The sequence below is a fragment of the Muscardinus avellanarius genome (genome assembly GCF_963383645.1).
Source record: "Muscardinus avellanarius genome assembly, chromosome: 15".
In the NCBI taxonomy this organism is placed as follows: Eukaryota; Metazoa; Chordata; class Mammalia; order Rodentia; family Gliridae; genus Muscardinus; species Muscardinus avellanarius.
Window position 1 is genome coordinate 55,693,118 of NC_137801.1, and position 144,179 is coordinate 55,837,296.

Genomic DNA, 144,179 nt, shown 5'->3' on the forward strand with positions numbered 1-144,179 from the left:
CCTTTTGGAGAGGTATGTCCTCCAGTGCCACCCTTCAGCAAGGACCAGAGAAAAACCTGCAAACTTAGCACGCAGCCAAAGTGATCCAATACATCCTCAGTGCTGCACTTGCAGCCATTTAAAAAATGTCAGCCTGCCGGGCGTGGTGGCGCACGCTTGTGATCCCTGAGCTTGGGTTTGAAGCCAGCCGTGCTGGCTTAAGAGACCCTGTTTCCAAATAAAAATATAAAATGGGTCTGGGAGTGTAGCCCGGAGGTAGAAGGGCTTCCAGGTACCCCAGTACCACCAAAAAATTAAAAAATAAAAAAAAATTCGTGCCTCCGAATGCTGGGATTACAAGTGTGTGCCACCACACCCAACTTAAAGAATACGATTTTATTAGCCAAGATCTTCACCCCTTGTCAGCACTGAAGAAGCTATAGAAGATGAGCTTTCATCCTTCATCAGTCCTTAAGAGAGACAAGTCTGAGGGGGGTGGGGTAAATGAGGTAGGATAAGGAAAAATAAAAATAGATAAGAGGGAGACAAACTGGAAAGGAAAGGAAAGGAAAGGAAAGGAAAGGAAAGGAAAGGAAAGGAAAGGAAAGGAATGGAATGGAATGGAATGGAAAGGAAAGGAAAGGAAAACTATGGTTTCAAAATCTAGAAACTTAACAAACCTTATCTTCACCCTAAAGGGTATGTTCTTTCTTAGACAAAATCCTCAGTAGGCCCACACCCTTAATTATAATGACCCCTCTTGCAGCCGAGATTCCTGAGATGCTTAGTAAACAAAGGGCCGGTCAGGAATGTCAGGGTTAGTTGCCACCCGGCCACCTCCCACTGGTCAATGTCAGGAACCTGGGGATTCTGAGGAAGTCTAGACCTCCACCCCTGGTGTATGTCCCTACCCCCCTCACAAAGATCTCCTATATAAAAAGAACTGTGGGACCTCAAAGGCACTCTCTCCCTCTTGAGATGTTCCTCATTCTTCTTTGAATGTCTTTGTCTCTGAGGGGGGGAAAAAAAAGACCGATGACAGTGCTCCAACCACACACACAGCATCTGGAACATTGAATGGGCCACACTTTCATGACTATCACGAGATGCAGAGAAATTGTAGGCATCAGGGAGGAACAGGCCTGGGAAAGTGAATACAGGAAGAGGTGACACAAGGCGTGTCAGAGACTAGCACCTCTCACCAATCTGGACCAAAAATGCAGAAAGCCATCCTGGCATATCAGGCTATGTTTGAGGGGAAAAGAAAATGTACTCTTAGAGAAGCTGAAAAATAAAAAGAATGCCACATAAGGCACAGTGGCTCCAGGCAAATCCACACAAAAGAGATCTCTTTAAAGGAAAAACTCATGTTCTTGAGTTCTGAGCCCTGTGTGAGTTTCTGAAGAGGACTATATGCATTTTGCCCCCCCCACCCCCGTGTGGCTGAAGTGTGAGCAACGGGCAAAACCAGTCCCTCTGAAATCAGGGTGTGAGCCATTCTGAAAAACATAAGAGTTGAAAGAAGGAAGAGGGTCCATATGCCTCTGGTTGGCTCTCTGTATCTGAAGGAAAGAGAGTTCTAAGGAACAGGAGGGACCCTCTAGGAACTGAGGGAAGAATCACTAGGGGGAAATCTGGCACATAACTTCCTCCCTGCCGTCCTGCAGGAGCACTTGATTTGCTGTTGTTCCCATTGCTTGGCTCCCATTCCCAGGTCACCTTTGTTCGTGTGAGCTTTAAACATCTTTCTCCGTACACAACATCTGCAGCCCTATTGTACCCCAAGACATTCAAAGTCCACCCATGTCCTCTCAAAGAAGAAAATGTGGCTCAAAGAGTGACTGGCGAGATGAGAACTGACAGCACAAAAGCTAACACAGCAGATGGAAGAAAAGGTGAGGCAGGATGGGTACCTCTCTTAACAGAGGTGGGAGCCCTGATCCAGAGAGAAGATGAAGGTTTCACCTTGCATAGAGAACGAATGTGCGGCAGAAATAGCACATTAGGTTCCACAATCCTGATGACCTGGAGTTGTAGGCCATTCCCATCCACCCTCCCGTCAGTTCATTACTATGTTGCTATCTTTGAATTCAAATTTATATACCCCAGTAACAAGATTCAGGTCACTGTACTGGCTTTTTGGATTCCCTAACAGGATGTGATGTGGCCTCGAAATTCAAATTAAGTGGGTGTTTCCCTTAAATCCTGTCTAGAGAATGGAACAGATTGTGAGATCTATTTAAGTCATTTGAGATGAATCTGGTTTGATGAGTCGCTCTTTTTTATGCCCTTTTAACTTTAAAAGCCATCTCTCAGCAATTCTTGGTCCATACGTTTATTTCTATTAGTGGAGGGATGAATTAAAGAAGAATCCTTCTAGGTAGTGACCTAAGTGTTCTTTGTCATAGGATACCACTTAAAAACCCTAGAAATACAGAACAGGCTCACAGCTTCCTTATTAGGATTGACACCACCAAACAAGTTTTTGGTTTTATTTTTCATTTTTTTTTGTGTGTGTGGTACTGAGGATAGAACCCAGGGGCATTCTGCCTCCAAGCTATACTCCTAGCCCTATTTTTTTTTTTTTTTTTTTTTTTTTTTTTTTTGGTGGTACTGGGGTTCCTGGAAGCCCTCCTTCCTCCGGGCTACACTCCCAGACCTATTTTATATTTTTGAAACAGGGTCTCTTACGCCAACACGGCTGGCTTCGAACCTGCGCGATCCTCCTGTCTCCGCCCCCCAAGCGCGGGGATTACAAGTGTGCGCCACCACGCCCAGCTTTTATTCTTTATTTTGAAACAGGGTCTCACCAAGTTGCAAAGGGCCTCGCTAAGTAGTTGAGGTTGTCTGCGAACCATGATCCTCCTGTCTCAGCCTCCCAAATGGTGGGATTATAAGCGTGTGCCACCACACCCAGTTGGTTTTATTCTTAAATCATTCTGAAATGCATGCTTTTTTTGCCATTCTGGTTTCTGAATTTACAAGGTCACCCAGGAGGAATTTGCCACTTGAAGTCCTTAGCACAGAAGCTGGGAGACATGAGTTCCAGTCCTGGCTAAGTCTATAAGGAAACGTGTCATTGCCAGCTTGGCCATGATTTAGTTCCATGCTGTGATCATTGGGTCCTTCCTTTATCTTTGAGCCTCTGTTGCTCCATCAATAAAATGAGTGATTGCTATGGTTCCTTTCAGCTATAGTCTATTTCTTTTCTACCTGATTTATAGAATCACAAGAAAAATTGATTCTATCATGTATATGACAATATCCTATAATCCTTAAGCATTACCTGGGAACATGTCTCAAAAATATAAAGCAAGCCAGGTGTGGTGACACATGCCTATAATCCCAGTACTTGTGAGGCTGAGACAGGAGGATTATAGGTTCACAGCCAGCCTCAGCAACCTTGTGAGGCCCTCTGCAACTTAGTGAGACCCTGTTTCAAAATAAAAATAAAATAGGGCTAGGAGTGTAGCTTGGAGGCAGAATGCCCCTGAATTCAATAGTTCAATCCCCAGTATCACACACACACACACACACACACACACGTGCATGCATGCAAGGGGAATGGTAATATAATTAGTAACAGGTATCTTAATTTACACTAAAATAATAAGGAAAATAACCACTGCTTCCAGATTTTGTGGGAAGTGAGGGGTTCTTTGGCTCAATGTAACCCAGAAGAGTGTTGGCTCCTAGTCAGAGGAAAGAAGTCCAGTGTGAGTGTTTCCCTCAGGCAGGGTAAATTCTTGAATAAGGAAGGTGTGCCTGTAACCTGTGTTGCTTTTGAACCTCACCAGACTCAAAACGTCTCAAATCATTTCCTTAACACTATACCCAATAAAGAAGTGAAGCTATGTTGTGTACTGTAGGAAGAGTACCAACAGCTTACAAAACACTCCAGTTCTAATCCACTCTATCACTACTTCCAGGACACTCATTTGGAAAATGAGAATTTTTTATAGGAATAGTAATAGAGGTTTACAAACCTATGTTAATAACCGTCAACATTAATGTCACTATCTCGCCCAGAAAATAAAAATAAAAAGTCAAAGCACACAAAATATGAAAGATATTCCTGACCACTTGAGGGACTTGACTCTAATCCAAATGATCTTGATAACTCCAAGCAAAAATGTCCAGGAAATATCTGCCAAGGGTTTGGCCTCTCAAGTAGGCCTCGGTAAAACCCAAGCGTGCTCTCTCTGCCTAAGATTTTTCTTAAAACGATTGCCCGGTTTTGATGCCATTATTTCTCAAACACTGCTGATATTCAACAGGCTGGGTGTGAAGTGCTGTAGGGGCTCTAGGTCACCTCTGCCATCCCAGACCCAAAAGTCTTCCAGGCCTTTTGTACGTGTGACAGTCTAGACAGATCACAAAATTGATGGGGAGAGACCAAGATTGGGAGGGTGAGAGCAATATCCGTATTTGGTCCCCACCATCTGAGTAGCTGGCACGGCATCCGCCGCTCTGCACTCAGTGCATGCAGAGCAGCCAATTAATCTCTCTACAATTTGAAGTTCCACTCTCCAGAGAGGGCACAGTGGGGACCTCGGTTATATTTGTCAGTCCCTTCCACCATTCTCAGATAATATGCCCTTGACATACAGCATACAGCGATGACTTTCCAAATCATCAATTCTGTCCAGGGTTTTGAACTAGCCCTGGTGTAACACCATTTCATAATGAATCTCATAAGCGAGTTCTTATTTTCTTTCAACTAGAAAAAGGTATGAGGGAAGACATGGAATGCTCTGCTTGATTTTAGTAAAGGATCTTCTCCAAAGGAGAAAGGAAGAAAAGATATCTTTTATCCACTTCGGTTCCCTCTCCTCCAAAAAACACCACTTTTAGGGATATCCATTTCTTTAGAAACTGACTCTGAGATGGAATAAGAGGTGGGGGTAGAAATGTAGACCAGATGTCAAAGTGTAGAAAACCCAAATGCCGTTCCCAAGGCTGAAGTTGTCTCAAGCCCATGAGTGTTCCGCTTTGGTTCAGGTTCACCCTTGGAAGTGGCGCCACTCTTTCTAAAGACCAGCAAGGAGCTGAGCATATTTCAGAGGAATACCATCCGTCATGGACCCTCTCATAATCTTAGTTCTCAACCACACAGAGGCGGAGCATGGAGCAGAGAGACGGGTTTTCGGTGAAACAATTTCTTGTCTGAAGGTTCCATCCTTCCTTAGAAACTCTCAAAATCACATCGAATGGACCTATGCAGTCAGGGTAACTTATTTGTCCTGGAAAAGCCACAGAGAGGAGGAGGTAGCAAAGTGGGGCCCTTGCTCCACGCCCCCTTCTGCCGAGCACATAGTGTTTGTAGGAAGAGACAACTCGGTGTGTGTTACCAGTGGACACCCCTAGTCTCTGTTTGTAAACCACATGTGTGTACCTGTGAACATGTATGGCTTGTGTGCTAACAGAGTCCAGTGTCTTTAGCTCTGAACTAGAAACCAAGAAAACCTGGCTTCTCTACTTCCCTTTCTGATGTGGCATCCAGAAGGCCTTAACCTTGGTAAGCTCCAGTCTCCTCATCCATAAGGTAGAAGCCATGAGACCTGTCCCAATGCAGATCAAATGAAATAACACACATGGAGGCAGGATGCAAGGCATAGATAGAACACTATTGCTTATGAGTAAGCAGGAAGGAATCCAGATGCCAGTTATTTTGCTATCTTTTCACTAGGCTGGGTAGTCTAGCCAGAGGGTGAGTGGCTAAAATTTTTCCCACTTAGGTTCATAGCCATTATGTAAAACTATAATACACAGGTATCTTCAGTTCTATTATTTATATGCCTATATTAAAATGTTATATTGTTTATAATACTCTTCTGGATCTCTAGTAGAAAAGGCCAAATTGAGAAAAGTCCTTGGTAAACTAATTGGGCCAGGAGGAACTTTTATCTCCTATTTGGAGATCTCACTCACTTGTGTCACTAATTTCTAGGGAATAAGATATAAGTATGATTACAATGGTCTATTCTGATGAGAATCTCTTTCCTTCTATAATTTTTTCGCCTTATAAAATCTGTCCCAAATTTCCTGATGTAAGTACTAAGGAAGTTTTATGTTTGTTTGTCTGCATTAAGAAACATTCGCTGAAGGTTTGGGATCCTAAAATTCGAATATTTAATAAGCAACTACTGACATTTATCACCTTCCTTAAGATTTATCACTCACCCAGTGACGTTATCTTTCTTGAACTAAATTAAAAGACAAATTTAAACCCTGTCCGGTAGCCAGCAAAATCATATATTTGAAAAACAGGATTCAGCGTGCCATATTATGCATTATTTAATGGTATGCAAATTATAAGTCAGACAGTTAGGAAAACCACACTTCAGCATTAATAAACAGCAATACTACTACTACATTAATTATGATATTGCTATGATTTATCCCCAAGTTTTGCATTTTGATTCTCCTTGAAAATCTATGTCATCTATTAAGCAGGAACCTATTTCCCCTCCTACATCTCCTGCCCATTCCTCAAGTCTGCTCCTCCTACCCACCCAATGGACAGCTCCAGGAAAAGGGTACAGAAATACAAAGTCACAAACAGCTGCATAGCATTGTCTTAAAAGTATTAAAAATTAAAGAATGAGCAAACACCACCTAAAGCTCCAACATTTATTGTGTCAATGTTAAGCACACTTTTTAAAAGACAACATAGAATGTATAGAAACAAGGGGTCGGGGGCTCATGCTCATTTCCACAATACGGGTAATTAGGTTGGCTGGTTTCAAAAGGGCTGCCCGTCGCTCAGGACGGCGATGGCCCGATGGCCTGAGGGCCCTCTGGATGGGGACTGATTCACTGTTCCAATGTGGGTCTGTTTTTTGTTTTTACTTTTTATTAAAAAATATAAATAAAATGGCACTGCAGGCCCAGGCTGGACGGACTCCGCAGGACTCTTCACACAACGGCTTCTTGGAGGCTACTGTCAGAAAACATCACAAACTAGCAGGATGACGGACCACGCTGACGTCGGCTGGGCGGCACAGGTCCACCCCGGCCCTGGGGGCTTCAAATTTTCTCAGAATTTAAGGGCTCTCGAGCTTCCATCCGAAAACTGCCACACATCTTGAGCTCTCTGGGCACTACGCCGAATGGGGGTGTGTGAAGAACCTAGAAAGAGGTTGGAGACAGAGGAGGGGGAGAAAAAGTACAGGTGTGACTTGGCCCATTGACTTTCTGTTCTCTAGCTAGCTTTTTAAAAATTATGACTTAAATCAACCACAGGTCGAGCCACCAGCATCTTTAGCAGGATTGCCCACACAGTCTGCCCTCCCCAGATACTGCTTCTGAGTGGCTTCTCAAGCCTCCCTCCCTTTCGGCCCCCAGAGGATCCAGACCCCCTACCCGGTCACATGAAAGTCCTACTAAACTCGGGACACACCTGGAAGGAAACACTTTCCCTTATGACTGAGTCAACTTAGTAGGAAACAGTCCTTTGGTGGAGGAGAACGGGGCAGGGAGGAGGGAAGGGGGAGATTTTGCTTAAAATAATAATAAAATTATAAAGAAACAAAAAAATTAAAATTGATGTAAAAGCAGCACAACGAAAACATGAAATGTCATCAAGTTCAACGTCAAAGCAGCCAACGATTTACAAGAGGCGAACAAATCTCTGAAGAGAAAACCAGAACCCAAAATAGTTGCTCTCAAATTGCACCAAAAACTGCCTGTAGTTTCTTTCAAACATGCAGTTTTCTTTTGGGGTTTTTTTTTTTTTTTTCATTCTTTTTTATTTTTATTTTTACTTTTTGTCCTCGTCGGTCAGGGGGGAAGGCAATGGTGAAGAAGGAGTGCTTATTTCCCTCCGGGCTCCTCCCTTGCTGTGGACATTGACTTGAAGCAGAAGAACTGGGTCCGGATGTGGTGAGGAGGAGGAGGAGGGCTACCATGGTGCCATTCCAGGCCTCGTTGCCATGGCGACCTGAAGCAGGGCCTGGGGCCTCCTCTCCCCTGACTCAGCCGCAGGAGGCCTGGGGTCTGGGGCTCAGCTGCTCTCATGCTTCCTCCCCCTGAGCAGTGGAGACCGGGGCTCAGGGCCCTGCTGTCCAGGTGGGCTCTGGGGAATCCCATTCCCAGTCCAGCACTAGTCACTGTCGTTCTGGCCCCCCTGAACTGACACCCCAATCGAACCCCTTTGTCTGACCTGCTACCGATATTTAAAGCCCTAACAAAGTATGGCTCGGACAGGGAGCACGGTTGTGGTTATTTAAAAGCACAGTCCCCTAAGGGAATGGGAGCTCCAGCTTTGGAAGAAACTTTGGGGAAATCGCTTCTTTTGCCTTCTCTGCTGTCTCTAGAAAAGACCTAACAGATCCACGTGTTTCCTTTGCATAGTTTTTACCATGTTACAGAAAGAAAAACCGCATTTGGACAGACCATTGAGTTGTGTTCAGCCAAGTTTAGGTAAGTAAGTACAGTGACCAGGTGAACTGTATTGGTCTCTTTTCCCATTTGGAAGGGAGGAATTAATTGCATCCTAGGATCGTAGATGACACTGGGGGAGAGAGAGAGGGGGTGGGGTGGGGAGGCTGGTCCCCTTGAAGGCTGATCCCTGGCCATGTGCTGTAATAAATGAAACAGCAGGCTAATGGGATAACAAGATGCCAGCAAGCAAAAGTGTGTGTCCAACCACCCGTCTACAATTTTAGCTATAGCAGCCCTGGAGTAAATGTACACTATCCAACTCCACCTATGTGCTCTAGTGTCTATTTCCCTAAAAATGGGTTCATTTATTCTCTACCGGGAAGCCTTCAGGGCCTCAACAGACACTAAGGACAATTTACTAAGTGGCTGATGCCTTTTTAAAGTTAGCAGTCTTTTCAAAAACAATTTTCCAAGCAGGTTGAAAGGTCACTGCCAATTCCATCCTCATATCAGAAAATCCCCACAATTTTTTTTTGAGAGAGTTGTCTTTTAAAAACAGAACAGGATGGATGCATCCTGAACATACCAGGCCCAGGGACAATAAAGTGACAGATTCATAGTAAAGAACACAGAATTACAACAGTCATCGGCAATCGTGTGTGTGTGTGTGTGTGTGTGTGTGTGTGTGTGTGTGTGTGTGTAGGGGATAAGAGGTTTAAAACCAGAAAACACTGTATTTCCTCCCTTGTTCTCTAAGTAAAGTTCTAGAAACAGAACAGGACCTACCCTGAGTCTTCTACTTTTCAGGATGGCCCCAAATAATCCCAGAACCTTTCAGCAAACTCTCAGTGTCTGTGAATAAACCACCTTATTGCCTTATTTTTCCAGATGAAATCATAGCTAACCCACCCATCCCTCTGCTGCTTCCTTTCAAATTCTCACTTCAAGCATTATGAATATATACAATATGGACTTGTTGAACATACAGAAATGATATTTAAACAAACAGTTCTATCCTCAGAATGCCCTGGGAAAAACTCGTCTACTTCACACTTCCTGCCACGGCTGGTACGCAGAAGAGCCACACTCTCGCCACTTCTGAGCAGCCTTTAAAATGCACTTTCAGACCTTTTGGAAGGTCCTGCACCACGAGAGAACAGCAAACGGGAAGGAGTGTATGCACTGGAAGAGCTTTGGGGTTTAAGTCTGTGAGATACAATATCTGCTGTCTTCCTGTTTATTAAGTTGCCCTCAGAAGGAAGATTAAAAAGGAAAGTCAGAAACATCAGGAGTTCAGGCACATAGAAAATGTCCACCAGCACATCAAGTTACAAAAAAATGAGAATTTGGGAAGATATTAATGTTCTTAGCACTTCCTCATTTAAAAAAAACACATCAGGAATTCATCTTACTAAAGGAATAATTTTATGTTATTTTATACTAAGACTTTAAATTTTAGGGTTTTTGATACAAAATGTCACTTCTAAATTCTACTTCTGTTGGCTAAGTTTTCATGTTCCTATTGTTTGGCCAGCTTAAGAAATCATTTTTTATCAGAAGGCTTCAATAAGTTAGGAGGACGAAGTACCCTGAAGAACCTGTCTCCCAATAAATTTATTTAACTTTGGGACCACGTAAATCAAACATAACGTGTGATTTGTTACCAGATGTTTGCAACCCCCCACCCCATTCCCCATTTGATTTAAGAAATCTGAACATACAAGTAAACCGTATCCACCATTAATTCTTTCTGTCAGGATGCAAAACCTAATTACACTAAGAGCATCATATACTGAGAAACTAAGATGAATATTATATATAAAGCCTACACAGCTGCACTGAGAGCTCTTAATAAAAGAGCAATGGGGGCACACAGAAGTTTCATGGACCTTTAATATGGTGGAACAGAAGTCAGGAGGTCTAAAACCAGCGTGGCACTGGGGAATATTTCTGTTTCAAACAAATTTGGATTCAGTTTTGAAGTAACTTAATCTAAAACGCACATATCTTTTCTCAAGTCACTGACAAACATCAAGTTCTCCAAGGTTCCCCATCCCACCCTCTCAGCCCCGCGCAGTGCTCTCCAAAGCCCTCTCTTAGCGGAGCCCTCTATTCCCACCCAAACTGGCTTGTTTAAAAAAGAAAAAAAGAGAAAAAAACCTACTTTCTCCATACTTTAAAAAGATAAGACTCTTCTTGCCTCAGATTGAAAGGCATTAGATGAAAAGGCCACCTCACTGGCAAAAGGGCAAAAGAACTGAGCAACGAAAATGCTACCACAAAAAGACAACAGAACAACTTTTGTTTGGGTTTTTACAAAAATAAGAACAATATCAAATCCATTCATCTACACTGGGAACAGGGACACAGTGTCACAGAGGCATGTGTTATAATAAAGTAAACTGATGCTGTAACAGGCAGTATTTGTAAAACCGACAACACAGATTGCTAAGGAGGGATTTTTTTTTTTTTTAAATAGACCTAACTTGCTTTTCAAAGACATTTTATGATTCTGTTGGTTGGTCAAAAGGTAAGTAAAGGATATGCCCACCTTCATTTGCTGTCAGCCAGGTAGACCCTACAAAAACACCTGGAACAATCTGGAGCACCTGTGGCCTACGGGATCTCAGAGCCACAAGACAAGCCACCTGCGTCCAGGGAAATCAGTAGCTGATTCTAGAGATCTGGCTATATGTGGCTACCCCTGGTTGCTGCTTTCTGTTCTTTTCTCTCTTTTTTCTTCCCTTGTTTCTGTTTCTTTTACTTTACTTTTCTTTTTTTCCTGATGTCTTTGTTTTTGGATTTTTAGGTTTGAAGGCTAGGGTCATTTTTGTTATGAGGAAAGACTGTTATGTAGAAATTAAAGAGCTTATTTAAAAAATTTTTTTTACATTTTAAGATAGGGCAATGATGGAAGAATAGAAAAGAACTTTCAGACAAGAACAGCCAAAAATCCAAAGCAAATAAAAGTTGAAGATGCCATTACCAGCAAGTTTTTTTTTACTTACAGCTGAATGGATTTTGAGATGGAGTAAAAGTTTTTAACATCAGACTGAAAATACCTTCCACTTTTTGAAAACTATTCTAAAACTGGAAAGCCTCACAACTATGTCCATGGTTTAAAATATGTCTATTTAATGTAGTTAAGTACTTTATGTTCCTTTGGGTGTAATACACACATCAAAATGCCCAGAAATAATCCTGAAAAAGACTGACTGGCCTTCTCTTAAAACCTGTTATTTTTCTTGAAAGTAATTTACAGAGTGTGTCAAATGAGGACACAAGAAGCTTACATTGTGTACTTTAATTTTTTTTATTTTTTTCAATAAAGGGACAAAATGGGTGTATGAACAGGTTAATGCAGACAACTGCCAAAAAAACACAGACAGTGGTTTTTCCAATAGAACTTAACAAAGACCAGAAACAAATACAATAAAAAGCCAGGTTGTAATGACCTTTGGTCATCCAAATAAAAAAAAAATAAAAACAAAGAAAAATAAAAGATCAAATTAAGTGCCTCTGTTTTGAACAGGGCATGTAAGCAATAATAAATAGTGACTCCCATAGTAAAAGATAAAATTTCAAGTTACGACAAACAGCTTTCATTACAGGAATAGAAAAGGCCAATAACAAAATATTCTGCATTGCCATTTACAAAAAAGTATTGACTAAAGCGGGCTTTCTCTTTAATATGCTTTGCATATGAAATTCTTTCCAATCTAAATATAAAGCACCATTTAGTTTTTGGCAATGAAAAAAACTGCAAAACATTGGTTTTTTTTTCTTTTTTTTCTCTTTTTCTTTCTTTTACTGCATATGAAGGTAAGATGCTGGAATGTAGGGTGATAGAAGGAAAGGGACAAAAAGCACACTACATAACAAACCAACGTTATTAGCTTGCAGTACTGCATACAGCATGGCAGCAGGAAAAAGGAACAAAAGAGGATATGTACAACCCCTGTGACAGCCGTCCGTGTGACATTCTAGCAGGCTCCCCCAAACTGCCATTATATGGCTTCTGTACAATGTCACACTTTTTTGTTTCTCTTTTCTTTTTTTTTTTTTTGAAGCATACAAATAATTTGCACTATATTATCCTGCCAAATTAAAAAAATATACTGTGGCAGCCTGTCTTTTTTTTTTCCACTACCAAAAAAGGTACATTGATACCTTTTAAGAGAACAAGCAACAGTTAAAAATACAAGCTTCAATATAAATACTATAGTGCCTAACACTAGATGAACATTTAATTCAAATACCATTCTAGAAATACAGAAAAAAGACCATAAATGTGTTTTAGCATAGGAATCAACATGAGTGTGCATTTCCTATATTTAAGTACTATATAATCTTAAACCTTTCCCCAATGTATTTTTTTTTTACAACCTGAAGAGCGGTGTGTAATCCAAGGCATAGAATTTCCACTACCATTTTAAAATGGATAACAAGTCTTGTAACACCACCAAGACAATGGAACCCTAAAATGCAGTTCCCCCCTAAACATAATGAAGTGTTTTTTAAAAAAATTTTTTTTCTTAACATTTATATTTAAAAAAGTTTTGTACAAAAAAATCCTTGCACTGTAGAAGCGAAAGCAATCATTCATTTCTATGTTAAGTGTATTCTGTTTCCATTCACAACGCTTGCAAAGTTGCGTCCAAGTACGTACGTAAGCTCATTAGTCAAGTAAATGGCTGGCAAAGTTTTTTTAGTTTTTTTTTTTTTTAAATGCTCATCAATGAGATTGTGTTCAATTTTTTTTTTTCAGCATTCTTGCAACTTTTCCCTTAAGTATAGACCTGTAAACTGGGAAAATTGTACAGTGCACTTAATTGTCCTATCTGAGCAGGTTTATTTTATACTCAACCTCTGTATCTCTGATTAGAGAAAAGATACAGGTATCACAGGCAGAGTCAAGTGCTATTTGAACACCAACTGGGGCAGATGCTAGCTTAATAAAAAGGAAAAAATTAAAAAAATAAAATAAAAATAATGGATCCTCTTCCATGTTAACACAAATAGCACACAGTGTATGGAAAAGAAATGAAGTACAACTTTTAGGGAGCACAGACATATATACTGCTACTCTTAAAGTTCTTTCTCTTTTTTTAAGAATGTCACATTTAAATGCAAGTCTTAAGGATTCATAGTTAATCATCATTGTATCAATATTAGCTTATACACCTGTTCTAGTTTAAAATGGCAAATAGTACCACATTGTGCTAATAAATCACTTCTTTTTTTCCCTCTCTTCCCTTCTGTCAAACCTTATTGTCAGCCTCTTCTTTTTAATAAGGTATACAAGGTCTTCCGTTTATCATTTGATTGTCCATTTGACAACCAAATGGATCTGGATCTATTTCTTTTGGTGCCAGAATTACTTTAAAGATATAATTTTAAGCAAGTTATATTCACAAAATGAACTTCTTGCTAATACATTTAATCATGTCCCAGGGCTTTTGCACGTTACACATTCAATTTAATCATTGTTAAAAAAAAATAAAATAAAACTTTGGGCAAAGCAGCCCATTTCTTTTAAGCTCTCACCAGGAGCAAAGTAGCTTTTATACTGGTATAATCAGTTTTTGTCCACAAAGTTAAACTAAAGGGAAAATGATGATTAACTAGGACATAATGGGTCATCTTTTTAGGTAGCCATTGTTGTGAGAAATACAATATAGAATTATATGCTAGGTCCTAAGGTTTATTACCTCACCCAATGTTGAATTAAGCTACAAGTTTATAACAAGTAGAAAGAACCATCCATGTGGTTTTATAGATCCAAGGCACTCATATTTTAAAACCAAATGATAGGATAAGCTTGTTCTGTTTTTCTGATAATTTGTCAATTCAAGGCCTTTGTCTTTCCTCAATTGATATATTTAACCCTTTAGAGACAGACATTTAGCTCTTTTTTTTTCAGTGCTATCTATTCCGTCTATAGAGGGTTAATCCAAAGACTGTATTTCCTCCTCACATTATAAAATAAAACTGTACATGATATGTATTACAGAATGTATGCAGCATGGTCTTTCTCTCTCTCGCTCGTTCTCTCTCTCTCTCTCTCTTTCTCTCACTCTCTCTCTCTCTTTCTCAGAACGGAACTGGCAACATGTTTGCTCAGCAACGAATTAGGGACAATTTAAAATAGCCATAACATACCATACATGCTGTCTAAGTTTAAAAAAAAAACATACACAACATGTAAATTATTGCACAAGAGAAAGGCTCAAAGTTTGCGTAAAATGCAATAGTATTGCCCCATACAGATCATGCATTCAAACGGTGAGAACATAAAGAAAAAAAAAAGAAAAAGAAAAAAAGAAAAAGAAAAAAGAAAAACAAATCAAGTGTGCTGGTGACAAGCACTCTCATATTCTTAGCTTCCGTTACTTCTGTTTGTTTGCTTGCTTGCTTGCTTGTTTAAATCACATGGGACTAGAAAAAAATCCTACGGGGAGCGGGGGCTGGAGGGCGATGGGGAGGGGGGGGGATGGTGAAAAAAGGAGGTGTCGGGCGGGGGCGGGGCGGGGTATTAATATACCTCTATTCAGTTTTTATATCATTATTCAACACTCGATCACTGTGCCATTTTTTCATGTGTTTCTCCAGGGTGCTGTACACGCTAAAAGGCATCTTACAAATTTCACATTTGTAAACGTCCTTCCCCACCTGGCCATGCGTTTTCATGTGCCTGGTGAGCTTGCTACTCTGGGCACAGGCATAGTTGCACAGCTCGCACTTATAAGGCCTTTCGCCCGTGTGGCTTCTCCTGTGGACAGTGAGATTGCTACAGTTCTTGAAGACTTTCCCACAGTACTCACAAGTGTCGCTGCGTCTGCCCTCTTTTGAGCTGGGCCTGCCCGGGCCCGGACCACTAATATGGGGCGTGCTCCCTCCACTGCCAGTGCCGCTGCGCCCCGAGATCCCTCCGTCCAGCTCCCCGGGCGGCGTGGAGAAGCGCAAGCTCCCGTTCTCCGAGGAGTGCTCCGAAGAGGAGGCAAAGGGCGATTGTCTGGAGTCCCCGAAGCTGAGGAAGGGATCCTTGAGCTGCCTGGAGGCCGCGTAGCCGGCCAGCCACTGCGAGTACACGTTCTCCGTGTTGGGCATGGCGGCGGCCGGCAGGTCGAACTCCTTCTCCAGCTTGATGCGCTTGGAGAAGGGGCTGAGCGAGCTGGGGCTGCCCAGCAGCAGCTTCTTGGACAGGCCCCCCGAGGCCGACTCGCCCGGGGAGCAGCCGCGCCCGTTGACGGCGCCATCGTCTATGCGGTCCGACTCGCCGGCCACCGAGTCTTCGTCGCACGTGTCCCGGTGCGCCTCGGCCTCGGCCAGGTGGCCGCGCTTGTGCTTGTCGCCCAGGACCTGGTGGAAGGCCTCGCTGAAGTGCTGCATGGAGCCGAGCACCAGGCCCTGCATGACGTCGGGCAGCGCGCGCGCCTCGTCGCCCGCCGCGCCGCGCGCGTTCTCGTGGTGGCGCGCCGCCTCCAGGCTCAGCCCGAAGCCGAAGTCCGCGCGCTCGCTCTCCGCCAGCTCCTCCTCCTCCTCTTCCTCCTCTTCTTCCTCTTCCTCGTCGTCCTCCTCTTCCTCCTCGTCCCCGTTCTCCGGGATCAGGCCGGGGTCGTTCTCGCTCTTGAACTTGGCCACCACGGACTTGAGCGCGCTGCTGGCGCTGCCCACCAGGTCGCTGGTGCCCGGCTCGGGGGAGCTGGCGGTGGAGAGGCCGTCGTCCGACTTGACCGTCATGGGGGACGACTTGTGCATGTGCGTCTTCATGTGGCGCTTCAGCTTGCTGGCCTGCGTGCACGCGTGGTCGCACAGGTTGCACTTGTAGGGCTTCTCGCCCGTGTGGCTGCGCCGGTGCACCACCAGGTTGCTCTGGAATTTGAACGTCTTGCCGCAGAACTCACAGGACTTGGACTTGACCGGGGGCTGGGAGGGAGGAGGGGCGGACTGCAGAGGAGGGAGGGGGGGCGTCGCCAGGAAGGGCGGCTTGCTACCTGGCTGGAATGGTTGCAGTAACCTTTGCATAGGGCTGGGCCGGCCTGGGGACAGCGGTGGGCTAGACGTGTTCCCTGCCAGCTCTCTAAGTCTCCTAGAGAAATCCATGGCGGGAGGCTCCATAGCCATCGGATTCAACCGCAGCACCCTGTCAAAGGCACTCGGGTGATGGGTGGCCAGGGCCATCTCTTCCGCCCCCAGGCGCTCTATGCGGTGGGGGTCCAAGTGATGTCTCGGTGGTGGACTAAACAGGGGGGGAGTGGGTGGAAAGCGCCCTTCGGCCAGGCCGGAAGCCTCTCTCGATACCGATCCTGGTATTCTTAGCAGGTTAAAGGGGTTATTGTCTGCAATATGAATCCCATGGAGAGGTGGCTGGGAAGGACATTCTGCACCTAGTCCTGAAGGGATACCAACCCGCGGGGTCAGGGGACTTCCGTGTTCGCTTTCTAAGTAGATTCTTAATCCATGAGTGTTCTGTGCGTGTTGCAAGAGAAACCATGCACTGGTGAATGGCTGTTTGCAAGTTGTACATGTGTAGCTGCTGGGCTCATCTTTACCTGCAAAATAATACAACACCGACATCAATGTTTAATCACCAAGGCGGGCATCAGCAATCGCTTATTCACGTTCCACCTCCGGCCTGCCCTGCCCCCACCCCAAGGCCCAAGTCCTCCCAGATCCACCCCTGTGCCTAGCTAGTGCCTGGCTCATCTGCTGGTTGGTGCCCAGTTAAAGACCCGTCGAGTCGGTCTTCCTGCCATACGCTCACAGTTCTAAGAACGCTAGAGCCAAGCCCCGCGGCAGAAGATTTCTGGCCGCTTCGGGGTTGCAGATGAGGATCCCTAAGTTCTAGGGACCTCAGCAAATGTCTTCTGAACTGTCCCATCTCATCGCTGAAGCTGGGGGGCGAGCCCTCTCGTCTCTGTGTGCCTCTGTTTCCTCGTCTGTTAAATGACTTGGGCCAGAGGACACATGGGGAACCGTTTTACTTTCTAGGTCCTATCCTCCTAGCGTATTCCCCACTGCGTGGCGAGTGAACTTTAGCTAGATATGCAAACATGCCACAGGCATACCAAAAAACAGGAGAAAGGCAACTCGCTACAACTCTCTATGGCCCCACAGAGGCTTAGCATGAAACGCACTAGCTGTTGATATTGTTTAAATGAAAAGGGACTTGAAAAATTATTGGGTGGAAGAGAGACTAGCAACTTCCTCATCACCTCCCAGCCTACGTGCAGGTCGGTGAGTTCTAATGTTTTGCTTCTCTAACACCCTGGGCCTGGGGGACACCCATTTCTAACCTCTGGGGAGGTTAGTGAAATCTGGGAAGGAACATTTCATTGGGATTTAAGCAAAAGGCTGTGTGGGATCCTTGGGAGTCGCGCCCCAGTGCAACAAATCAAGTCTGGAGAAGTTAGGAGGAGCGGCTGGTGCCAGCTTCGGCAGACACAGCATCCTGGTGGAAGGCTGGGTGAAGGAGCCAGCGCGGTGACAGGCGGCAGGCTGAGCAATGCTACCCTAGCCTCCTCCTCATTATTTTGAGAGGCTAACAACGTGAACCAAATTATACAACATCCTGCGCCCTCGGCTCAGACTCGGCTCCAGTTGAGAAAGAAACAGAAAGATACAGTTCAGCGAGTCAACTCTTTGGCCAGTAGCCAAGCCGTCTGGAGAGGGGCCCTGCTTAAGTCACAGTATTTCTCTCTTGCTGAAAAGAACCCGAGAGTGGTAAATGCCACTTTGGCAAAGAGGGGCCAGCTTGACTTCACAGAATCATTCATTCTTGGATATAGCTAAATTTAAAAATGTATATGTCTTACAGAGCCACATATACATGCATATATGGAGTAACTGACTATGGTTTACCAGTCAAGTGCGGCCTTTAAATGGGCACAAGTGATGGTGGCCTACGGATAAGGCTGAGAAGAATAATGTCTCCAGGATCCTGAAAAAAGGGCTTAAAATATAACTGACACGGAGACTTTCTCCCTCTTTTAAAAGAGGGGCCAGCGGAGCTCCTTAAGCCCGCGGCTAGCATTTGTTTGTAACTTTTTTAAAAGGACAAAAATTCACCAGGGAGCTAAAGAGTAGGAATGAGGAATTCATCAATTATATGATTCCTCCATTTAGCAAGTCAGAAAGAAATGCTGGCAGGGTCTTCTAGGGAGCCCCAAACACTCATATTCCAAAACAAGCCAGCCTCGTTCAAGCACTTGTCTAAATAATGGACTCCTGCCCTGACCTTGTAATTTACTTTACAATGCATTTATAATCTCACTCAATATATCCCACTCCTGGGTAAATCTCTTTAACAAGATTAGATGGTAAGATACCAAAATTAGGTTTCAAACATTTGCCTAATGTGGAAGGAGGAGGGGGGTGAATAAGGCAGAAAGATTTGAAAGAAAACGCTGACATTAGTATCACATTATCTGCCTATTTTTGTTTGCCTTCTCTCTTCAAAGGGAAATAAAAAGCTTCATTGAGAGTATTTTCATAAATTTTTTGTTGTTGTTGAACAATGACTTGGATCCCAAATAGGCAGGAAAAAAACTCTCTGGTTCCAACTCCCGTGACCCTCTGTGGCTTTCTCCTTTGCCTCCCTAGGACTCTGGGTTATTATCATACATTTAGCCTGACAATCGGAATTGGGTAACTAAAAAGGAGATTTGTCAGCTGAAGCAAGTCCTTAACACTTTCATCACTCCAAATGCCTTTAAAATCACATTTTACCCTTATAATCTTCTCTTGAAACCCCGGACTGCACTCATAATTAGGGATGCTGGTCTCACACTCGCCACGATATGGCCACTGATAAATGCCGAAATCCGTGGCACAGAGCACTACATCAAGCATCTCATTTGTATCCTTTCCAAGAGGCTTAAGCAAGGAAAGTCTATTTTATTTTGCTGCCCTGAGCTTCTTAAAATTTTTTTCAGAGCCAGTTATGTGATTATGCTCCGCTGTGTTAACACTATGATGCTATCCTTCCCCCTCTCATACATCAGGTCAGAGAAAATGGCATTTTATCTTAATAATGAGGATACAACATACAGTTTTCACTATCGCATTTTAGTATTCCCATCAACTAGATATTCTAGATCATGAGGGCAGCTAGTGTAATCATAATGTCAATGAGAAGGGCTGTTACGATTGAGACTAAAGATTACTTGGAAAGAGCTGCTTTGAAACTGGTAATTATTACCAGTCCACTAATAGCAAATGATGCATTACAATTTCACCATATAATCTGTATTTCACTCAGCTCATGCCGGTGCACCATATTATATTACAGTGCTCACAGATTCTAAATTCCTAAACTGCAGTCATCAATAAATGTGTTACTTGCCATAATTTGTGAAATTACTTTGTTCATAACATCTTTGATGGTTTAGAAAGACCAGAATTGATTTCCTGCGTGGCAAAATTAGGGCTACATTGATTTATTGACGTGTAAAATATAATAATATTCTTCATTTACTCTGATGAAAATCAACTTCTCAATTTGAGTGCCTCATTGGGCATTCACCGGGATTATTTTGATTTAAAGCAATAAACTGAGCCCGGCCCCAAGCAGAAGACCCGGAGGCATCTGAAAGGGTTAAAGGCAGCTCTTAGCCCCCTACTGGCTTTTATTTTATTTTGTCTCATTTTATTTTATGGAAAGGAATGACCCCCGTTTCTAGTGTGTCACCAATGCAAAAAGCCGTGTGATTTAAGCCTGAGGGTCTGGAAGAACAAGGAGGTCTAAGGTGGGACCGCTAGCTCTGTTATCTACTAGCTTGTGACTCTGGGCCCTCATTTAATATCTCCGCGCCTTAGGATTCCTGTCTGTAAAATGAGCACACAAACAGTATCTTTAAAGAACTGTTGTGAGGGTCAAATGACAGAAGCATATAAAAGCCCTCTGTAAACTCTCAGGTCCAACACGCATGTGAGTTTTCATTACTACCGGGCGTGATTAATTACCGAGGGTAATGACTAACCACATTACACGCCCAGTCCGCTTCCAGGGAAGGTCCCCGTGCGGGCCTCACCCCAGGCTCCAGTAAAAGAGGCAGAAGAGGGTGATTTGAAGTTGCTCTTCCAGTTTCACAACAGGGAAGGCCACAGGCTGTGGCTCTGAAAGCCACGGGCAGCTGCCCCATGTGAGCAGCTGGGTGAGGTAGACATCAAGCTTTGTCCTAGACCTTTCTGGAACCCCACAACCCTTTCCACATACCTTGTTCTGGTCACTCCTAAACTGGTCCTGCCAGCCTGGGCACCAGCAAACTATGCACCCTCCCTTTGCAGGTAGTAGGAGAGGATAGGGGGTTCCATATCAGGAACACCAGGTTGAGGACAGACCGCCTAAACTGCTGCCCTAGCCAGCAGCCCTGAGCTTCTCAATTCCACCCTCCTCAACACTGCCCCACTCATCTCCCTTCCCTCCCTCTGAGGGTGGCTCTGTTCCCACAGCCAAGTGCAGGCCCCAGGCACCCCCAGAAAAGGAGGAGCACACTTCCCACCCAGCCAACATGCAGGGACTTGAAACTGGGAGTCCAACCCCTTACGCTCTGCAGCCGGTGACCTAACCCAGGCTTAGACCCAGCTTGGGGGTAGGGGGCAGATGAGGAGATGAGGTGCTGTTAACCCCTGCACCGCCCAGCCCTTGGGACCCAAGAGCTTGTGAAATTCCTACAATAACTCTTTGTTACCTGGAATTACCTAGGAGTTAAAAAAATAAACAACTGGCTTTCAACTTGGTCTCCTTTGCAAGCCCTGCCCTGCAGACACCCTTCACAAGATGGCTAAGTCTAGTTTCTCTCCCATAAAAAAAAAAAGTTCCCTTTATAGCCTTCTCCTGGCATCTTACTTTTTTTTTTAAACTCTTTCCATGAAAATTTTTCTTTCTTTTTTTCTTTCCATGACAGTTTTTGTTTAATTTACCTTCAAAATAAAAATTAGCTGTCATACTTCTTGTGTTTCTTGAATCTGCTTTTGTATGTGTGTGTTTAAGGTAGAATAAACCTTTCCCCCAACACTTTAGCCATGCATGATTTATACCATGTTTCTAGGTAGACAAGCAAACTATTACTTTCTAAAACAACAAATTTCAGAAAACAGATTTATAAATGAGAAAAAAATCTAAATTTCATCAGAAGGTCCCAACTCTAAAAGTTGGTGATAATAGAATCTTTACATTTCACATTTTCCTCTAAAACTAGAAGATAAATAAGCAGAAATTATGTGTATGCATGTGTATATTTCTATGCAAATATAACGTACTGCGTATATATAAATATTCTATGTTCAAATACACATGCAAATACATAAATAACATGCATTAGACTAACACAAGAGTAACTCTAAACTGAGGCGTGCGATTCTAGCCTCTGCTAAAAAAAGTATGCCATGGCATACATTCAAGAGGCCAGCAATAAAATGGGCTCTGAACACGCAAGCGTATCCGGCCACCAGCCTCAGAGCCAAGCAAGACCCTGGGGAGAAGACCCCCAGGGATGGGCGTCTGGCAGCGCCACGCCTTCAGTGAGGAAACAGAGGGAGGAGGGAAAAGTCACTCTCCTCCGGCAGAGTGGAGTGGAGAGCCAGTGCCAAGTGAGTAATGGAATAATACAGATGTGGGTGCCAATCTATTTTGGAAGTAACTCCCTTCGGTACTTAAAAAGTAAGGGTAATTTCTAGAAACTCTCATCTCTGTACACATGGACATTTGTAGAAGAAATAATGCTCAACTTACAAATACCCTGCGGGGCATATTCTGCACTCATCCCAGGCGTGGGGATTAGAGCTCCGTGTGTAGAACGAGGGGAGGACAGGCCCCTCCAGTGCAGAAGTTTATCTGTGAAAGAAACCCAAAATCAAGCACTACAGCATAAACAATGTGCATCGTAAACCACAGGATATCACATTTCAATTCCATTAAAATAGATTAACATCATTACGACAGCCTTGCAGATAGTTAATAGGCCCAAGGCCTGGAACAAAGGACAGTGGTGACTTGTTTCCCACAGTTTTTGTTTTTAATTTTGGACTTTTGGATACAAGGGAAGGGGTTTGTTTTAGGTGTGGGGGTAGGAGGCGGTTCTTAGTTTCATTGACTTGATTATTTGTTATTTGATTATTATCATTACAAGAAATTTATTTTATTATTGCCATTACATAAATAGCAAGGAGAAATTTGTAATATTAAACAAGCTGGAAAAATGGGATTTCTCTGCAAGGCTGGTTTACATGCATATATTGACTTTACTTTATAGATATACCCAAGCAAAAAAACAATATGCTGATAGAAAATGAGTGAGTCTGTGAACCACTTTTTTCATGAAACAGTCTCATTTTTTTTTTCCCTTTTGTCTTGTTTTGTGGTACTATGGATGGAACCCAGGGAATTCTACCTCCCAGCAAAACCCCAGCCCTATTTTTTATTCTTTTTTTTTTTTTTTTTTTTTTTTTTTTTTTTTTTTTTGGCGGGTCTGGGATGGAACCCAGGGGCATTCAACCTCCGAGCTACACCTCCTGCCCTATTTTTTATTCTTCATTTTGAAACAGGGTCTCACTAAGTTGCAGAGGGCCTCACTAAGTAGCTGAGGCTGTCTGCGAACTGCGATCCTCCGGTCTCAGCCTCCCAAATTCTGGAATTACAAGTGTGTGCCACCACAAGGCTAAGGGACAGTCCCAGTCTGCCTTCGCATCCCACTCCCCCCTCCTCATGCTTTATTCATAATAGGAACTTCAATGATGGGGAAACCTCGGGCACTTCAGGACTTGGTTGGTCCACACTCTAAAATTCAACCAGTGAACACCCTGTTAGGCATGCCTTCTCCTGATGCAAAGCAAGGAGAATGGAGATTAGACTTCAGGATTAAATTAACTTTGGTCAGCCCACCCCCACCCCTGCCACGAGTCTGAGGAATTATGTCACTAATGACATGGAAGGAATCAGCACCCAATAATAGCAGCACCTAGAAACCGGGGCCCACCTTTCCCATTCAGCTGTACTCTTGGCAAAGAAAAATGACTTCTCACACTAATAAACATGACTCTAGCAGTCCATCAAGCATTTGCAGCACTGAGAGTTTTGTGAAGAAGGAAATTTGGCTTGTGCAACATGGGGATTTTACGGTTTCTGTGGTAAGTGTCTGGCTTTTTCAAATCTACCTTCAGCTAGCCAATGATGGAGAGGCAGAGTGGAGGATCGATGGGGTAGGAGATGCTCTGTGTTCCAGAGATCTGAAGTTTGTGGTGACTGGGGGGAGGCAGGAGAGAAGGAAAACTAACTTTGATCATGAGCAAACAGCCTGCATTTTCTATTAGTATTACGAGCACTTAAAAGTGTTGTTGGTATACTCCAGGATAGCTGGTCCCCAGTGAAAAATACATCCCATTCTCTGTATAAATCACACTACCAAGTGCAGCCAAGGCTGTTGGAACAGGTTCTCTTTCATGAGGAGACTATGGGTTATAATGGTGGTTGGCTTAAGAAAGCTCTCACACAGATGGCTTAAATCTGTTGTTACCAGGCCTCCAAAGGGAAACCTGCAAGAGGTACCAGCTAGCCTGAGACCATCTAGTGAGAAATTTCCTCCTCTCCCACCCAAAACAAGGTAAAAAACACAAAATGAACCAAAAAAGGTCAGAGGACAAGACTCAGGAAAGTAGTAGATCTACATGTGGTTGTTTGTGTTAAATTAATTGAAGATTCAGGGTAAAATTAACACAGCTTTCATCCTAGATGTTTTCAAGGAGAGATCTGAGAATCTACTTTTGCATCTATGCTTGCTGAGCAAGTATGTTGCAGAGTCTGAGGTCCTTTTCTTAAGAAACCCACACAGCCAGGTAACTCTGTGACGCCAGGACAAAAGCAACAAGGACCTCGGACCCTTGCATGGAGGCAGTCTAATCTCAAGTTCTCTGCCACTTACTTTGGAAAGAGACCTTGAGGTGCTTCGATAGGTCTCCAGCAAGAAATGAAACAGCCGTTGGACCAACTCTGCTTTAGCTGCTTGCACTTGCATTGAACAAGCTGAGCTCAGAGCAACAGCCCGGACCACGTGGCAAAGTAACATCTAATTGAGCAGAATATGTGGGTGTCTGACAGGATGATTTATTTGGATCTAAACCTTAGCAATCATCAAGACTTTGTCTTCATATTGCAGATGGTAAAATGGAGGCCTTGAGGAATGAAGTGACTTGCCCTGACATGGTCTTCACTGTCTAAAAAGTACCAATAAAGAAAGGCTCCACTGATCCAGTGAGCAGCACTTAACCTCGTGAGGGAAGGAGCAGCCCAGTGGTGTGGAGGGGGGCTTCCCAAAGGTCCCAGGGAGCTGACTTGGTTTCACAATGGGAAAACAATGGCTGGTCTGCCACCTGGGCCTCCTGGCCTTAGCCTGCTGTTTCACCCTCTACCTCTGCTTCTCCTGAAGAATCAGCCAGCTGGAGAGGAACAAAGCATTGCTATTAGGCTAACAAGCTATTTACTTTAGAAAACAGCACACTGTCTTTGTGCCAGGGACTCAGACTTGCATTTCCCTTCCTACAGGAAAGAGGGTCATTGCAGAGCCGATTGGGAACCCGGCTGGTTTTGCTCCTTCTTTCACTAAACAAGTCCATAATATTCTTCTTGGTAAGGAGAATCGACATTCCCCACATGAACTGGAAATGCTAAATTGTTAATAGCCTCCCTAGGGTTTAACTTCTTGCTATGATGCCTTCAATTATTTCATCACAGCTTAGGCAAAGTATCACAATTAATGCTTCTGAGCATCAGACTCAAGGAGCAGTTCTGCCTTCCCCGGCAGAAAGGGGAAAAGCTTCACTGGTAAAAGGCTGCTTTTCTTCCCACCCTTCTTTCCATTCTACTGGGGGAGAGATGGACTCAGTTGCCAGCTCAGAAGTGGTGGTCTAGTGATGCCCTCTCTATTTCTTTGTTGATGCCCTGAGGGAAGTGGTTCTCAAAGAACAGACCCAGCATCGGCATGGGAACATATTGGAAATGCAAATTTTTGAGCCCCCGCTCAGACTTACTCAGAGACTACAACAATCAATGCTGAATAAGTCCTCCATGATTCTGATGGTCTTGAGGTAAAGATCTGGAAGCTTTGACCCGTGGACCTCAAGACCGAGATCCCTGCTGTCAGGACCCACCTCCTTTAGACAGAAGCCTGCCCATGAAGAACAGGCCCCTCCATGTAGAATTCACTTCTCCATCCATCCATCTATCTTTGACCAGAACAGAGAACAGCCCCAGTCTCTATCAAGGAGAGAGCCCTCTCAGCATCGAACAATACCCAGTGTCAGGCAGATGGCGTCCTTGCTACTTCCTAGAAGATGAAACACTTGGGCCGAGGACATGGCTCAGCAGTAAAGCACTTGCCTAGCATGCCTGCAACCCTGGGTTTGATCCCCAGTACCACTAGAAAAATAAAAGCTGAGCATGTGACCCTGGCCTGCTGCCTGATGGAACAAGAACTGGACTCCTGTCTTCCTTTCTGGGCTCTCAATTATGACTTATTGCCTCCTCAGAATCAGTCTCTTTCCAAATGCCTCGTGCTTCTCTGGTGGAATGTGTTTCTGCCTGTTCTGTTTCAGAAAGGTCTCCCTAGACCCATTCCACTTGGGGGTCTCAAAAAAAAAAAAAAAAAGCCTTATGCACTATTAGGTTGACAAGTTTCCTCATGGCTGAATAAAATATAATGAATCTTATTTTTCATGTCTCATTAAAAATCTGCTCTAAATTGGGGATGGTTTTGATTTCATGTTATATGTTGGTCACCTTACATTTCTATGAATATTGGACACCAACCTTTGACACTGAGATCTATGAGCCGGGTAGGATATCCTTGGAATTTAAGATCATTAAATCTAGTTTTGGGTTTCCTCAAGAATATCTTAAATATTCCTTGACTATTAACATGCTATTTGTTTCTGCAACTAATCATTAGGAGTGTGATACAACCACTTTACTGTCTACTAATCGACAAGTAATAGCACTAATCTCCAAATGTGCCCAAACAGCCAAACACAAAGCACCATTTCCAACACACTTAATGACTGCTTTGGGAGTCCAACTTTTATCAGGTATTAAAAGGCAGGCAGGCCTAAGCCAGGTGCGATGGCACACACTTGTAATCCCAGGACTTGGGAGGCTGAGACAGGAGGATCACAGTTTCATGGCCAGCCTCAGCTACTTAGTGAGGCCCTCTACAACTTAATGAGACCCTGTTTCAAAATAAAGAAGAAAACAATAGGGCTAAGGGTATAGCAGCTCGGAGGTAAAATGACCCTGGGTTCAAGCTCCAGTACTGGGGCGTGGGGGAGCAAGCCTAGTGGCTGAGGAGGAAGCTCAGTGTTAGAGTGCTTGCCCCGCATGTGCAAAGCCCTGGGTCCAGCACTCAGCACCAAAAAACAAACAACAAAATCCTAGGCCTCTCCACAGTAGTACACAGATGTATGCTGTTCACTGCAATGTATATATGCATATATATTTATTTTCTTAAGCATGTATTTTTAGGTAATTGTGTCCCTGAGTAGAACAGACTATCTTGTGAAGCTATGACCTCCTTTCACCTTCTCGAAGATGAAATGGTTAACAACCCACCATGCCAGCAAAGAATCTTTCTACTGGTAACAGGCCAAAATAAAGGACTTGGACAGTCCCTTCCAGGTCCAGGAGCCTCCAGCGCTTCCTCCTCCAAGCAGCTCCACTTAAAATGCATCCAAAATGTTGTCAAATTCCCTGCAGAAACCAATCCCAGTTCTGAATCCAGTTGCTGGATTCAAGCCACACAGACAACAGGAGTGTAGCTAGTCTGAGCTAGAAGCTCCTTTATCTAACTGGAGGGCAAGTCCTCTGAAATGTCCTTTCTGGTCAGCTGCTCCTCCCTCTTGACCCTGCGCTCACCTTGACTGCAGCTCTCCTCTGAGCTCCTCTGACTTGAGCATTCCATAGCAAGCACTAGCCATGCCTATGTCTTGAGCTGTGTCAATCTAGCCTGCAAATGTGCCAGCTTTATCACTGCTAACAGAATTCCGAATTAACCTTCTGATATTGTCAAAAATCGCATTCCCTTTTGTTCTAGAAATGAGCATTAACAGGACCACTTTTTCTTCCATTGCTTTTCTTACTGGCTAACTTTTCCCAAATCAAGATGCTCTTTCAAAAGTATATTCTGCAAAAAACAAAAGCAAGCAAAGATTCCGGAAACCACACTACTATAGAATCCTTCACTGACACTTGCCTATGTTCTTTAATTTACAAGATACTTGACCAGTACTTTCAATTACATCAACCACTCATTTAAATATTTGGGGTGGGGGGAGGTTCTATCCTCTCAGAGTCCTGATAATGCAAACAATAGGTTATTAATTTCACTTTTTTTAAAGAGTTCTCATCCTAGGCCCTCTCTCCATTATGGAGAAGGGATAGAGACATCTTTCATGCCCCTTTATCTATGAAAATGAAAAAAAAAATGCAAGTGATAAATCTGTCAGGCCTAAACAAAATTTTCTGCAATCTGTGTCTTTAACATAAGCAAAGCATATAATTCAAAAAAAAAAAAGAAGAGCTTGCTTTTCTGAAAAATAACAAACCAGAGACATTGTGTTCTATCTTTGTGTTGAAATGCAGATTTCCCACTAAAAGGCAAATCCTTCATTTCAAAAGGTTGAATAGGATGGTACTTTAAAAAAAGAATTCCAGCTGGTTAAATTTAGGGTGTTGAAAAAAAGTTCACTCCAATAATATTCTTTGGCTCTGGGCCCAAAGTATTTTCACTTGATCATGAATTAGATAAATTTTTATTACACTTTAAGCTTTTCCCTTAGAATGGAGGGACTTATCTAAAAGACTGGAAGGGCAGCTGAATAAAAAGACAAATTGTCTTAGGACAATCTTTTTGTTTGTTTGTTTAACCATGTACCTCACAATGCAAAATGTGTGATCCCAGGACAAATTCCACTCATTCATTCTCTTGTGTATTCATTCAACGAATATATTTACCACGGGCCCTACAATGCCCAAAAGCAAAGGGCTAGCCTCTGAGGGTAGCACAAAGAAAACTCAGACACAGACTTCCCTACGGGAGCCTTCATGGAGCAGAAAAGATAACGCCTGGACAGAAATTGCCCTACTGCAGTGTAGAAAGTGTGTCATGAGAAAGACACAGAAAAACTGCTACGGAAATTCAAAAGACAATGGGTCTTCAGTATCCTTGGGGGATGGGTTCCAGGACATACTTTGGGTACCCCAATCTGCAAATCTTCAAGTCCCTCATATAAAATGACATATTTATGTAGCCTATGCAATCCTCCCATACACTTAAACCGTATCCACATGATTTATAATACCTAAAACAATGAAAATGCTAAGTAAACAGGTGTAGTGTCTAGAAAAAAATGTCAAGAAAAAGTCTGCACATGTTCAGTATAGATGCAACTTTTTCCAAATATTTGCAATGCAGAACCCATCAGATACCAAGGGCCAGCTGTTTGTGCTTCCTCTTGGAAGGAAGAGCAGAGGCTTTAGGGAAGAAGTAACTTTACAGAGCTAGACCTGGAGAGCCAAGAGAAGGACTTTCCAGACAAACAGAAAAAGTAAAAGCACAGCCCAAAGTGTACACAGAGTAAAAGAGGGCTAAACAGGCAGTTACAGTCAAATAAAAATATTGTAGACCCATTCATCCGCTGACAGCAGAGTCTATGGTGATCTAAATAAATCCTGAGAACTTTTGTGAAGTCTTCCACTTTCACAAGTTCATATTTTCAAATACCACATTTTCTTAAAATAAGGGACACAGTCATGTGGGTTATTGTGAAAGTCTATGAAAGCTCATCTGTCCTGTGTTGGTTGTCACCCACCCCCCATCCACCCTAAATTCTTCTTCCCCTGATGAACGGTGGGTGGTCTAAGGCAGAATCCACTCTGTTTTATTCCTCTCAGTCTGACAAACAAGTGTTGAGAGTCATGTTCTTCTTTGCAATACTGCCTCCCTGGCTTAAATAATCGATTTCAGATGTGTCATTGCCAGTTTAAGATGGGCTTGTACTTGCTGAAACATTTTCAACAAATGACTGTGCAAAAAATGTTAAGATTTTCCTACATAGCTTTGTCTCTTCCATCATCAACTTGACCTCCCCTCCAAATTTCCTTTCTTCTCTTCAGAGCCATGGAAGAGGAAGGGGAACTTCATTCAAGCTCTGAGCCTGGATTTGAGGATTGTACGCATGTGCATGCATGTCACTCCTCTATCAGAGGTCATTTTTCAGGTTGCTTGGAAGAAACTGGGGACTACTTTTAAAGATGCCTTTGACCAATGCACTGAGTCTCATCACGGCCCTCCCCAGATTCTCTTTTGCTGGAGTAAAGCCAGCAACGTCGGTGTTCTGTCCTAACTGCCACACACCAAGCCTTTCTCATTTTGAGTAAATCCCTCCTCCTTTATGGCTGTAATGTTCTCAACATTAAAAAGAAAAGGCTGAATCAGGTGGGTGCCTTTCTCCTTCCTGCCTGCCATGCTGGTCTGAGCCTCCATGGGTCATGCCAGGAGCTGGCCAGGAAGGGCCTGTTCCCTTTTGATCTTGGAGGGATTTAGAGGGATCTACAGAAGACTGGGTTTGGGATAGTGAGCCTGTTGGTGGATTTCAACCTCCTGGGACACAGACTTGCACAGTTCACTTGTCTGAGCTTCAAGGAGGAAGACCAGGTGAGTCCCGAGCCAATGAGAATGAAGGTCAAAGAACCAGGAAGACACTTCCCCCACACCAGGCTAAATGTCAAGGGAAAAGGTCTCTGTAGATGGTGCCAGAAGGCCAGTGGCAAAGCTCGGCCTCCCGCCAGAGCCTGGCACCCACTGCTCACAAAAGCACACACAGGACTCTTAAGAAATATGAGTCCTGTCCCTAGCCACCTCCACCCGGGGTGGCACATCCCAGCACCCTGGATCAGCGTGGAGGGTTCCTGGAAAGCCGTGTGTAAAAGGAATTTCTGTAAACTGAATCACATTTGCTAACCAACAGAACTTCAGAGAGGTTTCGTCACCCTCCCAAGCTCATCGAGAATTGGCAGGGCTTCTAACATTTTACCTTTTAAGTGTGTTCCCTCAACCCCCCCAAACATCCTCTCTGTCAAGTAGTTAATGATCTGTAAACAAACACTTTAAATTCAGTGGGGGAGCTCACTATTAAAGGAACCCTGTGGTGAAACCTTTTGAAAAGTTAACAATCTTTCTGTAATGTGAAAAATCACCCTCTAATTTATCAGTTTCCATTGATGAGTTTTGGGGGCACATTGGGTCTTCTAAAAGTGGGTGCAATTGCAGTCGGGGCCTCTGCGGTTGGAAGGAGTGAGCAGTAAAAGCAGCTGCCCCAGCACCTTTCTTTCACCCAAATATCCAGCTCCACACAAATGTATTCAGACACCCCACCTGAGAAATGCAGTAAAGGATGGAGAATCCTAATATCAGACACCTGGGAAACCTTGAAAACCACAAGGGGCGTGTCCCCCAGGTAAGCAGTAGATGCCTGAGGAGGGTGGAACTCCATATTCAACGGAGGGGAGCGAGGGGCTTGCAGGCTGTGGGGAGGGACGGAGGAGAACCACCATTTGCTTAGCCAACATATAATTCTGATAACACCTGCCCGGACAGAGGAGGGCTTGTCTATCAAAGCCAGCAAAACGCACAACTCCCAAATTACTTTGAAGAGGCCACCCCTAGGCTTTTTATCTGTGTCAACTCACAACAAATGTCATTTATGCCTCCCATATTGCCATTTTCATCAGTCTTCAGAAAATACCAGAATAAGCTAAAACTAAACACGGCACTTATAAGAAGACCACTGACGTTCTGCTCTGGGCACTGCAGGGCAGAGGCGACGAGGAAGGGAGGCACAGGCAGCAGAAGCGGCAGGCCCAGGCATAAAACAGCCCACCTGGCCGGGGAGTTTCCTGTCTTGTCTTCCATGACTGATCTGTGCACCCCAGCTCCAGGAGCGGCTCTAGGAAGGCTCTGCGGGCCTCCAGCACTGTAGACAGGGCCAAGGGTCCTGCCTCCGCGCCTCAGCCTTCTTAGGGAAGGGCAGCCTGGCGCTCCTGTAAGACTGTCTCTCCTCCCCTCCCCAGGGAGGGAATGGGAGGTGTCACAAGTGTTCTGCTTCTAGAAGAAAGGGAAGGTGAAGCTGGGCCTCAGGACCCTGCCCACCTGCTTAGAGACCAGCTGCTCACCATTCATGGCAGGGCGTGGTCACAGCCAGGCCAAGCAATTGCTTGCCTTTCTGGGACTACAAAGTGGTGTGCACACTTCAAGGAAAGTGGGGAAGGCTCACTCGGCGACGAGTCTATTACTCCGTGACATTCTTGGCCCAAAGAAACAGAACTGACCATTCTCCAGAATGAAAACCTATTGTGTCCTATGGTTGACACAGAACTGTTCAGAAATTATGAGAACTAATTTAAGGCTTCAAAGCTCAAAAAAAAAAAAATGGTCTAGCAGGTCAGGCTCTGACATTTCTCCAGGAACAAAACTAGGCTGCCCTCTCGCCTGAGGAGAGGCTGAACGAAGGAGGGCTCAGGAGCTGCCAGGGCAGGCCTCGCCTCATTCCCTGAAAGCGAGTACTTCTTTCAGAAACAGGCCCTGGGCTGCTGGGCTGCTGGATCCTTCAACCCTCAGCACCTTCCTGCCCCCCAGGCACGGAGCAGTCCTAATGTCCCTGACAGAGTCCCAAGGAACAAAAGACAGCCTAGTTTTCTTGATACACGGTTATTTTCCTGTTTTTTTAATCCAATTTTAAAGACCTCATTTATACCACACTGATCTAGAAATAGACCCCCCTGAACAAAAAGGAGATGCCTGCAAGTAGAATGTGCAATCATTCAAGAGGCACCAATACATTGGGTGGGGCGCCACTGCTGCTCTGGGGGCTCTGCTGGTGTGACAGGACACCTGTGAACTCCTCAAGCCAAGAATGTGCCATGGTCAACTCCTTTCTAGGACCACTTGGGAACTCTACTTGCGGACACTTGGCCTCTTTGGGCACAGGGGCTGTTCTCCACAGGCATCAAGGGGGCTGAAGGGACCCCACAGGATCATTTTTTACTCCCAATCTCTGAGGCTGTTTGGGAATGAGGTCTGGGAGACCCAGCATTCCCAAGCAATGCTCTGGTCCCACGGGGCCCCAACTGTGAGCTGACATGAGGCCGCCATGTCAAGCTCTCCCAGGTCTACCAGGAATGTGGAAGGCTCCACTATCTCTAACAAGTCCCTCAGGCTGAAGCCCTTTTGTTTGCAGAGCCTATATTTTCAACTGCCAGGTAGAAAGCCCACTCTGTCATGGAGCCATAGATCTCCACAGCCATGGCGCCTGAACCCTGTCAGACAGTGGAGTGTGGACAGCAGGGCTGACATGGTTTCAAAGAGGCCGACCAGGCAAGAACCGTCCTGTACTCCTGCCCCTCTAATGCAATAAAATGTCTTTTATCAATGTAATTCAAGGCAAAGAGTCAAGGGTCTGTCACCATTTAAAAAAGGCTTATTACATGGCCACAAAAATTTGCCTCAGGCTCAAACCTGGCATGTAAGGTATCAGCGTGGGACAGGCTCTTTGGTTTTGATTTTATTTTCTTACAAAATCTGAAAATGAAACGCTTCTGTCCCTCCCTTCCACCAACCGTTTTTTGATTTATGGAGAGGAGGAAAGAAATCTGAAGTTGACAGGTTGAGACAACTCCACTCAGTTTTCACACTCAAAAGCTGCTTTGGTTAAATCATACTTTGCACTGATGGCCTGCGGCTCTGGGCTGACTCTGGCAGCTCTTCCAGCGTGGAGCGGGCTGTGGACTTCCCCGGGGAAGAGGCCCCAGTGAGATCACTGCTCCCACTGCACCAAGGCAGGGAGAGGACGCAAAGGTCGGTGGGGGGGGCAGCTAAACAATGTAAGAGGCTGCACAGAATTTGCCTTCCTTTTGCCCCTGGCCCTCCACTGCATTTCTCTTGGATCCAGGACTCTGTGTCACCAGTATGCACTTCCCACTGGATCCCCAACTAAAGTTTCAGCCTTCTGAGAACCAACACTACATCATCTACCTCTACTGGCCAGGAACCATATTGCCCAGACAAAGAAGAATCCCTTAATGAACTCAGAAACCCAGCACTCTGCAGTGTAGTTTTCTTCCTGTTGGAGAGCTGGCTATTCTAAATGGCCTGCTGGAAGGACCTAGCCCCTGAGCCCACAGTGACCAAGAGGAAATCTTTCTTTCCTTCTCAAAGGCACTGATGTACCTTAGTAAATGATTCACTAACCAAGGAGCCTCTGGGTCAGCCTTGAACTGGAAGATGATTACAGCCCCTTGGAAGTGGCTGTTGGTCCACTGGTTCACTGTACTATTTTGGCAATCTGTAATTGTATATTTACTCAATGGTTGTTATGGACAATCAGGTTAATAATTCACTTTCCAAATGCAGTGTAATTACACAGTTAGAAGAGCCACAGTAGATGTCAAATTTCCTTAAGTCTTCTAATGAATTCATTTCAGTTATTAGTCTGAGTTCCCTTCCTCCTCCCATCTCATTTTCTTAAGCAATCTTCCATATTTTCTCTATTCTCATACCCAACCTCTACCCCCCCCAATCCTGCCCCTGCCCCGCAAAAAAGAAGAGCATGAAGTCCATCCAACCCATCGTTCTAAATAGTTTTGCTCCACTAAAGGGGCTTAAACAAGGCTAGGAAGCCAGCCATGGAAGGTGCATTAACAGCTGGCTGGCTGCCCTAGCCTGCTTCCAGCCTCACATGCAGGCAGAACAGCTGCAGCAGCCACACCTGGTCACCCAGAGTTGCACCAGATCCTGGCACAGCCCAGAGGCAGCCACAGCCAAGGAAGAAAGAATACAAAGCCCCGGTGTGCTCCCAGAGGCCGGGGCTTCCCAGTCAACAACGGCAAGGCCTCTGGAACGGAAGCCATGACCGCAGGCTTGGGAGACCCACCTGGCAGGGCCTCTCTTCTCTCCCAGAGCCCCACACCCAGCCACCCACCTTTGCTTGGGACATGCTGGAAGGTATGAATAGAGAAACAAGTACATCCATTTTTGTCAAAACCAAAATGAGGCAGGAATTCCAGAAAAAGTAAAGACGTTCAGAACTCAGGGACTCACCTTTGTCTCCCAAGAGCTAAGCCAGGCCCTTGACACCTGTGCCCTGTGCTGGCCACACACAGCACCTCACCACAAGCACTAACCCTGCTCTCAGGGCCAACGTGGCTTCTGCCCCAAAGGAGTAGTGGGGTCAGGCTGACCTTGGTCTCCCTGGGCTGGAGCTAAGGCCACCCAGGCCACAAGCTGGGGGGTCCCCTAAGCACGGCCAGTGAAGGAAGAGAGAGGGCAGGATGACAGAGCTGTCCATAGCGCCCCCCCCAACAGTGACTACAACTACAGCAGAGGCGGTGTTTCCATTTCAATGGTTCTTTCTTTCTTTCTTTCTTTCTTTCTTTCTTTCTTTCTCTTTCTTTTATTTATTTTTTGGTACTGGAGATTGAACCCACGGGCATTCTTCCTCTAAACTCTATCTGCACCCCTATTTTATTTTTTATTTTATTTTTTATCTTTTAAGGTCTAAGTTGCTGAGGGCCCTGCTAAGTTGCTGAAGCTAGCCTCAAAACCTGCAATTCTCCTGTCCCAGACTCCCAAGTACTGGGATTATGGGTATGTGCCGCCATGCCCAGCTGGCTCAGGATTTTTTAAAATAATCTTTTGGCATTCCATGCCTGCATCTTTCCCCTCCCACACTCTCCGGCAGTGACAACCCAGGGCTCCAGTGTTCTCAACGGCCTTCCTTTTTTTTCACAGATGAGAGGAACTCTCTAACAGACCTCCCGTCCCTGTGTTGTATGATATGGGGGGAGAGGCTATGAACCACCACGGTGTCCCAGAACAGCAAGAGTCACCACGATCTCTGCTGGGAGGCAAACTATGAAGAGCTTCAGCAGACAGAGGAGCCACGGAAAATCCTCAAACGCAGGAAACCAACTGAGATACACAGGGAACCATGGTCAGATCTAACCTCAGGGTCAGAAGATGGGGATGGACAAATGTTGGCCAGCTGAGGGCACGGCCGTCCCTTTCAGAGCTGACGTGCAGCTCGCTGGTGACCAGCGGAGAGACAGACCTGTTGAAGGGGGATTTCTCAGTACATTTAGAGCCACTTTATCTGAGCGTGTCTCGTAGTTGGAGTTTGGGGGTTGTTTGTTCAGGTTGTGGTTTCTATTCCTCCATTTAAAAAAAAAAAAAATTGGAGCTGCTCTTCAGTTTCCTGTTCATGGAGCAGACAGAAGGAGGGTGTGTGCCGTGGAGGAGGTGTGTGGGGAGGAGGCTGAGAGATGGAGCAGGGCCGAGAATATCCGGAACTGGAGAAAAGTGAGAAATGGAGCTTTTTCTTGGCTTCCAAACAGTTGTAATTTCCACGCCACTGCTTAGTTCCTGGGCACCAGGCACTGAGAGTGGGAAAGGGGCATGTGACAAGTTTGCCACAAATCAGGATTTGGCATTTAAATCCACAGGAAGCAAGAAGAATAGAGGGACTGCTTATTTATAGATTTGCGGATGAATCAAACAAGATAACCAAAATGCACTTTTTGTGTCTCTGAAGGAGCAATCCCATTTTCAGACTTGGAAAGTTCCCCATAATTGCGTATCGCCTGACCCCAGCAGCACACTGCATCCCAAGGTTAAGATCAGCTGCCTGGAAGCAGGGCAGAAGGCTGCTGCTTGGGCGGTAGCTCAAGGATTCTACTTTGAAGGACAGGTTGGTCCCACACTACATTTAACTGGCTTCAGTTCATCTGATTATACAGTGCCTTGCTTTCTGGAATATGTAATCATCTCTTTCTGATGACATTTTAAATATCCAACTAGACAAATAATTGCAGCAATAATTGATAGCAGAGTCAAGCTGGAAGATCATTGATTGGCAGAGTCCCCACTGAAACAAATCTTCTTTCTTTCAAACCTTACAGGAATGATGCCTAAATCTAACTTTTGCTGATAAATGCTCAAAATCTGATTTACTGATAAAGGCACTGCAAGAAAACCTGCTCTTCAGCCTGTGATTACTTTGTGAGATGTTTGGGAAGAATCAGGCAATGTGATTTATATTATCTTATCTCCCATGAATAATTGCAAGGATCATGTGGGGAGTTTGCAGGGAATCAAGGCAGGCAGGAGGAGCACTACACCTGAAAGCTACGCTTCCTGAATACGGCTAGCCTGTGTTCAGGGTTCACAGTCCTTTACCTTCTCATAGATACTCCATGAAAGAGAAATGGGCTAGACAGGGAACACCCAGAAAAGGAGACACATAAATGACCAGCTCCCCTCAGCCTTTGGAAGTCAGCTTCAGTCAGTACCTTAAACCAGCGCTCAATTCCCCTGCACTGTGCAGAGAGCCAGAACCGAAAGGTCTGAGTCCAGGCAAGCCCAAATGATCTCAGGTGAGTCCCTGGGTACAGATGCAGTTCCCTTCAACCTCGGTCTATTTCTCTATCCGAGGTAGAACCCAAATCAACTGCTGTCTATGGCATATGATTGTAATATTTAAGTTGGCGCACTGCACTCAACAATTCAGACCCTGTAGAATGCTGTGATGGTCAGAAATAACTCACAGAGGATGCTCGTCTCCAGGAAACATCAAATGAATGGGCTGGCATATTAACCAACACAGATTACAGTAAGAAAAATCTAAAACAGAAGATGTACAGAACACTTCAGCTGGCAACAAAGGAAGAATTCGGGAAGGCTCTGGGGCGTTCGCCCCAAGCACCGGAGTGAGCTTTTCTTTTCACCCTTCTATCTTCATTTCTTCTTGTTCTTTCTTTCTTCCCTTCCTTCGTTTCTTTCTTTCTTCCTTCCTTGGTTGCTTTTGTCCCCTCGCAACTGAAGCACACTGTAAGCGAGCTGGTCCAGCTTCTGTCGCGAATCAGAAGCTGTTAGACGTAATGATCACCTGCTTGGCGACACTTTGAGGGGCTGTCGAGCGGCTTTGCTCTCATTTAGAGCTCCTCCGTTAATTAGGAAGCCCTCAGATTTTCTGCAAATGCAGGTCACTATCGACAGCTCCTGCTTTTGATGCTTCGCTTGTGACAGTTGTTGGGCTGCCCTTCCAGGAGCTGGCAGGCTTGTCCAGACTCTGACAGTGTCAGAGAATTCAGTCCCCACAGCCGATTCACAGGAAGTTTCAAGAAGGTCTGTACAGTCTGTTTCCTCACAGCCAAGGGGCCTGAGGAAAACAGCTCCAATGTCAAGACCTTCCCTCATCCCCCTTCTCTTCTCCCTTCAACCTCTCTCTCCCCCATCCTCTCTGCTCGCCCTACACCTTTACTCCCTCAGGGACCAGGGTCCTCTGCTATGGACTATGTACAGGGGGCACAATTGCCAGAAAGGGAAGTTGGGTCTACAGATAAACCAGGCTTCTCTTTATTGAAACAGCAGTGATTGTGGAACAGAAACTGCCCTCCTCTGTACCACATCTTCTTTATAAAAAAATATATTTTCCATTTTTTTGCACCGGTCAGCAGCTGCACCTGGCGAGGCTGAGGTCAAGGCTATCCATCCAGCATGGCTCATGTGTTTTTCTTAAGGGAAGGGGACGTTAGAGGGGCAGAAAAAAAAGGGGAAGGAAGGGAGGAAAGGTTAACTACTCAAGCAAAAAAACGCATGTGGGGCTGAGGTTTCCTGCCCTTGTCACCAGCTTAACGTAAAAGCTCAAGATTATAGGAATTCTCACTTAGGAATAGACCATCACGGGGTGTTTATGTGGAGGGGAGGATGCTCACATGTATATAAACTTATACACTCTAAATTTATTTATTTACTTTTGCAGTACTGGGGATGGGACTCAGAGGCATTCTACCTTCAAGCTACACCCCCAGCCTTATTTTTTTATTTTTTTGTTTTGAAACAAGGTCTCATTGAGTTACAAAGGGCCTCACTAAGTAGCTGAGGCTGTCCACAAACTGTGATCCTTCTATTTCAGCCTCCCAAATGCTGGGATTACAAGCACATGCCATCATGCCCAGCTACACTCTAAATTTCATCCAGGTCAAGCCAGAAAGAAATCCTCTCTGATATTTACTTAAGATGTGGTCCAAAAAGAAACCAGTATGTCAATCGACTTGGAAAACTTAAAAACTATCTACACTCCCTTCCATAACAAGGCATGGCTCTAGAAGCACAAGACAAACCTTGTAGCCAGATACCTCACCAGGCCAGAGCCCAGATTCCTGACAGGACCCCCCTTCTTCTGCAAACAAATGGGAGTCTGGCCTTGTAGTGGTTGGCTCTTAACATGCAATGGGCCAGGGCAGGGTGCGGTACCATGGTCCTACTATGTGTTCACACAAAACCAAAAGCCACTGCGACACAGGGACTAGGCAGGATAGAACGTGGCAAGCCAAGCAAGAATGCCAAGGATGCTGGCGGCCGCCGTGGGCCACCAACCCCAGCCGAGCCATGCCTCCAGGGACATCCGCTGCTGTCCTTCCAGACTCCAGTCCCAGGAAAGCCCTCTCTCTGTGCCTTGAAGCTAATTGGGAAAAGAGCACTGTGTGAGCCAGGGCAGACTCCTCTTCTTATAGAGCCCGCCTGTGAAGGAAAAATAAAGCTAAACCCTAAAACAACATGAAAGGTACCAAAAAACGATCGATTCATCTAAAAAGAAAAAGCCTCCATCCAACGTCACAAAGCTGCTGAATATGAGGTTCCTAGGAAGCTGTCCCAGCAACCTAGATATGAGAAGCAAGGCTTACTATTCTGGGGTGAAGTTGCCTTTCACTGCGGACTGTCACACATAGGCTATAAATACCAGCAATGCCCCTGCGAACAATGGGCGGAGCGCAACCCAGAGAAGGCAAGCGCTTCCCTCAAGTCAAACAGCTATTACAGGTCCTCCAGGCCCCTCACCAGAGAGAAAAGCTTTGCCTCCACTTGGGAATGTGTATTACTACATCTGATCCCATGTTCCACGTGAAAAGGAGGAATGAGATTGCTCACTGAGTGTTTCCCTCCCCAGCTGGTTCTCCAACCTCCTGCTCCCCTTCCGCTCTCGCTCACCCTCCCAAAAGGGAGAGGAGGGGGAGGGACCATTTAGTATACTTGGGGATCTATTTCTACCTCTGCCCCCAAAATTTCTAAGACCCTTGTTCCACAGCAAGGCAGTAAAGGACAGAGAAAAGCTCTCCTCCATCTGCAAACGGATTTGACCATAGGCTGCTACAGACAAGACATCCTGTGAAGACAGGCACTGGGGACCATGCTCATTTCCAGAGATCAACTTGTGATTTGTTCCCTCCTGCATGCGTCAAGTCAAAACACCAATCACAGCTCTACTAGCCCACCTTGCCCCACCTCCAGCTTGGCTTTGGTGCCTTTTTCTCTAGACTTACTTTAGGCACATATATGTAGTTAAGTACTGAAGTGAAATTGAAGAAACTATATTTAGACACACAGACAGACACACACACAGTTTAAGAGAAGACCTACCAATCTAAGCTATTGAAAGAAAATGGGTACATCCCATAAAACCCTTTACACCGTCCCTTTCCACAAACCACAAACTGAGTGTTGGAGGTGAGGTCCTTAGGCTTTGAAATAATGCACAGAAATGGGCAGCGGGAGGGACTCGCTGGTAGATTATTGTGAGACACAAGAAAACGCCAGCTCACGTCAGAATTGGGCCTGGAGCTTCATTTAGGAAAACCTCGATAATGTTAAGACAGTTGGCCAAGGGAGGCTGGGGCATGAGAAAGAAGAGCCCACAGTCTCAGAGTGAATACATCTCCTCCCCACGCCCTATGAACGCTACTCTCAGGTAGCCCAAGGAGCTACCACATCTTTCCAATGTGTGGCATCTTTCCAATGCCCTGCCCACTGCCCATGCCCCTCTTCCCCACTAAGAGAAATGGAATCAGAACAAATTAGAATTTAGTATTTTTTTCTTGGTGCTGGGGGTTGAACTCAGGGGTGTTCTACCTCTGAGCTATACCCCAAGCCCTATTTTATTCTTATTTTGAAAGAGTTTCACTAGGTTTATGAAAGTCTCACTACTTACTGAAACTGTCCTCGAACCTACAATCCTCTCATCTCAGCCTCCCAAGTACTGGGATGACAAGCATGTGCCACCACTCCTGGCTTAGTATTTAATTTTAAGGTAATTATTCTACCAGAATCAAAAGGGCTCAGGAAATTCCAGGCTGAGGCAAACACCCCTCCTATAAAGCTAACTTGGCCCTTCAGCCACTCGCCGCTCTATGAACAAATGAATTTCCCTGCTTTCAACCCATTATTTGCCACAAGGCAAGAGGGGGAGAGACAGTGCGACACCTCTAAGTGCATGAAGTTCTAACCTTTTACCCATGTAATGATCTACTTAATATGGCATTTTGTCTTTAATCAGAGAAAGTGTAAGATAATTTGATATCCCATAAAACTCCCTAACCTATATTTTGCAAGTCAATTAGCCAAGTTCCTGGGGCTAATGTCAGCACAGCTCAGGCTGCACCTCCAGCCAGGCTTTTGGGTGTCCAGCCAGGCTTTGCTTTGCACCAAGGAAGTAAGAAGAAAACTCCGCGGGGGAGCACTGCAGTGGGCAGTTACTTTTTTGTCATCTATATGGAGATTATCTTCCCTTGGGATCCTTCTGAAAGACTATAAATAATAGAATATACTAATCAACAGTAGATATTTAAAAATGAATACAGAATCAGATTAAGGAAAAACAGAATGATGCCCTTATAAAACCCAAAAGGAAACCAAAAAAGGCATGAGGAGGAAGTCAGAGGTAGTGCCCCTCACTTGAGCCCGTTTCTCTGGCCGCCATGCCGGCCTTTCATGAGAGCATTCAAGGTAAACAATTCTCACTCCTATACTTGTGAGCAGTTGAATGTAAAAAGCAAGAGACTTGATTTTTATGTGTGTACGGGTGGGGGGGAATCTGGGGATAAAACCCAGGGGCATTCTACCTCCAAGCTACACCCCTACCCTATTTTTTATTCTTTATTTTGAAACAGGATCTCATTGAGTTGCAGAGGGCCTAAGTAGCTGAGGCTGGCTTTGAACTGTGATCCTCTGGTCTCAGCTTCCTGAATGCTGGGATTACAAGTGTGCGCCACTACGCTGGGCTAAGAGGCTTGATTTTAATGCAATGACATTTCCGTTGACCATACTATCTAGGGAAGCAGCAGCAGGAAGGTAAAGGCTGGGAGTAACTCTTTATGGGAAACCTGGACAAGGACTTGGCCTACATGTATAAAGAGGAACATGATCAAGTGGCAGAGACACAAAACGCAGGTAGTCTCAGCTCCAGCTGGCTGATAAGGTCTGCCTTTGGAGGTCTTCTGACTCAGTTTCCCCAGCTCTAGGATGGCGTCCCCTAACCAAGTCTAGAGAAGCATGATGAAGCATTATTTAGATATTAAACTCTTAGACCCCCCCTTTTCTTTGGGATTACTTTTGACCTGGGTTTTAATAACACAGTAATAACACTTATCATCCATTCCGTTATACAGACAAATTAAAATTATCCTGAAAGACTGTTTTTCATTGGCTCTTTAAAAAGTATTTCTTTCCTTTTAGGAACATGAAAAATTATTCCGGCTCTTTCATCAAAGCCTGGAAAAGATACTCAAGTCATGATTTTAACTGAACAATTTCTCCAAGAACTCCACACGGGAGGGGTGTGTTGGGAAACACCATTGCGTTCTCCCTGATTCCTCTCCTGTCCTTGGCAATCCAGTTATGATTTGACAGCATTTAAAAATGACAGTACTTGAGGTAATAGGACAATGCCATAACAGGATTACAGCAAATGTGAAAGAAAGGACGCACGTAGGTACTGTCATTTAGGTAATGTCATCTATGATCAGTTTTTGTTTCATTTTTTGCTGACACAGAAGTCAGTACCACTTATACAATTCATTGTAAACCATGTTGCAGCTGTAAACAGTTGGCTTGCTCCACAAAAGCAAACACAGGACACTGCAGGGAGAATTCTACTGAAACTTTCTAGCTTTGATGGTGAGAAAATAATAACAAAAAGATCTCAAACCAATAGGCAAAGATTCAACAAGAGCCCAAAGTCACTACTGCCCCAAATGAATGTCTTCAAAGAAAGAAGAAAATTGTTGTTGGTTATAAACAATTGGTGGCCCACAGGTTTCTGAAGGACATCTTAAGACCCCAGTAAAACTTGCTGCTTTCGTTTGGGGAAGACAAAGTGAACACACCCAACTAAATTCACCTTGGAGGAGCCAGTCCACCCTGGCCCACCTGCCAATGGAGTCCCTGCCAGTCACACTATTTTTTATCCCATTTCCTTTATCCATTTTGCCCATGAACATCCAATTCCATATAATACACACCTTTGGAACCCAGTTCTATTCTACTTCCTAATTAATTTCTACCACTGGGAGGTTTCCCCCGCCAAAGCCATTACTCCTTTGCAGTGTCTGACATTGAGACAGTTTCCTCACTGTCCAAGACAAAGAGCCATACCGTACACAGGTGACCCACCACAAACAAAAGCTCGTGTGGCCAACGCCTTCTTCAGTAGGAAATTCTGGCTAGTGGAGAACTACCATGATAAGGCCCAAAGAGAAGTTCCAACATTTTCAGTCCTAACAGAGGCTATTTCTCCTCCAGAACATTCTGAGTCACGAAGTTCTCTACTTCCCTTGTTCACTGGCTGATCTCCTAAGCCCCGTGGTCGCTGTTTCTTTTTAACTGCCCACTAGCTACTCCCTTTAGCAACCTTTCTTTTATCCCATCCAAGAAAGTTCATTCAAATTCGGGCTAGCCTAATAAACCGCCCCCCCAGGAGGAGATTGTATTATTGGAAGTATATGGATTTGGGTGCCTCTCTTGTTTCTGAAGGATAACACCATGATGAAAAACTATCCTGGCCCTGAATAATATCACAGTATGGACAGACTGGAGGAGAGGGGAAAGGAGCCTCTGGAGAGCCTGATGGGCTCTTGTTTCTAGACCTCACACCTGCCAGTTCCCCATCCACAATAAACATTCCCAGAGTTTAACCATGCTCTACATTAGTAACATACCCAGGTGCTGATCTCTTGCAGTACTTGGTTCCACCAAATTTGGGGAAGGTGGCCCTGCAGTTAACCAACTCCACTGTCTACAGTACCCAAATCAACAGAGGAGAACCCAGCAAGAAGGAAATTACAAAGGATTTCAACAACCCACCCCATGCCCCGTACACAGTACTTGTGTCCGCTCCTGGGAGCACTGACAGCCCCCATGATCTACAGGATGTGGCCAACTCCTTAAGCCACCCATCCAGAGTCCCATAATCTACCTCCAAATTTCTATTGCACTCAGCTCCCTCTTCCCACCAGTGAAAATATTCTGCCCAAGTGAACATCCTTTCCATCTCTATTTCCTTTCTGGCTTTTCTTCTTCCTCTCCCACTTCCTGGAATATAGGTCATATTTCAAAGCCTTGCTGACAGTCAGCCAAGTCACCCTAGCACAACCTCTCCTTCCCCCACGGCACAGAACTCACAGTCCATACACCAGTCCTCAACTCCTATCTAGGCCTTGCATTGCTGGTTTCTGTTTTATGCCTCTGATTAATTCCATTCTTTCCAATGTGCTTCTTAAGTTCAGGGACTCTGTCTTCTTCTTGTTCTACTTCTCTTCTATTTATTATTTCAATGTACCCTGCACAGCATGTGACATGTGATATTCCTATATCTCAGAAATGCAGCAAATTAATTGACTGAGAGACCTTCTTAAAAAGAAAGTTACCTTTTCAAATATCATTCCTATTCAAAATGGTATTTTTAACCTTCTCAGCACCCACAAACAGTCCCTTGCTGATATCTGCTTGAACTTCCAGATAAAAAAAAGTAAGTGGCAGTAACACATTATGCTACACAAAGATTAGGGTTAATACCCACCCTCCTTAAACAGCCACCCCACACCCTAGGGAAGAGCTAATGTGAAATTCATGGACCCACCAGACCACGTACAAGGTTGATCAAGTTTGACTGTCAGTTAACAAAAGAACAGCATTCTATTAGTGACCATAAACCTTATGGTTGCACAACACTATAGTTGTATTTCAATGATGGTCATCTGCAAAGAAGTTAGGCTTAGCTTGGGTCTATCCTGGGTGCAGAGAGCTAAGACATAAAAATGTATTTTCAGTATTCTTAAATCTAGCCCCACTAAAAAGACCTTCATTCTGATGCCAGAGAACAGCAAATATGGACCTTCTTGGCCCCCTTTGGCTACTGGGTGTAGTAAAGGGAACTCCTAGCAAAAACTAAGACAGTGGCTAATTTAACTATAAGGTAAAATGTTACATAACCGAAAGTCTCCAGGCTGGGCTAACTGCCCATATCAAAGAATCCCAGACATCTGCATTTCACCATGAGAGCCAAGACCTAGCATCAGGAACACGGCCAGGTAGAATCCAGCAGTACACGTGCACAGAGGTTTTCCATGTTAAGGACCCAAATCTTAGCACCCGGCCAGGGTCAGAAAAGGCACTCCAGATATCACACTTATGCTAACTACCTTGGAGACTCTGCTGAGAGATCATTTGAAGAGAAAGATGCACGTTAAAAACAAAAAGCCAGGCTTTTACACCTGTAATCCCAGTTCTTGGGAGACTGAGACGGGAGGAACGCAGGTTCAACAACAGCCTCAACAATTTAGTGAGACTCAGCAACCTAGCAAACCCCTGTTTCAAAACAAAAAATAAAATGGGCTGGGGATGTGGCTTAAAGGTAGAATGCTTCTGGGTTCAATCCCTAGGAACACACACACACACACACCCCTCATATGTTATAGAAAATGGACAGCTACACAGTTGGGGCCTCTACCCAAAGGAACGTGTTTCATTGAATAGCACTACCCCCTCTTTTTATTTTTTGAAGCCCCTGGAATTATATGAAATAAATTATCTCCCAGTCTCTGTTCCTCACACACTCCCAAGTGCACACACATTCCTCACAGACACACACTGTGCTCATAGTAGATCCCCATTTCCAGTCAGCTGACACTCTCCCATGTGGTTACCAATTTCTATGAAAGCTCCTCAGACCCCAAGAGCATTCTATGTCCCTGAAATGTAGTGGGGTTCCCCCTCACAGATGGAGTCTTGAGAAGACCTGAATGGTTAAGGTCACAGACATCAAATAAACAAAGACAGCCTTCCATGCTGGTCCAACTCAAATGGTTGGTATTGTGTTTTATTTTTAGTTTTATTGAAGCATAATTTACATACAATAAAAGTGACTCATTCTAAGTGTACAGTTAGATGAATTTTACTCCATAACCTATACCAAAATCAAGATGCAGAAAACTTCCACCACTAAAAAGTATACAAGCTCCTTTGCTATTATTGGTCCTCTCCCCTAGTTACTCCCTCCCCCATAATCATTGATCTGCTTCCTACCACTAGAGTTTGAAGTCTTCTAGAATTTCATTTCATGAGAATCACACAGGATGTCACCTTTTGTGTTTAACTTCTTTCAGTGAGCAGAATGATTCTGAGATCCATCCATGCTGTCGAATATACTAGTATTTCATTCTTTTATTGTTGAGGTGTGGTTGGCTATCCAGTCACCTATCGATGGACATTGGGTTGTTAGCACTCTTTTACTATAATGAGCAATGCTACAATGAACATTATGCATATGTGCTTACAGGTAAGTATGCCTTCATTTCTCTCCGGCAATACCTAAGGCATTTTGAGAACACAGAAAAGGTGCTGACTTCGAGAGTCCTGGCACCCCCCTCTCCCAATTTTATCATCCAGTCTGACCCATTTCCAAGCCATTCCCCAGGGAATTCAACCCCAAAGCCTGTGTTCCAGCCATCTGTTCAGTTGAACAACCAAATGTCACCTTATTCCAAGCAGAAACCTCTCTATTACACTGAGGGAGTGATGGGAAGAGACCCCAGAGCATCCTCAGAGTGAACATCGTTTGGACTGAAGCCCATTCTGCACCAAGAGTAACTACTAAATGTGGTGTTGGGAGCCCTGAGAGGCCCCACTAGGCCCAGCGCAGAGGACTGACCTCCCCCATTATCGAGAGAGTTGAACAGCAGCTGAGGGTCCTAAAGATAATTTCCACCTTACCAAAGGCCTTCAGAAGAAAGTCAACATGAAGGTCTCAGACAACACTCCCAGGGGTCCAGCTGCTGCCCAGTATGGTAGAGAGTGGAGAGTCAGGGGGAAGCTAAGCTCCGCCCTCTTCCCTCCTTAGCTGCAGCAGGGGAGGCCGGGCAGGAGCTGGGGCCTCAGGCAGTGGCAGAAGGGGACTGAGAGAAGACAGGAGGAGTAGAAGGGAAGTGGACAAAAGAGAGGCAGCCATCTTAAAAAGAAAGAAGGCACACAAGCAAGAAGCTGAAGAAAAGAGAAGAAACTGCTCCTGGCAGTAAAGTGAGAAAGAGAAAGTAAAGCCCCAGGAGTGAGACACACCTACATTCTTAAGACACCTGGGGCAACAGATCCTTTGGCTAAAGAGACTGGTGGGAGGGTGGGAAGCTAGGGAGCTGCCTCAAGGGCACCACAGCTAGGTCCCCTCGCAGCTCTGGACCTCGCACACCCACTGTAGACAAGGAAGTTGAGTTATGTCTAATACCCTAATGTCTTAGAAATCTTGTATAGAGAGGGGGAAATAGGGAGAGGTGAGTGGAAATGGCCCTGGGCTAGCTGAGGTGAGATATGGAAAGGGAAGAAAGGCGTTCATATCATCCACCTAATCTCCAGTTGGCAAGGCCAGACTTGGGGAAATACAAACGGGTTGTGTGATGACAAATAACTGTGAGCTCATCCTAATGATTCACCACCAAACTGGGTTTCTTCAGCTGGAATAAAAAAAAAAAAACTTGACTCATCTATAAAATAAGAATCATAATAGTATCTACTTCATAGGGTTCTTAGGAAAATAAAATGAGTGCTTATTTGTAAAGTACTTCGAGTGGAATAAGCGCTCCGTGCTGATGAAATAAAACACACACCTCCTGGTATTCATTAGTTATACCTCAACAAAAACGGGATTATTGACCTTTTTCCCAAAAAGCATGTTTGGGTCAGTAAAAGAAAGAAAGAAAGAAAGAAAGAAAGAAAGAAAGAAAGAAAGAAAGAAGCTAGATCAAGAACAAAGAGAAAGAGTATGAGTTAGGGAAAGGAAAGTCAATCGGGAATGCAGATTCCAGGAAAGTAGCAGATCCTGGGCACCTAAGAGTGCCTACATATGATGGGTGGATGAACGGACACACAGATGAAAACTGAGTAGATAATGATTGGGTGGAGAAAGGGCAGACATGGGAAACTTCACCTTCTTTAAAATTTTGAGAAGGATGATCTAGCCCACCCTGCAGGGCATACAAATCATTTTGTTTTCATAGAGAAATAAAACTCAGTTCTCCACCAGCAAGAGGGATTCTCAAAGCAGCCACCTGAGCAAAGACACTCAGACACACACCACTCTTCTTCCTCCCCACCCGTCCACCCGTGCCCTCACCCCAATCAGAGGCCAAACCCTTCCTAAACCTGCTCCCGAAAGCAACTTTTAGCCTATACCAGAGGAGCTTTAAAGTTGCATTGACCCTCATGCATTGTGTCTAAAAATGGCAAGTGTCTGACTTTTCTGGCCAAGGCAATTACCTGCTGGGACTTTGCACTAGAATCAGCTACTTGCTCTTACTTTTGCACACCAGTATCCCCTAGGCTAGAGAGCCCTCTGCCTCTCTTCAGCCACAGCACATTGTTCCCAATTCCGGCCTAGTGTGACTTCATCAAGACCCTGGAGCAGAAATCCCTAGAAACAAGTTGAATTCAGCCAGTGGGCAGGAAGGCTGTCTTCTGGGTTGGGGTGCAGACATCGTGTGCCTGTTGTGACACAGACAATGGACACATATAAGTGTTGTGGCCCTGTGGTTTTAGAGTTTGGGACTTCCCTGAAAGTCAAAATGTTCTAAAGAGGCCCTAAATCTGCGTGTAGACATAAAAGGCATCCAGCAAATCCCAACTCTTTCCTGTTCAGGCAGAGGCAACTCAACACATGTCCCCAAACCCATAGCCTGCCACCTTGGGAGCCTGGGAGAGAGAGGGCCCACTCCTTGGCAAGCTCCAGGCTCCCAACTGCGTGGCTGGGTCTTCAGGTCTCTAAACTACATGGATGTTCTCATCTTCCTAGAGAGAGAGAGAGTGTGTGTGTGTGTGTGTGTGTGTGTGTGTGTGTGTGTGTTGCTGGGGATGAAATCCAGGTGCCTTCTACCTCTGGGTTATACTCCCAGACCTATTTTATATTTGGAAACAGGGTCTAAGTTGCTGAGAGCCTCACTAAGTAGCTGAGGCTGGCTTCGAACCTGTACAATCCTCCTATCTCAGCCTCCCAAGTACTGGGATTACAAGGGTGCGCCACCACGCCTGGCTCCTAGAACATTTCTTAGGTGTTTTATTTTGTAAAACACCTAAGAAATGTCTTGCAGATCTAGGAAAGATAGCCAGAAAGGAAGGAACAAACAAAAGAGAAGGGGAACAGAGTCCATCTTCGGATGTGAAAGCTCGATGAAGATTTCCGCTGCCCTGGGCTCACCGATGGTGACTCCAAAGCCCTGTGAGGAGATGGGAAGAGAGGAAGACTGCATCTGTGTGCCATGAGACTGGAACTGAGCCAGTTTCTCTACCAGAAGAGGCAGGTGAAGACATTACGACCTGTATAACCTTTGTCTGGCCATTGCCACAGTGCAAATTCTTACCACACTCTTCCATCCCAAGACGACCAACCGGCACATTCCCATCCTCGGAGGCCAGGTGAGCGAGTGCTCTCGCCAGGTCCTTCCTCAGCTCTCCCTCCCTGGATGCAACAGTGGCTAGGAGTCCTGAAAAGCAGTCTCTAAACCGAACTTCTGTAAAGCAGGACCCACTAACAGAACTTAGCACCTACTGTGTCTTAGGGATTATTTCATCACACGTCTGGATTCCAGAGGGATGGTGAGAGCTCAGGAGGAAGGAACATAGGCTGGGGCAACCCAGCAGACACCTGCTAGCCAACCACTTCTAATTCTCTCCAACCAGTATCCCCTAGGCTAGAGTAGGGAGTCTCTTTCCTGCAGCCTTCCTTCTCTCTACCCAAGTCCTTTCATAAAGTAGTTAATGACCTGTAAACACTTAATGAGTTGGAGAAACGGTCCGTGGAAAGGCATACCACTGTAGATACTTCGTTTAGGTGAAGGAGAAAAAACCCTTGCGTATAATGAAACGTCATCTTCTAACTGCTTTGTTCGATAAATTCAGATTTTTCAGAATATGAATAACTAGTTCTCATCTATAAGTTATCTTCAAGTCAGTTCCTAAAACCTAGCCCTCAACTTAAGCAGGCCAGGGATGTGCCAGGGAGCTTTGAAGTCTAGACTCGATCCCCAGCTCTTAAATCGAACTCAAATGTTCCAGGTAGGCAAATTCACAGCCTGTACCATCAGAAAAGGGCTGAAAACGCAATCAATGCTCACCAGTCACTTCCATCGCTGCCACATCTTATAATGGTGATGATAATGACCATTATGATGATGATCATAATAATAATGGCTTCCACTGGGTGGCACTTTGCAGCTTACAGAACAATTTAACAACCTTTACTTCCTTCAAAGCCCTTCAAGACCAATCTTCCACTCTCCCCTTTCTCTGGGCTACCATCTTACTAACAGCACACATTTCCCCCAAAGGACCCAGTGGCCTCTTTATGTCCCATTTCTCTCTTTACGGATAATAGAACAAAGATCTAGTAAAGAAATGACCAAAAGGGTCCCGTGTGTTGTCTTAAAGAAAAACCAAGACTTCCTCTACCAGACAGGAGTGGCCCAAGTGACAGAAGGAAGCCTGGACCCAGCACCCATCTGCTGGCATACACTGGGAGAACCCACAACCATATGGAGTCACAGAGATTGCTGTGCCCAAAACCCAGAAGGCCCTTGGAGGTGAGGGACCCGGGGGACCATAGGGCTGACCCTAGAACGTCAGTGTAGATGTTAGGAGGGCTAGCATGAGTGCAAAGCAAGGCTGGGAAGGTAGGGACAGGGAATTGGGCCATTCTCCAAGCAAAATGGGCCTCTGAGTAGAAAGGCGTGTGGCTCCCCAAGGGGACCCCACAGCCTAGGCAGAGGGGTGGTGAACGCAGATAGTGCCTATGGTGATAAGCAGAGAGGCCTGGCAGAAGGGGCCCTGGACATTCCAGGCTGGGCACAGCCTCAGGGACACCTCAGAGGACCCGCAGCTGTGGGCTCCGAGAACCCCTCCCCAGCGGTGACCCCTATCAGTGTGGAACAAGCACACAAGATGCACACCCAGGCCGGGCTGGACAAGGCCACAGGGCGTGCCCTGCGGAGGTGGGGAGGCCACAGTCTCCACACATTGCATCATCCTGGCACCAGGAAGGCAATGGTGCCCCATACCCATTTCCTTTCCTGGAAGGGGCCTGGCACATTCACAACCTAGCCACCTCCGGCAGCTGGCATTTCTCTCTCCAACCTCAACAGCAAATAGGTTGAGGGTGCTGAACAGAGCAAGGAGTGATCTGATCTTCTAATCCCAGCTCCCATGATCTGTAATGAGAGGCTGACATAAGAAGAGGCCAGAAGCCGGTGAGGACGTCTGCAGTCCACAGGTACAGGACTCATGCACTGTTGGCCAGAGTGCTGATTCTCCAAGCTGCTTAGGGGAACCTCTGACATGTATGTGCCTCACACATGTAGTAGAGTCACCTGTAATTCTTGATCAAATTCAGATGACTGTCCAGCTCACCCAGAACTCTATCTGCCTACTAGAACAGGAAACAGGTAGGGTGGCTCAGAGGCAGGGCCGGGCCTCTCTTCGTTCTGCCTCCTCTGGCTCTGTGGACACATGGGCATCCAAAAGAAGAATGCCAGAGGGAATGCCCCCCCGATGTGTCCCCTAGTGCTTGAGTTTCTAGGGCTACCATCCCTTGCCCTGTCTCGAGGTCATGCTAATGAGCTGGAGAAGTGGCCACGCAGCTGGGAAGGCCAGGTGGGGCCTGGGTTAGCCACGTGTGGGGCGAGTGGACAGCGTCCTTCAGAGGCCGTCAGGGCCCGGGCACCTGCTCCCCTGCCACACATCCAGCCCACAGTGCTCGAGGCTGAAGGCGAAACACCCTCACACCTCACGCTTTTAGCAGGAGCTACACTCTGTAACACCACAGTGTGAGGATCTGGAGGTGCATTTCTTCCCAGGGGCAAGAAAGGAAATTAGCCCTATTTTACAGATGGGAGCCTGAGCCCCCCCACCCCCAAGGCCAGCAGCTGGTCGGTGAAAACTCAGATGTGCCTGGCTTTAGCACCTTCAAGTCAGTGTTTGCCACAGCCAGGGCTGGTGAGGAGACCCTTCCAACACACCTCCCCACCAGCCCACCAGGGAGCATGAGCCTTCCAGGTCCAAAGGGGCAGCCTGGTGTGGAGGGCATGAGTCTCAGCTCTCTCTTCTCCTCCCAACCCACAAGCAGCAGACTTCCACCTGCAACTCCAGTAGCTGGCAGGCCTGCAGCGAGACTAAGACCTGAGAGCGCAGGCGCCTTCTCCCAGGCAAGCCAGCTGGGCGAGCCCTCCAGCCTGGGCACCCACCCCACTGCCAGGCTGTTTACTCGAGCTGGCTTTTGTCTCTGGCCCGCCCTGCTGCAGCTCTCTGTCCTCTGCCCAGGCCTGCCTGGGGCTGCTTGCCAGAGCAACTGCATGTCCAGGCTAGACCCCAGGCACCCGGGGCTGCAGTCCCAGCCTCCTGCTGCTCTGCCCTGGGTGAGAACCTCAGAGGCCCAGCAGGGTGTGGGGCTGTACCTGGGGATCACAGGAACTGTTAAGAGTTGTGGCCCTGGTGTTGAAGGTCCTCAAGTCCAGCCCAGCAGAAAAGGGGTGGGGACAGTTGAGGTTTCCTGAGACCAGTTCCCCTAGGCTGCTTAGACTCCTCCACCCTGGTGAGCCATGCCTCTGTGGCTGACAGACAGACAAGCCTGAGGAACAGGGAAGAGACGCTAGGGGCCTGGCCAGAGCCACGTCCCCGGCAGGATGCGGCTTCAGAATGGGCATCCATGCAAGATCCAGGGCACGGGGCAAAGCCCTGCAACCAGGAGGACCAGCAGCAAAGATGAGCTGTACTGGGGATGAGCCAGACACCGCACATTTCCCGACCCCTGCCTACAGAGACAGCACCTGCCAGCTGTCAAGGTGAGCACGATGGGCTTGAAGAGCACCCCTTGGTGACAGAGCAAGAGGCTGCAGGCCTCGGCAGGGCAGCAGGGTGGACACTCAAGCTCCCAAGTCTGGCCAAAGGTCTTCACCCACTGCCACTTCCTGGCTGTGGACCCAAGCAGCTCTTGGCCTCCCTGAGCCTCTGTTTCTTCATTAGTAAAATGTACGTGACAGCGCTGTGTCACTGGGCCCCCGGGGTTGCCATGGAGCGCAAGCGAAGCATTTGGCCCAGAGCAGGAGCCCTTGTCCCCTGGCACTCAGAACCCCAGCTGGGTGAGCTGGAGAGCAGTCTAGTCTGCTTGTTCACAACTGGCTTTGCCCAACTCCTGGCTAACTAATGAAAAAATGGCGGTCTCTGACTGCTCCACAGGCCCCTTCCAAATAGCATGGCTTTGGAGAATCTTCCAAAACAAGACCTGCTCCCAAGAAGTTGTCAGTAAATATCCAATGTCACACTTCTTTCCCTCATTACTTCAGAAATGCTGCCTTCAGCGCCTTCAATGGCAGCCAGTTTCATTCATTTATTTCAAATCTGGGTTATTAATCACTGGGAAAATAAAATGGCATCAGTCTGGTGGCTTGCCCTGGAAGAGCTCACAGTCTGGGCTTTGTCTTCAAGGATCTATAAATACACAGGTAAGCATCCCCGGGAGCCGCGGGTCCTTTAGGGAATAGAGGGCTGCCTCTATAATTTGATTAATCACTTCCAAACAGTTTACCTGCTTAACACAGTTTCTCTCAAGCGCTCACCTGAGCGACAAGAGACACAGCCTTGCCACAAATATGACCAAGCTTTCTTACAGCGTTGTGCCCATCTCACATAAAACTCAAGCCGGGAGCAGGAAGACACATTCTAAGAAGTGGTATCAGCCTCTCTGCCTCTCTAGCTTCCAGAATGGCCTCTTATTCCAGTTATTGTACTAGTGAAGGATGGACGACAGTAATACTGTGCTTCTTGTTACAGATGTGTGTTGCCTGGGTGAAATCTCGGGCTAACACAGCCTCAGGAAGAAGAGGGCAGACCAAGAATAAAGCCTATTCCGCGGAGAAGCGAGGCCACCGGAAGTCCTGGAACCCGAAGCTCTGCACGTTGTAACAACGCGACTCAAGACTATCAGAATTGTAAATATTTGTACAGACACTTATCCAAGCGGCAATCAGAGATCAGGTCCCTCTGCATGGGCTGACGGGCTTAGGGTTTATTGTCCTGATTTGTAAAAGTCGGAAGAACTTAAATGACGCACAGTAGATTTGCTGAGCTCCAAAGTCAGAGAATAGGTAAATAGAAACACGGTGGCTCCCTCCCAGGCTCTCTTCTACAGGCTGTGAGCAAACGGAAAAATAAAACATCGGAAAAAGTCTCAGCCTAATAAAATTACAAAGAGTAACTTCTTCGTAGAGCTCAGGGGAGCGGTGCAAGTGGGTCGTGCCATTCAGATGTGAAGTCCGCCAACGCATGCTCTGGACCTGACTCCTAGGCTCAAGTCCTGCTCTGAACTGCCCCATCCACCAGCTTCCTCCTTTATCCTTCTTCTAAACAATAGGATTCTCTGCACCCAATCCCACCCTTTCTTATATTAAAATAGTAATTAAGAATACCCACTAAAAGAGGTTTTCTAAACTGGGTGTGATAATGCATGCCTGTAATCTCAGTACTTGGGAGGATCACAGTTTCAAGACCAACCACAGCAACTTAGTGAGACTCTCAACTACCTAGTGAGACCCTGTTTTAAAAAAAAAAATGGCTGGAGGTACAGCTGAGAGGTAGAATGCCCCTAGGTTCAATTCTCAGACACACACACACACACACACACACACACACACACACACACTTTCTAAACATGACATTCTTTTGTGTTCTAATCTTCTTATATATAGTAATACAACTTGGTTTTTATTCAGCATTATCAGAAAAACCCATTGGGTTCTGATGGTGGCTTCCCAGTAGAGCAGAGAGAGCATTCACCTGGTGACCCACAAATTCTAGCCCCTCACTACAAAGCAGTGTCCAGGAGCAGGCCCTTAATCTCTGAGGGAGTCAAGTTTCACAAGGGTAAAATGAGACTGGAAAGGGTTAGGAGAGAAAGAACACAGTGCCGAGGCTTCCTGCTGACTGATTCCCAACACCCACCTGTGTTCTAGGGGCCAGGCCTACCTAGGAAGGACGCTGCTGGCTTGGAGCAAAACCCATGCATCTGCCATCTTAATCCAAATGGAATGTGTTTAAACTAAGGCTGAGGCCAGCCGCAGGCATTCGGGGAGGGGCAGAGGCCCAAGTGTTCACTGTACTTGCCCTGGAGGTGGAAGGGGGAACAGGCCGCCTTCTCCAAACCTGGGTACTCCAGGGCCCCATTCTGAAGCCTCAGCAGCCTACACGCAGCTGGGAGGACACTGATTCCAAGCAGGAGACAGAAGACAGACCGAGGTTAGGGGCAGCTACAAAGGAACCGCATTCCCAGAGACTGACTTCTGATTCCGACCCCCACTCAGCCCCCACCCAGGCTTCTCCCTGGGGGCCAGCTGGCTCTCGTCCTCTGGGCGCTCAGTTTCCTCTGTACCCTCTCCTCCACGTGATCCCAGGATGGACATACACTCCCACTTATGGGTTTCGCCTGCCCAGTGACTGCCCAATCTGGGGGGAAAATCTGGAGCGGGGTTCTGAGTGCCAGTCACGCTCCCAACACCAGAAGCTGCTTCAGGGTTTACAGAGCTTGGTGGAGTCCACACCCGGCTATTCCTACCTCGAGGGCACTGGAAAGCCCTCATCAGACATCAGGATGGCCCTTGCTCACCCTCCTGGAAACCCACAGCTCCTGCCAGGAAAATGTGACGCCCCACGAGCACCAACTTAACCTGTCTGGAAGATCTGGAGACAAGATGCAAATCTACCCCACCAGCGGAGACAATATTCTGGATCTTTTGTCAGAGTTTAATTACTTTTGTATAATTCTTGCAATTAAAACAGCAATTTGTATTCATCTAACACTCTGAAATTTTATTATAGGCTGCTTTATTGATTCTAGAAAAAGAGAAACAAGGGAAGAGGGAGAGAAGCGTGGGAGTGGGGGCACACTGAATGTTTAGGTCTCACCAAACCAAGCCCCACATTTTCCCAAGGCCTGCTGGAAGCATTCATGGCTTTGGGCAGCAGCCTGAGAGCTCTGAAAGGTATCACTGAGCCTACACTGCCCGTGTGCCTCTGTCTCACACCTGCCTGGCAGGATTCCCCACGCAAAGTAGGGGTGCTCCACTGAGGCCAGAACAGGAATGGGGCCCAAGGCTCACACCACGCACCACAATGAAGACGCAGGATCGCCCAGGTCTGCCTGGGACGGGCTTTCGCTTTCTAAGTCACTGTGGGGCCTCGCCCAGCCAAGCCACCCACTGCAAAGGCAGAGGAGGACGCGGACCTGAATGCCAGAACATTACACACACTTGAACCTCCTGCCAGCCTGCTCTCCCAGAAAGGAAGGTATAAATAAAACAAAAAGTCAATCTCTGACTACCTGTGGTTTCTACAGTTATACTAATACTCTTCTTGACATTGGAACTGAAAATCCTGGAACCCAGGAAAATCAGCTCTACAGCAAAGAGCAAATGGAAAGCGGTGTCTGCTGAAAGAACCAGCTCCTGGGCCCCCACACCCTCCTGCTCAATGCCTTTGCTCGGCATTGCAGCAAGACATGAGTAAGCCCAAGAAGCAGGTACTGCTGCTCACCTGGAAAGGCGGCTGATACTTACTGAGAAACTTCTCCAAGGTAACACTTCCACTGGAATTAAAACCATAAAGCCTGGACAGTATACAGACAGACTGGATGTCAGCCATGTTTCTTTCCCCAAAACCCTAAAAAGGCCTATTACCTTCCTCCTCTACCAGTAGAGGGGAAGCCCCACTGGCTTCCCTACTCCAACCTGTTAAAAAGTGATCTTCTGTACTGTGCACTTAAAATGGTTAAAACGGCCATTGTGGACATGTATTTTTTTTTTTACCATAATAAGTAATGGAAATAAAATGCAAATGGATTTCAAAAAAAATTTTTTTTAAAACTTATCTTCTGGCAAAAACCAGCCCTCTGCTGGAATCCCAAGTCCTCCCTGCAGCTGGGTGGAAGTGAACGACATGTCACAAGCTTCTCGGGGCTTTAGATAGCACCTTTGCCTGCATCACACGTAAACTCAGGAGGTGAGGCCCAATTGTGACATGCTCACCAAGGAGCTTACTCAAGACCTGTAAACACACTGCAACTTTATCTCTTTCTTCATTACCAACAGTACACTGGACACTGTAAAGGGATGCACCCCGTTTTTCCCAAACCAAAAAGAGTTAGAGATTTGGAGAGAAGGGAAGAAACACATATTCAGAAATTGCTTCAAGGCTGTCTTTTAAGAGCTCTTTTAAAAATCCTCCAGATTTTTCCAAATGATTGCTGCAATAATAACAGCCCCCAAAGAATACAGCACTTTGTTGGGACTTGCGGGCGAAATGTGCTGGAGCAGCTGTCAGCTTGGGGCAAACCACCCATCAGGGAGCCGACCAAGTGGGCTGCTCTCAGCTGGACGCCTCTGCATCTGCACCCCAGCTCTCTTCCCCAAGGCCAAGGCAGCCCTGCAGCACCTGTGGGCCCCTGCCTTCCTCCCAGTTCCCTAAATTCAGAAGACAGACAGCCCGCAGACCACCAAGGCAAGAATATTAGGGAAGAGGCATCCCTACCTCCCCGGGCAGGCGCCCTATGATGAGGGTGGGTAACCCCACACACTCATGTGAGTCTGTAATTTTAGACTAAGTCATTCATGGCTGACTCCTACATAGGAAGAGCCAGTTTTGCCTGAGGGAGGGGACAAGTATCCCCAAATCAATGGTGGGACAAAAAAAATTCGCCGTCAGTAAATTCCCGGGAGCAGTGGCGACCCACCCAATTGACTTGCCAAGTGCCGCAAGCGTGGTGTGGCCGCATTTCGCAAATAGCCCACAAAGGGGACTGCAGGGAATGGACACCACACTAGGCTCTACAGCCCCAGCGACACCAGGTGGAGTGAGAAGACAATGAAGTACTCCCGGGCCAAGGATGCATTGTTAGCACACCTACAAGTCCCTTTCTTCCAGCCATCATTTAACACCAGCACACTACATCAAAGAGAGGTGGGGAAGAATACCTGGCCCCCGATAGCCTGTCATGTTAGCCAAATGCTGGCTCTCTGCTCTGTCTGGGGCATCAGGGGCCCACGCTGGCCAGCAGCTGGGTCTCTGGTCTCCTTGTTTAATTCCTTTCTTCTCAAGGAAAAGTCACTTTCACACGGGCAGGCTGAGGGCCAGCTTGCCACATCTGACGCCACAGGAGTCTACCAATGGTTTCCATCCTGGTCTGTGAAGTCCCCTGGAACTTAGAAACAGCAAAGCTCAGATTCAGGACTGAATCTGAGAACCACATGGTTTGGAGAACCACGGGGGTAAATCCAAGGATGCCAACACTCGGACCATCCGGGGCGACAAGGATCTCACTGGACTGTATCTCATCGTTTCGACCTCAGTGAGCCAGCCCAAGCTAGCATCTCTAACTTATAGAAAGCCCAGCCACATAAGCGCAACACCCATAGCGCCCTTGTATCCTGCTGCTCAGAGAACTCATAAGAGACAGCTCACTAAGGAGATGGTCCTGCCCAGCAGCCTCTGAAATTGCAAAGACAGCATTTCCCACCAATGAGAGAACTCCCTTGTGTTTCCTTCTAAATGCCTGATGTATCCATTTTTCTGTCAGAACCCTCAAATAATGTCTATAATGCTAAGATTTATACATGTGCACTTATAAATGTTATTTCATTATAGCCTCTGCAAAACTACCTTCCTGCCTAAACATTCAATTAATGTAATTAAATTGCTACCTGATGGCATTATCTAATTTAACTTGAGATCCAAACTATTGAAAAGCATGTGCCTTTTAACACCCTAACTGGTAACGCATGTGATGAACAGAGCTATAAACATGTTGGCGTAACTGAGCTGTTTAAAAATAAATTAGCAAACTATAAAAATAAACAGCAACATACATATGTACTCAATTATGAACTAACTCTAATTTTTGTTCTGAAATACTGTCTTTGACCTTAGTCATAAACAAGCACTATTAAAAAAACATAATATCCCCACAGACAGGAGGCCAAGGATTAAATGCTCTTCCAGTTCAGCAGAATGCAAAACAAGACACCAAAAGGAAAAAGAGAAAGAAAAGGGGAATCAAAGAAAAGAAAGTGTTTGTCCTTCTTGAAAAGCTGGAAATGCGTATGAAACCTCTGAAGCCACTGTGCTCTCGTTGACTGGAAGCTGCTTCTGCTGGAGCCGGCCAAGTTAAAATCTGGTGAAGCGCTTTTGCATTTTCAAATGTTTTGGAGCCTCCCAAGAAAAGAGGGCACGCAAGGGGAAGAACTATTTCCAAATGCAGCTGTTCCAACAGCTCACTGTCTGCATAAGAGTCTCTGTCATGCAGGGCTCCTCCCACCTGAAGGAGCCCCAGCCTTCACTGCTACTTGCCTTTAAGTCATGAGCTTCCCTAAAGCAGAAATGTGGAAGTTGTCTTCCAAATAGCACAAGACGGAAAATGGGGAAGGGGCCGGTGGAGAAGCAAAATCAAGCTGTTGAAACCGTACACAGGACACGTTTTCACCCTAATCCACTGCCCCCGTAACAAAGGACGGCGTACTGTGGGATAATTAATACGGATTATTATTACCGTTTCTAAAGCAAAAGAACAAAAAAAAATTCCACAAAAGACAAATCACACACATAGTTTTCTAAAGCTTTAAAATCACAGGGTCGTTGGCTCTGACTTCTATGGGGTTACAGATAATGCCCTGCCTGAGCAGGACAGATGCAAATAAATAAATAAATAAATCACAATAAACCTGAAATTCTCTCATGTCATGGTGCTTTCTGTCCTTTATTTCACAATAAGAGTAGTTGAGCAATAGCTAAGTAGTTTTTTATCTCGAAGAACCAGCCCCAAATGCTGAAAGCCCCAAGGTTGTCTACCTGCTCCCCCAAGCAACAACAATGATACAAATAAAAACTAGAAGGAAACCCAAACTCATCCACACTTAGTTCAGAACACAGACAAAAAGCTGGGTAGGAAAGAGGAGCCAGAAAAAAGATTCTTGGGTACCCAGGCTTTAGCTGCAGGCCAAGCTCCCTGTGGTAACAGGAGCAGCCTGGTCACAGAGTCAGACTGATACAAAGAAACTTGTCAGTTACTGCTAGACAAACATCCCCAACATATGTTTTTCAAATGAATGAGGCTGTAAGGTTTTGGAACCATAGAACAGGACACTGTGCTGGCTCTTCCCTTTCTAAAAAGGAGTCTGCTCCCTCCAAGCTGTGGAGGGTATGACCTGTGGGCAAGGGACCAGAACTTAGCTGGAGTCCCAGGGCAAGTTGGTCACAAAGGTGTCACTACAAGAATGAAGTTAGCAGGGAGCCATCTGAGCATGGCTCAGACAGACACAGGCGCTCCTCTACCTGGAGGCAGGCGAGCTGAGGCCCCTGGATTTCCCCTGTCAACTGCAGCCTGGACCCTGCCATGGGGTCTCCCTTGGGTCACCTATGATCCAGACAACTGGTTTTACATGTAGGAAGGCCAGAACCGTCAAGGGAACAGAGAGTAAACCAAGACCTAACTTGTGGGAAGTTAAACTTATGCTAGAAGCACTGCTGTTTAAGGTCCTTCTTGAGACAAAGGACAAAGGGGCTCTCCTCTCCTGAGAGGCCTCTAAGAGCGGCTCAGACAGAAATACCGACTCCGGTTTTTATCAAACTCCTGAAGTCACGACTTCTGGTCTGAAGATTCAAGTTGAGGTCAAAGCAAGAATGCAGTGTGTTTGATTCAGGTCCTTGCAAATTATCCCCAAATAATTTACTTGATCTCAGCTTTGGCTGGCTCGGGTGTTGTGAGGATTCCAAGAATTATTTCACTTTTCCATTAGAGGGCTCTCCACTCTCCTTTCAAGGAAAAATGTTCTAAATGCCAGCCCACATCTTTCCAGGAATGGGGAACGGGAGGAGGCAGTCTGGGGAAAGGAGAACAAGGGATTTCCACAAGAAATCCTAGCGGGCTGGCCGGCAACCTGCCCCCAGCACACAAGACATAGTGGCGGAAGTCCCGAAAGCCAGCAGAGGATGTGGCTTTCACCTGATGGCCAGGAGACCCGGATGTTCACCTGAACCCTAAATAAACAAGAGAAGTGGAGAAGGGCAAGAAACTAAGTGTGTATTTCTCAATCAAAAGATCAAGCTGTCTCTGGTAACTAAAAACAATGGAGAAGAAAACTAAACAAAAATCTGGGAGAGGAGGAGCTGGCCTCCCCAATGGACTGGAGCTCTCCTAACAGCCCCATCACAAGGCCACTCGCTTTCCCCACCACCTTCTGAAGGGGAGGAAGTCCAGCACCCACCTGGGACCTGACAAGGGGGAGGAGGAAAAGGAGGAGTCCTACTTCTCTAGATCACCTCCCGCGGCCTTCCTGGCCCATCCCAGAGAAACTTAAATCCTCCCTCCTAGTCACCAAGCCAAACACCTCAGGATCCGCCCGAGACCCCTCTCTCTCATACCCCATGCCCAGCCAGTGAGCAAGTCCTGTTAGTTATACCTTCCAAACAGGCCCAGAATCCCGCCCTTCTCCCTTCTCTACCACCATCATCTGGCCTGGATTGTTGCCTCCTGAGTCTCAAAAAGTGGCCAAAGTGACCTTCTAGAAACCCAGGTTGTATGATGTCACTCCCCCAGTGGCTTCCATCTCCCTTGGAGTCAAAGCCAAAGTCGCCCCAAAGCCTTGAAGGCGGCCTCTCCGATCTCTGCCCTCACCCAGCTCCGTCTGCACTCCCTCACGCTGCCAGGGCCCCAACTCAACACCCCAGCAGACTGCGGCCTCGTCCTCCACCTCTGCAGGCGCCCTGGCGGGAACCCTGTCCAGGAGTCACATGGCCGATTTCCTCACTACCTGGAGCCTTTGCTTCAGGGGTTCCTTCCCTAACATTCTATTCAAAAGTGTGCCCACCACACACTCCCCTTCCCTCTTCCCCAACCTTAGTTTTCTCCAAGGCAGTCTGATTTGACATACTATATCATTCATATATTTATTGACGTACTGTCTGTCTCCTCAGCTCGAATGAGGACGCCTAAAGAGCAGGAATTTTTGTTAAGACTTTGACCACTACTATATGCCCAACTCCAAGAACAGTTCTGGGCACATAGCAGGTGTTCAAAATATTTGTTGAAAAATGAATGAGTGAACCTTCAGGATCCCAAACTGCAGGAGGCCCCTTGCCACAGTATCTATAAAACTGTCAGACGTCCAATCTGGGGCACTGGACTTTGGACGGATTCCACTCCTCCACCAGCCCTGGGGCCTAGAGGAAAGACCGCTGGCATTATCATGTAAATGATAAGGTTTATCTCTTTTGGGGAAAGGAAAAAAGTGGGGACAGAAGCCAGTAAAAGACAAATGTCTTTTTTTCCCTAAGGCTCCTGAGGAGCCTTCAGAAAGAGAAAGGGCTAGTGGTGGCGCACACTTGTAATCCCAGTACTTGGAAGGCTGAGACAGGAGGATCACAGGTTCATAGCCAGCCTCAGCCACTTAGGCCCTCTGCAACTTAGTGAGACCCTGTTTCAAAATAAAGAATAAAAAATAGGGCAGCGAGTGTAGCTCGGAGGTAGAATGCCCCTGGGTTCCATTCTCAGTGGAAAGGAAAGGAAAGGAAAGGAAAGGAAAGGAAAGGAAAGGAAAGGAAAGGAAAGGAAAGAGGGAGGGAGGGAGGGAGGGAGGGAGGGAGGGAGGGAGAGAGAGAGAGAGAGAGAGAGAGAGAGAGAGAGAGAGAGAGAGAGAGAGAAGGCTCCCACTTCCATGCACCACTCAGCGGTCCCCACCTCTCACAGTGTGAATGTCCAGATGTCCAGTGCTGCACAGGGGCTGGCCAGCACCACCCCTTGAGATGCCAGCTGCCTGGGTGAAACCCTCAGACTTTCCCTCCTCCAGGGAGTGGGGGTGAGAGAAAGGGGCAAGGTGAAGGGACAAACGCCTTACCCCTGAGAGCCAGGGATGCAGCCAGAAATGCCAAGGCATCCTTTCCTACTCTGGCATATATTTTGACAGAAGAATAAATGCTCCCCAGTTGGTAATAACAATAAGTCTGAATTAGAAGAACTTGACAATTTGGAAAGTCATGCCATTCCTTGTGACTCCATTCTATTGTCTTACCAATAAAACACCTAAAGATGCTATTCATACAAAGTACTAATGGCCACTTGTTAACATGTTTAATAATGCCAATATTTCCATCTGCTTTGCAACAGTTTCCTTCCTTTCTTCCTTCCTTCTTTCTTTTCACCCTTTCTTTCTTGTTTTGGCAGACTATTTTAAGTTAATCTGATCCAGAGTTGATGTGATTCAGAGCTGAAGACTTAAAGAGCTACATTCTCCATAACTATCAATGACAACCATTGCTTTCCAAGCCATCGAAGGCTATAGTTAAGTTGAAAATACAGGAGGCAAAGAAGTGGCTTCTAAGGAGGGGTGCCATTAATTCTCTAAGCTTTAAGCACTCTGCTTCTATGAAGGCAAGAAGCAGAGAAATGAATGGCAACGCCAGTAGGGAGAAGACTTTCTTCTTTTTTTGAAATACATTAACTAATAAGATTGTGAGGTGTTTCATCTGCTCCACCCAAAAGTCCAGGCACATTCACCAAGTTGTCCTTCAACAGCTGGGCTAGGGAGGGGACCAAACGTTAAAAAGTGGGGGGGACTCAAGGCTTAGGACTAACAGGGCCAAACTGACAGTAATCCTTCCCAGTGTCAGAGGAACTCCACAAGGGGCCGCACCTAGGCTCACAACTTTATCCAACAACCTGAAAAATGAAAAACTGCGAAAGCTGGAGAGCTGAAAAGTTCCAGAACCTTTGTGCTCATCATCCCTGAAGACCTGTCAAAAGAGGAAGTCTGCTTACTTGGAATGTTCTAGAAGGGACAGTTCAGAAGGCACCCAGAGCTCCATCTATACCCCTGCTGGGTTGCTAACAATGGCGGCCTGGTGGGGTGCAAAAAGCACAAGACTCAGAATCACTTATTTGGGTTTGTGGCTGAGCTCTGCTGGGCGGCCTGGGCAAGTCGCTTCACCTCGCTGGGCCTGTGTACTTTAGCTTTTCTGGCTGTGTGACTTGATATCAGGTGGAAAGGACCTGCCTCCTCCTATCTACCCCGTCCCCATCTCCCCACATCTGTTTCTCAATGGAGGAAGCGGCTTCAAGAGAGGGAGCCATCTCTCCAGTCCCTCCCCTCACCATGCCCATCACAGGACTTGGAACAGGGTAAGAGCTCACTGGATAAAGATGACGAGGTGAGACTATCTCCTCTCAGCTCTACATTCTCAGGTCTAAGGAAAACTAAAGCCCCAGTAACTGTGTGCTGTGTACCTAATTCACGATGGCTTCGAGAATATCCTCGTCAGGCCTTCCTTATGTGGCTTGAACTTGGTTCAGTCTAGTGAAGATGGTCATGTCTCTTTCAGGTTCTCAACTCTGAGTCCCCATTAACAAGGGATAAGAGAACGAACAAGTTTTACTACAATACACACCTAACGTGACCAAATAAACCTGACCACATAGTCACCCAGTGGCACCCCTTTGGATCACACAAGGAGAAAGGCAAAGTTTAACCTCGTGGGCATCTCAGGGATTAATCCCACCTCAAACCAAATTTCCAGGGTAGTAGCTGTGATGTCAGGGGGACCACGGCACCCTCTGTGGTTGCCTCTCAGAAAGACAATCTGATGGAGGGACCGGAGCGTTACTTAGGGGCCAGGCACCTTGTCCTGCCCCGTCCCCATCTGGGCAGCTCCCACTGCTCCAGGTGGTAGGAGGGGCCCAGGAGGGACAGGCATTTAGTCCCAGGGTAATTCTAAATGGATTCCCTACTCTCACAGTGCCTCTCCTCGGGGCCATTACCACCAGCTGGCGAGGGGTAATGTCTGCAGCAAAAGCCAGTGCCTGATGCCCCAGAGCCGCCATCCCGTGTGAGCACCTTCACAGGAGGGGTGCTGGGCGGCCTCTCACTGGAACTCCGCCTCTTCTCTTTGCGGGGAGCAGATCTTCATGTCCTCCCAAGGGCCCACTGCCTGCTTGGCTCACCACTCACACCCACAACAGACAGATGACTAATAAGCCGGGCGCGGTGGTGCACACTTGTAATCTCAATACTTGGGAGGCTGAGACAGGAGGATAGGCAGGATAGTAGTGGCCAGCCTCTGCTACTTAGTGAGATCCTGTTTCAAAATAAAGAATAAAATAGGGCTGGGGTACCCGGGCGTGGTGGCGCACGCTTGTAATCCCCATGCTTGGGAGGCAGAGACAGGAGGCTCACGCAGGTTTGAAGCCAGCCTCGCTGGCTTTAGAGACCCTGTTTCCAAATAAAATATAAAAAAAAATAGGTATGGGAGTGTAGCCCAGAGGTAGAAGGGTTCCATCCCCAGTACCACCAAAAAAATAAATAAATAAAATAGGGCTGGAGTATAACTCAGAGGTAGAATGCTTCTGGGTCCCATTTATAGTACCACCAAAAAAAAAATATATATATATATATATAAATATATATATATATGCAAATGACTAACAGAGAAAGAAAAAAGGCCTTTACACCACAACTAATACTCCCATTGGCCTCCACCTGGGGACCACAAACTACACCTCTGAAGGGGTCCCACCCAGGCTACCAGCAGCATGACAGGTGGCCCCTCTCCGCACCTTCCACAGACAGGCAGCTCCAGGGAGGAGAGGCTGTTGCCTGGCTCAAGGGATGGGCAAAATACCACGGCCTCGGTCAAGAGGCCCGGATCCTAGTTCCGCCATCTTGAATTCTCCCAGTCCATGGTTCTGTGTTCCCAAAGACGGAGGACAGACTTGGGAAAGGCAGGCACTGCCTGGGTTCGGGATGAGGCCTGCAGAGGGACTCCTGGCCACACAGGCCACTTCCTCCAGGACCCTACTAAGGCTCCCATGGAGAAGCTTTGGTGAGGAGCCACCTCCAGCACACAGGTGAAAGCTGGAGAAGGGCCATGGCTGAACTAGAGGCTGTAGGCCACCCTCCCACGACTGAGCTCCCAGGCCTAAGCCGTTGGCCTGGCTGGCTAACCCATTTCTAGACAATTCTGGGACCTGGAAAACAAGTCACCTAAAATAGGATTAACTGTGGATTCTCCCCCCTCTTGGGAAAGAAATCAGAGTTGTGCAAATAAATCAAGTGGGTCTGGCTGACTTTTCACAGCACACTGAAAAGGGTAACACACTGTAAGAGTCAGTGAGTTCCACTGATAAGAGAGGATTTCCCTACTCAAATATCAAAGGTCTTGTATACACACAAACCAAGACAGAGAGAAAGAATGAATGAATGAGAATCAGCTCTTAACCGCATCCCAGAGCCAGTGAGCGCTGCCTGAGGAGAAGCAGGACTCAGTCTGCCTGAACCCAGGCCACCTTCCTGCAATGAGGCTCTGGGCTGTGTAAGGGATGTGGCTTCAGAAACCAAACCCCCCCCATACCCTCTGCCCCACAGCGGTGGCCCAGCCCAGGGAGCCTCCCTACACCAGCCTCCACGTGGGCAGGGCCAACGCTAGCAGCAGAGCTCAGGGTTCTGCCATGAAAGGATGGTCACAGAGACTCAATCCACCTCCTGTCACAACCCTTTCATCTTCCCCACAGAGACACAGGAGGGAAATACAGTGTCCCAGCCCCACACCAGTCCACAGGGGGGAGCCTGGCCTTTCCATTTGCAATCCATCAGCCTGAACCAAGCCCATATGTGACGTATGTGGACCAGCATTGTGAAGGGAACCGCAACCCCCCCCCAAAAAAAAACCGTGCCCTAACAAAAGTGACCATTTAGGGTGGAGACAATACGAATACACAACCATGAGGCTGTGCAAACCCTACTGACCCTCTCCGCCAACCCCTAGAGCAACAGCCGCTCCAGAGGGAAGCCACTGGTCAAGTCAGGCCTTTGGCCATGACCCCCAAGTTCTCAGTTACCTAGAGGAATGGCCTGAGCAGGTACAGGCCACTCAATAAATGTCGGTAGGACCTGAAAACCTCTCTGAAACACAGTCCACGGCTCCGAGGGGAGAGGATGGCAGCTCAGAGAGGGGCCGATGTACGCAGGCCCTGACACAGGCGCAAGGGTTTCCTAAAAACTCCTGATCACCCAACATCTTAGCTTCTCCATTTCTGCTCCTGACCTGGCACTTGAGGTTGAAGTCCGCAGGCCACCCGCCCACTGTGAGATCATCCTGTGGGGATTCCCGGGCAGGACGGGAAGGAGCCAATCCATCCCAGAGGGGATATTCCCTGGATACTGCTGGAGCAACATCCTCGAAGCATACAAACACCGTAGGCGGGAAGGGCAGGGCAGATGGCTCCTCTCTCCTCACCACTTCAGTTATATCCTCATTGAACTGGGGTCCAGGAAAGGGAGGCAGGTTGGAAAGCCTGGCCTCATGACTATACACCTGTGATTACTCATGCCACATCTGTGTGCTCCAGAATATTTTCCTATGTCTGTAAATGCTTTTCATATCATTCTATACACTTACTGCCATCTCCCCTCACCTGGCATGCAGAAAAGATGTGCTTATTATGCACACTCAGGTTGTGTTGTACAACGACTACCTCCTATTCTTCGAACACAGGTTTGGCTGGCAACTCAAAAGACCTGGCTCTGCTGGCTCGCAGGGAACCTGGGCTCTGCTCTTCCAAAACCTTTGTTCTCCAGATGTCAGCAGAAAGTTATGAACAGCTCTCCGCCTGAGCTAAGTTACCGAGCCACGAGTGCGCAAAGAAAGGCCACTCTCTGTATTTCTCAGCCTCCGTGAAGCTGTCACTGGGAGAGGAGCCAAGAGGGAGGAGGCACCTTTGGAGACGGGATCATAACTCTATCACCCCGTGAAGCAGAGAGGTAGTCGGGGAACTTGTGTCAGGAGAGGAGAACCAAGTTCAAGATGGACAAGGGCAGAGAGGAGATGCCGGAAGGGAGAAATGTGCATCAATACAGCTGGGAGTGAACGTTCAGCAACAGTCCAAGATGGCTGACAAAGATCTAGTGTTCCTAGAGACCTCAAGCTGAAAGTGAGTCATCAATGAGCATTATTTTTTTTAATTAAAAAAGCAAGAATGCAGATGTAAGAGGAAGAAACATGGAAAACACTTAAGTGTCTTGCCATCGTGCTCTGAAGTCATCAGACTAGTGCCTGAGTAAAAGATCCAGAAAACCAGCAGGCTCCAAAGAAGGGTGCAAACCCAAGAAATGGGTTGAAACAGAACAGATCCATGAGTTCACATTCAAGGGATTACTCAGGAAGACCCAATGGCAGACAGGGGAGCAAAATTCTTAAATATGAGGGGCGTTAGCGAATGCTGGTGATAAGATACTTTGTCTTCTCTGGAATGAAGAGGAAATGGGTTTAAGCTGAAGCAGGATGGACTGAAGGTAGACAAAAGGAAGGATTTCCTGCTATTGAGAGATGTCTTTAAAAATAGTGTGGTGAGGAAGAGGATGGGTCGGCCGATTCTCAAGACCTGTCTGCTTCTGAGAGGAGGCAGTTCCTCCACCACCTGGCCTCCACCTACCCCGCATGTCCAGTGATCTAGTTGAGAAAGCCCCACTATTCTGTGGATACCTGCAAACCTCAGAAATGCCACTCCAGGGGAGCCCTGCCAGGAGAGATGGTGGGAAGGCTCGCCCAAAGCAGGGCAGCGACAGGGGAGGGAGGAGGTGAGCTGAAGTCACGAAGGAACAGGCGCAGGTGGCGGGGGACTTGAGTTTTACCACAGAGCCCCCAGGTCAGTGTGCCACGAGCGCCAGGCTCCTCATCAGCAAGGCCTCAGTGCAGAAAGTATCCCTTATGCTTGGCACAAGGTCCCCAGCAAGGCACAAAAGGGCCACCCCCAGTTCCTGCTGGGCACCGGGAGGCCGTATGAGTTGTAGCAGCCAGGCAGGAAGGAAAAGTGGGAGCCCCAGGCCCTGTGCCAGGTCTCTCATTCCTTGCCAATGGCCTCCGGTCCATCTCTCCTGCCTCAGCCTCAACCTTTCTCCTCTGTTAAAAGAGAGTGTAAATGGTATGACTTTGTGATTTGAGACTACATAAAAGATGCTCAATAAACATTTACTCGGCTCTTCTACAAAAGAAAATGTTCTGCTTCAAGGCCTGGACTTCCTTCTGTGATTCCTCAGATACTCTTGTCAATTACAGGAACAAGTGTATTGGCCCTCATAGTCAATGCTAGGGGTAGACATTTTTTTTAAACACTTTAAAATAATTACTGAGATTTAGCGATCTTAAGAATTAGGCTTTCTTTCTCTCTACCCAGATTTCCTCCAGCGAGCCTGGGCCTGAAATGATCTCCTCCTGTTCCCTCCATCCTGTGCTGAGCTCCCATCCTGCATAAAGCATCGTAAATGAAGGAGGCACCCAATTAGACCTACAGTTCCACACCAATGTGTTACAGCCTGTCCTAAAGGAGATCCAAGAACTATTTTAGTACTTGGTACTAATGTTTAAAAATTATTTGCTTTTGGAAGGTCTGTGTTAGAGCAGATTCAAGACCCCACCTAGAAAATAACAGAGGGCACAGGGAGAGTGGGGACCAGGTAAACCCCAAGTGTTGGAGCACACATGCATCAGCATGAGTTCCTCACATGCACTGACACAAAGACAAGGTGAGAAGTGTGGCACGAGGTCCAAAACCATCGTGCACCAGTGGGGCTGAGAGCACATGAGCCATCTGAGGATGAGGAGGAAGCTGGGGTTTCAAGACCCTATTCATCAGGGCGGGGGTCCCTTAAAAGTACACCCAGAATCAAAATGCAAGAGGAGGCATTCTGGGGGAGCGTTCTAAGGACCTAGCAATCCCTATCTGAGTTGAGTGGGGAAGACCCCGTCAGCACGCTGCAGCTCCACGGTACAAGCATTCATTCACAGCCACATTTCCTGGGGCTGCTTGTCACTGACATTCTGTCATTCAAGCCGAGACCTAAAGCCACAGTAGGCACCAAATCCGCCTCCCTAGAATCTACGGCAGTAGGAAAGTTCATCCTTTAAAAGAGTTATGGCACACATCTCAGCTCTGGAGAGAAAAATAAAGAGAAGAGAGATTTTTCAACCCTGACACTTTCAGGAAGCAAGGAAGTCTCTAGCAGGTACTACCAAGCCAAGAAGCCCCTTTTCAAACAAGTACACCAGGGGCCCCTTTTAAATACAGGAGTGGCACACACACAAAGAAGTAGGTGTGAAAGTGGGGGCAAGAAAGAGAACCCGAGGTGTGCACGCTCCATCTACAGATACCCACATCTTTCAGGCATTTTTCGGTCTTTTTGATTCTGTAACCTCCATATTGAGAAACATAAAACACAAGAACATTACACCTGTCAGGTGCTGCGCCCTGAACTATCTCCAGGCAGCTGAAAGTCAGTACATCAGACTTTTAACAATGTGAAAGTTAAAGATTAAAAACATGTTGGAACACTTACTTTAGGTGGTGCCAAAAATGTGTCCATAACCCACAAGGAGAGATGGGTGTGGGGCATCGAAGGAGGAAGATGACGGCCTTCATGCCGCAGGGGAAAACTCAGGTCCGCTTGCTTCTTGCCTGCCTGCCTGCCTCCCTGCCTGCCCGCCCAGAGAAACTGCTACTGAAATTGGACTTGCCTTGTAAAGACACTAAGCTGACTGCTCCAGAGATAAGGTTGGAACCAGTGTGCAGATTTCCAGGCCCTGTGAGTTTTTCTGGCCTGACCATGAGTTTGGCAGCCGCGGGTACAGGCACACATGTGGGCATGGGTACCTGCTTATTTAGACAAGAGCTCCAGGCCACAGCCTGGATTCTGAACTCGCCCCCCCCCCCAAAAAAAAAAAACCCTGCTCAAAGCAAAGAGAGACTTTTCATAAGATACTTCCATTTGCCAATCTATCACTTAGGAATTAATGGTGAGGCTTGGCTAACTCTTTCTTGACATAGAACATTAAAAGTTTTCATTAAAAGTGGTGGTGTACGCTTTTTAATCCCAGCGCTTGGGAGGCTGAGACAGGAGGATCGCACGGGTTCAAAGCCAGCCTCAGCTACTTAGTGAGGCTCTCAGCAACTTAGTGAGACCCTGTTTCCAAATAAAGTATAAGATAAGTCTGGGAATATAGCCCAGAGGTAGAAAAGCCCCTGGGTTCTACCCCTAGTACCACAAAAAAAATAAGTTTTAGCCTAATTGTTCTTAGCAGTAAGCAATTCTCGGTCCTCCTGCAAACAATTCAGCCTGTATCTTCATTTAGGGCTATGCTTTATCGATGCATAATCGTGTATGTGATATACTGTTATGGCTTCTATTTCTCCAAAAACTGAAAAATTCATAAAGCCCAAGATAACATAATATGCCATGAATGGCAGTCACATCCTATAGGTAAGAACCAAAAATGAAACAAATAAACTTGCAAAAGTATTTATGCTGGAGTATTAAAAAATTTCCTCAAAGAGTTCCCAAGCAAATGGGTGCCTTTTTAATTTTCACCCTTACAATAATTTCTTTTCAGGTTTTGTTTATTTTGAGGAAACATTTCACTTTTTTTCCCCAAGACTTGAGGTGTGAATGATGCAAAACAGTATTTGGATATGTAAACCGAATCATTTGCATAATGCATTACTAATCAGTGGGTATAAATTCTGGGATCTGAAGAAATGAAATCAAGTGCCGTGGAATTTTTTAAAATTTAGATTATAGAAGTAAAGAGAATCACCTTTTGGTGGAATAATGTACACATTTGCATTCTGTTTATAAGAAAGAGAAATTATCCCCACAGAGTTTTACAAAGAATTTTAAATAAGTGGCCTTTGATGTACAGGGCTTCGCTCTGACTCAACATTATGAGGCAGAAAGGTCCTAAATTCCCAGCCACAGAACACCAAAGAAAATGAAGGCATTTGCATCAAAAAGAGCAGATGTCAGACAGGCACAGTGGCCTCTGCCTGTAATCCCAGGACTTGGGAGGCTGAGACAGGAGGATCACGCATTTGAGGCCAGCACTAGGCATCTCAGCAAGACCTTGTTTCAAAATTAAAACAAAATAGGGCTAGCAATTTTATTTATTTATTTATTTACTAATAAATAAATTTGGTGCCTACTGTGGCTTTAGGTCTCGGCTTGAATGACAGAATGTCAGTGACAAGCAGCCCCAGGAAATGTGGCTGTGAATGAATGCTTGTACCGTGGAGCTGCAGCGTGCTGATGGGGTCTTCCCCACTCAACTCAGATAGGGATTGCTAGGCCTATTTTGTTTTTATTTATTTATTTATTTATTTATTTATTTATTTTGTTTTTATTTCTGTAACTCAGAAATAAAATGCCCCTGGGTTCAATTCCCAATGTCACACAAAAAGTTATAATAATAATAAAATAAAGAGCAGATGCCATCCCCATGTTGGTGCCTGGGGTACCTACAGGACTCTGTTGCCTACACCCCCCATAAACCCGACTTGGTCACCGAATGCCTCAGAGAACCAGAACCATCTACATGGCTCGCCCACTGGTTTCCGCTGGTGCTCGCGTGCAAGCTGAGCCTCATCTTTGTAGAAAAGCATTAACATGGATGTGCAAACAGCAGAAAGAAGAAAAAATTACTCCTGCTTTGCTGTTCTCTTTGTCAAGCAAGCCTGATAAAACTGAGTATAAGAAGCAATGTGTCTGAACAAATACTTTTTGAGAAAAAATGAAATAGGGAGCAGAGGAAAAGGAGGTGTGGCCTAGCGGTCAGCCCCAGACAATGGCACAGTCCCGGCTCCCACAACAACGGGAGAGGCTGGTGACTCTTGAGAGGTGAGTCAGGTCCCTAATCTCCCCAGGAGTTACATGCACACTCAGAAGTTCCAACCTTGCTCATGAGCACACACCAGCCATGTGCATGGCGCACACACACACACACACACACACACACACACACACACACTGGTGTTTGAGGGTGCCAGGTTACATTTCCACAGCAGCTGCTCCTATTGTCTACTGCCAGTGAAGCCAAACCAGCCTAAAATTTAATTTAATCTGCTGTAAGCCCAAGTGTCAGGCACTTAGATGGCAGCTAAAAGCGCCACTCTCAGATAACTGAGTGACACTTGCTAATAATAGCCTCTGCGTGAAGCGAGAGTGGGAGCGGACATTTTGTGAAACCAGAGGGACCCGGGCCTGGGAAGGACGCAGGGAGGCTGGTCTCAGCTCCCAGGCAGATCCAGCAGAGGCCAGGCCACCTGGGCTCCCTGGGACTGGCTATATGAAGCCACCAGTGGCCTGGCTTTTGCTACAAAGGGAAACAAAACGCCCCTTCCCAGCTGTGCAGTCACTGCCCAGCTCCCTCTCCCCTTCCTGGGCTGTGCCACTGTCGCCTGAAAGAGATGGTGAGGAGTCCCTGACTGTGTTCTCTGTCCCTCCCTCCTTAGAGTCAGCCCAGCCTCCTCTCAGGCGAATCATCTTTCTCTAAGACCAAGGCTCCACAGATACCTCCCCCACCTGCTTCTTCCCAACATCCACCACTAAGAAAAGAGGTACCTAGGCTGACACCCGTCAAACTCCTCCTCCTCCTGCCAGCAAAAGGCAACAACTCTCTTTTCTTCCAGGAGAATGGAGCACGGTGCACAGCACTGATCAGAGGCCCCTTCAACTGTGAATTTTCCCGACTCAAGATTGAGCTTAAAGGTACTTTCTTCCCCCCAGGACACTTGGCCCCTCTGAGCCCAACCCATGTGGCAGAAAGGCTGAGCAAGGCCATTCTGCTCCCTACATTCCACAGTGCCTTTATCCTTAGGAAATCTCAAATATTTAAGTATAGAGGGAATGGTATAGGTCAGTCCCCAAGAACACACCATCCAGCAACTCTCGGCTGTTCAGGTTTTATCTATGACCCTATCGCCTCCCTGCCCACCAGATTATTTAAGTTGATCCCAGACAGCATATCATTTCATCAGTAAATAGTTCAGTATGTATTTTTTTAACGATAAGGACTCTTTTATTCCCCTCTTAAGCACAACCACAAAACCATTACCACACCTAAAAAAAAAAAAATAAGGTGACAATAATTCCTTATCACCAAATAGGGCAGTTACTTTAAACTACGAAATACTTCTTCCCGTCTGAATTATGCTTTTGAGGAACCTTCAACCAGAAATTCAAGACCAAATCTGCCAAGGAAAGCGACCAGAGAATCACAGGCAAGGGCCCCGAGACCTCTAAAGCCACCTTGCACGTCAGCTCCGTGCAGTCCTTTGCTCTGGCGGGGGCTTTATGTACTGTCCAGGAGTCCTCTGTGACAGTCCACACCCCTCTTAACCACCTGGAGGGCTAGGAGCCTTCCTCCTTCCCCATGTGGCCATGACCACAGAAGCAGATGTGCTCCCAGTGTTCAGAACTGGGATTTATTTGTCTTCTAAGAACATGTTCTCCTGGACAGTTCTGCACAGAATTCATTCAGAGAGCATGTCTTGGATCCACAGCTGACTAGAGATGTCAGTTATGTTCCAAATGGGTTTTCACAGGTCAAGGTTCTGCAGGCAAGAGCAAATACTATTTTTAGACAGGATAAGGTCACCATGCTTTTAGAGACAGTGAGGTCTACAATAAAACCTATTGATCAGCCTCTGGAACTAGTGCTCCAGAGAGACACAGAGACTGAAAGGAAAAATTGCCTAACTGATTTTTTTTTCTGTAGACTCCATGGGTAAAAGCTTGTTGGACTTAATATCTTTCAGGAGATAAGTAAGAAGTGACTGTGTACCGATTACTGAAGTCCATTTAGCCAGATGCAGAGGCAGGTCACAGGAAGCACTCATATCAGAACTTCCAAGGAGAGAGGCTTCCAAGACACCAAGTATGGAAAAGAACAAAGGCTGGCCTTCCCAACTCAGTGGTAGCGAGGAGGAAAGGCTGCCAGGACTTCTGCCTCGGACCTTGCTACCCTACAGTGCAACTGCGACCCTCAAGCCAGGGCTGTGTAAATAACAGATGCTCGAACAAATGGCATGAGGATGGGCCTGCCTAAGGTGGAGTTTCAGAAAGGTAGTAGCTTCGTGGACAACTTTTTAAAACTTCTATACTAACTTGATGGATGATGGAATTATGGCAAATGCTTTATTTTTTTTTTTTTTTTGGCCTTGGTACTAGTAAGGATTGAACCCAGAAACATTCTGCCTCCAAGCAATACCCTCAGCCCTTTTTATTTTTATATTAGAACACAGTCTTACCAAGTCACTGAGGCTAGTTTCAAACCTGAGATTCTCCTGTTTCAGCCTCACAAGTACTGAGGTTACAGACCTGCGCCACAATGCCTGGCCGAATTGTAGTCAGTTCTAAAGGTCTTCCTGACCAGCATGGTGGCACACACACACTTGCAATCCCAGTACTTCAGAGGTTGAAACCGGAGGATCACAGGTGTGCAGACAGTCTCAAATACTTAGTGAGGTGATCTGCAACTTATTGAGACCCTGTTTCTAAATAAAAATTAAAAATTGCACTAGGGATGTAGCTCAGAGGTAGAATGCCCCTGGGTTCAACCCCTAGTACTACAAATATAAATAAATAAATAAATAAATAAATAAATAAATAAATAAATAATCTTCCTACACATATACTCTTTCTCTCTCTCTCTCTAGATGTGTATGCATGTATAAACATACATATATGCAAACATATACACTCACAAATACTACATGTATGTATGCATATAGTATGTAGTATGTGTGTTATATACATAAAAGTGCATATATACGTGCTTTATTTTATGACAAGTGTTGATAAGTTTGAAGATTTTTCTTCCCAAAAAGAGAAAATCTTCTATAGGTGTACAATACAAGACTTCATCAAGAAAAGTCATTCATTGCCAAGTTGAAACGTGAGAAATAAATTTCAAACTTGTACAAACCCATCGGAGCCCAAGTCAATGAGTCACCAAGGCACAGAGGGACACTGTCAAGTATTCAGCTGGCCCAAAGGATCATGAATTGAGCAAGGCTTTAGCAACAAACCCTAAATGATTTAAGTCAAACAGGAGTGTTTAGCAAAGACAGAAATGAAGGGGACTATCACATCTTAAACTTCAGCCAGAGATCTGAAACGGAAGTCAATCATGTCCCCATAAACACATCCCCATTATCAAGGGCACTTTATTGTTTTGGAGACCTGGGACCACAGGAACGAGTGTGAAGACTGTAGGGTCTCTTCATTCATCACCTGCTCCCATCTCACAGCCCAGCTCGAAAACAAAATATGCCATGGTAAACATAATCCATACATCACAGGTGACACGGCTGACCCCATTAGGGAGCCAAGACTGTGCCAGCAGCAGCTTCCCATCCCACATCAACAACACAGCCGCTGACACATTTGCACAGTACAGTTAGGGGTGGGAAGAGAGGAGAGACTATCAGGCTACGAAATCCTAAACTTCATGTCTGAATACATATTTTGTCGCCTATCTCCTTGGCATGAATGTTATGATGCTTTCATTTCAGGTAATAACCAAGTGGAAAGTAGAGCCTCTGGACGCTGCCATTCATTCAGTCAATCCGTTATCTTCATTGGGTCGGGTTAAGGCGAAACTTAATATTTATATTAACTTGCTTTTTTTTTCTTGTTGGGGAGAGAGGCAGCATTATTTTGGCCAGAGACAGAAGAGCATGCAGAAATCCAAAAGAGCTGATTATCAGTGCCCTTATAGAACACTCCTAATAAAAATCCCCGAAACTTTATAAATGAAAGAGGTAGTAATTTAAATAAATTACTTTTTATTGAAGCTATAGATCTCAAGAGTGGCTGGGTCCTACAAGTAACACATATTTCATAATTGATTCATTTTCCCCTTATTCTGAGCACATGGGATCATAAAAGGAAGTTTCAGATAATCATTACCCAAATGATAATTCTGAATGCTCCTTTTTGGCATGCTTCTTAAAAACATCATCTCGCGTCTAATTCTCTGGATGGTGGGGAAAACAGAAACATCCGTGCTAAAAGTCAATGGTAATCACCAAGTTTAGAAAAAGAATCGCAAAGATCACATGTCCCAGAACAGGCCATATGCTTTTACCTACATGATGAATTAAAAAAAAAGAACATTTCCCCTCAATTTATGCTGCCTTCCAACACTAACAGAGGGAGAGTTCTTCTAAACATGTTGCATCGGATGCCTTTAACAAGCAAGAATTTGAAACTCCAAGAACTCAGCATATGCAGGCTATGTCCATACAGAGAAACCAGCTTTCAGGAGAAGGAAGGAGAAAAATATCATTGAATTCAGTCAGTTAATTGAATTTAAAATACCTGGTTGTTTGAATTCAACTGACTTCTTCTGCAAACGTATTTCTATTTTGACGTAGTTACACTTGCCCAAAAGACAAGTGAGCTTGGAGAAAATACTAGTGCATTCTTTGGAGTTTATCGAAAAACAGCTTGCGACAATTAAAAGATGGAGAAATTTTATAAGGCTGGAAACTTCTGCGAATTATCACCATCCCATTATAACAGGCTTCAATTTTGCTTCCAGCAATTTAAAAGATGCCAGTAAGCTTTCTGCTGGGGGTCACGAGCCTTCATCTCCACCATCACTTCCATCTTGGAGTCAAATCAAGAAAATATTCTGCCCTCTTTGCAGCTGAGTCCCATTTTGCTACTAGACTCCAAAAAGAGGAGGGAGAAAATTGGCCAGTGGTGTTCACAATAGTACATGTAGGGAGCTCAGAGAACCACCCAGTTCAAATAATCTATTTTACAGGTGAAGAAACCAAAAAGCCAAAATGTGATAGGAACCCAAGGTCCCATAGCATGACACTAAAAGGTTGTGATTCTCAGACCGGAATTTTCCTACTATCATTACAAGTTAGTGCTTGGTTCCAGAAAATATGTAGTGCCCAAAAGGCCTCAATTCACCCCCTCAACCAGCCATAATAACTTTTCCATTGCCTTCATAGAGAGGTCATGGTCTTGTAAGGTCTTTACTAACTTTAATATTGTCTTCTTACTTAATTGTCTGATAATCAAAAATAGTTTATTGTAATATTCTCAATGAAAGTATCTTCACGACAGGCAGATAATATTATTTTCTAGTAGAGGATCACAGCAGGACTGGCAAAAAAAAAAAAAAAAAAGTTGCAGTTTTTTGGATTTTTTTTCAGAACTGAGGACTGAACCCAGGGGCATTCTACCTCTGAGCTACACCCCCAGACCTATTTTTTAATTTTTAAACAGGATCTCACTAAAAGTTGCAGAGGGCCTAAGTAGCTGAGGCTGGCCGCAAACCTGCGATCCTCCTGTCTCAGGCTCCCAAGTACTGGAATTGCAAGGATATAGTTTTCTAAACACTACAGGTTTTTCCCCCCTATATCAATGATTTCACATACTAGGTACAAAACAATCTCACAGCTTCTCTTACCCCTAACTCCTGCAAAATCTAGATTTGATCAAGTTTTAAAACTGGTGATGTGACCAAATACAGAATCCCTGACTTCAGGACGATGTGTTCTAGCAGAAAGCTATTGGTTGGCTATATTTTACTCCTTCTTCCCCAAAAGATTTTTAAATAGTTTTCATTTTTAAAGGGATTTCAATTTCAGATTGTGGCAATGCCAAAGTCTCTATACATCTAATCAATCAATAAATAAGACAAACAAAGCAGCATATGTTTACCCTTTACCATTTGGGAAGTGTACATTAATTACCGCAGATTGTCTCCTATGCCTCCGCCCCCGTCGCAGACAGCAGCACTCAAAAGGGTCCGCAAAATAAAAATGTATGGGGTAATTAAATGGATATTTATAATTAGAACTTAATAATTTGCATCAGGGACAAATGAGCTCTGATTTTAATCTGCAGCGCATTTAGATTAGCCCAAAGATAGTGTAATTTGATGGTTTATAGGCCTCCTCTCAGATTATGAAACAATACCAAGCCTTGCAGTGCGGCGAGTCTGTGTCAGGAGTGCGTTAAAAGAAGCTGCAGCAATGAAAATGTTTGACAACGTGAAAGCAACCATAAATTACATGACAACTGTGTAAAAGTCATGATGAGACAAATAAAGGGCTGACCTATAATGCGTCTGATTCATCGTGACACACACAACTTCCTGCACTAATCTGCCCGGCCAACGCATTCCTAAGCGGGGGAACTACTTAGCACCAGAAACGTTGTAAATTATCACTAGTCAAGGGCATTGATTTTTAGTCGACATTTCAATCAGGTTGAAGTAGAAATACTACCCAGTTCATCCGACAGCCTCTTAACCAGTCCGCTGCCCCTCTGAGGTCTCCTCCGTTATGGCTTTGTTAAATTTCCATTGCTCTCACCATTCAATATTTATTGTAGCTTTGCCACATCCAGGCACTTGGCCTGAAGGGTCACCAGCCTGCCTCTTGGGACATTAAATTCCTGCTTACCTTAATGAAGGCAGAACAGAAAAAAAGAAAAAGAAACAAAAGGCCACCATCAAAGATCGGGCCTGATTTTTTTTTTTTTTAAGGAAATAAAAGGAAAGCTGGGGATGGGGGAGAAACTAAGGGTTCTAAAGTAATGGTATTCCTTTTATCATTTGGCTTTCCAGTCCAGGAGCCCCTGCAAATAAGACTTGGAGCTTCTCCTCTGGGGCAATCAAAGTTTCCCATTACACTACACTCTTGGGCAGGTGTAGACAAGACAGAGCACCCAGTGAAGAGACAAGGTCTTGGGCACCGGCTGTGGAGAACGGGCGTGCCATCCCTGGACAGGAAGAAAAACAAAACTGAAGGTTTGGAGCTCTCCACCTCAGCCCCAGCTCAGAAAACCCTTGGGTCTCTGCTAGGCCAGCAGCAACCTCTTGGCGTTCCACTCAGGTGTTCCCTCAGGTGGAACAAGCCATGTTCTCTGCTGCCAATCTCCACTGCCCATGGGGCCTCCGCACACAGTAGGCACTTCCTAACTATTGCAATTGTATAAATAGATGGGGAATGTGAGGAAGGCACCTACATTTGGGCTTGGGATACCTTGTAACCCCTCAGGTCCTGCTTCAGCAGGTACTACTAATGTCGGAGCAGCCTGCATGAGCAGGGAGGCGCTATGGGCTGAAAACTTGCCTCAAGAAAGCCACCAGTGGGTCAGATGGAGTTATTGACTATAGATTCCACTTAAACTTCCCTCAGGTCTGCTGGCCTGTCTTCCCATCTGCCCTTCCACAGTGCTTCTTAGGCCAGAATCGAAAAACTCCCTCGAGCGGATTACTGTCCTCAACACTCCCTTTCCATTCACCCCCACACCCAGAGGCTCCCTCACAGGATAATTCTGACTCTCCATGCCCTTTAAAGGTGTGGCCAGAGGAGAGAATGCCACAGAGACAGTACACAGAACTGCTGAAACCAGGATTTACCAACACTTAGCCCAGCGTGGTGTCTTGGTCAGTTCGCGGTGGCCTCCTATCCAAGTCATACACAAATTTCCAACCCTCCTCCCTCTGCTTCACAAGGCCCTTGCCCTGATCTCCTGTTTATCGGGGACAGATGGGGAAGTAACTACTTGCAAAGCAGGATTCCTGACATTGCAATTCTTCCTGCCACTCCAAGACTCCTCCAATATGCCCAGGACACCCGCCCCAGGGCTGGATAGGAACATTCTTCTCTTTCCCAGAAGATTGAAAAACTTGACCACAGAACCCATGGGAGGGCCAACCATCCAGCACCAGAACTTCTTGGCCAACAAGGGCCCTGCCTCCCTGAAGAAAGCTGCAGACCTGCAGAGGAGGTAGCAGTGGGTAATGACTGGGAGCCAAAGGGATGAGTCCCTAATAGCCATGCCCGGAGCCTCAGTTTCCCCCACGATCAATGGGGCTGAGGCCAGCACATCCCTCCCAGGGTTGCTGGGATGGAGTAGGGGCCTGTCTAATACAGAGTATCACAACAGGGACTCTCAAGTGTGCTCTGCACAGCAACTAACTGACGTGCCTTCTCTCCTTCGCCCTTCTAGATGATGGGGACCCTAGGTATACTCATTTCAGAAAGGTTAAATGGTTTGTCCAAACTCTCCCTTCACTTCAATGGCAAAGAGGAAATCCGGGTCCAGAGTAACTGTGTCATACACCCAGGAATGTGCTCCTTGAAAGGTATCTGTGGGGAGAGGAATCCCATGCTCACGTCCTGGCCCTGCCCCTACCAGATCTGCAATGGCTCTGACCTGTCACCACATAAGGACCCCTCCTGCGGGCTCCCACAAGAAAACTCCATCCCGAGGCCTAGAGACCCTGAACTCTTTGGAAGCCCCTGCTCTGGTCACCCCTCATCTCAGCCCCGCACCTCATACCTGGGAAATGACAGGAAGACCCAGATCTTATAGGAGAAAGAAACATTCTCAGCCATCACTCATGATCATCATCATGACTGGCCTTTGCTAACTGCTTACCACGTGCTCAGGACCGAGACAAATGCCCCTAAGTGTTGTCACTGGTCCTAGGAGGTGCGCCCCAACATTCCCCCAACTTTACAAAGGAGGAAACTGAGGCTTGGGGGGATGAAACCCACTCAAGGTCACACTAGAAATGGCAGTACCTCGTTACCTTTGGCCCCGTGGTACTTCCTATAGTCAGGAGCCAAAGAAGAAAAGATGGTAAGATGTATTTTTAAGAGTTTATGCCCCTCTTTTTTTTATCAACACAGGTTACAAAAACTCCCGGGTGGAAGACTAAAGCTGAGTTTTGTGGGAGAAGCCCAAAGCTCCCAAATTTTCCCAGTTTCTATTTGTTCCTTAAAAAGGAGACTAAATGTTCTGCCTCCCTATGAAGCTTCAGCCCGGGGACAGAAACATGATTTTATCACATTTTCTATGAATATTCACAACGGTGGCATTTTGAGGCTAGGGTAGAGAAAAAGTGTATTATTTTGTGAATGGCATTCCGGACATGTCCCCAAACCACTTGGAAGCCCTGGTGGCCCCTGGCTTGAGTTCTGTGAACCGGCCGGACCCCGGCAGCCCCTCTGGTGGGAACCAGAACACGCCTCCTGCCAGTAAGTAACAGGGAAATTCAATTACCTCACTGCTGGTGGCAGGAGGACCAGGACTGCACATTAAAAGAGCTAAAAATGTCAGGAAGTTATTGGGCTGATGGCGCGTGCTTGCCAACACTCATATGTGGAATGCATAATGTCACAATAAACTAAAGAAACCTCACAGAAACGGACCAAAACAGATAAGATAATCGAGAACAAAACCAGCCCAAACACATGGCTTTGCCATCAACAGCTCTGCACTTCCCACAAGGGCGCCTTTCCCCCTCCCTGGTCTTTCTTGAGGATTATCCTTCCCAGCCACTAACGGATACCCTCACAGGTCCTTTCCAACAAGTTAAACTTCAGCCAGTATCTTTCGAAAAATCATTTCCACCAATGTCCTACCTGCACACGCAGGCCCAGTAGCCCTGCCCTGCCCAGCTGCGGCGCCAGCTCACACTCGCTGGCTCCTGAACACCACCAGCCCTTCCTTCCCATCCCAGGCCCGGCGGTGACTGCCTCATCACAACTCTTTTTTCCCCCCATGGCAAGCCAAGAGAGATGATAGAACCTGCATAGGTCGCCAAAAGACCGGCCTCAACTGGTTCAGAGGAGAAAAATTTTAGCTGGTGTCTTTTTATTTTAGTTTATTTATTTATTTTCTTGCCTTTAGCCAAAAGACCTAAGAGCATTTGATGTACGGTCAGCAGGTATTTAAAAAAAAAAAAGGAAGAAAGAAAAAAAAGAAAAAGAAAAAAAGGAGGGGGCACTGAAAAGGCCTGGCTGCACTGGGGCCCTGACACTCTCTCATCTAAAGCTTGGCCCCTGGCCAAGTTCATCTGTTAATGGACAGCCACAGCCAGGGCCCGCACCTCCCCCACCCCTCGCCCGCCCTCCGGAGTCTTCTCTGTTCTCCTACCTCTTTCGAGCTCCTAAAAACTAGACATCGATTATGTCTGCGCTTTTCCCTTTCTATTCAAGATAAACAAAGTGCTTCAAGTTCAGGGCGCACCCTGGGACCCTTGACAAAACAATCTATCATTCTGTCTGCTAAACCAGTCTGGCTACACCACGGCCAGGGAGAGCAACGCTCCCAACATACAATTTTCCCTTTGTGCTCCTTCTCTCTTGCCACTAACCTCTTTTCTTTACCACCTTCTCCAGAGCAGATGGACTTGACCACTTTGCTTAAGCCCCTCCTGGCAACCTCAGAAATTAAAGAAAAGACCCCAGCTTCTGGACAGCCCTCCTCCCGCGCAGGTCCCCCCCACCCCCCAGCCCGTTCCCTCACCGTCCTGCACACACGTACCCAGATCCCCATAGACCCACACAGACCTCTCACCACCAACGCTTACCCAGAAAATAAATTAAGTGCAGGGGCCGCCCCCTCCTTTGCTCCTCGCAAGGATATTTTAAGTGAGTTTTGTTTTAAATCACATCCATTAATTTATCCTGACTTGCAATTAAACGCAAGTACACTTTTTACAACCAGTACGGAATGTATTAATTATAACTACAAATGGTCAAATGAGAGCACAGTCCCTCCTAAAAATATTAATAAAATACATAATAAATAATATTAATGAAACAAAAATAGATTCATAAGCCTGGGCCAGGCCTTTTATGATTTCACACGAGGGGAAATGGAGCCAACGAAACTTGCTGCACACGCTTTGGCAGAACTCTGACCAGCCACCACCATTAAACGGTAAAGAGCGTGTTTTGGCCGTGCCCTGGCGTGGGGCTCTGCTCAGACGCCACCATGAGAAGCTCATGCTTCTAGAGCCCAAGACAGGGCTCGTCACGTCTTACCCATGTGGTCAGGAAAAGTTAGCTATAGGCTGTTCCCTCTTCCTAAGCCAGCTCAGGCTGTAATGTCAGTGCCCCCACCAAGGGCAAACAAAACCCCCAGGTCCAGGGCCAAGTTAGCCAGCCTGGCAAACTTGAAGCCTCAGGACTCCGGCACCATCAGCATCTGGCAGAAGGCACCCCACACTGCACCGGGCCGGAGGCCGCCTTTGTTCCTGCCACAGGGCCAGGCCCTGCTAACCTGTCCCCACATCACTGAGCCAGGGCCTCACCCCCAGCACTCCCGGCCCCCGCCCCTCCCCCCAAACCCAACACATCCACCGCACAATCGAATCTAATTAAGATCAGGAAGAAATTTGCATTTTCTTTTCACTGTACCCCCAGTAATCACAGAAGTTCTTCAAATTTTGAGAATTTTTGTTCCTCTGCTAATTATTTCCCTCATTTTGCATTTCAAGGCACAAAGGCAGTCTATCTCACTGGTGGTCTATTAATAGTTTGAAGTTTTGAGCGTCAGAAGGTAGTTTTTTTAGCCTCTTTAAAACTATTCTGTCATCTCCAGTTTTATTTAAAAAAAAAAAGAGTGTTGTTATTGTTGTTGTTCTTTTTCTTCTTCTTGATGGTGGTGGTGGTGGTGGTGGTGTTAATATTTCTTCAAAAAGACAGTCTGCATCATTCTGCACATTAGGATTCAGTCTCCCCCTTAATAATAGTTACTCTGCCTGGTTTACTGATTTACAGAATCTTGGTATGTGAATGGCAAAAAAAAAAAAAGAAGAAGAATGAAAGAAAGAAAATTCCTTGGCATAAGTATATGTTTGCAGATCAAATTTCGCATCATGTGTTGTTCATTATTATGACTTTACTTGAAAAACAGTTTGCCACAGTGAGATGGATTTGCTTTATATGCTTTCTGCCCCTCCACTCCCTTTAAGTACTCTGAAAAACAGTACAATTTTTTTAAGGTACATTTAAAGCATGAACTGGTTTGGATTAAAACAATGTTTCAACGTCTGTAAATTCCCTCAAAATACATTTTCAAAAGGCATATGCAAAGCCACACATGATTTTGAGGGAGCTAATGAGATTGTCCCACCAACAAAATTTAATGGTGATTTAAGAAATTCTAATACTTTTCATTTACTTCCTGCAGAATTATTTGTGTATGTGACATTTATACAGTTTTTCCATTATAAAACAATCCACCCTGGTACACTAGCTTATGCCAATCTATTAGAATGAAATTTGTACTCCACACAAGCGGAAGTTTCCAGTCGGTTGTGACTTACCATTATGCTGTAAGGTAAAGTGTGATTATAGCTGAGTATAAAGCGCAGCTACTCCAAGCTCACGTTTTTTACCTCTAATACTGTAATCTTTCTTGCTGCTTCGAGGGCTGTGTCAGTGTTTACATTCCTGGAAGTTAAATAAACCGACATGGCAAAACTCCTGGACAGACTGAATAATAAGGCTTGTGATGACTAAATTGTTTACTTTTTACCTTGTTAGGATCCCTTTCTTGTAAAGTTGGGGGAGAGGCGGAAAGAGAAGGAATGAAGGGGACTGGTATGAAATAGAGATTTATACGCTGGCTTCCATACGTCACAAAGCCCTTCCTGCCCACGGCCAAGGCGGCTGGCGCGGCATGCCTCAGTCAGTCTTGCCTGTTTGGTTTTGTTTTCTTGAATACCGGGTCACCTGAACGCCCCTTTCTCCACATCCCACCGACCCCCACCATCAAGTCTGAAGGTTTTCTTGCCCATTTTCAAATAGCAAATTATCCATTAGATTTCATCATATCTTAGTAAAGCAATTACATCAAGAAAATGATAGTGCGTGTGGAATCAATTATGCATGCAGTTGGCCGGAGACCAAAGGCTGTGAAGTCGGAGAGGGCAGCATCGCTCGACACACACAAATAAAAAGCCCCTGGATCTCACAGATGGACCCCATCAGTTCATCTTACTGCCTAAAAAGTTCATGCACTTAATAATTTATTTGTGTTCTGGATACTGTTTCCCAGCTGAATATTAACAACTTTGAACTAAAGCATGCTTTTAGCATGGTATGGATAGAAGTCACAGTAGGGCAAGGCTAGGTCCCTCCGAGGTTAAAATTATAGTTAGGTTTCTTACACACTGTTCAGTTTCCATCACAATTTATTTTCTTTCATTAATGATTCCTTTTAATCAGAATAGCAGTTCCAGTGTTCTGATTCTGCTTGTTAACCAGTGATAAACTCATAAACCAAAGAGGAACATCAATAATACAGCAGAGGCGATTCCACTGCAAAGGCAAACACCAAAATCACAGGCTCTCAAAAATCGGAAACCGTTAGTTAGCACTTTGTTTTCACAACCAGGGCACTGGTGTACCTTGGGCAGGGAGGTGGGGCTGGGGGACCATGATTTACTTTAGCCATCAGAGGAGGCCGCACTGAAACTCGGAGCAGGAAAACTTACTAGACCTAAAGATAAAAAATTAAAAAAAATCCAAACCCAGGGCCCAAACGCTATAGAGGTACTAGCCATTTATTTTAAGAAGCCAAAGCATTGTTAGGAAGGTTTGTACTTTCCTCTTTTCCAAAGGAGGAGCCTGATGTCTTAAATACTGGAACATCTAAGCTTCCCTAACCATCGAGCTGTTAACAATGAAGCTGCCCAGCAGTGTCTGTGGAGCACAGAGACAGGCAATCCATACTTCTGTGGATCTCTGGGTGTGCCTCAATCACATACTTAAATTTTACAGTCTTCTCCCCAAATGAGAACGATTTCCAGCCAACATGTCCACAAACTGTACTTAACGTTAAAAGAAAACGGATAAAACATATGTAATTACTCAAGGTTAGACTTCTAATTCCTCAGCTCACTAAAGGAAACTTGGCAAGAAGATGCATCATTTTGCTCCTTTAACTGGGGCATCTGAGGAGGAGAGCCACTGAGGCAGCTAATACACAAAACATGATCAAAAGTGATTAACAACAGCTTCATATGCAAATTGCATTAATGAAGGAGTGCAAAGTCATCATGTAAATTAAATATGTCAAATCTCTTGGTGAACTTTCAATCTTGAGAAGAAAAAACACTGCTTTAATTTTTTTACATCATCAATTTTGCAAGATTGAAAATCTAAGAATCTTGGTGCTATAAACAATTTTCACCTTTTTTTTCTCCTTCAGCGGGCTGACAGGCCAGCCTGATGTGCACCGAATGTACATGTTAATAGGCCAATCAAAAATGCAAAACAATTCGCAATTACTGGAAGGACCTAATGGTCATTAGAATTTACAACTAGGTAATGAACTGAAGTCTGCCCACACCATGCATATTCATAAAGCAATTTAGCCTTTGAAGATTAAAGAAGTGCTTAAAATTCAAATGAGCTTTAGCAAATTATCAGTAAGATTCATCCAAAAAGCAAAGGGTTTTTCTTCCTATGATTTTCTCATTTTTTTAATGCAAAATTGTTATATCTTCCAGACTGAGCTTAAACTAAACAGAGAGCTTCTAGTCAAGCCACAGGGGCTAAGAGACAGACAGAGGCTGCAAACATCGTTACGGACTTTGTTCATAAAGCTAAGCCCTTAAGAGCCAAACCTATCTCTAAACATGGTAATTTATCAAAAACAGCCCAGAGTTGCTCATAGGCAATACTGCACAGTCCTCCAACAGCACAGATTAGCACACGTCCCTCACCCTCTCAGAAAGCCTTTTTCCCCTCAAGTTGCTTTCCCTGTGTAAACATCCACCATAGTAGAAAAACAGCTTTTTCATCGGCTTGGAGTGGCATTAATTTTAGAAGTTTCTGCTTCCAAAGGAAAGAGAGCAAGAAAAGCAGGGAACTGGAAGAGGAGGCAGAGGAGTAAGAAATCCTGAGTGAAAAATCCTGTCCTTTGCTATCTGTCCTCCTGACTCCCTCCTTTCTGCACTGGCAACACTTAATCCGAGACGAAGGGGGCACGAGGACATCAGGACATCGGCGCGGTGAGGAAGTTCTCACACCATCCCACCCCAGCTCAGAGAGTATCCTGGGAATCTGGATTTTCACACTTCCCAATTACCAGTCCAGAGAATCCTTTCCTTGAATGCTGACACCTTGCTGGCCTCCTGACATTTTAAGAGGCCTAATAACACAATTCCCAGCAAGCCCCTCCTCTACCCTACCCCAAACACCCCAACCCAGGTGAAGCCCGAGCGGATGTGGAAGTCCTACCCCAGCTGGTACTGTACAAGTCAGACCGAGAATAATAGCTTTGAAATGGCCACGTGTCCATGCTGAGAGCTCCACGGCCAGACCCAAAAGGCTCTCTGCTGTGGGGATTTTGTTTGAACTCCAATTGAAAAACATTCCAGCAACTTCTCTCTGCCTCCTTCCCACCCGCCTTCCACCCCCCAGACTCAGACCTTCAATGGAGTTGGTCTTCCTGCAAATGTGGGTGCATCAAGAAGCAAGAGAGGGAAGAAAACCGCAGGTACGATTTCGGATTCCCTGAGCTCAGAAGTGTGCCACATTTTAACGTTTATTAGAAAGGAAAGGATATAGAGCTACACAGCGCCTGCGTCCACAACCATCCGCACGAGCCACAGGTCCACAGTCCTGACCAATTCCGCCTGACACTAATGTTACTCTACATGAGTAGAGTTCAATGAGGGTTGATATGGGATGTGACAGGGTAAATCAGAATTAGATTAAAAACAAAAGTTTAGAAACTGATGCTACACTGCAGAGCAAATGGGACTTGAAGGCCAAATTTCCCCTAACTGCCTTCAAGTCATTTTCCCTATTAGAGCGCTTGCCTACCACCCCTCTGCTGGCAACATGGCAATCACATCAGAAAGTGGAGTGGAATGCACAGAGGAGGACTCGGGATATTCCTCTTTAAATACAATACCTATATGTTTAATATATAGCAATTAACTTCTGGTCAGGAGTCTGCAGGCAGCAGGCTGCCCCAAGCAGATAGGAGGGGAGGAGGGCCCAGAGCTGGGACAAGCACAAAAGACAGGTCCAACAACAATGCCTGCTGTCAGCAGCTGAATTATTTTTATACAGGAATTTTTATCTCTATTGTACAAACAAGTACGTGTCTGTGCTGACTTGTTAAGCAATCCACTTGTATGTAGAATAAGATTTTTTTTTCTTTCTTGCTACCAGTCACACAGCTCTAAGATCAGAAGAAATACATAGTCTTTGAAGCTGCTCAAATGTTTTAGTTAAAAGGACAGCAGTTGTTTTCAAAGATCCAAGAGTATCTTTATCAGAATTAAATTTTTCCTTATTGATTTTTCCCCTTAACATAACAAAAACATAACATGAGAAGGTTATGATTTATTATTTAAAAAAATTTCAGCCTTTAAATCATCTTCAGTAGCCGATGCTCACTTTTAAAAATGTTAAAGTATATGTGTGTATAAAAGTGTATGTGTGTAATATATATGTGTGCGTGTATATATGCACATTTATATATATATATTAGTCTTAAGGTGGGATGAAGTAAGAAACTCCTGAGATTTCAGTCCTAACATTGGCTAGTGCATTATTTTAACTGTGAATTCAAAGGATTTGGGGTGGAGTTAAAATGGGCAACAAATGGTTCATTATGGGCTTGGCTCTAAATGTAAATAGATCGTGTAGTCATGGTATACCTTGAGTTGGTGAAGGAAAGTGCCTCAGGTTTTGTTTTATGGTTGGGGGGGGGGGGGCTTGTGTTCTTTTGTCCAAAGACTCCATATTTGAAACATAAAAGGTCAGACTTGGCATGCAGTACGTTGTGTTACAACTAAGCTAAGACTCCAAGCTACATCTCATTCCCCTAAAAATTAACAGATGTGATTTTTCCACAGCTTTTTTTATGCATCATTACATATCAAGAAAATGAACAAATGATGAAAATAAATTTAAATGCCCTGATGCTCAGCAGGAGGCTTCCTTGGGTTGTTTTTAGAAAGTTCAAAAGGAAAATGGGGGGGGGGGCGCATCAACACCTGTGTTCTTTCTGAAAGCACCTTTGCAGGTTTCACAATAATTCCATTCTTTATTTTAATGGGAGTTTTTAATCAATGGATTTGCCTCTATCTAAAACTGAGATCAAATTGTGGGTGTAATTGTTCAGGGCCAATGCTAACAACAGTGAGGATACAAACAAAAACTCATTGTGAGTGACCAAAGGTCCCCAGGCATCCCATCCCCTTCATCAACATACCTGCTCCAGGTTCCCACTGGGAATTGCCTGGCGAGAGTGATTCCTTCTGAATAACACGCTGCCAGCCCTATCTGGAAAGGGGTGTGTGGGGCGCCTTCTCACCTCTTTTACAGGAAGTTTAAACCTGATCATCTCACCTTCAGGTGGATATAATTCGTTACTTAGCACTCCAAGAATTGGGTCTTTTCTCTCTCTAAGGTAATCAAAGGGAAAAGGAAGGGAGAAGAGGGAGCGAGCTGAAGCCCAGCCTACCTCCGGTGCCCACGTCAACCGCACGCCGCGTTGCCTTAGAGGAGCAACCTGGTCAGGTGAGCGTTCCGGCAGCCTTGCATCAGATCAGTCTCTAGGGCGCACGGAGAAATGAGCCACCTCGGCTCCCTGTATGCACACTTCTAATTTGCCAGTTCTTGGCAGCTTATTTTTCCGAGTGTTTTGTTTCAGGAAACGCATGTATTTTTCTTTGTACGTTTTGTGGATTTGCCACAACTGGTTCTGACAGCTGTTGACTGTGTTAAGTGAACACATTATCAAAATCCTCTTTAAACCTCAAGCAACAGGGGACTCAAAAATATAATGGTAAAATATTTTAATGGAGTTCCAATTGAGAGTTGTTTTTTTAAAAAAAAAAAAAAAGTACAAATGAAGGTACACAAGTCCCTTAAGTCAGTACTAGATTGAAATTGAATGTGTATGTGTAGATGTGTGTTTAATGGGGAAAGAAGGGTGTTGCAAATCACCACAAATATTTACACTGTAATCCCTTTGTTCAAATCACATACTTTTAACAGGAAAAGCTGGAACTGTGGCTATTTAAAATTTTAAATATTCAAATGCCTGTAATTAACCATATGAAACAAATTATGCTGCACTTCTCCACACCAGCACATGCAAAAAAAAAAAAAAAAAAAAATCTGGTGGTGGATGGGGAGGTGACAGAGTTGGGGAGACCACTCCAAGAAGAGGAGAAGATGATGTTTTCATTTTGCCAAAGATCAAAGGAGAACAAGATGGAAACTGTGGCCTGGCGAGCATTCTTCCATAGCTGTCTTTCACACTGGGCTATCTAAGTTTATACAATTCCCCAGACTAGCTGCATATTAAGCTTGCTGTGTACAGCTTTATTATGGTGCGGTGGTGGAAGAAACATTAATATTCCGGCTTCGCATCTGACAGGGCATTTACATGCGCCCATCTGAGCGGCACCTGAGAGCTCCTCCAAGGTGCAGTAACTGCGTGCCTATTGTAAAGGCAAATGAAGCTCACCTATTCCCTGCTGGGATCAGAAGTGACCCCACCACCCCCCATGCCTCAAATCCTTCCCTTGCCAACCTAACTCAACGCCATCGCAGAATGACGAATGAGCTCAGAAATAGACCCCAAGTTACTACCCCTGCTAAGAACAGCAAAAGCCTTTGCTGAAATGTTTTAAAAATGCATAGGGAGTGCAGCTGGCCAGTAAAAAGCAGGGAGACAAATTCCAGCGAACCCAATTTGGAATATGTTACATTCTAAAACTGATTAGAAATACAGGCTGATGTTTACTGGCTTCAAATTGAGTTTGGCATCAGGCATACTGGCTTTAATGATGCTGGCATTTTTTTAGTACTAGTAGTAGTATTTTAAATCTGCCTTTGGTCTCTAGGAGCACATGTGGAGAGCTAAAGAATTCTTATTCGTCAGGTTACATTTCCTGGAAATTAAGTTTGTGACAGAAAATGACTCCAGTAGCAATAATATGGTTCGTGCTCAAATTAATTAGGTCATTGTTGTAAAAACTACATGGCAAATTACAAAGGTAAATTTACTGATATTGGCCAGTGCTCTATACCCTGGCGGTAAAAGAGGAGAAACCGTTTAAAGGTGCTCATTTACCTGGGTAAAGAAAAGAACAGAGGAGAAAGGGATATGATGGTCAATTTTCTATTTGTACCACAAATAAAAATACTAGTCATTCTCCTTTAAATTATAGAGTCTGAACATATTTTATGGACTTTATTAACGTCCTCCACATTGACACATAAAATAAAAACCTGCTTGATTTAATATTAAAAGTGGGCCCTCAGTTAAAATCTTTTTTTTTTAAATCCTTGAAATAACAACTCTGCTGACATAGCCATGACCCAAATGAAATCTGAACAAGCAGAGAGGTACTAAAGATCTTTGGTGATTAAATCTCATGCTAAAAAAGTGGCAGGGTGCCAGGCTGGGTCCAGCTTGACGCTAAGTGCTTTTTATTACACAAAGCTGGTACCACTGTATGTAAAAACAGACTTAGGCTCGGGGTAAATTTTGTCAAATGATTTCTTTGTGCAATAAAGGGTGCGAACACACCAACCAAAGTGGATTAAATTAACACCGAGTGACGCAATCTCTGTGCATCCCCCTAGCTGGGCTTTCTACTTCAGTGAAATTCAATATTTTCCCCCAATGGAAAGCCAAACTTCTTCTTCTTTGCTCACTGACGAGTATGTGAAGCTACCACTCATCTATGCCCCTTATGAAACACCTTCATTAAGAAATCACCAAAACCTGAAAAATGTTTCCTCAGGATTGGCATGTTTGTTATTGTACCCCACATGAACCAAACAACATTGAGACTGCAGTGTGAAATTAATGATTTTCCAGGACTCTAAAATGTGCCATTAGTATGCATCCGACTGGCCTCTTCCCTGAGCTGAAGGTGCCTATCCTGACCCTGCCTACACATTTCTACACCCAGGTGCATTTTCCAGCCCATGGGCAGCTCCACAATTAAATGCCACATCCGCTGCAAGAAAGGTGTGCAAAACAGATTTCAGATCCTTTAAAGGAAAAGCCCCAGCCTGCAACACAACAAGGAATGGGGTGATTTGAGAAATTACAGCACTGTTTTTTTTAAGCTTTCACAGAATAAACACAGAGAATGGAAGGGAAACTTTGTCCCCCTCTGCTCCTGTTCTTGAAGTGAATACATATTTGTGTTTCCAATAAAAGGCCATTTTTACATTAACTGTCTGTAACAGCAGGAGACAGAAAAACTAACACAATCTCCACATCACACACAGGATGATCTTCATATCACGTGGACCTATTCTCAAAACTATTATTTATAAACGACCACTAGGAAAATGCACAATACATTTTTTCTGTGTCACCAAAAGGGTGCTGTCTGAAAAACTTTGAGATCTTTGGGACCTTCTACATTTTAGATTTTTGTTTTGTTTTGTTTTTGGCTTTCCAAAGTAAATTTAGCAGCCATGCGGGCCACTGTGTTTAATTAAGCTTTCAAAAGTCCTCTGACAATGCCAACAATTGTAGGACACTTCTGCGGCTCAATCATGCGATCACTGTGACAGTTCTATTTACAATTTGTCTTAGAAAGAGTTTCTCTGACATTGTACTTTGACAAAACATCCAAGCTGCCAGTTCACAACCTTTCTCTGTCTTATTTACAAATACAGCTTGTATACAGGACTCCTAGCTTCATGACCATGAGTCTTCAGTAGTGGCCTCACAGAGGCTCCCTATGAAAATCCTAGTTATTTATTAGAAAAAAATATTATTAACTCTCTGAATTCTGAAGAGAAAATGTTTGCCATTTTATTGTCTGGGGGAGCTTGGAGGGGTTATTTTTTGTTTGTTTTGTTTTTGGTGGAGTTTCTGTTGTTTTGTTTTGTTTTGTTTTAGCTGCCAGGTTAAAAATTCACTGCAGAGGTCAGTAGATTTTATTTAGAATCACGCAAATAAAGAGAAATGAAAAAATAAGTAGTCATAGTAGGATACTATAATTTATAGTCTCATTTACAACTATACTGTAGAGTATACAAATACATCTTCCAGTTCAGTCTGGGCTAGGAAAGTATTAGAATGGGTACAAAAAGAAAATGCAAGCTGATTTTCTAAATTCTGAAAAGCATAAGTATATTGTACTTGACTTACTTGCAAGCAACATGCTAACGTATTTCAGTTCTGGATTAGTGTTTCCCCTTCATTAGAGTATCTGTCTTACAAGGCATTTATCTAGATATCAGCTGTGCTGTCCAGGCAAATATTTCAAATACCTTGATATAAATGTCTATGTTGTTCATGTATTTAAGGAGTAAATGTTACACATCGACCACACAGACTTTACAGTATTTCATGGGATTTGTCATTTTCCCTAAATATTAACTTTATGACAGTCCAAACCTAATTTAAAGAGTCTTGTGTGCAATAAGCCAAAACTTCAAGCTGACACTGTTGGATATTTGGGGGCTTTTCTATAAGGGAACCGCACTTTCACATCCACTAATCTTTGGTGAATATTTCCTGCATCATAAAAGATGAGGAAAACCTCAAAACAACACCCACACTGAAAGTTCTGACTGCCAGCCAAAGGTGCTCATATCTGATGCTGGGTAGGTAACACACACTGATGAACTGGGACCACACAATATAAGGTGCTAAGTTCCGATTCAATCAGTACTATTTCCATGGTCTCTGTGGATCACAATCACACAATACTTTGAATATCTGAATAAAATGGAAAAAGCAACACGCTTAATGTTTATGTCTACAGGTAACATGAATAGAGTGTGGGAGCACAGACCTACCTATTCACCAACTAACAAGCATCCTCCAAAAAACATCCAGCTTTGAAGAGGCCTGCAGACACTCCAGATGCACACCATTTCACTGCAGACCTTAAGATCTCTACCTTATTCTCCTATTTGAAAGCCTCGAATTCTAAGCTTTATTTATCTTACGAAGATCTGTCACAGTTTTATTCCTGCTTCCTTTCTATAAAATGGCACAGAGCACACAGTGAGCTCAAATCCAACTTACATCACTCTAATAAAGCCTTTCCTACACAGCGTGCTTAAATGACTACCTTTATATAGTTGCCAAACATATTCTTCTAGAGATTCATCAATACATCCTTTTCCTAATATAGAGCACTGCTTCTCCTTTCTTTTTGTGACATACAACTCAAATATCCTCTGAACGATTACTGTTATGGTTTCCTTCCTCACCGTAAAAAAGAAAAAAAGAAAAGCAGACTTGGAATGGTTGGAGACAGACGTGCTTTAGAGAAATGGGCTGGGAGTTCGCAGCCGTCTTTCCAGAACTTTGCTTCAGGGGCACCTGAGGGCCAGAGCATCATAATTTTATGTGCAGTGGTAGAATGTTAATTTCACCATAGGAGACTCTTAATTCATTACTGTGAATTATGAGAAGTCATGATTCTAGCTACTGACATCTCACGTTGAGATGTGACCACGCTATTTATGTTCAGCCAGTTCCAGGGTGGGAACAGGTGATTAAACACAATGAAAGAAATCAAGACTTTGTAATTATTTGTGCATGAAAGGTGTACCTCACCTGAGACGCAGCACTCGCGCACCCACTGAATATCTTATTCACGTGGCTTTTCGTCCCAGTGAAATTTTGTCATATTAGAGATCCCTATTAAAAATATTTTAAATTTGCCTTTTTTATGGCTTCTCTGGACTATGCTTTTGTACTAGTTATTTAGGGGGGGGAAATGAATGGCACCATTATGACAACCAAGGAATTAAAGCCAATTTCCTACTTAGATTCACAACTGTAAGAGTAAAAAGCCCTACCTATCTGTAAGGCCCTTCCCAGCCTTCAGATTCCTCCTTTAACTACAGAGGCCCAGAGCTGGTTAATCTGAAACTAAATAACCTATTTGGGACCTCAGAAAGAAGTGTGGTTTTAATTCTTGCCTGACAGATAAATGTGTTTTGTCTTTTAAACGAACAGCTCGATATGTAAATACGATGTTACATCACGCAAGCCTTACTCCATATTTGGTGATTTAGCAAGGCTTTGGATCTCCAAAGACGACAAATCCCCTTCCGCCTGCTCCTGCTTCATTAATCATGCCTTACACTTCTGTTCATTTTCCTTCCAGTCACAAGACAGCACATGGAAATGGTCACTGCCATATCCTACTGCGGGCAGGGGAGATAAAAATCTTAACCTATATGTCATATAAGCTAAATGTGGTCAATTCAAGAAAAACACTTGGCAAATACAACTTCTTTAGTAGAAGACTTCTAATTTCGCTAAAGGAAAAGTATCTGAGTGCTATGACAGAAAGCATTTTTTAAAAAGAAAGAAAATGCCACGTTTGATTTTTAATGATCAAATTCCAGAGGGGGAGAAGAAAGATAATATGACATTTAGTCCCCTCTGGACCACCGACCTATTATGGTTCAACTCTGTGGTCAAGCTATGTCACTGGGACAAGTTACAGTGAATCCATTGATGACAGGCACTATCTTTCCTAAACCTAAACAAGCCTTCTGCCTTTCAGGGAAGAGAAGGATGGAAGAAAGTGATCCTCTGCGGATAGGCGATGGGCGTGGCGTTTCTGTCACCATAGAATCTACATCCACACTGTCTAATGTGCTAAATTAAAACCTGTCTTAAGGGTCACTATACACTCTTGTTGTTTGTCACTGAGAGTAGGGAATTTAAGTCCCTCTGTTAGCCTTTAATTCCTTTTCTCTTGAGCTGCTGAGAAACCCACACACCTAGCTATCTCCTGGTAAAATTAACCTGAAGAAAGAACTGTTGAATATGTGTATATATTGTTCCAAGAAAAATTTTTTACATTGTGTTATAGCAGAAACAGTGGAGTCTGGACTGGACATTTGTAAGGGTGACATGTGGTTGTGTAAACCACAAACAAAATCAAGATACATCTGTCAAAACCACATCAGAGACAAGAGAGAGCACGGAGAAGCATTCATCACTGAGCTGAGGAGGCAGGCTGCAGGGAGCAGCCGTTCCTGTCAAACCAACCTTTTGAAATTTCCAACATGCCCTTAAACTTTTCGAGTAAGCATGTCTGTGCGCTTCAGCAACTGCCCTCTCTACTCTGGCCTGGCCAGTCGAAAATGGCATCTTAAAGTCAAGGTCACGGTGTCATCCCACCACCGGGCTGTGTTTAATTACAGCCCCATACGGGCTGACAGCCAATATGGATCCAAGGCTAGCCCCGGAGCTCAGTTAACTCTTTCCACCCCTCCAAGCCATCCTGACAGCCGAACCCACTTCAGGGAAGCCTTGAGAACTAACTACACCCCAGGGAGGCCCATCTAGGTATCCGGAGTCAGGCCGATCACTGGCTGAACTACAAATGGCCACTTTCCCTCTGACATGTCACCAAGGACTGAAATGGACCCTGGAAACCCAGCTTTGTGTGGGGAGGTCCAACACTTTCAAATGAGAAGGCAGGAGGCCGGAGGGAGGAAAGAAATTCAGAATCAGCAGATTCAGAGAGAAGGTGTCAGGTGTGCGTACCTATTCCATCTACATCTGACTCTGTGAGGTGGAAAATATTTATTTTCTGTGTTTGAGACATAAGCAATCGGAATGACTATTTTAACATTACAGGGCTGTCGCGGACAGTCACATGGAGAAATACAGAAAGCACTTCACACTCCTCACTGCTTGGCCACAAGCACCCTGAAAATGAAAAGAAAATATGCAAACAGCTTTTCTCCTTGCTTCTCATTTACCTGCTATGTGTTCCTGTTTGGGGCAAATTCCTCTAGATGACGTTGATAAACAATCGTCATCCTCTGGCGTGACCTGGATGCCAACCTCCACGGGATTGGATGCCTTTTTCATCTCGATTGGTGAAGGGGAAGGTGGCTTATCCACAGCTTTTTCTAAGCAGAGGCTGCCATTGCATTGTTTCCGTTTGTGCTCGATAAAAATAAGAATGTCCCCCAACGGGAAGTTCATCTGGCACTGCCCACAGGTGAGGAGGTCGTGATCCCCTTCTGGAGCTCCCAACGGACCATGGTCTGGTTCATCATCTGTAAGAATGGCTTCAAGAGGTTCGGCTGTGGTTGGAGAAACAAAAGCACAATTATTAAAGTGCCAGAGAGGAGAGAAAAGGGGGAAAATACATTCTCAACCCCACCCTACCTCATCGCATTACGCAATGTTTTTAGCTTTCTTCAGGAAACACCCAGAAATTGTGAGCGTACAAAACGTAAAGGGATGTGGAGGTTGTCAACATGAAAGCAAATTTATCAATGAGGCGAATCCTCGTGTATTTAAAGAAACCTGTCTGACTTGTGAAAACTCCAGAGAAAATACACACACACACACACACACACACACACACACACACTATCTGGTTTAGAAGTTTAGAATGTGACTTAAATAGTTAATGCAGAAGTCATAAAGAAAGCTTAAATAATAACCAAGAAAACTGGTAAAAATATGGATTGGAAACCAAATTTGTTTCTTTTTCCTTATCATGAAGTGGTCCATTGTGCCAAAGGATAAAAGGAGAGGTGAATAAAACACACATGGCCTTTGTGTGTGAATGCGCACACTCCTATGTATATAGCCAGAGCTTCGTAAATTAGAAAGTCACTGCAGCACACAGAAAGCATGCCACATTCACACCGCTGTGATAAGAAAACAGCTGCATTCACCTGTGAAACGCATCTAAATAATAATCATAACGCAGCATAAATCCCACTGCCAAAAATCCTTCTGATCTCTCTCTCAGCAGTGCCCCCAAAATCAAAGAAATACCAAATTCACTGGCAATTCTTCTCAGACACATTAGCTAAATGGGATACTTTGAGTACTTAAGAAAATAAGCCAATTAGTCATTTTTTCATTCTGAAGAAAGGAATGCCTAAAATATTCTAAACATGTTTGCACTTGGTGGCATCCATGACATAAAAGTCAGAATGGTCAAGCAAACGCCACGGTTCAGAACAAGCCTGAGAAGTCCTTTCTTTAGACTTGAAATACTTCGCCTAATGTTGTCAAAGTTGACTAATTTTCTGAATGAGCTCCAAAACGCTTCATTATGGGACCATTTCTGCACACATAATCACCAGCGGACAGTATAACAAGGTAGACATGTCTTTCCTGTTTGCTTTTTTTAACTTTGCACCAAAATACTCCAGTATCTATTTGAATAGCTCCTATCGTTTTTTTAAACTTCCAAAGAGGAAAGGAGATCTAAGAAGTGTCTCATGAAACCTTATGCTTGCTCTTTCAGAAAAAAAAAAAAAATCACAAAATACAAAACATGTCCAGGATGCTGCCAGTTAATAAAAGTGAAGCAGAAATTGTACAAGTCTTAAACAGTTAATCAGTCTGACCTTCTTTAGCAAGCTGCCAATTTCACATTTAATGAACTTAAAGCCACAGAGAATCAAAAAATAGATTTTAATTTGAGTGTAGAATATTGGAACAGATTTTGATAAAGTGCAAAAATCCAGTGAACTCAGGTTAAATTTATTTCAACCCTACCCAGGCTGAATATTGAGGGGGAAGATCTGGAGTAACTCCCAGATGTGCTGGGTGAAATAATATTGAGGGAGCCCTGCCTAGCTGCACCTGTGCTCAAGTAGGACATGTCATCATTTCTAGCCTCTGGTACGCCTCCTAATTTAACATAAGGTCACCACAGGAATATGAAGGTTATATCCGTACTAATAAAGACAGCATAGTAAGCACTTAAAGGTTTCTCTGCCCAAAAGACAAATGCAGAATGCACACGAGTGCTTCTCAAATAAAAGATGAACGCAACTGCTTCTGCATTGTGCTTTGATGTCAGTTTTCTCCTACATTTGCTTTCACTTTAACCAAGTGAAGAATGGAAGAGGGAGTCATCTCCAAGATCCCTACTATGTGAACTAAGGGTTTAAAGTACACACTGGCAAATGTGGCTTTTTTGTAATTATGTTGTTTTCAGCATTAATTACAAGTTCTGAGGTTTGCAGACCGAAGGAAGACTCAGAAAAAAATATATTTTTATTCTGTTAAAGTTAAAACATTTTTGCAAAATCTACCATTAAGATTCGGTTTTTTTTTTTTTTTTTTTTTTTAATTTCCAAGGCCTAACACGTTTCTGAACATGGGAATATTATTTAGGAGCAAAAGGAAATATTCTCCAAGGTATCAAATAGTTAAAGGCAATTCAGTACAAAACAGACTTGGTTAAAGTCTTCTAAATGTAGTGACTGAACTGATTTACAATCAAAACCAGGAAATGAAGTGGTAATTCACAGGTTGCTGATTACACCTCCACATTTCACCTAATTAATTTTATAGGAGGCAAAGTTCTTGAAAATAACAAGATGATCAAATGTACAGATATAAAACCTGTAACCCCAACATTTTCTATGCTCTTAACGTAAATTATTGCTAATTAACAAGAATTATATCCTAATGTATGAAATACATTTAACATCGGGATCCTTGAAAAACATTTGGCTAGTAATGTTCAGAGAAAGACCAAAACGTGTTTTTATTAATGCTGCTATATTATTAAAAATCAGACAAAGTGGGGCACAAAGAAAATATGAAAATACAATTCTCTTGTTGCAGTATACTGATTTGCATTGACATCTTTTCTCAGTGGCAATCAACATTTCCTTTCTGGGTATCAGATAATTTCTCTGTATTTTAATGCAAATTCCTCTTCTAAAAACATTCCTAACCTCAGTCATTTTACCCCCTCCCAAACTCAGCCCCATCCTCCTCGCCCCCACAATGCCAGCGTTTCTGCGCTCTGGCCTAACTCTGGCTGCGAAGCGGGGGTCCTCGATTGAAGTGGAAGGGAGTGGGCAAATAATGATAATAATTAGCCGCGAATTCTCCCTGCGAGGGAAGGAAGAAATAGAAAATAAAATGCATCTGCGTTCAGCCAGACATACTGGAACGTCTCAGTGTCCCAGCGGCTGACTGAGATCTCTTTTCTCTCTCTCTGTAGTTGAAAAAGAATAAATTACAAAAAAAAAAAAAAAATCCTTGTAAGAAATGTCGAGAAGGAGAAAGAAATAGGGGCTGCTGGGGGAGGGGGAGGGGACGGTAAAAGAGATAGGTCTTCAAGTTTGCTTTCCAAGTCCTTCCCCTTGAATTTTCTTAACCGGGTAAAGCCAGCGGAGGCTGAAATGCAGCGAGGAAAAGCAAAGAAACAAAAGCAATGCCAGAGGCTACAGGCCGGGCCGGGGCCGGGGGCCCTGAGGGGGTGGGTAGTGCAGAAAGTGAAGTTGGGCTCGGGGACTCGGCCACAAAGCGATCAGTCCCGGGCTGCAGGCTCGGGCCGCCGCGCTGGCAGCAGACACGTGCAGCCGCGGCCTTGGGGCTGGGGACCCAGGGGCCTCACCGCTGCCTCTACGCCCATCCAGCCCGGCCTGGGGTGAGGGTTCCCTGGGCCCGCCAGTTGGTGAAGAGGGACCGGAGGTTGGGGAAACTCGGCGGGTTAACCTGGTGCAGTCCTGGTTTCACCGCACACACCCCTAGCGCGGGTCCTGAAATTCATTCCGTGTCCACACGCTTACACTTTTTACTTTGGAGGATCTGTGCAAATGCATTTCCCCCCGCAAGTCTGGGCACCGCGTGTGCGTCAGGCGGCGGCCACGGTTATTCATTATTAATGACGCTGCTTGCCCGCATCATTATGATGATAACTATTACTATTGTTGTGATTTCGAGCTCCGAGGCGCGAGCTGCGGGAGGCGGGGAGAGGGAGCTTCGGGCTGCAGAGCCGCCCGGCAAGCTCGCGGTGGCCGCCGAGATCGCTGCTCGGCCCGGAGATGAGGGGTGGGAAGAACGAGCTTGAGGACCAAAACTTGCCAATCCCTCCCTGCGGCCGTGCCCCGGAGCCCGAGGCCGCGCACTCCCCTCTCCTTCCTACCCAAAATGCCTGGCCCCAAAGAAACCGAAAACTGCACCCTGCTCGGCGCCCCGCGCGCACCGGTCTTCTCGGCTGGCACACGGGGGTGTGCATCGGCCCCGCGCCCAGTCGCCCCTCCAAAGCCCTGGCCAGAATCGTTTTTAAAGTCAAAATGAAGAACAAAGACATAAGGGGTGATGGGGGGGAGGGAATTCTGCCTAACCGTTCGTTCCCCCCACCCCCACCTCGCAGAGCCGGTCCCTCCCCGGCCGAGGAGCGCTGGGCAGGGGGTGGGGAAGGCTCTGGTACAGGTTCAAGTTCGCTGAGCTTTCTTGATCTTGTTCTGCCTCCTAGCGACCGAATGGCTCATTCAGCCCACGTCGCCGGGGAGGGGGGGATTCTGAAGACCGGGATGGCTCCCGCCCCCTCTACGCACCCAGAAAATGAAAAGAGCGACCCCCCTACCCGCCTCCAAACTGGCACCCTAACCCAGTGCCCGCACCGGGACGGGAGCGGGGGAGGGTAACCCTCCCGTCCTGGGGTGTCCTCCCCAAACGGGCCGCCGAGGAGGGAGGAGGGTACCGGGGAGCAGCTCGGGCTGCGCGCCCCAGTCAGTCCTGGGCGCCCCCAGCGCATCCTTCCGAAGGGCCCGGCTCCTCCGAGTCCCGGGAACGCGGCCCTTCCTTCCCGCCGGTACCTGGCCGGGCTGTAACTTCACACCGCCGTGCGCCGCGTCTGCTCCGCATCCGGCGCGGCCGGGGGAGTGGGGGGCGGGGGAGAGCGGCGAGGGAGGGATGCGCGGGGGTGGGGAGAGGGAGGGCCCCGCAACGTGCCGGGGCGGGGGAGCTCCCAAAGTGTGCGACAAGTTCCAGGGAGCAGTGAAAAATTCAATTCCCTGCGCGCACCCCCCCCTTGAAAAATATAGAAGCGAGTATGGGGGTGTCCTTTAAACTTATATCCAAAATTAAAGTCACGAATGCGGGAAGAGGGTTTGAAGCGGATCCTCTCAAGCCTTTCTCTCCCCGACTCTCAAACTTTCTAAGTGCCCACCTCCCGCCTTTCCAGGCGCACCTCAGTTAGCTGGAGATAGCTACCATCCCCACCAACCCTTCCGCACACTCCCGAGGACCCCACCGCCAGGCCAGGCCCGGGTGAAGAGCCAGAGCACAAGGGTGGGGGGCAAGGTCCTGAGACCCAGCACCCCCAAAATGCAAGCTCGAACACACTTCTCTCCCCTGCCCCCACCCAACCTGGCCAGGCCGGGCCCGGGCGCTGGAGGCTGGTGGGAGGGGGGCAGGGAAAGCACGTGGTGACCTCCCTGCCATCTCGAGATCTGGACGAGAGAAGTAGGAGAGAGTACCCCGAGCTGGGTGGAGGGGGCGCGCAGAACGCGCTCTTAGAGTTGTTTTGCAGAATAAAATTTCTTTGCAAAACCGAGTTTCGTCCGGGCGGTTGCACAGCCTGGGAGGTCTGGAGGAGCTCTGGGCATTGTGCAGGGCCCCGCGGGCCAGCCTGAGTCGGGGTCCCAGGGCGGCCTGCCGCGCGGCCCGGGGTGGGCGGCGGGCGCGGGGTGGGCGATCCGGGCGCGGCGGGGGCGCGGCGAGGTCGGGCGGGCCGGGCGGCCGCCGCCTGCTCCGGGGCTGCCGCGCCGCGCTCGGTCCTCTGTCTGTTTGTTGGCAGGAGGCTCCCGCACACGCGGTGCTTGTAAACATTCAGACACGAGATTTTTCCCAATCAAAATCCACTTCCACTTTTTTTGAAAATCTTCCAAAAAATAGTAAGAGGAGGGAGTTCCTCACTCCCTCTCTGTGCCGCTGGCGCTCTAAGTTTGCGACTGAAGGGGTTTGGGGAAGGGGCTGATTGTCAATTTTTTCCGATTAAAGACTGCGAGATTTTTGCGGGGGGGGGGGGGTCCAAGAGGAAAACAGTGCATAAAGGGCTGGAGGGCCGTTTGCCTTCGGTTTGGGGACAAGAAATGGTGCGTCCTCTGGCCTCGCTGGACTTAATTTAATTTTTTCGTCCCTCCCGCACGTCCTCCCGCCGCCTCTCCGGAGCGGCCCGAGGGGCGGGCTCGCCAGCCCCGCGGCCGCGGCCGGCTCCCTCCCTCCTCCCGGGCCGCTCCTCCCCCGGCCCTCGCTCCTGCCCTTCCGCGGCGGCGGCGGCGCAGGAGGGCAGCGCGAGGAGCCGGCACAAAGGCTGCGGGACAAACACCACCTCGGGCCCGAACAAAAGGCGGCAGCGCCGGCCGCGGCTCGGCCCGCAGCCCCTCCGCCCGCGGGCGCGCCGGGCCTTCCTCCGTCCCACTTTCGCACTATTTGCGGGGATGCCTACTTTGCTCCGGCCGCACACTTGACCGCGAGCGCGTTGCCACCCGAGAGCCAGTCTCCCCTCTTTTCTCCCCAGGAGTTGTTTTTTTTTTTTAAGACTTGAGCTCCCCCCCATTTTCTTATGGTGAGTGGAAGCAACCCCCTTCCCCCAGCTCCCGCCCCCAGGTTTGCCTGTGACTCGTCCGCATCCTTAGCATTGTTCATTATTTTGCAAAACTAGGAGGGAAATCATCGCATTCCTTCTTGAAAGGAGAAATAAAGCGGCGGAAAGGAGAAAAGAGGAGGAGTCTAATTCTTGTAAAATTAAATAAAATTAAAAGGTGCGTGCCATCTCAAAAGTGCACACACGGCTGCGGGTCGAGAGGGGATGACGGGCTTTTTCCCCTTTAATCTCTTTTACTTTGACTCTCGGAGGTTTTTCACGTGAAAAAAAATTTAAAAATGCATGCACACACCCCTCTCTCCCCCTCGCTCTTGCTTCTCGTCCTGCGCGTTCTCGTGATTATTAATAATAATTATTACTATTATTGGGTTACTTACGCGAGAATTCCCGTTTGCTTAAGTGCTGGGGTTTGCCTTGCTTGCGGCGAGACATGGTGGGCTGCGGGGCGGGCGGCGGCGGCGGCGGCGGCGGCGGCGGGCGGACGACGGCTCGGTTCACATCGGGAGAGCCGGGTTAGAAAGAAGGAGACTCCAGAGAAAATATCTTCATCAGTGCCTTTTGACATCCAAAATAAATTAGAAATAATACAAAGATGGCGCAGGGAAGATGAATTGTGGGAGAGCCGTCATGGCTTTTTTTTTTAAGCAAAAAAAAAAAGAGAGAGAGAGAGAGAGAGGGAGAGAGATAGAGGGAGAGAGAGAGAGGGAGAGAGAGAGAGAGATGAAAAAAATGGCAAAAGCCCCCCTGAGCTGCAAGTTCAAGTGCGGACGTGACGTCCCTGCGAACTTGAACGTCAGGAGTCTGGATGGACAGAGACACACAAAACATGGGCAGGGCGAGCCGGAGAGAAGGGGAGGAGGGAAGGGGAAGCTCACACCAATGGACACACATCAGGGGCTGGACATGAAAAAGAGACCAGGACAAGCCAATGGCCAGTGCGGGGCGGGGGCGCGCGGGCGGGGGGCTCGCGCCGCCGGGCGGCCGGGGAGGGGCGGGGGCCGGGCGCCAGCTCTCCAGTGGCCGCAGCGGAGCGGCGGCGGCGGCGTGGCCGCCGGAGAAGAAAGGGGCGGGCTGGGGGCGGGGGGCGGCCTCGCGCCCGCTCCCCCCGCGCGCGGACCCTCAGCTGCGGGGCTGCTCGGGGGAGCGAGCGTGCCGGGGGCGCCGCGGGGGCCGGCCGGGCGGGCGGGGGAGGGGAGCCAGGTGGGGCGGCCCGGGACCCCGCCCGGGGCGCACCCCCTGCCCGCCCCCGGGGGCGCCGGGGCCCCAGGGAGAGCCCCCGGCCCGCGCCGGCGCCGGCGAAACTTTGCCCGCGGAAAGGACGGGAGCGAAAAATCACCCGAAGTTGAGCGCTGAGCTCCAAGTTACAGCGCCGCGGCGGGAGCGCGCGGGCGGGTCCGGCCCAAGTTTGCGGGGCGCGGGGGGCGGCGGGTCCGGGGGGCTGGGGCGAGGGCGGCGGGGGCCCGGGGCGAGAGCCCGGCTCTGAGCGCCGCCGAAAGCCTAGAGCCCCGGCTCGAGGGGCCGAGCGCCGGAGCCGCGGCCGGAGGCGCCCGAGCGTCCGGCTCCCAGCGGCCGAGGCGGGAGGACAAAGCGCCGCCGTCCCCGGAGCTCGGCCCGGGAACGCGCCCCCGGCGCCGCGGGAGGCCCCGGGCCGGGCCGGGGAGGGACACACCCCCTCCCGCCCCGAGCCGCCGCGGAGCCCCGAGGGGTGGGAAGGCAAGGGTCGCGGGGGGCAGAGAGCAACTGCTCCCCGGTAGTTTCCCCGGGAAAGAGAACTTGGGGAGCGGCGAGGGCACCGGGCTGGCGGAGGCCGCGGGGAGGCCACGGCGGCGGGGCCCGGCCCGGGCCTCCTGCAGACGTTCCCGGGAAATTAGGGAAGACCTGTTGGAAATAAACCCCTGTCCCTTTAATGCACACACGCACACACGCGCGCGCTGCCGCTGTCAAAAAGCGGGCTTCACTCTGGCGTGGGATACTTTCAGTTTTACGTAAAATGTACAGCAACAGCACCCCCTGCGATTGGAAAGTTTATTCAGAAACGTGCCTGCAAAGTCCCCCGGCGCCTCCCGCCTCCCAGCCTCCCAGCCCGCCTGCACCTCCCCGCCGCCGCCGCCGAGACCGCGCTCCGACTCCAACCCCGAGGGCCCGCAGAGGACCGCGCTGGAGCCCGAGCGAGGCGGAGGGCGCGGGGTGCAGACGGGGCGCCGCGAGCCCGAGCTGCAGGTGGACGCGTGTGAGTGTCTGCAGACCCGGGAGCCGTCCTCGCGGCTCCTCCGAGCGACGCCACGTCCCCTCCTCGGTCCGGGGGTGCCGCCTCCGTCGAGGCACCCACCCGGCGGGGGGCTTTATTGTTTCAGGCGAGGGCCCGGGGCTGGCTCGCCGCGCGCGCTCCTCCCAGCCTCGCCAGCCAGCGGCTGTCTATCCCTGTGTCGTCCGAGGAAAGTTTCAGACCTCTTACAGGAATGACTGGCCTTCCTGGCTCGGTGGAGCTTCGGGCCCCACTGCACAAGAAAAGGAGGCTTTGATGGCCAACGTCAGGAGAGGCGTGGGCTGGGCTGGGGTTGGGTAAATGGAGTTTGTTGTTATTGTTTCCCTCCAGTTTTAGGGGGAGGAGGACCTCAAATCCTGTTTAAGAAGCAGGAAGACCCACCCGCAGTAAAGCTCTGTAGCGTGTGCGTGACACCATTTCCCCTTTTCACTGAGTTCTCCTGAGCAGGTCAGCATCTCTCTTCCACTACTGTTTCTTGTCTTCTTAAAGCAGCCTCGGGGCCACCACAGGAACGCCTCGCCTCGGCGTGGGGAGGCGGGAGGCGGGACAGCCAGGTGGACGGCTGGAGGGAAGGTAGAGAGGCAACTGGGAGGCCTTTGAAAAAATAAACAAATGAATGGAAAAACGCCCCTTCAGGTAACAATGGTGAGCCAGGTTCTCTCAGAACGGAGCTTTTCAGATTTGAATGTTGCTCCTGTCCACCCATAAAAGTCCATATAGAGAAATGATGTATAAATGGGCGAATTGTGTGGTGGAAATATATACTGTATATGTGTGATTTATATATGATGGTGTGTGTAAAGCTTTTCAGGGTTGGCTGTAGTGTAAAAAGTAATGACTTTATTACCTCTGAAAGGTTCTGTGGTCCACATTTAACAGTCTTCTGAATTACAATTCATTACACAATTGTGTGCTCTCTAAAACCCGCACCCTATCAGGGCTGCTATCTGTGGTTATTTCCAATAAATAACTGGCAACATTTTATTGATTTTCTTTTTTTAAAATATCATAGGAAATTAAGCACTTAGTTACAAGTAGGTCTGCTATGTTATGGCACTTGTTTCAGATTCCAGGGGGTTCCTTCCGAAACCACATCTTAAAACATACATTAAAAAGCCAGCTTTGCAGCTGTTCCCCGGGTGCCAATGGAGAGGTGAGCAGCGACGTTTCCACCATTAACATATATTTAATTTCACCATCATAAAATGCCCAGGGTGAATTGAGAACTGCCCTCAGCCCGCGCCCCTCCCCCAGGCAGATTTCACCCAGCCCTGGAAAGCCAGGGCCGTGCGTCGGCATCCGATCGCCCCTGGTCGCCGACCCCCCCCCCCCTCGGGTCTCTCCGGCTCTCCAGCGCGGCGACGCCCCCTCCCCGGTCGCTGCCGGACGCTCACCAGCTAGCCCAGGCGTGGGGGAGGGGGAGGGCTCGTACATGTGTTTAAAGAAGTAAAACTGCGTTGTTTCAAGAGACTTAAAAATGCTACCTAAGTATTGATTAACAACGCAGGTGGTTTCGTAGAGGAGGGCCGAAAGGTCACTTTAAAACGTGCGCGCTTGGATACACAATAAGTATGTTTACATTTCCAGAAGTGGCTTTTAGAAAGTAGTAAATTATGACAACGTTGGAATTGTTTCCCGGTCGTTCAGTTAACTCCGTTTGGCGCTGTAGAAGCTTTGCTGCTTGCATCAAGAGAGTAATTATGCTCCTTGGGCTCCGTCCCTAACCTTTGGTGACTACGGTGCGTGTACACTCCAGGCCAGCAGCCGACCCCTCCCCTCCCCTCCTCCCACTCTTTATCTTGCCGGCGGAGGAGACTCCTCAGTACTTCCTGCAGTATATATTCTGCCTCTGATCTCCGTACTTAATAGCCAAGTCCTGGTTTATGCTTTATAATGTGTTGACAAGTTTTCTAACAGACTTTCTGAAATAATGCACATATATTCACGTCGGTTAGAAACCCACCGTATTTTTAGAGTCGAGTAGATCTATACCCTAATGCAGCGAGAGGGTGTAAATCACAGAGGATTTCATAGTCCTTTCAGTAGTTTTCGGTATGAAGTATGAGCCGCGTGGCCTCCAGACGTAACCTTTTAGAAAAAAAGACAGTGCTTTTATTTTATGGTGTAAAGTGCTTTTAGCTCCAGGGCTCTGAACGTGAATGTGGTCAGCAAACAGCTCGGAAGAGGGAGACTTAATACAGTCCTAGCCTTCGTGCGGTGGGTCGCCTGGCGCGGGGGATTCGGGCTGAGCTGGAGAAGGAAGGGTTAAAAGGTCTGTCTCGATGGAAACTACAAGATTAAAATAAAATATTCACTGACTGCCTTTAGGGGAAAACACTTTCATAGACTTGAAGACAAATGAGTGGTTGGATGGATGATTAAAATACAATCGGCCCCACCTTGCTTTTTACTTCATACTTTTTTCTTTTTATTTTATTATCCTAATCGGCAGATCAGAAATTAGCAAATGGGCAGTTTTCTTCATAAGAGTGAAACTTGTGTTTGGATGCCACACTTGGCCCGGGTTTCACAGGCAGGTGGGCGTGCCGGGGTGCTGGATAATGGGAAGTGAGCTTGAGAGGGAGGTTGTGTTTGAGGAAGGGGGAGGGGGAGGCTTCCTCTTCTTCCTCTCTTCCCAGTGTGACCCAGAGCCTGGAGAGCAGGGTCTACGCCTTCTGCAAAGCACAGGCTTCCCCAGGAGAAAAGAAAAGCCGCCTAGCATCCTTCTCCAGAGACTCTGGGCCTTTGGGGGTCCAGAGTGCTGCTTCATTCATATACCTGGATGGACCCATCCAAAAGAAAAGAGAGAAGGGAAAAAGGAAGACGGGAGGGAGGAAGAAAGGAAGGAAGGAAGGAGCTGAAATAGCTCTTAAGTAAATCTATACTTGCCTCCAGACTGGGCTGATATGTGCTGACTCAATCATGTATGGGGGAGGGGGCAGTAGTATCACAGCTTAAATAAGAGGCCCCTTTGAAGAGACTAGGAGTTCTAGTTAGAGCATTTCTGAATGCAGTACTTAATTTAGCATCCTAACATTGTCATCAAAGACACAAAGGTGCTGTGCAATGCTGCCAGTCCAAAGAATGTACTACACTAGAGACATCCAATGCAATACTCAGCACACAGTAGATACTCAATAAATGGTGTCTCGGTGAATAGACTAATAAATCCGATCGACACATTCATGAAACAAACACAACCATCCAAATTCTATTCATGTCCCCAGAAACCAATAAGGCTTTGATCCGGCAACCCTACTGTGAGAGTGTATTTAAGCCTAAAAGTGATTCCCACCAAGGACAATAAGCTCAAAAAAAGATTATCCCAAATATCAGAGCAGCTGTACAATTAACAACACAACTCAGGATGCTTTCAGCATCTCCAGAAACCTGGGTTATCACGTATCTCTCAAATAAGCCAGTATCAAGAACCCAGGATCAAAACACTCATTTTTAACATTAATTTTGGATATGCACAAATCTGCTTTCCCAAATGAGAGCGTTTTTCTAAAGGGAAAAATGCAATCAAAACAATAACAAATAAGAGCTATTTTAGACTTTATTCTCTGTGTGCCCCTCGTGAATCTTTTGCTTTTTGCAAGAGAATAATTTTTTTCCATACATGTTTTTCACACCCTGTGTTAAAAACTACCTCCACCTATTTTTTGTAAATAAAAGGGAAAGCAACACACACACACACACACACACACACACACACACACACATCTGGTCTGACATTTTGTACAGCAAGTTTCAGCCCAATGTGATTTAAAACAATGTGAGTTAAAAACCTCTTAAAATTTGGGTTTATAATGGAAACGCTGACAGACTCTTAATTATAGCAGCTTCGCCAGACACTGCTATAATGAAATAGTTGTGCTTTCATTACTATAGAGGCACTATAGTTAAGGGTCTGTCAGTGTTTCTATTATAAACCCCAAGTTTAAGAGGTTTATAACTTGGGCTATTTAAATGGCACTGGGTGGAATTCAAGTTATCAGTCCAGATGTGAAGTTGTTTTTTAAAAGGCAGAATAATTCAGCTGTAGAAGATTTCGTCTCTCTCTCTCACTCTCTCTCTCTTTTTTCTCTCTCTCTTCTTCCTCTCTCTCTTACAGAGCATTGCAGAAATGATTTTTAGTGGTTTCAGATGGTCTTATTGCCAACTTCTAGCCATGACTTCACTGTCTAAAAGGAAATTTTATAGGCAGTTAGCCCTTTATTTGGACAAATGCTCTTTGCTATTATATTATTATAAGTTTTATTATTTTATTATCTGGAGTATTTATGTGTAGGTTTTCTGTGCCTATATACATATATGTACCTATGTGTATGTGTGTATACATATAAATACATACATATCCGCACACACAGAGAAAGAAACTTGAAGATTAAATGCCAAAGGATATTGCAGCCTCATACATATACACAAAAGTAAATATATCCTGTGTTGGGTTCTAATATTTTTTTTCTGTACTGGGGATGGAACCCAGGGGCATTGTACCTCTGAGATATACCCCCAGCCCTATTTTTCATTCTTTATTTTGAAACAGGGTCTCACTGAGTTACAAAGGGCCTCACTAAGAAATAGCGGAGGCTCCTGTCTCAGCCTCCCAAATGCTGGGATTACAAGCGTGCACTACCACGCCTGGCTTAGGTTCTAATTTTTTAAAGTACAATTTTACCAAAGAAGAGAAAGCACCTCAGATCTTCATCTCCTCTACCATGTACTAATAATAAAGGAGTTTTAATATTTTAAAATGTTTTCATTTTTAATTGCCACATAGTAATAGTGCGTCTTTGTGTAGTGCAGTGTGGCACTTCAATCCATGTGTACAACGTGTCAGGATCAGATCAGGGTAAGTGGTGTATCTATCACAACTGGCAGGTATCATTTCTTCATGTTGGGAGCTATTTTAAAATATTCAATTGATTATTGTCAACCATAGTTATCCTACAGTGCTATAAAACTTTAAAGTTACTCCTCCTATCCAGCTGTACCCCTGAACCCATTAACCACCACGTCTCCATCCCTGTCTCCTGTGTACCCTTCCCAAACTCTAGTAACCACTAGTCTATTCTCTATTTCTTTGAGACCAATTTTTTTTAGTTTCTACATGTAAGCGAGAATCTATGGCATTTGTATTTCTATGCCTGACTTGTTTCATATGACATAATTATCCTCCTGTTTTGTCCATGTTGCTGCAAATAACAAAACTTTGTTCTTTTCATGGCTGAATAATATTCCATTGTGTATATATACCATATTTTCTTTACCCATACACCCATCTATGAACACCTAGGTTGCTCTGTACCTTGGCTTTTGTGCGCTGCAATAAACATACAAGTGGGATGTAAAGAGTTAGTATTAACATCTCAGTTTGTAAATTTTGTAGCTTTCCTGATATTATTTGATTTGTTTAGAAACCAATAGCTAACATGATATAGTCAACACTGAACTACCCTAGAACTATACATAAATAGCATATATTTCACTGCTGTCTTTGTTGACAGATTGATGAAAAATATACCTTGAGTTATCTAATGGACCCAAGTTTTTTGTTTTGTTTTGTTTGTTGTTCGTTTTGGCTTTTTTTTTTTTTTTGTAGTAATGGAATTTGAACCTGGGAACATTCTACCTCTGAAACCCTAGTGTGTGTGTGTGTGTCTGTGTGTGTGTGTGTGTGTGTGTGTGTGTGTGTGTGTGTGGTGTGGTACTGGGGATGGAATCCAGGGGCATTCTACCTCTGAGCTACACCCCCAGCCCTATTTTTTATTCTTTATTTTGAAACAGGGTCTCACTGAGTTGCAAAGGGCCTCACTAAGTAACTGAGGCTGGCCTCAAACCTGTGGATCCTCCTGTCTCAGCCTCCCAAGTACTAGGATTACAAGAGTGCACTACCACACCCTGCTAGACCCAAGTTTTGAAGTATGTATTATTAACCTGGCATATCACCACCATAATATGTATTTAATGTTTACTAGTGGTGAGGTATCTGATGTTGATTCTATGCAAGAAGAACACAAGGATGATGGTGGTCATGGTGATGCTGATGGTGACGATGACAACGGATGGAGACCTGGTGGTGACTAGTGGTGGTGGCGGTTTCTCTAGTTAAAACACACCCAGCAGAGGGTGATAGAAGTAGGATGAAGATATGAACTAAGAAGCTCAAACCCTTCTCCAACTTTTGTGCTTTAGAAAAGCGATTCCATAAAGATCAGGAGAAAGGTGAATTAAAATGAAGTTTTCAAATGCATGCACTCTGTGCCCTCCTCCAAGGTCCAGGCTTGCTGGGTGCTATTGGCTATCCACAAGGTCACTGACTTCACACAGTAAGACCCACCGAAAGCAAAAGCGGTGCTGTGACCACATCTGCATTTAGAAAGCAACTCACTTCCAGAAGAAGAACAGTTCCTTTTCTCTGCTCTCTGCCTGCGATCAAACCGCCAAATCAGGCCAGCAAGTACCATAAGGCTTTGATCATTCTCACTTCACACTAGCTTTAGTTGGTCTTCTCTGGAATTAGCTGGGCGACAAAAGAGAAGCAGTCATCCACACGTGTCACCAGGCTCCAGCTCCTCCTCTGCCAGTTTCTTGTAACCCCCCCCCCCAGTGCTGGTCCAGAAGCACGCCAGTCATCCCCCAGGGCGCTGGCTGATTCAGCTGGGGCTATTATCTCTTTTCTAGAAGTTAAGGTACCTTGGTTTTTGTTGTTGTCCTTGTTATTTTCCTGATAGTCATCAGTATTTTTTCCCTTGCGATTCGGCAAAGGGAACTTTCCTGGTAGAAAAATGCCTCTCCCTTTTCCATCTTTCTTTGACAGCTTAGTAGAGAATAAATAAGATTCTCTAGTCCTGTATTCCTGGTTATATAACAATTTGCTTGTTTTCTGGCTTTCTCTCCCCACCCCTTCCCCCTCTCTCCCTTTCTCTTAAAAAAAAAAATTTCTTGCACAAAATCAGTTATCTAAACCTCCAGGTTCCTGTAGAATAAAGGCTGGTCCTAAGAATTGTTAGTATCTCTTTCTTCACAGAGCACACACCAAGCAAACATGAGCTCTGCTCCCCAACACTAAGACACATACACAGGCACAGGCGTGGCGCGTAGAGCTCCCAGTCACAGGAGCCACGGCCACACAAACGACCGCGATCTGTTTTGTGTAGCTTTTGCTTCCTATTGCTGGTCTGAACAGTTCTAAACAAGGATCTGGGTGAGGAGATACAGCTCTGGTCACTTCTGACACCAGATTTTTCCTTTCTGGAAAAAGAATTGGGCTCTCTCAACAGAAGAATGGCAAATAATGAGGTCTGATCATGCCAAGCTATTATTTCCAGTTTTATAATGTTATCAAATAGCTTAACTTAAAACTTTTGAAAAATGCACTTTCTATATTGCCTTTTGTTTTGTGGGCAACATTATAGATAACTCCTGGCATGCATATTGTGAATGTATCATCCTTGTTAAAATGACATGTGTCTGTTTCCTAACACATAGTAGGCATTTGATAATGCTGTTAAAGTAAGGAATTAATTCTGTAAAAGCATTTTCAGCTACTGCTGCAGGTGGTGAAAAAGACACAGATACTTCTGTCTGCTCACTAATAAATACATAATGGGAAGTTATTTCACTTTTTAAATAGTTAAAAATATGAGCTATTTGCATTGCTATCCAATCTATATACTATAAACTGCATGTCCATTTGCATCAGATGGAAACAATTACATGCCTCTCTGGGTGTATTTTACATGATAACTTACTTCATAAACGCCGCCACAGTGCCCAAGTCCTGAGCTATTAGTGCTCGTGATGGCCTGTGTCGTTTCTATTTCACCCTCAGCGCAGAGTAGGTGCTCAGGAGAATGTGTCTGATACTGGAATAAAGATTTAGAAAATCGACCACTTAGATTTCCGGGAACTTAAAAAAAATCTCTCTACCCTAAGCAAAATGTCCTTTTTATTATCCTCAATTCTCAGATCTTTGAAATGCAATAAAATATTTAAACAATCAAATACCGTTTGCACTGTAACACAGAGTAACTCTCTGAGATGAATTCTGGGGCCTGGTTCTCCAGGTACCACCTTCTTTAAATATCGAGGCCTATTCTGACTGGTTCTCACTCGAGTACTAGAGCCAGTTCTTGGTGATAAAGCTCACACTGCCTGATATTAGCAACGCCCCCATCACTCCAAACAGTGATGTTTAAGAGAACAAGGGAAATACCAGTACGTGTTCTTAAAATGTGATGCATAAACAATCATGACCCTTTCTTCTCAGAATATTGAATACAAAATCGGTGGACTTTCAAAGTAAACTCCTCTTCTGATTATGAACATTTTGGGAAAGAACATATACATTGACTGGCTGACTATTAAATGCATAGAAGAGTTTTGATATAGGTTATAGTTTTTTTTTTTTTTTTTTGTGGTACTGAGGATGAAACCCTTCTATCTCCAGGCTACACTACCAGACCTATTTTATATTTTTATTTGGAAACAGGGTCTCTTAAGCCAGCACGACTGTCTTTGAACCTGCGCAATCCTCCTATCTCCGCCTCCCAAGCGCAGGAATTACAAGCATGTGCCACCACGCCCAGCTTAGGTTATAGATCTTTTGCACGTGTTGATTTAAAGGTTCTAGAAAATTAGAGATACGCTCATTTCAAAACATAAACTTTATAAGTTGACTCTCCTAAATGGGACTTCTAAATCTCTCATTTATTTATTTATTTATTTATTTATTTATTTATTGCTTTGTTTTAGCAAAACTAAACCAAACTGAGGAGAAGCCTCAAGCCAAACAGGAACTGTTTTGTTTTAAAAATTGATAGGAGTTTTGCCGGGCATGGTGGCACACGAGGCTTGTAATCCCTGTGCTTGGGAGGCTGAGACGGGAGGATCACACAGGTTTGAAGCCAGCCTCAGCTACTTAGTGAGGTTCTTAGCAACTTAGTGAGATCCTGTTTCCAAATAAAATATATATATTTTTAAAAAGGTCTGGGAGTATAGCCCAGAGGTAGAAAGCCTCTGGGTTTCACCCCTAGTACCACAAAAAAAAAAAAAAAAATGATACGAGTTTTGACTTGGGATTTTCTCTAAAATTCCAAAATGTTTTTTTTTATTTCCACTGATCTTCATATATAGGGGTATTCAAATCAATGTAACAAAGAAAAATTTAAATGCTGAATCCAGGCCTGTGTCTTCAGCTATTTTATCCCTCACTAAAACTGACATGATAGCTGAATTGTAGAAAGAGCAAAAATTAACACATGTGTGACAATGCTAAAACGTTGTGATTTATTACTTCCAAATTTTAAATATTTTAGAAGAAAGAAATTTTTCACCATGGGCTCTAGAAGGTACAAGAGTCCCTGACTTCAGTTGGTTTTCTTCACTTAATTTTTAAGGGATGACAGATTGACCACAGCAAGAAAATAAACATTCATTCTGAAGTATATGTTTTTTCAATATAATACCAAATTTCTAAAGGTTGTGGATAAACTTGCACTGAAATGATGGCAATAATTAGTTTAATGAGAACTCCTCCCGCCAGAATAACAGATATATTACCTAATATTACATGGAAAGGTATCACACATGTACACATACCGTGGTGAAAAATGTGTAATAAGAGAACCCTCTGCTCAGTTTGAGCATTTATGTCACCATGTGTTATTGATAGCACCTATTACTTTACTACACAGTGCCTTTATTACATAAAGTCTAATTGCAGGAAAAATTTTTTTTATCCTCTTGATTTTGATAGGCATTCCCATAGAAAGGGTGAGATACAGAGAACTGTGTGTTGAGGAATTCCACGATCTCTGAGGATGTTTGCTGATACCAGTTCTGTGAGCACTGCTCACTGGCCTTTTAAGAAAGACGGAAATTAAGTGTAATAGACTTATGATAAAATAAGCATGAGCTTGTGATGAAGATACTCAGAAGCAAGACTACTCAGAATTAGAGCTTCAGCCCCTGTGCTCTTCCCTGAGTATTCCTGCATTCAGGTATCGCCAGCTGCAGAGTATAGGAAATCTCTCGCTGAACTAAAAGCCCTAACACAACTGCACATGAACTGCTTCTTGGTCCTGAGGTGGAGATAAGATCCAGTTTTTCTGGGAGTAATTTCAGTTATGGTGCTTACTTTGGTGGAATGCTTTTCCAGAGAGCAAGCAGAGAAACAAAAACTTCTCATCCAGAACCCAACAAGCCTATGTCTAGACCACGACAGTTTCCACAAAGAAGGTCAAAGGGCTGAAAGAAAGGTGCATCCAAGGTAGCCATGGCCAATAAAAATGAAACCATTCTCTTCGGAGACCTAATTAACTTTTATGTCCAAAGGTACACTGCACATTTGTTCATTGCTTATGATGAGAACTAAAAAAAATATATGTGCTATGGAGCTGGGCTTTTAAGTGATCTATTGAGTGGCTTTTCTTTGCCTGCAAGAAATGTTCTGTTCTTTAGAGGTAGTCATTCAATGAAACATTAAGTATTTTCCTGTATCTCTTTTCAAGGAATCAGAAACTTAGTCCTATCACTTCCAAAATATTCTCTTCAAATCCTAAAACAAAAACAAACAGAAATGTTCAGGAAACAAATTTTATGCTACGGGCTTTACAAGGATTAGTCTCCTATTAGAGGCCCTATTCCTATATGATCCTTTTTCATGTTTTAAAGGAGGATATATATTTTTCTGTTACCTTTCCTGACTGTAAAGCAATCACAGGAACCTGCAGGAGGCACCATAAATATGCAAATTTCTGAGAGATAACTGTTTTCAGTGGTTATGCCTCCAAGTAGTGAGGGAAGCCAGAGCTGGAGCTGCCTACTTCCAAGTAATTCGTATGTTGGTGGTGCCCCCTGCTGCAATCACAGGTAGTCCAAGAAAGGGAGAATAAAACTCTGAAGCATTTCTCTCTAGTTAATGTGTGGAGTAAATGCCCACTGCTGCTGCTGCAGGAGCAGCCATATCTAAGTCCAGAGTTCCTCCTGCCAGCCACAGCTCCACTTTAAACACTTAGCCAGCCTAAAATTTGGAAATTTTGCTTCTATCTCAAGCCCTTTTAATATGAAGATTCCATCGAGACTAATTTTCTTCACACACACACACACACACACACACACACACACACACACACACTTCATCAAGATCTAAATCAGCATTTTCGAAGAACGAATTGTTCTAAGAATTTCCTAGAGATTACCTAATGATAATCGCGAACTAGAAGAATATCCTGCGAGCAATGAGAATATTAGAGCAGAAAGGGAAAAGTTAAAGCTAACCGTATGCAGAGCTATTACACAGTTTAAAATCACGTCATTTATTAAAGGAAATTTTTGTGGGCTATTAATTTGTATTGTGGACTGGAATTTTGCTATTAAGAATAAGATGAAGTAAAAATAAATACCCCAAACAACCAAGTTGGAAACATTGAACAACTGATCATAACAGCCGTCTAGTCACTCTATCACAGATTTTCATATTAAGACTGAGGTGGCACTGATAGAACAAAATAACATGATACAATTCAGACTTGTGACGGTCTACTGAATACATAATATGCATTTTTAAATTACCTGAATATATATCCACACAACAGAATCTAATGGGTTTAGGAGGAGCCCTTGCTCTTGATCAAATCATAAAAACTGTTATAAACTTGTCTATCATATTAAATCACATACGCTTCTATCAGAATTGTTTTTTTGTCTTCTTGTTTAAATACTAGAGCTGGAATGGCTAAAAGGAAATTAAACCTACAAAAAAAAAATCTCCATTCGGTGGGCATTAGAAACAAACACACCTGATAATAGAGTCACCTGTGTCTGTTGGACTGCCCTTAATCTTCCCCAACACCCACCCCCGCCCCCAGTTTGGCTATTTTTCAACATCAGTCTCAGAATCATAAGCTCTCTCCTAGAGTAAACATTTCTCAGTGGCTATGTACTGGAGTTTGAATTTCGAATTTCAACTTAGCTCACATCTCGTTTCCATATTCAGATCTTCACAGCTAGAGCAAAGTAGAGGACTGAGGAAATTACCTACATCATTTCAGCAATGAGGCTGCCTTTATCTGCATCGCCCAGGGAATCTTGCGTCCTGTCTGTTGAGCTCTGACCTGAGAGCCCACAGAGCGAGAGGAAGAGGAGCTGGTGGCTACTATTTATCAGGCAGAACTAATGAGACACAGATCTTGATATTAAACATCTCTATCTTTCTCTTAACTCAAAACTTAAACGAGCGCCCATTACTCTATGTGATGAGGGGAATTTTTAAACCCCCACTCTGGGTTTTTATTGAGACACAAGGCGAACTGTTAGAAAAAGAAAACCAGTGCACAAAACAGCAGTTGGGAGTCGAAGCTGCTCTTTACCAGAACCCCTGCCATATACGTTCTGTCACTAACCTTCTAGATTCTCACTACAACCATTCAATCTATTGAATCAAGAGACTGTTTGATCTTATCTGCATCTGTGAGCTGACTGTCAACCTGCTTAGGCTGCATATTAAATCATCTATAGTAGCTGTATCAAGCTGGGATGATCTGTTAATTCTAAATTTATTAACCCTTGGAGTACAGTCATCATGTTTAATCTAGTGTAGCCCGCATTTATTTTACAAGACTAAATCCTTCTTTAAGATATGGCGGTACTGTAGGTTAAAAACAGCTAATGTGGGTTTCATTATGCTAATTGGGGGAGAGACTGTCTGAAAAATGTGAATGTGGCTACCCGAACAGGCTGGGCCCAGGCTCCCTCTTAGGCTGAGGTTTGCCTCTGAAATGAAATTTTTCTCCAGCAACAGTTCTGCCTCTGAAAAGAAAGCAAGAGGGGAAAGAAGCAAGGGAGAAGCCTCTGACTGACTTCCAGTGGTCCAGAGCTACGGAGACGGGTCACCATGGCAGTAGCAACACCTGCCTTCACACCTAAGAAAGAAATTTCCAAAGGCAAACACCTGGCACAAAACCCCAACAAAATTCCTTGAGTGAGTCAAACTTTTGGATCAGTAAGGATCACCTATTTCTGGTCAAAAGATGTTTTGCACCCCTATCTCCCCCCACCCAATAATTCTAAGCCCTCCAAAGGATAGGTAGTCCTCTTGGAAAAGAAAAAACAGGCATGTTCGTTTAATATGTTAATGTGGTTTTCAGACCAAAAGAAGAGAAACATCCATCTCTCCTACTTGCCCATTACTGATGTTATCAACATATTCATAGCTTTTCTTTCAGACACAAACTGCTAGGCATGCTCCCTTTTTTGGTAACCACGTGCCTGATATCTCTCTAATGTAGCCTAATAACAATTTTAGCATTCAGATGAAGCGATTTCATTCTGTGACTGCCTTTTCTATTAGATTTGATTTTGAGAAGCCCCAGTGGGTGCCTTCGAGGCAGAGATCTATCTGTGAGGCTGCTACCGACTCAATAGCAGCCTGGGCTAACCTTGACCTTTCCCGAGACCCCGCTCCATCTGGTGCCAGCCTGCTTTCCACCACCACCCCCTCCTTTCTTGCTTCATAGTCAACATTGATCAAGGCAGAACGGAGCGCTTCGTCTCCTGCAAGGGCTGGGCAGACTCAGGAGGACAGCACATTTCAGTATATGGAAATGATCAAGCCTCTTATGCAATCATAAATCTACATAGGAGTCTTGTGATTTGATGTTTCATTCACCTCCAAAGATTTTTTTTTCCCTCCCAACAGGGATTTATAAGCTCTGTAAGAGCTCCTGGACAACGGCTTTCCCAACACCTGGAAATTATCAAGCTTGCTGCTTGGTGAATGATGCTAACAGCTCTAATGCTGCAAATTCATTTTTAACAACTCACTGGCTTTTATCTAGGGTGTGTGTGTGTGTGTGTGTGTGTGTGTGTGTGTGTGTGTACACGCATGCCCGGGATTGTGCCTGTGCCTTTCTTTAAGAAAAAACCTACCAAAGCAGCGCAAGTATAAAGATACCAAAATCAAATGTGGCTTGAATATCTCCACCCCCACCCCCATTATGTATTTGGAGAGAGATCCGTTTTTCTATCTCTGCATTTTGTCCCTTTTCTAAACCATTAGGAGGGAAAAGATAAAGAGGATAAGAGAAGAGTCAGGGAGGAGAGAGAAGAGAGCGCAAATAGAGAGAGGTAAAGATGTAACCCTGGCTATTGAGCTCAACACCCACCCCTCCCTCGCTGGGCCACCTTCCCCCTTTCCCAAACATCCTAGCGCACCCAAATGCCCATGCCCCTCACATTCTCCTTCCCCCTCTTCTCTGTATCCAGGGGCTGGGTGGTAAAGACCCTGACTGAGGCGAGTCACGTGGGCAGCCTGTGGGCAGCGGCGGCGGCGGCAGCTCAAAAGAAATTGACTGACTGGCCGCTTGGGCGCATTTCAATATATGGAAATGACCAGAGGCTTCTGCAATAAATCAGCGCTCAACACTTTGTCATTTTTCTAGTTCTGCTTCATTTTCCTGTTTTCCTCTGCTTCTCGCAGAGGCTTCATTTCGTGCCTCCTGCCCGGCCACCTCTCGTTTCACCTGCAGCCTGCACCTCCAAATTTCGCCCCTGCCTCTCCATCCACCCCCGCCCCACCCCCCTCCTGTTCTCCGGCTCCTCGTAATTGGAAACATCCGGTTGGCAAGGAGTTGTGGGGGTTTTCCTCCCTCTTTTCTTTCCCTTTCAAAATTGTTCTAACAAAATCAGGCAGCATTTGCTATCCTGCTTCAGATTTTGTACAAGAGGCGCCCGGGAGACGCTCACAAAATCCTCGGGATGAGAACTCCAAGCCCGTTAAGATAAAGAGGGAGAAGGGGGGGGGTAGCCCTTGTCTCGCCTTTCTTCACCCCAATCTGTACTCCCATCCGCAAGGACTTCCCTTAGCAAACTTAAAAGAATATCAGGAGCAACTTGTGACATGAAACGCCCCGATCGCGCTCGCTGGATGAGTACCCAGAAGAAAGCGGAGGGTGCAGCGGGAACCTATGTAGGTTTGCAGGGTCCTGCTTGGCTTTAGCGGATCCCCGGATGCCCTCCACCTAACCCTGCCCTTGCGCCTCGGGTCTTTTTTGAACTAAAGCTGCATGTCCCCGCAATCTGCAATTACTCTGAATGTTTTTCAGGAGCGAAAAGCAGCCTGAATATCGTGGCGCGTGCAAGAAGCAAAACCACACAACTGCACGGGTTCTTTGGTGTTTTTGTTTTTGTTGTTGTTGTTTACTTGTCTTGTTTAGCTTTTGTTTTTTTTAAAGTTCAGTGCCGGGGCAAACACTACCTAGCTTCTTCCACCCCCTCTCTGCTCCAACTTGAGGTTTCTAATCATTCAACTTGGGTTCCTCTCCTGGCTACTAATTCATTCATATTCTCTCTCTCTCTCTCTCTCTCTCTCTCTCTCTCTCTCTCTCTCTCTCTCTCTCTCTCTCTCTCCCTTTCTTTCTTTGAATCTGGAAACAATAGGCATGTAAAGGGTCAGTGGACATCACCCTATAAAGCTCAGAATCTAATTAATTTTATTAAAGGAGGATCTGTTTATGCAATATGACAGCCTGGGGGAATTAACCATTTGAGGACCCAGGCGCTGCCCAAGCACCCGAGAGCCCCTGCTCACATCTGAAGCTATCCTTCCTGCCTCATTTGGTCCTGGGCAGCACCATGATCCAGGGTTTTTGTTTGACCTTTAAAGAGCTTATCGAAATCCCAGGGTCTGTTCAGTAGGAGGGACACTCGGGAAACCCATGCATTCCCACTGCCAGGAGAGCCTTGAAGTGCTGACCCACTCAGTTTGTGGCAGTGACAGCTCAGAAAGTCTCACTGTTGGGAATGGGGGTGCGGCACATCCTGAAGAGGAGATGTGGTGCTCTGAAGTGCGCCACTTGGAAATTATGTTGCATGTAATCCAATATGCCTTCTCAGGAGCAAAGGAAAATATAAATGTTTTTAAGTTATTATTTTTTTCCCTGCCACTCTGTTCATTTGAAATACATTTTTAATAACCTCCCAGAAAAAAAAACAATTTAATAGTTCAAACATATTGTTCTTTTACTTAATATCCCTGTGCATTCCTTAATTGCCCAAACAAAGTTTATTTCATTTACAAAGGCTAACTTTCTATCTCCTAGGAATTCTAATGTCATAGTCTTGTGTTTTTGTGTGGTTTTTTTTTTAATCATCACCTTGGATTTTGCTCAACAGGGATCTAGAAATGTATAGCATATGTATAGAAATAGATATGATAAAATATTCAAGAGCTCTCTGAAGGAAAATGTGCTTGAAAATAACCCCCTCTTTTATGGAATTTGTTTTGATTTAGATCTATAGATAGTAAAAAGAATGAAAGAAACTGTGAATTACACTGAATATAAGATGTTTATCACTTTAATATTACACTTCCTAGCTTCCATATTACAGAGCTTTAGAAAACTCCCCAAACTTTCAGATTGAAGCTCTGCCTTCTACCGTCTTGGGTTTGTCTGGAAAGACCTGCCAGCACATGCCAACTAAAAATGAGTGTCAATTAATAATAATAAAATTCTCCCTTACTTCTACACTCGTGTAATTTAACAGGTTTGGAGAGGAACACGGATGACAACAGTTGTGAGAACATTCCAATATATGCAGTTCTAACAGCTTTCATTCTAAGACGCCAAACCTTCCTAAAATAGAATGGTTTAACATTTCTTTTTTATATTAAAAGTCCAATCTACACTCCACATAAAATGCTTTTTATCACAAAATATTTGTCTCTAACAAAATGCACTTTTTGTTCTACCCAAAAAGCAAACATCTTTAAACAGATTCTCCCAGCTTTTTACAGCTCCCAATTGCAATTTTCTGTACTATTTTCAATCGCCCTCTACCCCACATGAGATACTTTGAACACTGGGATAAAAATAATTACTATTGAAATACCAAACTAGAATGCCTGTTTTCCAATATTGCTAATAAAATCTCTAATTCTCAAAATGCTCTCTGATGGAACTAGGCAAACTGGGGGGACTTACGCTGATATTTCTAAGTGCAGTTTGTTGTTTTAAAAACATATTGTACTGATTAATAAAAATGTGAAATAATTTGAGTTACAAATTTTGAACTACAGATCGCCATCTGCTCAAATGGGGAAAAACCAAAAATTGCCGAATATATTTTCTCACCTCTTCTTTTTTTCATGATAACATAAACAACATTCCTGAATAATTAAAAAAAGAAGCTGACTACACTTAATGCATTTTTATAGTTCAACAACTGCTTGGTGAGTCCACCTTCTCAAACGTGCAATTATTTTTTCTTAATTATTTACATATGTTCTGTCAAAAGATTCAGGTCCTAGTGTTTTTCCTGTGTGTTCTGCAAATCTGTTTAGCTCTGTCTAGTAGGGCTCTAAGCCCCTGGGTTGAAATGATGGTGTAGGCTACATCGGCCCGTATGGCCAATTTGGTCCTAAGTATTAACTCTATCAGAGACCTGGGAGAACACTCAGTGTCCTCTGAGGGGGTGGGGGAACCTCCTTGAACCCAGGCTTGGAGGAAAAAGCACAGCCAACCCATCGACTAGGTACAGAGATACAAAAAAGTGTGGCAAACTCTTTAGCTGGTCTTTTGTGGGAAAGGAGGAAGGCAGGCTTGCCATCCCACTGAAAGCGTTGTTGATGGTCTGGCATCCAGAACCCAGTGGAATTCATTACTCCCCCGACAGAAACTAGGGGTAAGTATCTAGGATGTACAAAAAGTTGTTGGCATGTAAGTGATAAAGATTATAAATCAGGAGCCAATGCAAAGAGTCTACCATAGAGTGTCAAATATGCTGCTTTCATTATTCAAGGCTTCAACCTGCCATATAAAACGAGCTGATTTTCAATCACCCTAAACATTAAAAAATGCAATTCTATTAGTCATAGAATAACATATATTTTTTCTTCCTTCTTCCTTCCCTCTCTTCCTTTACTTCCTTTTTGTTTGTGTGTGTGTCCATGTGTGGTACTAGGGATGACTGAATCCAGGGGTATTCTACCTCTGAGCTACTATTTTATCTTTTATTTTTAAACAGGGTCTCGCCAACTTGTGGCGGGCGTCACTTAAGTTTCTGAGACTGGCCATGAACCTGTGATCCTCCTGTCTCAGCCCTTAGCCTCCCAAGCCTTTTCTTTTATTTTCTTTTTCTTTCTTTCTTTTTTTTTTTTTTTTTTTTGTGGGTCTGGGGATGAAACCCAGGGGTATTCGACCTTCGAGCCACACCCCTGCTCTGTTTTTTATTCTTTATTTTGAAACAGGGTCTCACTAAGTTATGAAGGGCCTCACTAAGTAGCGGAGGCTGTCCACGACCCGCAGTCCTCTAGTCTCAGCCTCCCCAGTGCTGGGTTTACAAGGGTGAGCCACCACGCCCGCTTCGTTTCTATATTTTTAAAGCCTGATTGTGTTGGGGACAGGGAGGTACTCTGTTTTGGGGTTTTGTTTTTCTAGAGCGACACTGGCCCCATGATCAAAAAGCCACAATTTCATAGGTCATTCTTGTGTGTATTGGCCATTCTTGTCTGTGCCTGGGAAGGGAGGAGTGGTCAGTGGCACCATTCCTTCGTGCCCACCACCATCAAGGTCCAGTTTCAGTGCAAGGAAAAGTGAGGATGTGAACCACCAGGCCCTTGAGAGGAGGTGGAGGCTGCTTTCTCATGCTGGAGTGGGAATGAGGAACTGGCCAGAAAATGCCTCCAGCCGACCTTCCCCACCAACTGATTCCACATCTCCCTGCTTCAAGTCCAGTCCCTGGCGTGACAGCTGCTACTCTTGTTTTGCTTTTCATTCACAACTGGTATCTCTAACCTAGAGTATTGAGTATTGTTGTGTATAATGTGAAATGTGTATAATGTTAAATTGATTCTAAATAAGAATCAATTTAACAGCAAGTGGAGTGTCACAGAAATGTAGCAAGTGTGGAGAGAAGGAAAGAAGAAGAAGAGGAAGAGGAAGAGGAAGAGGAAGAAGAAGAAGAAGAAGAAGAAGAAGAAGAAGAAGAAGAAGAAGAAGAAGACGGCATGGTGGTACACATTGTAATCCCAGTATTTAAAAGGTGATGACAAGAAATCACAGGTTTGAGGCCAGCCTCAGTAAGTAGTAAGACTTTCATCAACCTAGGGAGATCTTGTTTCAAAATCAAAATTAAAATAGGGCTAGAGGTGTAGCTTAGGGGTAGAGTCCCTCCTGAGTTCAATCCCTAGTGCCACAAAAAAACAAAGAAAAGAAAAGAAAAGAAAAGAAAAGAAAAGAAAAGAAAAGAAAAGAAAAGAAAAGATAGAAAGAACAAAGAAAAAAATATCCATGACCTGGAGTAGACCAGAATCCATGAAAAAAAAAAAAAAAACTCATATACATCCATCTACGGACTGGGGAACAGGCATAGAAAAGGAGGTCCAGGAGGCACTCCAAAGCAGATTCTTGACTGCTAGGAGAGAATAAGGGGGCTTTGCTATATGTGAAGATGGGAGAAGAGCATTCAGAATAGAAATGCTGGCCTGAGCCAAGTTCAGGCAACATGAACTGGCTTGGGGAGTTGGGGATTCCAAGTGGTATTCCTGGTGTAGCAAAGTCTTACAGCAGAGTGTCAGGCGGATGTCTGGAAAGGGAGGTTGGGGCAAGTTTGGGGTGGCTGCAATGCCCTTCACGTCTCAATCTGAGCTATAGGCAGTATAGCAGTGGAGGTTTTGGAGGAGGGGTTGTGGATAATAGGCTCTTTAGAGAAATAAAATCTGGCAGCAATTCGAAGAATGGCTTGGGCTAGTTGTTCTCCGCCATTCAACCTGATTTTCTATTGGCCAGAAACAGTGGTCCATCAGCAAATGAAGGGACTGAGACCTCAGGAGGGGGGGATGGAATCTCCATTGCTTTCTCCTTCAAAATTGAGGACAAGGATTCTGACAGTGCTTCCTTTTCACATGCACAATATGGCTGGCTTTTGGAATACTCACATAGCAAATTTGTTCTTTAAGTACATCTATACTTGGAATCTTTATGTCTATGAACCTAATTTGTTCTTCTCTGGAAGAGGCCAGAAGTTCTTGCCTACAACCCTCATCCCTTCTCCTGATCCAATTTAATAAAAGAGAAGACTCAAATTCAGAAGGAACCCCTCTTTTCTATCTCTAGGAATAAACATTTGAAGCTATGTAAGTCTTCTGACTATACAATCATATTTATTCGGCATCCACTCTAGGAACAGCCCTTTGCTGAATCCTAGTTTTTATTTTTATTTTTATTTATTTATTTATTTATTTATTTATTTTTGGCAGTACTGGGGGTGGAACCCAGAGGCTTTCTACCTCCTGGCTATACTCCCAGACCCATTTTATATTTTATTTGGAAACAGGGTCTCACTAAGTTGCTGAGAGCCTCACTAAGTAGCTGAGGCTGGCTTCGAACCTGCACGATCCTCCTGTCTCCGCCTCCCAAGCGCGGGGAGTACAAGCGTGCGCCACCACGCCTGGTTGGATCCTAGTTTTTAAAAAAAATTAACTCAAACATAGACATTAAAAAAATAAGGATGAATAAAGACATTATAATTTTTATTTTAGGTTATTTGTTAGAAAAATAACCTAAAATCAAATGACTGAGGAGTATCTGTTGTGCCCTGTTAAAGAGCTGAACGGTGAGCTAGTTTTTATTTAGTACAATGCCCTTGGCATAACAAAGCTAAGTTTTAGAAACTAAAAACCTAAAATGAGATTCTGTCTTTACAATGCTGAAGAGACCAACTTATAGAACTTTATGAGGTTTAACCGCTTTTGTTTTAGTTTTCTAGCTCTGCCCAATAGAAAATAACAGTATGAAAAATGGGACACCATGCTGCATTTCAAATAGCCTTCTGCTAATTGGAAAATTACCCTGTATCATTATAAGGGCTGCCAGCATTGTTTTAATATGGGTCTGCTAATATTCCATTCCGAAGGCCCTAATTTAAAAATCTTGTATCTTGGCTGCTAAAACCACTGCAGGCTGAATCTTGTCAAACATGAGGAAACTTGGTTTCTAGTCCTGGACATGGAACACAGTGCTGTCATTTTTACATGCCTGGAGTGTGCATGCGTGCGTGCGTGCATGCTTGTGTGCGTGCATGCGTGCGTGTGTTGGGGAGGGGCAAGAAAATTGTCCTTAAATGCTTTCCTCTGGACACATCTTTGCTGTGATTGGAACCTAGTTCTTTTGAGAATGAAGACTGACATTTTTAGTGAGAAAAATCTCAAGCCACTCATGAATTTCTCATATAGAATTTGGCTAAAATGTATGTTCATGTGGGATTTCAAAGAAGTAATCCTATTTGTAATGTAGCCGTTGCTATATGTCTCTCTCTTAAGTTATTTGTTTGGATTTATATAAAATCTTCTTTCAATAAGAAGGAACAAAAAGTGTGGATCTCAGTCAAGTCAACAGATATTTCATGTATATTAGCAAATTTTACAAAATACATAGAAATATATAGTATGTCCACTTTAACATCAAAATTGGACACTTAGGGTCTGACTTTAGAAAAATGCCAGAAAAAATAAACTTAAATACTTACTCCCATTCTTACTTGTTCCATGTTATTTCTATATGGTTCTCTACTTCAAATATCAAATGGTAAACATTTTAATTCACTTTAAATGTTATATATACCTAGTGTCAAGGCCAAATGCAAAAGAGTTGTAGCACAGAAAACTTTCCGTCTGAACCCCGAAACATCAGGCTTCAGACTTCATGTGGCTAGAGTATTACTTTAACATAGATTGGTGCATAGATATAATATTATTCAAAGAATACTTATAAATAACTGTATTGGTGAAGATCTAACTCAGAAAATTAGTCTTTATCTTTCCCTTTCTTTTTTCTTTTTTTTTTTTTCTTGGTAGCTACGTGTTTCCAAATGTTTTATCTTCTAAGCAACTTCTAGTTAAACATAAATTCTGATGATTCCTTTGAGTTATCTTTATTTAAGTTACAGACAAATAAGTGTTGCTTTTCATCCTTGGTAAAAAATAAAAATAAAAAATAAAAAAGTATCAACTGAAGCCATCTCTATCTAAGAAACAAGTTTAATCGTTTACAGTGTGTGGCAATTTGAGTGTGATGCTTACTTCCAAGCTCTGTAAGCATTCATTAGCTTAGTTTCTTCCCGTTAACTTGCAATAAAAATAATAATATTTGCCATTTAGTAGGGGCTTCTCACCCTCAAAATGCTTTACAGTTATCAAGTGGTTTATTTATTAATAATCTATGTTTCTGCTTAATAAACTAGATTTCTATTTATAATCAAAGAAAAAATTAGAAAATGTTCTGCTTGCAATAAGTAAAAGGACTTGCTAACAGGCTATCAAATTACATGTTTATTTTGCCCTGACCATTATTTTTAAATAACTTTCTGCTGGCCAATTAAAAATTTCAAGGTCCTAGGCAATGAAATATAGAAGTCTGTTTTATGTCTATTTGTTTTTCTGATTTGGGAGGAAGTAGGTTATTTTCAAAATTTTGACCCTCCAATTTATTCATGCAAAAGGAAACTCGGTTTCAGATACTACCAGATTAGACACCAAAAATATGTCCTTTCATTTTGTTTATGAGAATATATCAGGAGCTCCGTGCTGTAGGAGGGAGACCAGAAACTCCTAGGGTGTCAGCTGAGGGGCCATGGGTTCTGTCCCAAACTGAGTAGGAACTACAGCATGTATTTTCTTGACCCAAAGCCTCCAGGAAGTCTCAATTTTCGTTCTTGGAGCTGACTTCAGAGTACCAGGCAAATGTCACCTAGCCCAGCTCTGAGGTAGGTGACCTCCACAGAAGAAATCAAACAAGCTATCTGGAGTGGGGGTGCTTAAGTGGCACCCACAGACTCATAAACAACAACGCCTTAAATAAACCCTCACACTGTGATTCTAATTGATGGTCACATCTCATGCCACGCCATTCCCTGAAGACTAGCGTTTAGTGGGAACCACTTATGACTCTTTTGACTTTACCATCCAGAGTTCTCATGAGAAACATTTTAAATGTTTGCAAATATCTGAAGATTCCTTTGAGATGGCACAGAATAAAAGGAAGGTAGAAACTGGTTTATACAGAGATCTAAAATGGCTTACTGTCCTGTAACTTAGACACATAAACCTATGAAGCATCAGAAGGCTGGACGACAAACCAGGTGTGGTGGCATACACTTGTGATCCCAGTACTTGGGAGGCTGAAGACAGGAGGATTGCAGGTTTATGGCCAGCCTCAGCTACTTAGTGAAGGCTTCCACAACTTAGTGAGACCCTGTTTCAAGATAAAGAACAAAAAATAGGGTTGGGGGTGTAGCTCGCAGGTAGAACACCCCTTGGTTCAATCCCCAGTACCCCCCTTCCAAAAATAAAAAGCTGAAAGACATTATGAAACAGTTGCAATCCGGCTGTGCTGTCTTAAGGCTTGGAGATAATTATCATAATAAGAATACAATGTGTGGTGGGAGTTTACAGTTTTCATATTTCCAGATATATTTTCTTTCTATTAAGCTTGTTGGCTCTCCTATATATTTGTTGTGTTTCTTCTGATAAGAATGGGGTAAGGTAACATCACCCCAGTGTGTTTGCACAATGCTGCCTTGTTATGATTAACTGTATTTTTCAAAGGTCTCTTAACTAGCCATAAAAATTTACTCGGAGCTAAGCTTGGAATGTTAGGGTCTGATCCTGCAAGCCAGTCATTTCAAACCCCATAATACCCAGAGTTGAGGGATTTGTTTTTTTCCCGTCATTTAAAAACATGCACACATGAAACAAACTCTTCCAGTGGGTTTCTGGTTTGTGGATGACTTGGTGTGCCTCCCACTCATATTTGTGCAAGGAATGGATGCGTTTAAAAGTTAATCTGGGTCTTTTTTTAAAGGTTGAACAGAAATGCTGGAGGCAAAAATAGGTTTTGTGATTCACCTTTGGTTTGAAAGGGTAATTTCTGTCTTCTGGGTGTCTAACAACTTGTCCCCATCTTTGGCCACAACCTTCCAGTGAGAGGGGAGAAGAGGGCAGAGGGGGTGGCCCTCTCACCCAGCATACATGCCTCCCTTCCAGCCCTGCCCAGGAAAGAGACACCGACAAGCAATTGCAAAATATCCACAGGCAGGACAGAAGCCAGGTGCACCGCCATCTCACAGTCCTTCTGACCAGTGCCGGAGGAGGTCCGCGCCTCACAGCAAAGGGCCCGACGCACACCTGTACCAGCGGGACAGAAACCGGCGAGCTACGAAGCTCTTTCTGTATAACAAGCCATTTGCTGTCTCGTTTCTCATCTTTCTCCAAAAGCAGCATTCAGATAAAATTGCCAAGTTGGTCAGGAGTGGAAACAAAATTGCAATTCAATTGCTTTCTTTTTACATGTTGTAAAATAATGGCAATAAATTAAATAATCAAAATATTTAGCTGTATAAACTGGCTTCTGCCACTTGTGCGGTTGCTTCTTTTCATAGGGAAGGTTGCTTTACATACCAATAGGTGTTTTTTAAAATTATCTCGATGTCTATTTAAACATGCTGTACTAGTAAGGTCCTCTGGATTTTTCAGTTGAAATTAATATTTGCTAATAAAAGAACTGTCAGGACTTTGAAGTAAACATTCATTTATGTACCCAAAAGAACAGGCTGTTTCTAGTTCTCATGTGTGCTGTGTTCCTCTGCCCCAGCAACTCAGTTACCCAGCACGGCTGCAGCTCAGACCACAGCTGGACACCCAGTTCAAGGCAAGCTCAAGAAGACCAAGAGCCACCTCCTTGAACAAGGAACGTAGAATATTGAATTAATTCATTTCACTAGCCCTGTATGTTCCCGGAGAAAACAAAGACAGTGTGTGGGCTGGATTTTGCATTTACTCATAAGCTATAAGGTGTTGGCTATCAGAGCAACTGTCAAAAGGCAATTGTAGCATAACCCAGGAGAATGAGGGGCGGTGGGGGGGACCTCCGGAGGAAAAATGCAATCTCACACCTACTAAATTTTCATATCTATTTCAGGCATAAATGGATTCTAAAATTTTGTGGCTTAAAAAAAAAAAGTTGAGTGAGCACAGCAGAATCTGAACACTAAGACATTTCCACATGGAGATCTGGCGGCTCAAATCAGACTGTGGAGCTGATGTGGGCAGATCACAGTCCAAATCTGAGATCACAGATGGGACTGTCACCCGGGACGGGCACCCTCGAAGGTCCCTGGTACTGCCGCATGGCATCTTAGCCTGGACCTCAGATTTTCTTCCCAGACCTTCTCTTCCACCTTTGTCTTCCTTCCTCAGAAAAGCCCACACAATAATTGAAAAAAGAAACAATTTTGTAATACTTTTCAAGGATTACCAAGTCAATTACTGAGACAGGAAAAAATAAAAAGGAAATAGTTGAGCGTCGCGTGCTAGGGCACATTCAATCCAAACAGCTCCCAGGGAGTTAAAATTCTCTCTATATGGTGAACAGTGTGTGCCTACATGTCGTTGGCAAGCCTGCAGCAGTTTAAGGTAATATTTTGGTCAGCAGGTGTAGACCCCAAATGAACGGTGGTTTAAGACCTGGATTGCAAGAGGCAGGCATGTGCTGAAATTAGAAAAGCATTCTCGGGCTATTATTTAACATTCTACATATGTGAGATACAGAATGAAAGAATGAGAATTATCTTAAAATCCCTGCTAAAGCAGAGCCTGCTTTCTCAAGGCAATCTCAAGCTTTAGTAGTTCAGACAGATTCTCTAGCTGACAATTAATATTAATGGGTAGATTTCACAATGTGGCATTATCACACGGGAGATGGGTGGGCACACCATCTGGGTTTTGGCAGGTATTAGATGTAATCAAAGGGATTACTTGGCTCAGAGAGAAATAGAAAACCTTGGGTTTGTTTAGTCTCTTCCCTCTTTTGTTTGGACTTAGCTCTAGGTGTGCTTAACTATTTTCCCCCTTGCTCTTTATTTGTGGTTGGGAACGTCTCCAGGGCAAAATAATAACAACAACAAAGAGGGATGGACATTCTGGAAAGACAGCTCAGGTGGAAAATAGTGGCCCGTTTCCCCTTTTCACTTAAAAGTCACCAAATATTTGTTGAATTCCCAATATGGGCAAGCAACCTGCCAAGACGCTTCAACCAGTCCCAGCTCAAATAAGATGTCAGTGCTCACAAGGCTATTTCTGGATACTTCAAGTAGAAGGGTGCTCGGGACCTGCAGGATCAGCTTTTCCCACCAGGTCTCTCATCCATACACACGAGCCATTTGCTTGCTGTTTAGAAGGTAAAAAGGGAGCATCTACATCAGACTTTAGAAGATCATAGCATAATTGGATTGCTAATTGAAAACCTTCAAAACGGGGAAGCTATGCTGCCGGGCATGGTGGTGCACGCTTGCAATCCCAGTGCTTGGGAGGCTGAAATGGGAGGATTGCAGGCTCACAGCCAGCCTCGCTACTTAGTGAGGCCCTCCACAACTTAGTGAAACCCTGTTTTTAAATAAAGAATTTTTTAAAAATAGGGCTAGGAGTATAGCTCAGAATTAGAATGTCCCTAGGTTCAATGCCCAGTAATGCAAAAAAAGTATACATGTTTATTTTCAATAAAATAAATGAAACTGGGAGGTGGTGGCATACCTATCATCCCAGCACTTGGGAGGCTGAGTCTCCAACCTCGAGCTCAGTAACTTAAGTTGGAGACCAGCCTCCGAAACTTAATGAGACCCTGTTTGATTCAAAATAAAAAATAAAAAGGGCTGGGAGGGTATCTCAGAGGTAGAATGCCTCTGGGTTCAATTCTCAGTACAAAAACAAAACAAAACAAAAATAAACGGAAGCTGTTGGCTGGTTTACATGCTGATGGCCGCCACAGGTAACCTGTGAACTGTACTCCCCACTTTTGCTGAGACGTTGGGTGGGCTCACCCCCAACACACACCAACTCCTGAGAAACAGCCCTTACCAGCCGCTTCTCTCCCCAAGACTGTCTCGCCCCTCACGGGTGCACGCCTTCTTTGTCTCTGTTTCCTATTTGTCACAAGCCCAAGGAGAACAGCCAACTAACCCCAGCCGCTCTGTTGAGTGAGGTAAATAAGGGCCCTCCTCCGCACCTCCTCACAAGCACACAGGACACAGAAGATCCCAAGTTCTGTGAAGGTTATTTCTGGGTCTGATTATCTTGTCCCAAGAAACGCAGCATGTGGGATGTGTGTACTTAGCCACTTAAAAGATGACGGTGATTATGCCCCAAAATCCCTCTAAAGATGGATCAAAGATGGGGAGCCCTATGTGCAAGAACCGCAAGACATTACAAGGGCCTGTTTCCTTTTCACCTGCTATTGCATGCAACCTCACCCCACACAGGCCACCCTTGACCCTCTCCCCAAACAGTTAAAATAAACTCTGTGACTTGCAGCAGCACTTAGAGACTATATGTCTCTTTCTCTCCCTCCACCCCCAGCTACTTCCAGGCATCTTTTCAGGTGCAACAAGCACAAGCTCCACGTTTTATGTGAATCTTCATAAACTTTACTATTAACAATGTAACTACAAATTCAGCTGCCCAGGTCAACTTGAACCCTTAAAGCTGCAGGATCCAGTACCGCAGCCACTAGTCACATGTGGCTACTTAAATCTCAGCGCATTAAAATTAAATGCAACTTACAATGAAGCTCTTTGCCACCCCGCAAACCCTCGGGAGTCGCACGTGGAAGGGGCTACCCTATTGGATGGTGAAGATATCGAATATTTCCACCATCACAGAAAGTTCTTCTGGCCTTCTGGGCCAGCTGGCATGAGGTCAGGAAAGGAGAGAAGTTTCCCTGGACCCCGAGGAGCCCTGTTGGAGAGGAAGAGGTCAGGCGCCCTCGGCTTCCCTGCAGTGGACCTAAATGTGCACAGGACACCTGGGCCTCTAGCGCTCCAGCTGGGGAATTGGGCCACTGGCGATAAACCAGATACTAAGGCCGGAGAAGCTTCCTGGGCAGTCTTTGGGGGCGGCGTACTCTCCCCGCCGCCGGCCCTTAACCCGAGCTCTCCTGGCACCCAGACCGATCTCCAGTGGACCCCGGCCTGGAGCCGCCCGCACCCAACGTGCTCTCGCCTTGTCCTTTAGACAGGGGCGGGCAGCGCAGGACAAAGGCTCCCGAGGCAGCTGCCGGGCTCAGCGCGCAGGGGCGGCCGCGGCCACCCGGGGCGCCTGCCGCCTCCACCGCCCGGCGCGGGAGGCCGGGCGCCCGCCTTTGTCTGCCCCGCCGCCACGGGCCGGGTCCGCAGGAAGCGGGCGCCATCGTGCGGCCCGAGCCGGGCACTGCGCCCCCGGAGGCGCCGCGCCGCGACCGCAGAGCTGGGCTCCAGTCCTCTCCGGGATGTCGGCGTCTTCGTGGTGTCTTCGTGGCAACCGCTGCATGGACTGTTACAGTGCGTTCTATTGTGCGTGCAATGTATTGTGTAAACAGATAGACACTTCTAATAAAGGCATCTGGGCCAACGCCAGCAGAAAAAATAGAAGGAAGTGGACTTACTTGGCTACGTATAATGCACAAAAATATCCACATAGTTATCCTCAAGAACACTTTCTATAGTTGCTTGAATGTCACTAGAAAAGCTGATTACAGTACTACCCAGGAAACCTAAGGAGACAGTGTGCCGGGAATATTAGAGTAGGAGAAAGGCTTCTGTGCCTCTGGCTTTTGTAGCATGAGCACATACTACCCGGTCAACACTAAAGCACTGAATAATGTGAAGACATATTTAACTAAATGTGTCTGGGGCATATAAATAAACGTGCCAGGTCCCTGCCCTCTGGGGACCCCGAGTACATGGACACCAACGAGTCACAGATACAAAATTCAACCATATTTCTTTTATATTTATTTATTTATTATTTATTTATTTATTTATTTATTTTTGTGGGTCTGGGGATGGAACCCAGGAGCATTCGACCTCTGAGCTACACCCCCTGCCCTATTTTTTATTCTTTTATTTTGAAACCGGGTCTCACTGAGTTGCAGAGGCCTCACTAAGTAGCTGAGGCTGTCCGCGAACCGCAATCCTCCAGTGTCAGCCTCCCGAATGCTGGGATTACAAGCGTGCGCCACCACACCCGGCGTCAACCATATTTCTTAGAACAGTTGAGTTTTAAAATTTTTCCTAAAATTCGAACAGGGTATAGTATGACTTCTGCTCAGCAGGTGAAGCTTTTGCAGTTTTAGCAAGGATAGGAAACATGTCTGTGGCCCTACATATTTGACCAAACTCACTTTGACCTTGATTTTTGTCTCAAAAATGAGCACCTGCAAAAGGTGAGAACAGGGGCTTTTTACCCTCTGGCTTATCTTAGAAACTCAGAGTAGAACTGAAGCGCTCAGGAAGGACACTCCATCTCCTCCCGACTCACCCTTCTCTCTTAAACATTCAACCCTGTCTTCTAGCACAGGTCCAAAGCCTTCCAACAGAGTTATAACCAAGAGTCCATTTAACAAGTTAGAATTGAGCCAGGCATAGGGGTGCACTCCTGTAATCCTAGTGCTTGGCAGGCTGAGGCAAGAGGATTGCAAGTTTGCAGCCAACCTCAGCAACTTAGCAAGACCCTGTTTCAAAAATAAAATGAAAATAAGGCTGGGGGTGTGGCTCAGAGACAGAATGCCCCTGAGTTCAGACAGCCAGGGGTTGGTGGTGCACGCTTAAAATCTCAGTACTTAGGAGGCTGAGACAGGAGGATTGAAGGTTCATGGCCAACCTCATCTACCTAGTGAAGTCCTGTTTCAAAATAGAGTAAAAAATTGGACTGGGGGTGTAGCTTAGAGGTTGAATGCCCCTAGGTTCAATCCCCAGCACACACACACACACACACACACACACACACACACACACACACTAAAAACAAGTTAGAATTGGTTACATTTAAGCTACTTCCAATCCCAAGAGCCTTGCTTCTATGATTTTTTTTTTTTTTTTTTTTTTTTTTTTTTTGCAGAATCAGGCATTGTAAGACAGTCCTGACCCTGCATAGCCCCAGCAGAACATTAAACCTGGCTAAGGCTAGAAGGGTACACATGGGGCCAGAGGAGCTCCTACAGGGAGGGACCACACCAACACTCTTTCTGAGCTCCCAGTTTCTAGTAAGATGCCTAGAACTGTATTGGACTGGATGCTAAATGTGTTGTTTATTTACATGCAAGAGCGATGCAGGAGTCAGAAGACCCTGCAGTTGGGCTGGAGGAGTATGGACAGCGAGGCCGGGCGTAGCAGCTGAGGGTGTCTCCTGGCCATAAAGAAGGCTTAATCTGCATTCTACAAGGGGTCTGCTAGAGTCCTGAGAGCAGGGGAGTCGCATCCAGGAGAGAGTTCAGCGGGCCCTGAAGTCGTGGCCTCCCGCTGAGGAAGCTGTTCTCCATGGGAGCATGCACGTGCGTGTTGGGGACCCTGGTTCACCCACCTGCTTGGAGCACAGGGTGTGATTGCAGGAAGCAAGCCAGCTTCTCTACAGTGTACACAGATGCCCCAAATGCAAGGCTTAATGTTAATGTTAATCCCCATCCTGGATCTCTGGTGATCTCGAGCTGGGCAGGAGAGCCCGGCAGGGCTGGGAGCGCATGGCCCGCGTTTCCTCTGCAGTAAGGGAAGGCAGTGCAGGCACATTCGAGGCCCGAGGACGTAGGAGGCATGCAGTGGGAGAGCTGGGTTCTCTGTTTCCCCTTCAGAACACTTCAGGTAGGGTTGCCCTTCTGTGTTCTCTGCTCCTGTCAATAAGGTCTCTCTGAATTTACTTTGATTGTCCAGGGTTCTGATTCTGATGGGACATACAAAGAAAAGTAGTAGCAGGAAGGAGCCTACTTGCTGGGAAAATCTACCCCGCCAAATAAAACGTACAATCATCCCTCAGTAGCCATAGATTGGTTCCAGAAATCCCTGCAGATACCAAATCTGAGGATGTACAAGTCCCTCATATAAAGTGTATATCCTCTCAAGTCTTGTATTCCAATGTGATGTATGATTACAATGCACCAATAAAAACATAAAAAATAAAGTGACATAGTATTTGCATATATCCTATGCACACCTTCCAATATACTTTAAATCTTGACTAGATTACTTATAATACCTAATATACCATAAATGCTATGCTCATAGACTATACTGGAAGCCGGGAGTGGTAGCGCACGCTTGTAATCCCCGCGCTTGGGAGGCTGAGACAGGAGGATTGCACAGGTTCAAAGCCAGCCTCAGCTACTTAGTGAGGCTCTCAGCAACTTAGTGAGACCCTGTTTCCAAATAAGTTATATATAAAAAAAAAAGACTATACTGGGTAGGAAATAATGACCAAAAAAGTCTCTACTATACCATTTTTTCTTTTACCATTTGGATTCATGATTGGTTGAATCCGTGGATGGCAGAACCCTTGGATCTGGAGGGCTCACAGTCTACTCGGGAAAGGGGGCCAAGTCAGCTTGCAGCAAACTCCAATGCAGTGCCCACTTATGGAGCACCTTCCTGTGTCCAGCACTGCCCTGAGTACTCCCAAGCCAAGGGTCATCTTCCATACTGTTTTCTGGGCACCCTGTGAGCTCACGAAACTAGCGTGGACCCACCTTTTTCTATCACCCCAGTGAAGACGTCACTTCCAGTGGCAGTACATCTGGGAGGACGGCGTCCAGGGCAAGTGCTCCTTGGCCAGCCCATCAGATCAGCCTTAGGCTGTGGTTAGTTGCCTTTTGCTTCAACTGAGTCTGAACTGACAAGTCAGGAACCAGAGGCATCCTCAGCTCCTCATCCACCACCGCCACCCCCCAGTACGACCTCCCCTTCTATCCTCCAATAAAAGATCGCAGCTTTGGTCCTTGCGGAAGATGGAAAACGTTGGCCTCCTTGCCTGTCCGCCCAGTGGGGAGGCCCTTTGTGCTCTCACTGGGGGAGCCATGAAGTTTCCAAGCCTTGCCTTGGGCTCCCCGTGGGCTCCTGGCTCGTGGGAGGCAGAGGTTGGTGAGAATTAATTGTGAAGTGCATTGAGAGGCACAAATGAAAACCAGTCCCGCGGCGGAGAGATTATTACTGTTGGCAATTTGGGTTTTCTGAAATAGCTCTTAGGATATGACTGTGGCGGCCCAAACCCCAGAGGTGAGCTCGAGGCTGATAGATTTTCAGAATGGCCCCGTTTTGCTACAGCCTTCGGCTCTGCCTCCCTCCAGGGCCAGGGCTTGAGCCGGGCAGAGAAGGGCCGGGGCTGGGGACCACCACGTCCTCCAAAGGCTGGAGAGGGGAGGGCGGCCAGCGGCTGACCCCGTGCTCCTGAGAGAGGGTCCCCCGTCTTCCCGCATAATTTCCTTCTCACTTCACTGTTCCCTTCCCTGTCTGAGATGGCAGGTGACCTAAGAGGGATCGGTGTGCAAATTGATTTGGAGGCGATCAATGGCTTGGGGCGCGGCCCCGGCTTGCTGCCCTGTCGCTGAGCCTCTCCGAATCGATTCACACACCATTCTCCCTCACACACCTGCCATGTCAGATGGAGAGGGACGCGTGAAGTGAGAAGAGAATTCCATGTTCGTTAGGCCGCCGCCACCGCCGCGGCAGCCCCTTCTCCCGGCACTCACCGCAGGCCGCCGCCTCCTCCTCCAGGACCCAGCCCTCCATGCGCTTGTTTGGTACGCCCAGAGTCCCTCCACATCTGAATTTAATTACATTTGAATTAAGTCACCTAACCATCTACCCACCCTGGCCTTCAATTAGAATGTAACCCTGTAGACCCCTCCAAGGTGTCCTGGCCGGGGACCAGGTCTGCTCCTCAGACTTCTAAATTATGTCCGAGACTTCTCCACCATGGAGAGGACAGTCTGCTCAAGGAACACCAAGAATAGAGCGAGCCATGGTACGGAAAGAGAGCAATTAAGGTCACAGAAAGACTTGCGTGGCTTTTGAAGATGGACCACTACAGTTCTGGCTGTCCACAAACAGCCCGCCGCTGGTCCACTGGGAGCTACGAGGCTTGCAGCGGCGTGCGAGTGGACCGTGTCGTGAAGCACAGCTTTCCCACAGCAAGACTTGCCCAGTGGAGGAAGCACTGTATTTTGTGTTCTGGTGCAGCCTCTGGACCAGCACTTAGAGTGAGGACCATTGACCATAGCAGGTACAGTGCCGAAGGCCCGGCAAAGTTAGGGATTGTGATGGGCTGAATAGTGCCACCGCCAAAGACGTCTAGGGTCTAATTCCTGGAATCTGTGGACATGACAAAAGGAACTTTTCAGAAGAGATCAAATTAAGGAATGGTAGATGGGGGAATTATCCTGGTTTATCTACGTGGGCCCAAATTAATCGCAAGATTCTTCTAAGTGAAAGGCTGGAAGGGAAAGAGTGGGCCAGGGAGATGTGCTGATGAGAGTCGGCAAGAGACGGAAGGTGGGAGGGGCCCCAGCCAAGGGATGCAGGCGCCTCCCAGAAGGGCAAAGCAGCTCTTCTCCGTGTGTCTCCAGAAGAGGCCACCCTACCAACACCTTATTCCAGCGCAGTGGGACTGACTATACTCCTGATCTCCAGAACTGCAGGCCCATGAATCTGTGTTGCTTGAAGCCGCTGTTGTGTGGTAATCTGTTGCAACAGCAATAGGAAACTTAACAGGGAAGTCCACCAAAAAAATTTTAATTTTTTTCAAAAGAGAAAAAATGAATTTTAGGCCAAAGAAAACGTTTGAATGTATAACATTAATGTATTCCTCTTCATACCAATACAGTTGTAAAATAGAGTTTTCCATTTTTTTATGGCAGAAGGGGCTCGTGAAGTCAAATATACCACAGGCCCACAAAAATCACAATGTAACCCTGCTTTAAATAGTAATGACCTTGAGAACCCCTCTTTTCTAACAATTCTAGAAGGATAAAAAGCACAGAGCGGATGAAGAACTAAACAATCATTTCATCACCAGTCTTGAAACAGGCGTTTTATAAATCCTTCAAAAATCAAATGTCCTTCAGCAGTTTAAAAGTGAGCTGGTTCACTTCCCCGAACATGTGCAAATCGCTCACTTATAATAAGAAGGCTGAGCTGCCTCTTTCTGTCTCTTACAGTCTTCAGTTTTGCAGAAATGGTATCCCTGAAGATTCTTGGTGTTTCTCCATTTATAAGTGAGGATTCCTTTTGTTTGAAAAAAAGCAGCCTGGGAGATTTCCAGATGACTCCAAAGCTAAGTAAACTGAACATTTTTTAAAATCTTTTAATCCGGCTTTTACCTGCGCTGGAGCCACTGAAATCAAGATTTTCCCACAGGCAGAGCACCAAAGTGATTTCTCTCCTCAAACTCTTTGACTTCCTGTCCAGGTTCCGACACATTCCTTTGCCAACAGCAAATAAGTGAGAACTGCTTCCAATGAGCAGCGGCACTTCTCATTTGTAGAAGGGAGTGTCAGCCCAAAAATAGTGGCCAACTGTTTTAACGTAAAAAGCAAGAATTTCAGGCCAACTGCAGCCAAGGAGGCTATTCTTAGATGTGCATAGGAGGCTGAGAGGTCCCTGTGTGGGTGGTTGGGAAGTGGTTAGGGATTTGTGACTTTTAAGTGGCTCTTGAAAATGTCTGGAGATGAACAACCCCCTGCAGGTCCCCATTCATAGCTCCCACTCCAAATCCACCTGACTTTTATGGCCTTTCCCAACACCAGCGAGTTTCCAATCGGCCCCCATAACCCGAGGGTGAACTTGGACGGCTCCTTCCTGCTCCTGATCTCCCCGGTCCTTGCCTCAGTGCTGTGGACTTGGATGTTGCCTTCACAGTCGACTCAACATTGTCCTCATCCTACCGACGTTCTCAGAGGCTCTAGAGGTGGCCGAGCTCTTCCTCTCCCGCCTTTTCTAGGCTGCCATGACACCACAGGAGCCTGGTTTTCCTCCCCCCACTGGCCTCTCCCATCCATATTCCATTGCTAATCCTCCGTCTCAAACGAGCCTCCAAATGCTGAAGGACCTCGGCGCTCTGCCTCTGCCCTTTGCATTCTCTCCCTGGATGACCTCATCTGGGTGAACCACGGCTGCATCATGGCTGCCAGATGCTGTCTCCAGCCTGGCCCTCCTCCCGGAGTTCAGAGTCATTTTCAACCACTCACCTAGGCTCCCCCGGAATGTTCTGCTCCATCCACGACATACCAGGCTGGCGAGGCCGAACTGCACTTCCCAGAATTCCCTCCCTTGTATGCTTCTGGTTCAGATGGACAAAAGAAGATCTTAAGATATTCTCCCATTTGCCACTTTGTAGCTTTACAGGTTTTGTTGCTGATCTGCTAATTCACTCCCCCAGTGTGAAGCAGGGTGTGAAGCAGCTCGGGGGCTGTAGCATTCCACCTCCCCACAACATTCCCCCAGTGCCTCTTGAATCCCAAGTCAGGCCCGGTGTGTGTTGAGCTCCATGGCAAAGAGCTCTGGCTTCTGCAGGGTATCTATATACTCTTTCTGTCTCTCTGTCTCTGTCTCTCTCATTTTTATACACATACATATATATGCATATATATAAATATATATGTATACAGGTATATGTGTGTATATACATATTTATACATGTACATATATAATGTATATACACAATTTATGTATGTAAAATGCACATATTTATAAATACATATATAGAGACAAAAATATGCATACATCTTCTAGTGGTTCTGTTTCTGTGGTCAAACTCTGAGTGATGTGTCTAAGAGGCTTCTCAAACATCACGTGGCCCAAAGAGAATTATTTCACCCCCTCCTCCAGTTCCCATCTCAGTCATGGCAGGAGGGAAATCACAAACTATTTTATGCCTTGGCCCTGAAATGGCCTCCAACCTACACTGCCATTCTGACTGCCGCTACCTCCCCTGCTGCTGAAGCCCTGGCTCCAGCCTCCACCATCTCTCATGTCTCACCATTGGTGGCGAGTGTCCTGACCGCTCTGCTCCCTGCGGTCCACCCTCCACACAGTAGCCAGAGGATCTTCTTAGAGCTGAGGCCGGAACCCTTCTTTCCCTTCCTTAGAACCTTCAATTACATCCCATTGCAGTGAAACAGCGATCCCAGTGCCTGGAGGCCCCATGTGCTGGCCGCTGCTGCCACGGGACCTCGTTTCCCCTGCAGTCCCTCCTGTTCTCCATCTGTAGGAACACACCACTCTCGGGCATTGGCTGTTCATACCCTAGAGCCTGGACACCAGCTGCCCCTCCTGCCTGGAATGTTCTTTTCCCAGGTCTTCACTTGGCTCCTCCTTCTCACCACCCAGACCTCAACTGCCAGGTCTCCTTCCCTGACACGACAGAGCTCCGCACCACGCTCGCCAGGTGCCCTCCACCACATCACCCTAGCTTGTCCTTTTCACAGGACTTCACTGCACATGAAATTCCTATATTGGTGTAGTCCCAGGTGCTTTGTGGGATGTTACCCTCTCTGGGATGTGAGGCTTTTGAAGGCTGGGACTCTGTCTGGTTCATTGCTGCAACCTGGGAATGAGAAGGGGGCCTCCTCTGTGAGCTGCTGCTCCGGGGTCAGAGGCATCAGGACATCAGATCAGCAGTCCTGTCTCAGAGATCTGGTCCTTGGAACACAGGAGTTCCCAAAATAGAGTAGCAGCTCATCGCTGGCTCCCTGCTCTGCTCAGTGTGCTTCCGTTATTTTGCAAATGGCATTTTGAAGGACTTTGAGCCATGATGGTGATCTCACAGCCTTGTCTTGAAGGCTGGAAGACAAAATACTTCTGGTGTTATATTCTGAAGTATGCGGTTGAGCAATTACTTGAGGAGTTTAAGTCAGAAGTCTCTTCTCTCAATAATGGAGCTTTTGCCGTGAACTGTCTGGAAAGCACCCAAGTCCTCGGCTCTTTGCTCTCTGTTGCTCTTTTATAAACCCAAACAAATACAAGTAGTATATTGGGGGAGGGACGAACAGGTGTCCTGAAGGGTGGCCCAGCTGCCGCAGAGTTCAGTAGGGTAGGGACTGACAGACAATTCCTCCATCATGGAGGAAGAAGCACCAGTGGAATCTTACCAGAGGGGTAAGTGAACTAAGAAATGGCCCAGGGCTCTGTCCAATAAGGCAGGAGAGAAGGAAACTGAATGGATGCAAGAGGTCAAGAAAAGGGGGCAGGGCCGCCGGCAGACCTGGCATCCCATGGTTTGCTCCAGTCCTGGGTGGCCTTTGCCAGACCTCCTTCACCTCACACTTACATTACCTGAATGGTCCTTACCCACTTTAGAGTTTCAGAAACCAAGGTCAGTAAAAGGCCACCAGCTCAAAGGTAGTTAGCAGCTCAGCCTAGAGCCCTGTCTACCTGGCCCAGGGTTCAAGAAGCAAAGAGAGCAAAGCCCAGAGAAAAGGAAGCCCCACACGGAGGCCTGGGGCAGAGAGGGCGCCAACAGTGCGCCTGTCGCCACCTCCGCTCTCGTGGGTCACGTGCTGTCTGGAGAACCTGCTGCTCTTGTTCCCAGCCTCTGCTGGGCACTGCAAGGACACGGAGGATGATGCTGATTTCCAAGGTGTGCAAACTATCACCAGAGAGGCAGCAAATTAGAGAACAGCAGAAAAATTTTAAAAATACCTCATGGTTGGGGATGCTGTGAATCCTTCTCCAACAGCCACTTTCTGTCTGTCTGTCTGGAATCATGATTCCAAGGGAGACAGCAGGACTCAGAAGGGCTTTGCTTAGCATCTCCTGGAATCATCCCTAGCAGACTCCCCAAGACAAGAGATGATTAAATAAGCGTAACGGGCAGCCAAATGCTGGTGCCTCAGCCGAGGTGCTCATCATTCTATTCTGGAAAGAGCATGTCTTTGGCCAGGCTGGGCAGAACCACGGCCATATCCTCTTTGTGACATAGGAGTCATTGAGTTATTCCCAAATAACAGTTTGCTTAACTAGGCAATCGCATTACTGATTTCATGACATGTGCCTGGAATATCACAAGGACAGGAGATGACCCTTGTAGAGGTAACTCGTCATATTTTTTGAGGTCTTTTGTTGAGTCTTACTTGCCAGAAACTACATAGACCAGCTGTCATCCAAACTCCCATTCCCTTATCACCTGCTCTGAAATGTATCTGAAGTCGAAAGCAATGGGATGCCCAAAGAGAAGTGGCCAAATATGGGAGAAAAAATATGAATCTACACTGGGGCCACAAAGACCA

At 45.6% G+C, this 144,179-nt stretch overlaps 1 protein-coding gene across 10 annotated transcripts; it reads right to left on the reverse strand.

The window, feature by feature from the left end:
• Window positions 1–7,008: 7,008 nt before the first annotated feature.
• On the reverse strand, window positions 7,009–104,264 carry BCL11A (BCL11 transcription factor A; the record flags this gene model as incomplete). 10 transcript variants are annotated; one of them, XM_080711296.1, is made up of 6 exons in its annotated part: window positions 7,019–7,110; window positions 15,189–16,239; window positions 16,777–16,919; window positions 22,103–22,204; window positions 97,204–97,533; window positions 104,210–104,264. In XM_080711296.1, 6 exons carry the CDS (start codon window positions 104,262–104,264, stop codon window positions 7,019–7,021), a joined length of 1,773 nt encoding a protein of 590 aa, XP_080567422.1. The 10 variants fall into 10 exon arrangements, with proteins under 10 accessions (XP_080567423.1, XP_080567416.1, XP_080567415.1 ...); XM_080711297.1 differs by lacking the exon at window positions 15,189–16,239 and having other exon boundaries at window positions 7,009–7,110; XM_080711290.1 differs by having other exon boundaries at window positions 7,009–7,110; window positions 15,037–16,919.
• Between the last annotated feature and the right edge of the window lie 39,915 nt (window positions 104,265–144,179).